Source organism: Euleptes europaea, chromosome 3 (genome assembly GCF_029931775.1).
Source record: "Euleptes europaea isolate rEulEur1 chromosome 3, rEulEur1.hap1, whole genome shotgun sequence".
NCBI classification, from domain to species: Eukaryota; Metazoa; Chordata; class Lepidosauria; order Squamata; family Sphaerodactylidae; genus Euleptes; species Euleptes europaea.
The window spans coordinates 79,086,593-79,221,982 of record NC_079314.1 but is presented as its reverse complement, the minus strand read 5'-3'; the positions used below and the strand labels follow the sequence as shown (position 1 = coordinate 79,221,982).

The 135,390-nt window shown below is 41.7% G+C and overlaps 1 protein-coding gene across 1 annotated transcript; it reads right to left on the bottom strand.

Moving 5' to 3' along the window:
• Nucleotides 1-15,142: 15,142 nt before the first annotated feature.
• LRRIQ1 (leucine rich repeats and IQ motif containing 1) lies at nt 15,143-130,953 on the bottom strand. The gene is made up of 26 exons (XM_056846742.1): nt 130,812-130,953; nt 130,499-130,610; nt 129,312-129,406; nt 125,903-126,023; nt 123,562-123,791; nt 122,031-122,105; nt 118,680-120,089; nt 116,503-116,655; nt 114,409-114,559; nt 107,232-107,425; nt 104,081-104,208; nt 94,930-95,003; nt 92,962-93,055; nt 85,327-85,509; nt 80,338-80,814; nt 76,571-76,766; nt 73,048-73,167; nt 62,638-62,727; nt 60,981-61,102; nt 60,326-60,421; nt 58,906-58,991; nt 48,281-48,382; nt 31,188-31,320; nt 27,867-27,927; nt 24,317-24,437; nt 15,143-15,365 (listed from the first exon to the last, which is right to left on the bottom strand). The coding sequence occupies exons 1-26, from the start codon at nt 130,947-130,949 to the stop codon at nt 15,232-15,234; spliced, it is 4,896 nt and encodes a 1,631-aa protein (XP_056702720.1). The 5' UTR covers nt 130,950-130,953; the 3' UTR covers nt 15,143-15,231.
• Nucleotides 130,954-135,390: the final 4,437 nt, after the last annotated feature.

Genomic DNA, 135,390 nt, shown 5'->3' with positions numbered 1-135,390 from the left:
CTAAAATGAACTGGGACCTGAGCTAATCTGTGGACACAGAGGACAAACTGGATACGATCAGAGGTCCTTCATGTCCCCCATCCCCTTTGCAAAAGTGGCCAAGCAAAGGATTGTAGATGTGTCCAGACCCTTTCACACATGCCGAATAAATGCATTTTCAATCCTCTTTCAATGCACTTTAACGATTGTTTGCAAATGGATTTTGCCAATCCAGCTTCGAAGTGCACTGAAAGGGGATTGAATGTGTATCGTCTTCCCCTGCGCTTTAGTACTGTTCCCTAGGGGGTAGCTAGGGCAGGCAATAGGCGTCCCAGGGCGCTTTCACACATGCTGAATAATGCACTTTCAATGCACTTTAACAATCATTTGCAAGTGGATTTTATCATTTCACACAGTAAATTCCACTTGCAAAGTGCATTGAAAGTGGATTGAAAGTGCATTATTCGGCATGTGTGAAAGCGCCCTCTGTGAATTGGTCTAATCCTCTTTTCAGGGCACTTAAATGCGTGTGGCTATCCCTGGAGGCTGCCCTAGATTTATCATGTCAGGAGCTATCCCTTGGCGACAGGATACGTTGCTTAGTGAACGCAGAAGGTGGACGCCTAGAAAGCTCACTCGCAAAACACAGCCCTAAACACTTTGATCCGGAAGGAAGTTGCAAGTGTTTAGCTTAGGAGCGGCCAGAGGTATTTCTAGCAAGAGAGGAACCCTGGGAACTTCGTTGTATCAGCAAGAAGAGATGCGGCTAGAACTTTTGTCCCTCCGCTGTAGCAGGTGTGTCCCCTGCGTATGGCCCCGAGGCATCAGCCTCTGGGGCTGCAGAAGGGCGAGCGCCAAAGGGTTTTCCCCTATGGCCCCGAATGAGCCAGGACCAGCCTAGGAGAAGGAGGGGTGGGCTTTTCACACTTTCTGTAAACTCTTTTGTTGCTGTCAGTAAGCCACTTGGAGACCCCAGGGGGAGGAAAAGCAGAAAGCAATGCTTCAATCAAACGGCCATTCATTTAGGCGGACTGACTCGCTCCTGGAGGCCCTGGGCCCAACCCTGCAGCACGTGGCAATCCAGGCTATGCTTACTCAGGAGGAGGAAACGTCCACTCCCCGCAGCCTAAGTAGAGGGGTAGGGTCGGTATCTTGCAGCACAAAACCCCGCGGCCCTTCGTGCCTTGGAAGTGGGCTGCAGGAGGCCGGTAGACGAGGAAGACTGCAGACGCTCAGGTGGAAGGTCGGCTGCAGGATGACCCAAGACCGAAACCCGAGAGGCGGCAAAGGTGCGGCCGGATCTTGTGTCGGTTTATTTTCAAGTAAGCTCCGGCTGGATTGGATGAAGCCACAGAAGGAGGGAGAATTCAGAGGCGGCAGCCCCATTTCAGGCTGCAGATGCCCAGGTGGCGTTCTGAACGCCCTTCAGGCAAATACAAAGAAAAAATAGCACCCTAAAGAGAAAGGTCGTAGCCTAGCCCTGTCTACGCTGTGGTAGTTTTCCCGGGGGTTGGGTTGGGGGGGCAGGACCAGGTTTTTTGGGGGGAGGGTGCGGGAGATCGTAAGGCGGAGGAACACTCCTCTGGGAAATACCAGAAGGCTGCTGGCCTCCAGGGGGAAATTTCCATTCCTAGAATTTCCGTTCCCCCGGGAGGCCAGCAGCCTACCGGTATTTCCCAGAAGAGCATCTACACGAAGCCGCTTTATACTGAATCAGACCCTTGGTCCATCCAAGTCAGTATCGTCTACTCAGGCCGGCAGCGGCTCTCCAGGGTCTCAGGCAGAGGTCTTTCACATCCCCTACTCGCCTAGTCCCTCGAACTGGAGACGCCGGGGATTGAACCGGAGACCTTCTGCGTGCCAAGCGGATGCTCCGCCACGGAGCCACAGGGTACCGCCACCCTGAAGCGGTCCATTCAACTCCCCCGCCTCATCACTCTGCCGCCCCCTCCCCCCCCTCCCGCTGGTCCAGCTCTTCGGGTCTGAGACGGCAGGAGCGAAAGCCCAGCTCGTGTCATTGGGACGGAGCGAAGCGAAGCGAACCTCCCCGGTGCCGAGTTCGTCCCCGCCAGGCTGGAGGGCTGAGGTCGACGCGAGAGGCGCCGCGCGCTCTTTGTCCGACGGCGCCCGTCGGAAGCAAAGGGAGCGACCGTGACTCCGGGGAGCAGGCAGTAAATCCGAGGCGAGGCCGGTGCCGACGGCGATCCGGCCTGCCTCTGGCCCTTTGGCAGGGTGCGACGGGCTTTCGGCAGGCTCCGCACGGAGGGCCGTAAACCTGTCAAGGCGCTCCTGCTCGCCAAGCACGTTTGGCTCGGGGGGGGGGGTTTCCTTCCTCTCCCATTCCCGCAAGGGTCTCCGCCGCGGCTTTCCAAGCCCAGAGAGGCCGAGCGCGGAGGCCCCCGCCGCCCTCGAGGGGGCCGCTGCAGCTCCGGCGGGTGCCTGTCCGCAACCGCTTACACGTGTCCTGCGGAGCTACGGGAAGGGACCGGGAGCCCCTCTGGGAAACGGTTTAGGGTTGGCGCAGAGGAGCAAATAAAGCCGCTCGCTTCCCCTCTCTCCCCCCCCCCGGGTTCAGTCCGGTGGTGCTTCAGCCGTCCTGTGAGGCCAATGGAGACCCCCAGGGGCTGGGAAGTAGCGATATGCTTCTTACTGCAGGCCTACCCAGGTCAGCCACATTCACACGTGGCACGAAGCGTACAGGAATTCTGCCATCTTTTGAATGTGCACAGGGTGCTTGAGAGTTCCTGGGAACGGAGATTTCCCCCTGGAGGCCAGCAGCCGTCTGGTAGTTCCCAGAGGAGCATCTACAGCCCCGTTTGTCGCTCCTGCCTTGTTTCCAAAGGGGTGGGGGGCGCTGATTCACATTAATTCCTGGGAAACCATTCATGGAATGGTGCTCATCTCCAGCCCTCAGTCCAAGGCAGAGCAGCCACGAAGGACTGCAGAGGGAGGGGAGCGGGGTTAAACCTCCCATACTGGACATTTGGCCTTTCTTGCCAAGAACAACCTGAGTTGTAACTTTCCATCCGGGAAAAACAGGGTTGGACCAATGTTATTTTTGTTATTTGTAATGATAACAGTATGTCAGCTGTGGATGAGCCTAAATTCATGTACACATGAACACATGAAGTTGCCTTATACTGAATCAGACCCTTGGTCCGACCAAGTCAGTATTGTCTACTCAGACCAGCAGAGGAAGAGGTCTTTCACATCACCTACTTGCTTAGTCCCTTTAACTGGAGATGCCGGGGATTGAACCTGGGACCTTCTGCATGCCAAGCAGATGCTCTACCAACTGAGCCACAGCCCCCTCCCCTTTGAAGAAAGGCAGAGTGGGGGAGCAATAAAAATGTACTGGCCAGTTATGGCTGAGAGGGTACCTGGATGATGTTCTAAATCAGTGGCCTGTCTAGGGGCCTGAACAGATTCACAAAGGGTAAGATCCGATCCGTTTAACCACCATGCTTACTGAGGCTCTTCCCTTTCATAGCACATACTAAGTGCGTGGGTCAAAATCCAGAAGGATTTCCTGGTGAATGGGCTTGCTCTTTATAGGTTGGCAAGCGTGCTTTCTTGCATTGGTTCTTGTGGGTTATCTGGGCTGTGTAACCGTGGTCTTGGTATTTTCTTTCCTGACGTTTGGCCAGCAGCTGTGGCAGGCATCTTCAGAGGAGTAATACAGTGTCTCTCCAGTGTTACTCCTCTGAAGATGCCTGCCACAGCTGCTGGCGAAACATCAGGAAAGAAAATACCAAGACCACGGTTACACAGCCCGGATAACCCACAAGAACCAATGAACTCTGACTGTGAAAGCCTCCGACAGTGCTTTCTTGCCTTTCCCGACCCATGGAAAAATACATTCCCAAAAAGCTTTCCACCAGGATATTGGTGTCGATTGACACAACAACAGAAAGAGCCGCCCCGGAGCGTCTAGGATGAAAGACAAGGGAATGGAATGAACGCCTAGTGTTAGGGCCTGAGATCTCAGCAGGTCTGGAAACCCATGCGGGATGTAAAACGCAGCAAATCTGGAAGGCAAAAAAAAAAATGCCATTTATGCATGGGAGGTTTTGCCTTGCACTCTGCACGGGGGTTTATTTTTGAGTTTTGAGAACTCAGATGGGGAAATTGTGCATCTACAGAGCAGCAAATCCAAGGCAAAACCTCCCATGCCGAATTCGCATGTGCCAGGGGCTGCTCTTTTTAGCCCTTGTCCTTCTTCCCGATTGCGTTTCAACCCTTCCTACGCTCCAATGTGATATCGGCTATCCACTGATGAAGAAATCCGGCGCCAGCCCTCTTCTCTTCAGTACACGTGCGCACCAACAACGGGGGAAAAGGCTGACACGCGCTCCCAGTGGCACGTGTGAATTCTCTCGAACGTGCTTGAGGTTGCTGCAGAAGGCTAAGCTAAGGGAGGCATGGGCAAGTGACAAGGAAGAAGGCGCGCGAAGCTGGCAGATAGAAAGGAGATGCAACCGAGTCTGAAAACTTCTTGAAGGGTCTGAACCCCAATAGGACCTATACATAACCTGGGTGAAAACCACAGCACCTTGTTTTTATTTAATTCAGTAAATATCCCGCCTTTCTCCCCTCCCATTTTAATCTCACAATAACTTTGGGATGTAGATTAGGCGAAGAAATGGGGTGGGGGCACCCAGGAGCCTCCCGGTGGAATCTCCGGTCTCTTCCGCCCCAGGCCGACATTAACCATTGGCCTGCTTTGAGAGCTAAGCTATATCTTTTTACAGGATTACTCGGAAGTAAGTACCTTTCCAGTTAGTAGACCCCTTCTCCCCTAAAGCTGCAGCAGGAAGCCCACATCCTATTGAACAGCCACAAGCTGTATGTGTGAATGAAAATGTGGTTTATTTTTATTTTTCACTGAGGCGGGAAACCTGCACCTCCCCTTGCTGTCTGCAGATTATTGCCTGACATGCTAGCTTTCCATGCTCAGGAAAACGACCCTGACATGCTAGTTTTCTATGCACGTTAATGCCTTGTGTGGACAGGAACATCCACTCATGCCTCTGAACAGGCGCAGTCTGACGTAGCTTTACCAATTCAGTGGGATCTCGGCGCCTTTGGAGTCCAGTGGGGCTTTCAGTGGGGCTCTCGGAGTCGAAATGCTCAGGCTAAGGTCTATTCCAGAAGGGGGGGCATCTTAGTCTGTTGTCACAAAATGCAACGGAGGTCTAGGGTTAGTCTTAAAGACTAACATTTATTCCAGCTTAAATTATGGCTTCCTAAAATACATCGTATTTCCTATTACTATGTATGGGTGTGAAAGCTGGACATTGAAGAAAGCTGATAGGAAGAAAGTAGATTCCTTTGAAATGTGGTGTTGGAGGAGAGTGTTACAGATACCGTGGACGGCCAAAAAAAAAAAAAAGCCAGAAGTGACCCTAGAAGCTAAAATGATTGAGGCTATCGTATTTTGGTCACATTATGAGAAGACTGGAAAAGCCAATCATGCTAGGAAAAGTTGAGGGCAGAAGGAAAAGAGGAAGACCCAACAAGAGATGGGTTGACTCAATAAAGGAAGCCACATCCCTCAGTTTGCACGATCTGAGCAAGGCTGTCAGAGATAGGACATTTGATTCATAGGGTCGCCATGAGTCGAAGCGACTTGACGGCATTTAACGCACACATAAAATGCATCTGTCTTGACCCATTGAATTAGGTGGGTCTGTTGGACGTAAACATGCCTGCTTGGTTTAGATTGGTCTAGGTGCACCGACATGCATGGAATGAGCAAAATCTCACACTCCCCATGATGGTCAGAAGGGAGGGGGCATAAGCCAACCTCACTGCAAATCAATTTCTCCCTAAACACACAGAATAACTTAAATGCAGTACCGAACGGAGGTTCAAGAAATTTTGCAGGTCGAGTCTCGCCCACCATCCTAGTTCAAACCCTGAGATCTGCATCCTGTTTTGCAACAATTTCCCCGTGTCTCCAAATCTGCCTCGACTTCATCCACCCCTTCTAGCCTATGCACGTTTATTCGGAAACAGGTTCTATGGTTTTCGATCAGTTTTCTATCCCTTTCCTTTTAAGCGAGGTGGAAGGGAAACCCGCGCCACGTCAAGGGGGTATCGTGGGGATGCTGCCGGCCACTCTGGGATTTCACTTGACGTTCTGAAAAGGAGAGAATATTAGCAGACGATGCTGATCAGATCGCCACCCCTTGGGAGTTTTTCAGGCTTCCAGTAAATGTGGACGAGAAGAGCCCCCACCCCCCAATTCAGACCAAAGCCCGGTGGCGAGGGAGCAGGTTTGCTCTTCAAAAGGACCAGATCGAAGGTCTCCGCCCGTGGTGCGTAAAACAGCGCGCAGCTGCAGCAGTAACGTTCCCACCCGTTTCCTGCAGCTTTGATGGTTTTTAACTGAATCACAGCCTTTGGGGGGGGGAGGGAAAGGGGGGGGAAGGAGACCCTCCCAGGACTCAGTACCCGTCTGCTCTAAAAAGGAACCCTCTTAACTGGCCTGAATTGGTTCGCCCTCCACCCCACGCCGAGTAATGTTTGCTTTGGGGTACCGACCGACCTATGGGGGGAGGGGTTTTATTTGCCTCAAAGGAAATAGCCGAGGAGTGTGCGTGCGTGTGTTTAATCCCTAGAGTTTGCAAAGCATAGGGGGAGGAAGGGAGGAGGGGTTTTGGAAAAACTGTGTAGACTGGCTGCTTTGGTCGGCACGCTCTCTTGGAATAAATCCCATTGCAAAATATTATCTTCCCATTATCTTACATGGCAATTTTACCCACGTTTACTTGGAACTCAGCCTCACCGATTTCAAGAGGGCGATGTCTGAGGCCGAGAGCTTTGACTCTTGAAAGCTTACAACCTGGGAGGAGGGGCGGAAACCCTTGCTGGTTACTAAGGTGCTGCTGGACTTGAATCTAACTGTTTTACTGCAAACACGGCTACCCCTCAAAGTGTTTTCATGGAAGGTGAGAATAGGTTTCTCTCCCCACCCCCTCCCAGGAGCCCAGAGCACATCAAGCTTCGCAACAGTTTTATAAGGGAAGTTAGAGCGTGATTGGTCTTGACTGCAACTTTCGGAGAACAAAAATGAAGGAACAAGTCCTATGGAACTCAGTGGAAAAGAGCAGGAGTCCAGTGGCACTTTAAAGGAAGGGGAGCTTCCCTGAGTCTCAGCTCTCTTCTTCAGATACAGCTAGAATGCGAGTCTATATCTGTCCTTAAGCAGAGAAGATTGAATTAGACACCCAATGGCAATAGCATGTAAATGTTAAAAGCAAGTAAATAACATTCTGGCTGTATCTGAAGAAGAGAGCTGTGACTCAGGGAAGCTCCTACCTTGCCAGAAATTTTGTTAGTCTTTAAGGTGCCTCTGGACCCTTGCTCTTTTCTGCTGCGACAGACAAACACGCCTCCCCATGTGATCTATCCCTATGGGACTCAGGGAAATTGGCTTCTGGGGCATAGGAGTGAGCTGCGATTACGTCCCATTGAGCTCGATAGGACTGAAGCAAGTCTGGATCGGGCCTTACAGGCCCGGCCATTCAACCTGTTGGAAAATCTGCCCCTCAACATGATTGACGTCAGACTTCCAGACATTGCTTTTTCTTCCAGTGTCTCTTTCTTCTATGCTGTAGATCTCTCAATGCAAAGGGCGGGGGGGGGGAGTGGGGGAGGAGGGTCTCTTTTCCTCCCTGATTAAAAACAGAGAGTCCCGCTATGGAGTCAGGTGTCCGAAAGGTACACCTTGAGCCTAAACACACACCCTTGGAAGTCGGTTCAGCTGACATCAAAGATCTTCTCAGGGATGAAACGCAATTGCTTGATCGGGGCGCTTCCCTTTCCTCTTTCAGCTGAACCCTCAACCCCTAAAACCAGCCTCAAATTCCAGACAAACGTCGCTTTCCACTTGGAAACTGATCATTGATAAACACTGGCCAGGCCAAAGATATTCTCCCTGGAAAGGCGTGAAACCTTGAATCGCGACGACCCCGTTCAAATAAACCATTCGATTGCATCAAAACGGCGACCCCAGGAGAATGTGCCTGTTCCTACCAAAGAGTAAAAGGTTTAAAAAAAAAAAAGTGGTCCCCTGTGCAAGCAGCAGGTTATTTCTGACCCATGGGTTGACGTCATATCCCGACGTTTACTAGGCAGACTGTTATTGTTTGCCAGTGCCTTCCCCAGTCATCTATGGGTACTCATTTTACCGATCTCGGAAGGATGGAAGGCGGAGTCAACCTTGAGCCGGCTAACCAACTTCCGTTGGGATCGAACTCAGGTCGTGAGCTTGGACTGCAGGACTGCAGCTTACCACTCTGCGTCTCGGGGCTCTCCTACCAAAGAGAGAGGACATCAAATCCTTCACTTTGTCCCTTGCACCCCAACAGGCAATTTTGATTGAAAAACTGGTCCCGGTTGGTCACTCCACCATCAGGGCAGGATTTAGGTTCGATGAGGCCCTAAACTATTGAAGGTAATGGGGCCCTTTATATGTCCAGATAACAGGTACAACAGCTTGACCTACATTCAACTGTGCTGCACTGCAGTCTGCAGCTGCATGCTACATGTTGCCATGCATCCAGCCCATGAAGAATGTAGGCACCCTATATATAGAAATGAGCAAACCAGTGATATTTTTGGGAGCAGGCTAGCAGGTGGGGCCCATTACTTACATCATAGGAGCCTACACCACACAAAACACTGTTGCTGTATGTAGGTTTTATTTTATTTGTTTTTTATCTTATATTTTAGAAATGTACATTCAGGTTTTTTCCTTTAATTTTTTTTGGGGGGCCCAAGAGAGTGGGCCCCTAAGCTATAGCTTGTTTCGCTTATACGTAAATCCGGCACGTCTCCACGCTTCACATTGGGAATACAATACAATACAAATTGAACCTCATGAAAACTAAGAAGCAGCGTGCAACGCGCTACCTGCCTGCACTTCAGTTAAACTTCTTATTCTGGTGAAAAGGAACGCATTGGGTCGATTTACAGGCGGATTATTGCAGGATCAGCGGGAGGTTGAGTGCCCCAGGGCCGCACTCCCCCCACAGCAGTAGTAACTCCTGTTGAACTCCGAGACTTTACTTCTGAATAAACGCAGAGTTTTGCGGGCGTGTCTTATCGAGCACCGTTGCATCCAGGAGTTTAGGGTGGTGACACATAGCTTTTCCTTCCTCCAGTCTGTTCTCACAACAACCCTGTGAGGGCGTTTAGGCCGAGAGAGAATGGTCGGCCCGAGGACGCAGGGTGAGTTTCAAGCGAGCAAGGATCTCCTCAGGCCTAGACTGTTACTCCTACCACTAAACCACACTGCCTGCAGTTAAATCCCCACCTTTAAAATGGAGGCGAGCAGAACCGTGTAAGCTGCCTTGGGTTTTCAATGGCGAGAGAAGATATGATAAATAAATGCATTAAATTAAACGTTCACGACCCCCCCCCCCCGTCAAAAAGGGAGCGTCTGAAACAGGAAGCTGACCCGGGTGCCTGGAAGTTCACGTGTGCATCCCATCACTCGGTGTTGGCGGCAGGAATCAAAGCCAGCCTCACATTCTTCTCTCCTTCCCCTTTTTACTGCGGTCCGGGCAGCAATTAGACTTTTGTCAATTTCCAAGGACGGGAAAGATGCCCATGGGTCAATTTCAGCTCATTGGTGCAAAGGGGGCCCTGTCAGTTTCAAAGTGTAGGGAACAATGCTACACCGGTTTGCTTTATCCAATGAGGTCCATTTTATACCCCGAGGCTTGATCCCAGAAAGTCTTTTTAGGGTCGCAGCCTTAGTCTATTCAGGCATAGACAGATCAAGGATCTGAACCTCGAGCCCAGCACCACCGATTTCAGAGTTTGCTACAGGTGGCTGAAACACCTCCCGCCGCAATCGATGAGCCCTCTTACTAATCCGACCCTGTTTACCCGCGAGAAAGCAGATCCTCACCCTTGTAATGTCTTTCGAGCGGGAAAGCAAAACCTTTCCTTGAACTGCACGTGGGAATTCGCTCTAAAAGTCACGTGTAGATCGGACATGAAGGACGCTGGTCAATTGCCGATCATTTCAGCTGAACTCGTTTCCAAGCCATTGTAGCCTCACCGCGACATTCCCCACCATAGCAAATGCGAAATTAGAACATCGCGGCGGATTTCAACGGGATGCCAAATACTCCCTGGGTTCTCTGGCTCTGGAGGAAGAGAGAAGTCGTCGAGCTTTCTGCAGATTCTGATAACTTCTTTCGAGTGCCAGTAAGGAAGGAAGGAAGGAAGGAAAAAAGGAAAGAAGAAAGAACCCTGTCCTGCCTGTTTAATGGGATGTTATTTACCTCCATGCCATCCAAGGCTTCCCTTGCTCATTTCTACCCATTAGGCCTTTTATTATAGATATAGGACGGTCTGCCGGCATCTCCACTCGGGACAGGATTGATCCTGAAACAGTCCAACTGAAATTAGACTCTTATGCACGGGAGGTTTTGCCTTGGATTTGCCGCTCTCTAGATGCACAGTTTCCCCATCAGAGTCCTCACAACTCTGCAGGGGGCTTATTGTTGAGTCCTGAGAATTTGGGTGGAGAAAATGTGCATCTAGAAAGTGGAGAATCCAAGGCAAAACCTCCCATACATAAAAGACTATTAATGGCTCGAGGATAGTCCGCAAGACGGGTACTCGCCACACTGCCGTCCGCTAAGGAGGGAGTCACTGGTGTGAGTGGAGCGCTTTCTCGAGCGACGCCAGGTTAACGGTTTAAAGACGACAAGCAGAAGTCATTGGTAGTGTAGCATTCTTGTCTGTTGGCTGTGCCGGGCCGGGGTGTGTGTGTGTGTGTATGTGGAGAGGCTGTGGACTTTGAATTAGGTTTCCCTTCTTCCACAGATCTTAACGACAACAAACGAGAATAGCTGTTATTGCTTTCTTGTGTGTGTGTGTTAAGTGCCATCAAGTCGCTTCCGACTCATGGCGACCCTATGAATGAAAGTCCTCCAAAATGTCCTATCTTTGATAGTCTTGCTCAGATCTTGCAAACTGAAGGTTGTGGCTTCCTTTATTGAGCCAATCCATCTCTTGTTGCTTTCTTAGGGGATCATAAAAACCACAAGGCATCAGTAACCCGAGACTGGTCCCTCGGACTGGAGTGAATTCTGCCTCCCCACCCCCTTCCAAGTCCTGCTAAAACCAGTCCTGCGTGGGGGCGAAGGTCCCTTTTGGCCAGAACGGGGCGCCTCCAAAGCAGAAGCTTCCCAAGGAACTTTCTGGCTGGTGTCCCTCGGCGGGGCCCTTCCTCTGGTTCTTCTCAGCTCTTCTTGGCTGCCACTGTGGACTCTGGCGAGCAGCGAAGGAGTTCCCCTGGGGCTCTCTTGGGAGCAACCGGGCTGCAGGTTGTCTGAAGAGAAGGTCTACCTGCCACCCAGCCCAGGAGGGCTTCTGTGTAGCCACTATCAATCCATTCAAGAATTTTTGTCTGTGTGGTTCAGCATTTTAACAAATTGGGTGAATCTAACTCTATTTACCTGTCACCCAGCTTCTTTAAGGGGGAAAAAAATAGCCAAGCGTCTCTTTGAGATCTGAAAGGAAAAGACTATTTAGAAACGCAGAAATGAAATCTACTTCCCCCGTAGCTAAAGGGCTATTCCTATTATGCCTCCTTACCCAATCTATTATTGAGGTCCACTAGAGCCAGAATAGCATCCCCCCTTACCTCTGTTTCCTCTATTAAAATTAACCTCCAGGCTTCAGCTGATGAATCCAATCCTAGACAGTAGCTCTACTGAGAACAGACCTGGATCTTGTTCCCACAGACTATTTATTAGGGCCATATTTTAGCAACATTAGAGAACAGTTTTTTTTTAATACAGGCGGGTCACAGATTGAACCTGCTGGGGTCTGAACTTTTTAATGACATTCACCGGAAGCACACCTGAGAGTCTCAGGAAAGTTTAGAGCAGGAGTGTCGAACTCAATTGTTACGAGGGCCAGATATGACATAAATGCCACTTGGCCATGCCTTGCCAACCCAGATCGAGAGTGGGTGTGTGTGGCTGCCTCAGCTGGCTCACGGGCTGGATAAGAGCTCAGGCCTTACGTATGACACCCTTGGTTTAGAGGCTGCAGTCTCATGCCGCTGAAAAAAATTTCATTGGTTTGCATTGGACTTTTGAGCAGATTGAGCTGCTGCTGGTATCATGATTGGCAGTACAATCAGAAACAGAGTTACACTTAAATCCACTGATCTAGGATGCTGTGTAAATGTGCCAATTCGGAGCCTGAGACAACAAACCAGTTGCCACTGCTTTGATTAAATGGACCCAGGGCAGTCCTCTTCTGATTTCAAGGTTCAGGGTCTGCAACCTGAAGGAGATGTTTGAGCGAAAGGTCCTCCATCAAACTGCCGAGCCTCTGGACCCAAACAAAATTCTATTGATCTGACATAATTGTGGATAAGACCCAGAGGAAACCCAGCTTTGGGTATCTGGCATATTTCAGTCTTACCCTTCATATTAGGATATCAAGATGAGTATTTATAGCATTACCCAATTACACCAACCCAATCTAATCCAGTCCTACCCAATGTAATCACTGCATACATAGAACTAAACCCTGGGGTTTGGCCTCATTTGGATGTCAAAGGAAAACTGTTACTGCAGCACAGGAAAATTAATGTCAAGGTAGTGAGTTCAGAATGTATTCTGATGCTGCTGAAGTCAATGAGACCCTCTTCCTGATTTTAGGATTCAGGAGCCCCACCCCACCCCATCCCACCAGCTACACAACTCTAGGGAAGCAAATCCAAGTACTTTTGGGTGGGTAAGAGTGTAACAAAGGTTGAAGTCACCTCAAAGGAGTTTATTGGGAAGTTGCACCATTAAGAAGATTTCATTTCACACAATAGGAGTTTTCCCCCCATTACTGTATCAATTATTATTAATTATTAATTTATTAGGAATTATGTTTTGGGGAAAGAACTTAAGTTTCCTGACAGAGTCTAGCAATGACTACCAGGGTGAAGAAAAAGAGGCAGGGAACTGGAGAGAAGAGAGGAAAGGAGAGCTATAGGGGTAAAGAAATACATTCCAAAACTACCTTTGGAAAACCTACCTTCATTATCTCTGTCTTCCATTCAGTTACGCAGTTTCTATATTCACTTAAAATCTGGCACATGAGGGCTAGAGACTTATTTAAAAATAAAAAGAGGACCAAGTTGTTGGGCTCGAGTAGAATCAGCTGAGTTGGCCTGATAGCGCTACATGCAGTGGAGCCTATCATAACTGCACATTTCTGTGTTCTTTGTGCACACCCAAAGTGGCATTTTCTCTGTAGTTGTATGTTGAATTCATTTAACTCTTTGAATTGCATTGATATTTTAGCGACCAATGCAGACCAAGGAATCCACTTGATTGCCACGTATTATAGCACATAGGAATACATCTACTTGAAAATAACATTCACTACTTTTCAAGCAACACTTCAGTTGTAGAAATGTAGAATCCAACTTTCCCAAAAATGAGCTCATGGCTGAAGCCACTGCAGATTTGGAGGTAAAGTGTACCAGTATCCAGAAGTACGCAGAGTAGCCATTTCGCAATTACTTTTCTGCCTGTAAGAGGGACGATCATTTCTGCTCTGCTCTGACCCCTGTGGCCTAATCATGGAATCTATGGAGGGAATGCTTTGACTTCATCCCTTTCCATCTGCAGCCAAAAATTCACCACAACTTGTTTTCAACAGCATTTCGTTCCAAGCAAACGTGTGGAGGAGTTTGGCCTCCCATCCATGTAAGGGTTGGGCAGGTAAGTCAAAGCTGAGCCAGTTGGGGTAGCTGCCTTCCATCTGTTGTTATTTTCCCAAATGAATCGGGACATGATATTAACATGCAGATTGTAACTCAACCCCGGCCATCTTTGTGCACATTCAGCAGCTGGCAGGACAATTGTGCTGTTTGCTGCGTATCGCAGACCCAGGCATAAAACCTCTCAGATGTCTCCTTGGTATCCAAGCATTTGTGGCTTTCCCTGCAGTGGTCTCGAACAAAGGGAAACATTTTCAATCTGTATTAATGCAAAGACATTAATGAAAACAGACAACATGACAGGCACTTTAGTTTGTTGCAAGGAACACAAAGTTTGCTCAAAAGGCAGCCTCAACATAGGAACACATCTTTTCCTCATTGACTGAAAGCTTGAGTTATTTTCGCTTTCCCACCTCAATGATAGTTCTGAGGAGGCTGAGGCTCCAGGAGAATAGGATCAGACAAAAGCAAATCGGAGAATTAAAAAACAACAACACAAAGAACTGTTTCTCCAGATTCAGCCGGCAATTTGTGTCAGGCTAAGGAAAACATTGCTTCAGTTAGGAGAGCTGGTCTGAGTTGCAACACAAACAACATTTATTATCTGTAGTGGTGTGGATAAACCCTTTATGATGCTGTAACAAGTAGGCTCTAAGTCCTGCAGAGAAGCAATAGGCTATGCTGTGATTCACATTTATGCTTTAATACGGGGAGGGGGGGAGAGGTATCGGCCTGGAGACTGCCAGAGTACCACAGAGTAAATTACAACATAATTTAATATTATGAAACAAATCCTAATATAACACAACTGAATTTTAATATGCTTTGAATGTGTGTGTACATATTAAAATCATATTAAAATTCAGTTGTGTTATATTATAAATATGTATATTTATATTATATTTATATTATATTATATGTATATTTATACATGTATATTTATATTAAATTGTTAAGCAGAATCGAAGGTTTTTTTTTTAACGCAACATGTATTTACATCATTAATAAGATGAAAATTCAACAGATATTCAGTTTGCAATCCACAAATGTAGCTAAGCGATATATTGAGATCGGGCCAATTTGATTTCAACGGTGCAAATCAGTTTACGTTCAAGTATTTCAACTCAACTGTGGATTAGGGCATCACAATTGAAGACAACTGGAGAATCACACCCCGTTATTGCATAAATACAACCAAATTCATTCATTGGACTACCTAAATCATTTTAGAACAATTCCAGAAATGTTTGTGTACCAAACCACATAGCAAAGAAAAAAAATCAGATACAAATATTATTTTTCGGACATTCACAAAACTTCTTAATTAAAAAAAGTAAACCTTGGAAATCATATACAGTAAACTAAAGCGCAGCATACACAGCTCTCAAGCACTTTGCATCTGATTTAAAAACAGAATCCTTAAATGGGGGGATTACAGATCTTTTGAAAAGAAACAGTTCTCCATATGTTTTAAATGCCTGATGGTCCCACTACTATTTCAAAGGTTTTGCTTTCTTTTTGCCACTTCCCCATCCACCGCTGAGCTGAACCGGATGGTCTCGGAACGATATCCGCTCTTTACGTGAGGGGCCCAACTGCGATCGCTCGGGTGCAGGTGCATCCTTTTCTATACAAGCAGAAACTGCTATTAAAATACCATAATCCAACGTCTTGTACATTTAATAGAACAGCCATCAACATGCGTAATTTCCTCACTTTGAAAAGCTTTAGCAGAAATGCTGGTGCCATTTTAAAATGACTAACTGCTGAAAATGCTTTGATTTCAGTGATGATTTCACACATACGCACACACACATACATATGAAATGCAGCTACATAATGAATTGGTTGCAAATCCACATTAAACACATTGCCTGAATCAAGAGGTGATTTCACAGCGATGAGATCACCACTGCACACTCTTTCAAATAGGAGTAGCTCTGATTAAACATGCACATTTTAATGCATTCATAAATTGGATGGGTAATTTCTCAACATGTCCTTGCTGTCACTCTAGTGGCAATTAATTTGATGCTGATGTTAATGGAGCCAATTTCCAAAGAAGGCATGATATCATTCAAAATCGTAAGAATACTGAACTGATCAACTGAAAAATTAGTGTGGCGTAGTGGTGAAGAGCAGCGGACTCTAATCTGGAGAACCAGGTTTTATTCCCCACTCCTTCATATGAAGCCTGCTAGGTAATCATGGGCCAGTCACAGTTCTCTCAGAACTCTCTCAGCCCGCACACAGGCAGACAATGGCAAAGCACCTCTGAACATCTCTTGCCTTGAAAACTCTAGAGTCGCCATAAGTCAGCTGTCACTTGATGGCAAAAGCAACAACAAAAATACTATTTAGGTACTCAGTTTTTCCTATTGCTTTCAATTATATCTCCAGAATTTGCACTGTAATATATTACACGCACACACCAATGACACAGAGAGATCACTTCCATAGCTTCTGACATCTTTTAGCCACATGAAGAAAATTCCGGATGATTTATGGGTTCAACTGGTTACTATTTTAATTTCTCAGTCCAACATACGCTGGCCAGACTTCCACCTAGTGAAATCCAGAATGGGGGCAGCCATTTCTTTCAAAGATTAAGGAACAGGGAAAGCAGACCCAGATATGGAACTACACAATTTTATTCTAACCAAGTCTTCTGAGATAACTGCGAAGGCCCAGCCTTCAGCAGCACCTATTAAAGTGTCTTGACTATTGCAGCCCTTATGTCCAAGGGCCAGGTATACACCGAACAGCCACCATATGGAGGCTGCTGCAACATGCTGAGGGTGACATGGAGGAAATTCCCTGATCTGCAAGGGATGCAGGCAGTTTGCCACAGTGAGGAATCTGCCAAGGAGAGCAATTTCAAGCAGCCTCTGCAGGGCAGCTGTTTTGACTATATTAGCCCTTTAAGCATCTGCCTGAAACAAACGCAGCGCATTGATAGCATAGTCTGTGTAACGAATCTCATGCATCGGGCAACTGGTATTCAGTGCTCTGCCTCAAAGTGAATAGTAAAGAATTTCCTTCCTCCTTACACTGACTAGGCTTCCATTACACAACATATTCCTTGTGCTAGAAACATGGCTGTAGATTAGGAAACAGACTTTCTGGATATTTTAAACAAAACCAGTGCAGAAACAGGATGGAGGAACACGCTGAGAAATTCCAGATTGCGAAGGCTGAAGTACACATTGGATACCAAGCCATTTGCAGAAAGAAATGGGTTGTTTGTTTTTGCTTTCCCCAAAGTGATATTGGGAGGAGTATGATTTGATCCAAAAAATAGGTAGTGGAAGAATGATGGTGTGTGTGTGTGTGTGGGAAGGTAGTTGTGGATTTCCTGCATTGTGCAGGGGGTTGGATTAGATGACCCTGGTGGTCCCTTCCAACTCTATGATTCTATGATTTCATGTTTTATCTTGCAAAAACATGTATGGAACCTCTTGGGGAAAGAAACAATTTTAAGGAGAATTCCAGGGCCCGGATAGCAAGGGAAAGGATTAAGTTTCCCTTCCCCTTCATTGCTTCTCTGTTTTGAATTTCCACCTCCCAGTGCCATGTCGTAGAGAAGTGGGCTGTTGCAATTTTCTTACATGTGTTCAAGTGGAATCCACAAACAACAAAAGAGCTGTTGTCTAGCTGAAGTCCAATCCTGTACAAAAAATTCTCAGTCTATATGCATGTTTACATAGAATTGCACCTCTGACTTCAGTGGGGTTAACATCTGAGTAAGAGTACCTTGTATTGCAACTAAACATAGCAATGCATTATTCATTACAATGACATTAGCAACAGTGCTTAAGAAATCTCAAAAAATTGGATCAGGAGGTAAGATCAATGATCATGTTATCATATCTAATTCTGTGAGAACCAGAGTGGTGCAGTGGTTAAGAGTGGTGGTTTGGAGCGGTGGACTCTGATCTGGAGAACTGGGTTTGATTCCCCACTCCTCCACATGAGCGGCGGAGGCTAATCTGGTGAACTAGATTTGTTTCCCCGCTCCTACACATGAAGCCAGCTGGGTGACCTTGGGCTAGGTCTTAGAGCCCTCTCAGAGTGTCTGTTGTGGGGAGGGGAAGGGAAGGTGATTGTAAGCTGGTTTGATTCTTTAAGTGGTAGTGAAAGTTGGCATATAAAAAACCAACTCTTCTTATCTGTAAGCAGAATTGGGCAAGCAAATTCGACATCAGCAACAATAATTTTCATTTCCCCATTTAAGAAAGTCAATCCTTTTTTTCAGTAGACGGGAATAAAAATTATTTTAATAGTAGACAAATTAGATTCGAGTCCAGTTGTACCTTAGAGACCCACAAGATTTTTGGGGTATAAGCTTTCGAGAGTGACTCTTGAAAGCTTATACCCCCCAAATCTCGTTGGTCTCTAAAGTGCTACAGGACTCAAATCTAACTGTAAAAATCATTGCATACATTAATGCAGAGGAACAGCAGAAATATTTGCATGCTGGCTTGGAAGAGGATTGTATTGATTTTAATATAATTTTGCACATTATGTCAGGGAAGCATACACTTTCCCACATGGCTACATATCACAGGGAGTTCCAGTTAATTAAGAGCACCGAGTGTGCAAGTGTTTCGCTACATTTTCAGCACATACAATATTTGTGTGTTCTAAAAATGTTACGTATGAAATGGCATTTAGATACTTCTAAAGATCACAGCCCAAAGGGCATCTCAGAAAGTAATACCCTGGTTATGTACGCTTAGAGTGATACAGTATTAATTTTTTTTTAAAGAATGTCTGCTTCTGAAAAAGGAAGCCAAGTCAAGCTTTGAATACTTCTGACCCAATCCAACTAAATTCAGTCATGACTAGGTACACTGAAATCAATGAAAGGAGTTAAACTGTAAATTTAATCCCATTGCTTTCAATGAGACTGAAGCACCACTAGATGAGATGTGTGGAAATCTTTCATCAGGTATCAACATTTTTTTTAAGTTAAAAAAAAAGTGGTGGAGGCTTCCAATCTGGATCTATACCTGGAGCTAATCATTTTATCCTATACCGTTATTGATAAAATTGCTGCCTTGTCTGCCATTGTTAAACTGTTATCTACTGGAAAAATAGCATGGGGTAGAACATCCAGATCTTTCCTATGTACTATTATCCCAGTCCAAATTGGGATGAGGGTGGGGCAATGACTGTTTTTTAATCTTGAAAAATACATTGGGAGATGTAATTATGGATCTCCCACATCTTGTCTAGTGAGCTGTTAGTTACAACTAACTTCAACAGGATCAGAGTCTTTGGTTAAATTACATGTATGTGTGTAAACTGCATAAGCCTTCTTCTTGAATAGACTTTAGTGAAATCCAGATGCTAACAAGCTTCATAAAGTTACACCCAAGATCACAACCGTGGCATGAAAGAAACAAAAAGATCCAGTTGGATGTTCATCATTGCTACATTTTAATTACTAGTGTTAATGGGGAGAAATAACCCAGTGTGTACCTACAGGTTTTGTTAAACAGTACAAAGTAATCATATTTGATTAATTTGAATTAACTGAGGACTTGCAATGAACTTTTTTTTCACTGAAATCATAAAGAACCAGATAACAGGGAGTCACACTCCAATAAATTCAATTATGTCTTTGTTGAGGTTTCTAATTAAGCCAAGTGAGACAACAATATTATTGAGTTAGTCTGTTTCCTTAACTGAAGGCATAACTTTAAGGTTGGAAAACAGTCTTGAGAAATAAAGGGGGGGGCAATGAGGAACAGTATTAGAGTATTGGAAATTGCTGCTGTCTTGTGAAAGAATAGATTGCTTCTTTGTGTTTAGACTGAAAAAATTGCTCAGGGCTATTGTTGCCTAGTTAAAATGTTATGAATGTGTGTGAGTGGGAGATTAAATGCTTCTTCTTCTTTCTTTATGAAACTGATTTTCTTTCCTTTCTTGCTTCCTACATACCATCTATGCCTCCACAATTAGAACTGCAAAGAAATAGATTAACTCTCATACCTCAATCCTGTTAGTAACATCGTTGACACTTTCTGATAGTTTTCAAACTTGATGAAGAAGAGGGAGGATGGCAGTAATAGTAGCTGAAATTTTGGTCTGATCCTAAGAGTTTTCTCTGATGCTTTTGAAAAGTGAAATGGTTCCCAGTAGATGCAACCACTATACAGCCAGTGAAGAATGACCTACATTTTCCTTTGCTCTCTTGTCCAATAAACCATTGGACACTGGTGAAGTTAAGGCAGAATTCCTTTGGATCTATAAAAAGCCCAATTGAGGCTTTCCCCAGAATACTCTTGCTTAACCTTCACCTCAGTGAGGTTTGTGGCAGAGCACTGGAATTTCTGGAAGGTTCTAGCTTCAGTCTTCTCACTACTATTTTTTTTAAAGAGAAAACCAACCCCCCAACTGCAGTGTGTTTGTTAGGAGGACACAAAAGGAAGGAGAAAAGGCTATATTTGGCTCACCTTGTATGATATTTCTGCATTGGGGCCAAAATAGCCAGAGTTCTAGAGATGAAGTTTCATTCAAGATCTTATATTCATATATTTTTAAGTTAGTTTCATACATAATGTAAAGAATGCAGAATTACAGCCCATTCTTCATCTTGAGGGCTGAAAGTCTTTAGGAGGAACGCAGGGGCCCACGCTGGCGTCCATGCCCATTGTGCCAGCGCCCATGCCCCTTGCGCAGGAAAGACTGGCACAGACATCAGCATCGGGCCTTTCATGCTGCTCTTCCCGAGCTGCTGCAGCAGTGCAACCCTGGGACACCGGCCTCCTGCCGGTGTCCTGATGACGCACTTCTGTGCGCCATCTTCCCAGGGGGTGGTCCAAGGACCGTCCAGGGAAGAAGCCGCCTTTAGGCAGCCTCCTAAGCCCTTTCAGGCTGGGAACACCCCCTTTGCCCTCACCTCGATGTACACCACCTTTTTAGGTGGCGAATCCTCTCGGAATCCTATGGAGTGGTTCCATGGGGCTCAAGGGTGAGGGCAGCATTTTGACTCCGGTGGAGGGGGGATGAATCCTTCTTTGGAGGCAGTGCGGTGGCGCCACCTCCAGCCACCAGCTCAGCCCTTCCCCTCAGGATTTCTCTATTGTTTTAATCATGATTTTATTAAGAGCAGGTTTTATGTGGAACATGTGCTGTTAATTTAATATGACAATATTCCTACAAGAAGGTCCTATAAGGCATGGGATTTCATTACAATTTCAGAAAGTAATCAGCCCTCCTACCAAAATGGCTCTTGGCAGGTTTACACACACTTGGGCATTTCTTGTATGATGAGCAATCAGTGACCTCTTTGGGCATGCAACATGGAAAGGGAGCTACTAGAGACTGGGTGTTCCTCACGCAATCGTACCTCTAGCATGGTAAGAGTGATATCACCAATTCAGTTCCACAGCAGCAGCCTCGAAATACAAGAAGGGGCCTTGTGGATGTGTTCAGACTGCTATATAGCCTCATATGGCTTTGACTAAATTTTTACCACAACAGTGGTACTACTATCTGAGATTTGTGTTGGGGTAGATCACCACCACATTCCTAGTACCACCCCTCTGCTACAGTAGAAATTTTGGAGCACACAAGGTGGGTGTAAACATGCCTTCCCAGGTCCCCAGGCTGTTATATATTCTGCTTATAACTTATATTCTGTTTCTGGAACTAGCTGGGAATATCCGCCATGTCTTCCTAAAATATACGTTCACCATAATAGGGGTACAACTTCCTGGATTTGTTTGAAGATCACCAGTGCATCAATTTCTAGGACACTGGCAAAATGATTGATTATCAATACTCTTTGAGAGCCATGGGATTTATTTTCAGCAGGTGTGAGTTCATACTGGAACATAACATTGTGTGTCATTGGTAAAGGGTTTGTATGTCTTCCAGGTGATTGTTGGTATATGTTCCTGGTTACTGAAAGGTCCAACGATATTCTGAGAGAGAGTTGAAGAAAAAGAAGAGTTGGTTTTTATCTGCCAACTTTCTCTACCACTTAAGGAAGAATCAAACCGGCTTACAATCTCCTTCCCTTCCCCTCCCCACAACAGACACCTTGTGAGGTAGGTGGGTCTGAGAGAGCTCGAAGAGAGCTGTGACTACCCAAAGTCACCCAGCTGGCTTCATGAGTCGGAGTGGGGAAACCAACCCGGTTCACCAGATTAGCATCCGCTGCTCATGTGGAGGAGTGGGGAATCAAACCCAGTTCTCCAGATTAGAGCCCACCACTCCAAACTACTACTCTTAACCACTATACCACACTGGCTCTTTCTAAGGTGCTCACATGTATATAACAATCACCAAGTTCAAAGTGCTGATAACACATCCTAGATATAGATATAAATGCCCATGTTTCCAAAAAGTCAGGTCTTTTCTCAGCATTTTTGCTAATGATTTGTGCCTGTTTCCATTAATAGATGTCAGAGTTGACATATGCTCTGTTTTGATTTTTTTTTAAAGCATAGGAAATACTTCAAATCTTTTAAAAGAGAGGAAATCAGTGGATTGATATGCCTTAGAGGTATGTTAGGACCTCCTAGAGGTATGTTAGGACCTCCTAGAATTTTCACTGGCATATAATCGATACCAAAACCCTTTCCATATTGTATTACTTAACAAAAAACACAGCACAGAGACCAAAAAAATAAAATAAAAATAAATGTTTTAATGAAAGTGACCAGAACAAATCATTAGCAGCAAAGTGTTTATATCCATTGGAAATTATGTAAATTAAGTACAAGAGGTTTGGAGGAACACACATGTTAAATTTTTATTGCTTCTTACAACCAGAGAGGAATAATTCATTGAAACAAGTTTTTGTACCATTTTAATTATGTGATTAAAAAACAGTAAAAGGATTGAAAATGAAAGATGCCTAATTTACTACTCAGGGTTCCTTTAACAGAAGCTATATTTTACAGTTATAATTTAATTGGGGGTCTGTGAACATTTACAGGAAAAACAGTGTAAGACTTGTCTCAAAGGAAGCACGTATTTTCATCTCACCTCCTGATCCTTTAGCACTGAAATGGTGATTGCCCTTCACAGTCTAAGAAAATGTGTTATGTGGAGGTGGGCTGAGCTTGCAGGATAAGTTTTTTCCCCCTTAACACTGGATCTCATAAGATTTCTGTATATAATTTTAAGCTAAGGAGGGAGATTTTCGGTAGTCTGAATACAATGAATGATATTTTTAACTAGATTTATTTATCATTGCAATTATTTACCGTACATTGGCAAGGCAAAGATGAAAGTAATGCAACAATCTGTGTTCTTATATGGCTGTGTTTGCGAAGATAAATGTCTTCTAGCAATTTCAGAATGTCATCAATAGCCCAGATTCAGAAAAACAAAGAAAGCTTTGGACTTGCGTTTGCTGCCCCAGATTTGTTGAAAACATCAATGTTCTCATTCACATATACAGAAAAGTTTCACTAAGTATATACAAACACTTAAATGAAAAAAAGAGAGCTTGAAATAAAGTATGCCCCAATTCTAACTAAAATTAAATATTACAATAGTAACAGAACCAAATTGTCCCCTTTACCTAACAATAAGTATTATTTGAAACGGTGTGAAACCTCCCCCTTCATTTCTTAGTTTTGGAACATTAAGATTGTTTTTTCTATGTTGAAAACATCTTTTCCAAAGTACCATTTATTACGGAGCTTCTGTTCAACAGCTCTCTGGTTCCTGGATTCAGCATTTATATCATCACATCTAGATATTACTTCAAGGTGAAGATAGCTTAACATCAAGAACTGTGTTGCTACTTGGAATAGAGTTGGGTATCCCCTAGCTTCGTGATTCATGTGCTGGCACAGCAGATCTTACTATTCAACATGGCTAATTGCAATATGTGCCTTAGCAAGAGACTCAGTTCACATTTGCTTTTAGCTGCATTTACCCCCACTTTACATATAAAATATGTCCAGGCTATTCCTTATTAATTATTCATCACAATAATTAAAAACATAGAATAGTCACATTTCAAACCAGCCACTCTATTCCAAATGTGTGCAAAAAATATTATTTGTTTTGGTGAAACCTACCAACGAGCCTCTGTGTGTTCGGGATGGGATCTAAGAGCTAGACAAATATCTGGATTTAGTAAATAAAGCTTCAAAAGATTTGGCATCGCCTACAAGGATGAGTAATTATATTACAAGTTCTACTTAAACATCATCTCTGATTATTGTATTTTTTACTTAATTGAATATATACAGTGTGTGTATGTATATAAATAATGAATAACAAAACTGCAAATGTAATTTTTTTTGAAATGTTTTGGTATCCTTTCTTTGGTATCCTTGTCTATACACACACACAAATATATATATCACAAGCATGCATGCATTCACACAAGCATGCATGCATTCACACATACATATTTACATACTTTTCTGTAAATCTTTGCATTATGCATGTGTATAGTCGCACCTTTTACAGCCACATTGGAAAAAAAAACAGGTAAGGACTAAGCCAAAAGTCACTGTCTATAAGAATGCACTCTGATACTGAATCCTATTGAGGTCATTTGTGATCTCTCTGACTGATTATTAAAATGAAAGAGCTACTTACTTGGCGATCCCGCCGAGTGTCTGTGTGGCTGATTATTTTTTTCTCTGGTCGAAGTCAAAGTACTTCCACTGGTCACGGAAACAAGCTCTAAATCCGTGTCTTCTCTCCTTACAGGGCTTGTCTGGAAGCAGAGGGAGAGTATGTACACAATCAAGAAACAAAATATGACATTTTCTGAATGCAGCTCACATTACTCTCAAATAAACAAGTGGGCTCTGTCAAACATCCTTCTTCAGAATGATACCACAATCCTTTATTGCTGCCCAGTCTGAACAAATGCACTATGTCAAAGCACTTTTGTAAATAGGAGGCGATCTTAAAATTGTGGTTTGTGATCAGCATCAGTGCAGCGACAAAAGACAACATTTTAGTACAGTAATGTTGAAGAAAATAAATCTTGCAGACAACTGATGAAACCTTAAACAGCTTAAGATCATTTACTGAGCAGTCTATAATTTAAGTTGGAGTTGAATGCCAGAAATGCTATATTTGATTATTTTTGCAATATTTGTGCTGAATCCAGAGCAAGTATCAGTTCTATCATATCAACCATACAGTAAGTAATTTCATCTTACCTCTTTGCTACCTAACCAAGCCTCCATAAAAGGTTTTATATACAGCTTGCACAAGCTGATTATATTGAAATGTAACATATTGGTAGATTCAAAGAACAGAATAATGCTCTTTCATGTCAATAACATTAAGATTCAAAATGGAGGACAAGTAGTGAAACTAAATCAATGGCTTCAGTAACTGCACATATTTAAATGCGTACCTTATAGTTTTTGCTAATATTTGTGCATTTCAGAAGAGAGTTCTAATTAACAGCATCATTTCTGTTTAATCTTATTTCTAAGTAAGGAACGCAGCTGGTAAAACTGAACTATGTATGGTAGTATTAGTTTGTCATGAAATGTATTCAGAATATGTTACTTGTGAACTTAGTGCTTGATTAGTGTAAAAATCATGTATAAGTCAGTAAAATTCATAATGCATTAAAACATAGTTACCACACACTATTAGTTGTGCCAATAACATTAATAGAACACTATTAAGTGCTTACTGACTTCACTGATTTCAGCTGAAAATCTGTTCTTAAGTTTGGTATTGTGCCCTAAGTGACTGTTGCTAATGGCTTTCCTCTTAATATTAGGATAATGTTTTATTAGGTATCTTGATCAAGATAAATCACACTAAGTCAAAAGATAATGGAATATCAATACATTCTCTGGGTGGGTTTAGCTCATGTTATTGGCACAACCAGAGATGTGAGAGATCCATGACTGAACCTTCAAAACTTTAATTTTCTTTAAAAGCAGCCGGGGGCGGTGATATTTCGGTCAGGGTGGTGGTGCTAGTACTGGTAAGAGGAGGTAGGAATTTAACCTTTCCCTTTTGGTGCCATTTCAGATGTAAATTACTCCTCCTGGGCTTCTATTAGCTGCACTAAGGTAAAGAAAGCCAGTCTTCTTTTTTTAAAGAAACTAGCTGTGTCTTTGTGTGTGTCTATCTAGAAAGTGATGTGGGTAGAAAAACTATTAAAAAAAACCTGCCCCATTGCCTTGACCTGAGTCCAGATCACCTCCCCATCCCAGCTGATATTAGTAGACTTACACTGCATTCCTGAGGGGGGGACTCCTTTGGAGGCGCTGTGACCCCTAGCGCCTGCATCCGTGTCACTTGTGCAGTGCAAACTGGCATGGGTGCTGGTGTGGGGCCACTTATGCTGGCCCCCCTGGACTGGGGTGGCCGTGTGGCCTCCCGCCGGCATTTTCCTGGCACAAGTCCCCGCACCTGTGTCCTGGGAGGAATTCCTGGGGCATTCTGGGGAAAGAGCTGCCATTAGGCAGCTTCCTAACCCCTTTCACGTTGGGAACGCCTCCTAACGCAACGGCATTGCTGCACCATATTTTTTTGGTGGTGCAGCATCGCAGTTTTCAATGGGGTTTTCCCCACCATTTTTGTCCCCCCCCCTATTTTTTATATCTACAAAAGGTTCTTCATATATTTTGGAATAAATAATGTATCTCTGAGGAACCCAGTGATTATTACCAATAATGAAGCCCAAGGGCATGATGTTGTAGTGCATGGATCAATAAAAGATTGGAAGATTCAGTCTACCTTTTGTGGCCAGTCTAAATTTCAGGTTTTGTTTACTATAGTAGTAACATAACCCTATATAACATAGAAGCAGCTGGGGAGGCATAATTATCTTGCTTTGAGCAAGAAACTGTATCAGTGGTCTGATTCACAGGTAGGAAGTGAAGAACCATTATTTGACCCTATGTTTGTTGCGCAGTGTAGGTCAGAAATACTAGTTGTGATCACAGATAGGAAAGTTGCAAATTAAAGGGTATGATTTATTTGCTTAATGTAAGTTCTTGGGTTTAACTGCAGGTTGCTGGATAAATAGTAGAGGATAGATCCATCACCCCATAGTGAATAATCCCATCAATGGCTGCTTGCCATGGTGACTAAAGAGAACCTCCGCATTCAGAGGCAGAAAACCTCTGAATGCCAGTGCTAGGAGGCAACATCAGGGGAAGGCCTTGGCCTCTATGTCCTATTTGTTGGCCCTCCAGGGTACTGGACCAGGTGGACCACTGGTCGGATCCACCATTGTTCTTATGTTCTTAGTACTTCTTTTCCCATCTCACTTTCAGAAAAAGCAGAGACTCTGGTTAATCCAGGAAACTTCCTCCCAGAAGTGGGAAATTATACATATACACTAGCACATATTTAGTGTATAGTGTTTTATACTTGTAGTTGTTGCATGTTGCTTTAATATGCTGGTGATTTTATGACTGCTAAGACTGAGATGGTTTTGTTGTTGTTGGGGTAGTTTTACTGTGCTCTTAAATTAATTTCTTAAATTTATTTTTACTGCTTTATTGTTAGCTGCCTTGAACACCTCCAGAAAGCCAGCATACAGTTTTTCTAGATCAATAAAAAGCAGTCATAGAATCACGTCTTATCATAGGCCTTTTATGCATTGTGGTTTCCTTCCCAGCTACCCCTCCAATAACTTTGGATTTTTGTTTTGATTATGCATGCCATTTCTGACTGCCAAAGATTGCCTTACTCTCCCCCTGCATTTTGCCCATGTTTTCAGAGACCTGTTTTATCTCAAATGTGAAAACTCAGAAAAAATGCGGGGAAACACGAGGCGACCTCTGACGTTCAGAAATTGCATGCATAATCAAAACAAAGACCCAAAGTCGTTGGAGGAGTGAGCGCGAGGGAAACAGCCATGCATAAAAGACCATAGAGTTGGAAGGGGCCATACAGCCATCTTGTCCAGCCCCCTGCTCAATGCAGGATGAGCCTAAAGCATCCCTGACAAGAGTTTGTCCAACCGCTGCTTGAAGACTGCCACTGAGGGGGAGTTCACTACCTCCCTAGGCAGCAGATTCCACAGCTGTACTGTAAAAAAAAGATCCCCCTAATATCCAGCCGGTTTGTAAGCCAGTTACAAAAAATAAACAACAATTGAAACATAACTGACTAATCATCTATTACAGATCTTTTTATTATAAGGGAAATATCTTACCACAAGCTGAACTCTTCCTCCCTTGAGAACTTCAGGGTCTATCTCAGGCAAGAAATGCTTGCTGTGCATTGGTCAGAAAATAGTGAATACATCAGTAACATATTAAAATATCTATTCAAAACACAGAATGACAAAACTATTTTAAGCATGCCAAAGGCTCAGTCCTACTCAGTGGCATTTTGACTTTCCCCCCTTTAAATAGAAGTCTCCAAATGATATCAGAAGTGGCTTTTCTAAATTTTCTGTTTCAGATGTGGGTAGCCACACAGCTTGGTGGATGCACTGTTCCAGAAACAAAAGGCCAACATCTCCTAATGCATCCAGAATATATTGCATGGTCCTTTGTGGCCTGGCTCTAGGCTACAATCTTAAGCACAGTTGTAGGAAAACTGAACCAAAATCCATGGAATTACTTCTGAGTAAACATGTTTACAACTGCAAGATATCTACTGCTTGGAAATGGCTAGCTGGCAATTTTTTTTAGCTAAGAATCATTAAGAATTTGGGTTCTTATTTTCAGTAGGCTTAAGGAATATTATTTTTAAGAAGCTGGCTGGGACAGATAAGGTAATCAGTTACTGCCAGAAAGTTTAAGATAAAATTCTCGAAATGCAAGTTCCTTAATAGCTGGCAATTTATCAAATTTGCTCGTAACACTAAAGAAGTACAAATTACATATACATTTATCTGATCTTATTTGAGCAATAATCTTGGTTTTTGTTAGATAAATCTATAAGCCATTTGACCTTCATAATTCTGATTGTTCTCCCCATCAATGTTTTCCCATGAAGTTCAGGGAAAGTAGGATTAGACATAACATCTCAATGGTCTTAATAATGCACTGCTCACATTTACAGAAGTAAAAACATTTGAAAACAATTCTTGTTGAACAGAGGCCATCTCATCTTACTCTTGGAAACTATCGTGCTTCCCTTAAAAAAAGTTTTAACGAATATTAACCAACTGATATAATTGAGGATAAAGATTTTTTAAAAATTATCTTCTCACTGATTTTTTATACATTAAAGAATTCTGTTGGTGAACTTTCATCAAAGCTTTTCATTAAAACTAAAAGAATCAGTGAGAATGACAAGACTTTTCTGTTTTTAACTACCATGCTGCTAATGACAGTTTAAACGCTTATACTAGTAAATAGTAATTGAGTTTTTCCCATGTATTTTTCCTGCTGCTGTTCTATATATTTTGAAAATATATTATTAAGTTTCTTTAATAAATACTTTCAGAGATCCTTTGCAATGATGACTGTAGTCTTAAAGAATGTATTATAATGTCATTCTAAACATATTTACTTGGAATAAACAATTTTTTTTTGCAAGTAGATGTCTTCAGCATATTAGCTCTTGCACAGGCTTCCATCTGAAATTACCATAATTGTCTAACTTAAACAAATTGCATTTCGGTTGTATTCACTATTCCATGCCAAAATGTACTATGGGGTAGAAAACTGTCCCACAAAAAAACAAACAAGCATGTTTTTGGTGGTAGAAGTCATAATGCCATTCAACTCCCAGAGCCCTTTTCCAACTACCTGAACCTTGATACATATTTTAACATGAAGTAGAGTTTTTTTTGGTTTAAATTCCACTTTTTAGCATATTTAATTACTAGTTCTGTAGAATAAACGTAGCATGTTGTATGGCTATGGTGGGTTTTTTTTAATGTGAACATCTACTTGAGTGTTAAGGTTCTTCTGAATAGTTCTAGCATCAATGTGGAAAACAGAAAAAATACCGAAAATCAAACTTTGGATCGACAAAGCATATGAATTTATAACAATGGCACATCTAACAGAGCTACTACAGTCAGACACTCAAAAATCAAACAAAGACAAATGGCAAATTTTCTATGAATATATTAAAACTTAAAAATAATTAAAAAACCCTTTATTATGAAAATAACGCTTATGATTATATATAACCTATCAAAAAAACGAGAATATCTAACAGAAGTACTTCAACCACATATCCAAAACTTGAATAAAGATAAACAATCAATCTTTTTCTTTCTTTCTTTTTTTAAGGAATTTATTACGATTAGAAAACAGTAATAGATTCTTTTAAATGTTATGAAAATGATTTTGGTGTTTAAATACAATATGTTAAAAAAATGACTAAGCAAACTATGTTAGGGGTTAACAAACGTATTTTCTTTACACCTCCCTTACCCTTTTTCCTTTCCTGTATCCCCAGATAATTCTAAAAATCAATAAAAATATCTTAAAAAAAAAAAAAAGGTTCTTCTGATGTATCCACATTTTTCTGCAGTCTTGGTAAGTTATGAACATTTTGGTGTAGTGGTTGAATCATTGGATTGGGATCTGGGATACCCAAATCCAAATACTGACTGTGCCATGAAACTTGAAGGGTGATCTTGGACCAGTCACTCTCTGTCAGCCTAACCTACCTCACAGGGTTGTTGCGAGGGCAATTTTTGGAGACTAATGTGTGCCATCCTGAACTCCTTGGGAAAGAGCAAGATAAAAATATTCTAAACACATAAAATAAATTAAAACATTAAAATTGCCCATCTATCTTCCAACTCGCTTTCCTGGCATAAGATGAAGAGAACTCTGAGGGGGGAAAACATCCTTTTTATTGATGTGGGCCTGCAGAGGGCATCTGGCTCCTTCCACACTTGAGTTTCATATTCTTCCTCAATGGAATTTTAAAAACATTTTTGGCGTCTAATAGAAAATCTGTTTGATTAGATGGTGAAGAAATGACCAGCTAAGTAAAGAGAGATTTAATCCTTCTAGAAGTCAAAGGATAGAATTTTCTCAGGCACAAAAACTTGCAATGTTGTTAATTTTCTTACAATAAAAAACTTCATATTTTTTTGACCCTTGTATTTCCCCCTCAGTGCAATTCTCCCTCTGCTGCTCCTACTCTTGTCTGTTTCAAATATACCATTTGCCACAGCATATCAATGCATTATTTAGTATATCTGGTTAGCTATTAAATTACAATAATTTGAATACATTCTGTAACTTGAATAGTATATGAAAATATATGTTTCCCTGTATTTTTCATAAAGGCAGCCATTTGGGCTTCTGACAGAAAAATAATTATGGATATTATGAAGAGATATTGCATGCTGGCATGTCATAGCAATTCACTAAGGTTTGTGAAAGAACGATAGGCAGAATTTATTAAATTAATTCTCAACGGGAGTGTATTTGAAACTTGGCAATGTGGCTCTTGGATAAAATGGCATATTTGTTTTAGGACAATTAAGATGGTCTTCGTGTTACATGATGTATTATTACAATCCAAAAATCTAATTTAAAGGCAATGAGCTCACCATTTTTCATTTTTGGGACTAGGTCCTTCATAATCCCAGACTTGGGTATGAAGCCAGTGGTATGTACGTTCTTTGTTTCCTTCCATCCTTTCTGCTAATTTATCTGTGTAACCAGTGAAGTCTTCTTCCTTACCTGAGGATGAGAATAATTTTTGGGTTTCATAGTTCCATAAATACAATTGTCTCCACAAGAGACCAAATATACACCCTTGCAGCACAATCCTGTGTGTGTAAGGCATACTGAATTCAGATTCGTACTAACAAGAAAAGGAACATTGAGAAAATACCACTGACTAGTTGTCCTCACAGACTTGCTTTCACCTCAAAAACCTATGACTGGATTGACTACCGGTAATCTGTTTGTATGAAAAACAGCAAAGAATGTCTTAATCCCTCCCCCAACACTTGCAGTGGTGAAGGATAGGCTGCTTTACAATAGTCATTAGACGTATATATGTATGCATGTATGTATGTCTTGTCAGGTTGCAACCAATTTATGGTGATCCCAGAAAAGGACTTTCAAGGCAAATGAGAAGCAGAGGTAGTTTGCTATTGCCTTCCTCTGCAGAGTCTTCCTTGGTGGTCCCTGAACCAAGTACCAACCCTGCTTAGCTTTTGAGATCTGACAAGATCAGGCTATACTACACCATTCCACATTGTCAGTCATTAGACTTAGCCTAACAGAAAGAAAAAAAAACTCTCTTCTGAAGGCCAAATAAGCTTCATGTGACTTTGGAGTTCCATGAATGGACCTCCAGAAACATTACTGTCGGATGCACAGACAGGTAGCAGATCAGGCAGGATGAATAAGTTCGATATTAAGCTAAGGGTAAAGCTGCCAAAGGACCAGACAACGAGTCTGTAGGACATGCAGAAGCATGGTCAGTGTTAGGCCAACAAGTCAAGAATCCATAAGGCAATCCAGGGCAGACAGGGTAAAAATACTGCTCTTACTGTTTTACACCCTGGTAGGAAAAAAGGTAGGGAGGGAAGGCAGAATGGTACAGCCCGATCTCGTCAGATCTCGGAAGCTAAGTAGGGTCAGCCCTGGTTAGTATTTAGATGGGAGACCACCAAGGAATACCAGGGTTGCTATGCAGAGGAAGGCACTGGCAAATCACCTCTGTTAGTCTCTTGCCATGAAAACCCCATAAGGGGTCACCATAAGTCGGCTGCGACTTGTCGGCACTTTACACACACACACACACAGGAAAAAAGGCAGGCATGATATTTTTCACCTCAGCTATTTTACCTGATAGAAAAAAAAATACCGGTACCCATATTGTACAAGCCTTTTATCCCTACCAGGGTGTAAAGAAGGAAAGGCATTGTTGATCCAGCAAACAACAGAGGAACAAGAAAAGATTAACCTCTTCTGGGCTAGAAGAGGTTCACATCTAGAATTCAAGTCAAGGAAATCTAACATCGCATGAGTTTGTAAACAATAAGTTGAATTCATGTTCAGCGGAGAGTGATAACAAGCAGGATGCAAAAACCTGGTCAAACTGCTGAGATGTACAAAGGGTGGGATGTTGGGGTGGGCCCGGCGACCCCGCCTCCTGAGTGGCTTGCTGCCTCAGCACAGGAAGCCAAAAATTTAATTTTAAGAAAACCCCATGAAATTCCTCCACTGAGTTGCACGGGGCTCTGCCTCCCTTTCTGCAGGTGCAAGATCATGCCAGCAAAAGGGGGCGCTCCTGGGGCAAAAGGCCTCAGAAAGCTGAATAAATGCCCCGCTTCCAGGAATGCCCCGTTTGGAACTAGCACGAGCACTTGCGCCGGGAAAACACCGTCATGGTGGCTGAACTGGTGCCCATGCGTGGTAGTGCTGCAGATCCCTGGCACTGGTGCAGCAAGTCACCCTGCACTGGCAGTGCCAATTTAGCCAGCACAAGTGGCACTAAAACCGGCACAGGGGTCATGCTGGCTCCAATCCTCTTTTGGTATCACCTTCAGGATTGCTCTGCCCAACTGCTGCATTTATTAAAAGGCCCAGAAAACAGGAAAGTGTTCAGTTCCTGGAGGAATACCTGAAGAGATGGGACCAAGTGAACCTTTCAGTGTAACACATTCCAGGGCATGGGGGGAAACTATGGAGAAAGCCCTGCTTTTAATTAGGAGTTTCATCTTTCCAGCTGTTTTACGGTCTGTTCTGAGGTTTGTTTTATGGATAGTTTTATGCAACACATTTGAAAGGTGAGCCTCATTATACTAAAGAGAAAGTGCAAAAGATGCTTGTGGGAGAGGTAAGAGGAGGGCCCCACTGTTCCCCTTAGCGCGGAAGAGAGAAGGGACTAGACACTGTTATGGAGGGGCTTCTATACTTGCTTCTTTTTAGCAAATGATCACTCGAGATAGCCTTCCTGTTCCCTCTCAAGAATAGGATTACTGTTAAGACTCAAAGTCATTTAGCAGAGTAAATCCTCTTCTAATGCTGAGGCTTAATCTTGCCTTCAGCCCCAAGGGAGAGACCTTCTTCCAGTTTTCACTTAATCCACTTTCAAATATGATCAGCCACTTTACTGGCTCTCTGTGTCCCACTCGCCATTCATCCCTTCCCTGGCTGTGTTTCCTCCTCTTGTGTACATTCTTCTCACCCTCGAGTGGCAATGGATGACTCATAGTCCACTCTGGTTTTCCTATATTGGAATGCATTGTCAATTTCCTAGTCGGGAAAGGGTGGGATGAAAAGCTAATTAATAATAATAATAATAATAATAATAAGCAATTTTGGCATGTGTTTGGGCCATAGCCAAATCAGATATGCTCTACATCAATTTGGTGGTAGCAAAGTCTGTGGTAATATGGTAACTGTTTCAACCTGCAAGTGATGGCTTTCTCCAAAGAGGTTAAAAAAAATATGGGAAAACCGGGATGATTTATGAGATCAGAAACCAATAGCCCATTCCTTAAGGGAGGGTAGATCTGCGGAGGCTGGGAGTAGTGCTGCCGCACCACCTCCTCCTTGGTTTCCCAGCCACCGTAGAGGCTAAAAAAGCCTTTTATATAAGTTTAAAATTTTAAAAGGGGGGGAAATGCCCCATAGCGAGCAGTGAGGCTGCACCACCGAAAAAAATGGCGCAGCCCCGCCGCCAATCAAGGGGGCGTTCCTGAGGCGAAAGGATTGTGGAAGCTGCCTAAAGGCATCTCCACCCCGGGAATGCCCCTCCACGCCAGCACAGGCTTTGCCTTCTGGGAAAGCCCTGCCGGTGTGGCTGCGCTGGCGGCAGGGGCCAGCAGTGGCCAGACGCCGGTGTGTTTGCCCTCATGCCAGCATAGGTGTCACCTTATTCCATGATAAGGTGGCACTTACGCCGGCACAGGGTCATGCCAGCTCCTAAAGAGCTTCACACACACCCCTTCAGGAATGTAACATGGAAGAAACAGAAGGAAGACACAATGCGATCCACAATGAAATATGTGAACCAAACAATGAGACATGTGAACCAAACAGAGTGCCAAATGAAGTGAGGTAACCTCAGGTGCTGACAATGTTTCAGAAATGCAAGAGACAACAACTCACACCAGCTGAAAGGAGTCAACTAAAAATGAAGACATCCACAATGCAATATTACATGCCCCAAAGAGGGTGGCTCTTCGTCTTTTTGATCCAGAAATCCTGTATCTTCTGGTTAATTTTATATGTCAAAACATTTAATATAAAGTGTTGCTGTTTTTTTTAAAAATGCTTGCACAGTTGCAAGCTACTGAATCATACCCCAGCACGTGATTTCTAAATCCTGTCTCTGATCTACATGACATCTAATCCTTTCCCCTGATTATGTGACACAGAAAAAGTATCTTCTGTGATTATTTTATATTCTTCACTGTTAAGGACAAGAGACAAATTCAACTTATTTTTTGACATTTTCTCTAGTGGTTCGCAGCAAGTTCATAATAAATGTTGCTTCTCCTTTATTAAGATGTGTTGGGACGATAGCCAGTTATTCTTTTAACAGAAGAACAAAATACAGGACATCTAATTTCTAGATAACGTAACTGCCAAGTAAATAAATATAATGTATAAATGTGCATGCTTTAATTATGTCAATTATTTAACAATAAGACCCCATTTCATATAGTTTGTTTAACATACAGTAGTTCTGTATGAATGTATCCTAAAAAATAAAAGTCATCAAAGGTCAGCTCCTGGAACATTTGCTTTAATTTAGCATTTTAAAATATAACCACACTGAATGACAGTACAGAAAACCATCAAAACAGATCAAAACAATCTTTTAATTTTATTTTACATCTCAAAAAAAATTATTAAAAATGCTAGTAGTGATAGACAGGAAACACTGATTAATATTGATTAGTAATTATGGTCAATTATTTTACAAGAGGTTAATATTCAAAAGTCTTTTTCATGCACAAAATGGTACCAACATACGTGCACTGGATTTAGATGGATGTAATTATTTTCAAAATGAACAACACAGTCAGGTTACAGCAAGCTAGGCCTTTACAGAAAATTTTTAAAAATCTTGGATTTTTCCTTAGCAAAGAAGCTGGTTTAGCCACCAGCTTGACACCAGATCTCTACAAAAAGGATCAGAAACCAGAAAAGGTGGGTGGGTATTGCTATGCTGGGAAGGGAAAGTGAGCGCACAATATCTGAAGAACTAAATTTCAATAAAGCAAAGTAGATGGTTCATGAAATTAAATCATTTAATTCAAAGTGTTAGTTTGTAATGGCAGTCATTAGGTAATAGTCATACAACGGCAATCCTATGCAGAATTACCCCAGTCTAAATTTCAGTGAAATTAATAAGTATATACTGGAGTAACTAAATTGAATTACACTGTTTGTCTACATAAGTAATTTTTCGGTTAATAAATTCAGTGGAATCAGGATTTCATTTTTAAATGCACACATTTATCTTTACTCTTTTGTGTTGAATAAACAGAATTATTATTTAATGCTGTTCCCGTTGTCCTTATTTTACATTATTGTACTATGAAATATGGCTCTACAGTATGAATAATCTTCTCTGAAACTCAAATGGTTAATAAAACAACCAAATAATAAGTGCATAGGAGAAAGACTGGCTAAGTTAAAAAGGGCATAACTAATGAAAACTGCATAAGTTCTAGCATTTTAACCAGTGTTTAACTTTTCTGATTTATAGGAATAATTCACCTCCCACACAAAACACCAGTGCTACTGCAGCCAAAGTCAGATAGATAAAGAAAGCAGCCATTCAGTCCATGTAGTTTGGATGAATTTCAGATCTTTGTACCTCTGCCAACATTCAGATCTAACGCTTACGTTTTTTAAAACTGCCATGAGGTTGCATTAAGAAAAATGGAAGGCAGGTATTGCAGCAATCCTATTTGTGGTCTATAAGTAAAGCATAGGACTTGGGATTTTTACTTATAAAGGTAAGTGGCTTACACTTTGATCATGATGATTTGCACCAGGACGGAAACTTCAAATACACAGTTTACATTAAGGAAAATACTTTAAAAAAAGAATAGGAAAATCAAACCTAGCAAGTATTTCTTTTACTAGACCTTTGCTTTCTAAGCAAACACCCCAAACCAGAAAATGCTAATGTGTAATTAGAGCAAAAACTATGGCTATTTATTAAAGGGGAAAAAAAAGACTGCAACCAGTGGAATGTTTTATACTTTCAGAAGTCATTCCCATGTCTGAATAAACACAAATAATGCACTTAAGGATTGAGGACAACTATGATCTCTACTTTATTTTGAAACATTGAAGATCATGGATCTCCCCAAAGAGATTTATTTAATTTTTTGCATTTCCATTCCATTATATCCATTTGGGGACTCAAGCAGATCACAGATATGTCTTCAAACAGTTCAGGAAAATGGCACATGGGGGAAAACTTAAACCATACTTCCCCAGCACCACAGCCCCAATCCAGACTGGTCCGCTGTGCTCCTGCTAACTGAAACTTTTTAAAAATGATGGGAATTTTGGATACGGAACTCCAATTGTCCCACACACTTTGGTCCTGAAAGCCTTCCTCTAACAGAGGAAGTTGTAGTAGAAGGAAGTCAATCCCAAAGACTTCCACAGCTACAAAACCTGCTCAATCGTAAACGATGAGGTAAACACTGTTTGAAATATAACCATTTTATTAGGCAGTGTGTCTGTGACAGAGAAAGAGATGCATAGAAGAGACAGTGATACTTCAGACAGTACTGAGCTTCTGGAGATCTCACAACAGGACTCCCTTTCCCATCCCTTTGGTCCTCGATAAATGCTCCCTACAGCAACAATTTTTTGGGAGCAATGGGAGAGTGGAACCATCTGTACTTTCTTGTATGACATTCTAAAAGCCATCATAGAACACTGTATAGGAGGACCCTGTCATTATGGACTGAATACATGAAGCTGCCTTATACTGAATCATTGGTCCATCAAAGTCAGTATTGTTTACTCAGACCAGCAGCGGCTCTCCAGGGTCTCAGGCAGAGATCTTTCCCATCATCTATTTGCCTAGTCCTTTTAAGTGGAGATGCCGGGACTGAACCTGGGACCTTCTGCATGCCAAGCAGAAGCTCTACCACTGATTAAGAGCTCAACGGAGAGAATTACAAATAGATTGTGTATCCTTGAACAGATGCAAGACAATCATAGTGAAAGATAGATCGGCAAAAAAGAAGCTCTTAAGGTTGTCTTTCAGAGTTAAGACACTGGGTGAATGGCAAGGCACAATGGTAGAATGCTCTTCAGAACTGCTCAGATCTAGTGAGTGTCCAGGCTTTAAAGAGGACACCTGAATAAGCTGTACAATTTGAAAAACACTAAAGAGGACAGGAAAAAGGGCTAGCTGAAAAAGGGGCTCCAGGAACAAAGGATATTGGATCTGGAGTCAACTGAGCTACATGGATGAACTTAAGGGGCTTGCATTTTCTGCAGTCTTTGAGGGAAAAAAATTAAAATCTTAATGCCATCAATAAACTACACAGGAAACAGGCACCTAATGAAAAAGGCATTTGTTTCTGAATATTATATATTATTGTAAGTGATGTATTTCCATTTACAAAAGGCACATTAAAATACGTTTCAAAGAGTATACCAATCACAGAACTCCGTGACAGCTCAAGGAAATTTTCGCATATACTGCCTAGACTACCAAGAAAGCCTGACAAAAATCTAAGAAAGCAGACCTGGCTAAGAGTCAGGAGTCATGCTTATTATATAGAAGTCCCAGGGGTATCTTTCAATCAGAGGTCACAATCGAGGCAACAGAAGCAGTGTCACGATATCAGAGAAAGGGCCAATTCAGACCTGCTCCCTGACAGACAGTGAGGTCAGAGCTTGCGGCAAATCACTGTATTACAAGGGAATATTCCCTGTACACTTTTAGAGCTGTCATCTGAACAAACAAGGCTAGGTCATCTGTAGGTTAAATCAGAAACCTTTTGCTGACAATATAAACCACAGATTCTTCTTTAATTCCTTAATATGTTTCTTACCTATAGGGATGCATTTTCATGAACATTCTTCATTGTAATTTTGATAAAAGCTATTGACTTAGAACAAACAGATTCTTATGATACATGAATTCTATCCACTTTAATAAGAAATCTTCCTTACTATGCAGCAAACTGGCCTATTCGCCACTCTCCACAACTGCTAAACAACTCAGAAAAAGATACTTCTGCAGTTAGGCTCCTAGGGATGTCAAGGTAAAAGGACAATTGTTAAATTTCTCTTTATTTGGCACAGGAGTACTGATGGTTGGTCTGAGCTAGCATGACCTATCCACCAACACACAGAACCAGGGTTCAGCACATTTATTCCATTTCAAGGATTTGGTGCACCCACAAAATAAATAAATTCACAAAAGAATGCTAGAGCGGGTGCATCTGTAGTTAGGGAAATGTTCAAGATTATTCCTGCTGGACTAAGTCTATACATGCATCCTCCAACAGTGCTGATCACCACTAAAGGGGAGGAGGTACTAAGTCTAGTTCCCCAGTTCTCCAATTACCTTTGAATACTTTGGCCTTGGCTAGCCATGTATGAACATATGGAGACAGAGGCCAAAAGTGCTCAGGTATCTTTACTCAATGGGGTTTACTCCTAGGGAATCTGATCTTTTAAGGAGCACAGCTTTACTGACTGGCTAGATGATTTGCCATGATGAGCAAGATGATTGCAGATTTCAAATATTAATATTTTCAAATGAGAAGAATCAAACAGGACAGCATACTTTAGACACCACACATGCTCCAGTACTTATCACAAGAATGCTGAGAGGTTATGTTCCTGTACAGTTCCATTATTATCACTTGTATCAATTTCTGCAATTTTTCATAAAAAGTTTCTAAATCTAGAGTACTTACTTTCTATTTGTGCAGATTACCTGGAAAGTGTAAAAGATATATGGCTTTGTTCTTTGTATTTAATGGCACCACATTTTCAATATCTAGGTTTCAATTTTGCTGTCTTTTCACAGTGTTTTGTTTAAAGAAACATTTCATATCATCAAAAGAAGTTGTAATATATGGCTGATCCACAACTTTATTAGCAAAAAAAGATGGAAAAAGTCATGAACGTATGTTCGATATTAAAAATGTCATCACAAGGAAATGGTCTTTTTTGGAGTGCTGTAGATCTCTGACCTCATTAAGGACAATTAATCCTTCATAATACTATAGTTCCCATCCATGGATCAGGATTTTTTTTTTATAAGACCTTCCAGTCACCTTATGAAAGCAACAATCTGCCCTTGTAAGGGTCTTCTACCTTCCAATCTATTTAGTAGCTTAAAAAAACCCTAGGAGGATTTCCATTGTAGGACTCTCCTGTTTTTCTGTGGGGATATAAAAGAAAATCATCCCAATCTAGCAAAAGAGGTTCTGCATGCACAGAAAGCTGATGCATGGGGAAAACCTTCTTTCCGCACCTAAGGGTAGACTGAACATGATTTTTGCTGAATTGGGCCATACATGTATCACTTAACAGATGGCCGGCCAGGCTAGCTTTTACATAAGCAATCATCTGCTCTCACTCTTGATGAACTAGATCCACCCCACCATTGCCTCACTGAACAGATTACTGGCACTGCCAACACCGATAACACTTTTTCTTATAGGCAATGGAGACAGACTAGGTTTTCGGAGCACTGCATAGAGAAAAGTTGAGATGAAGCACAAACCACATATATTCAATGTAACTAGTGTACTAATCTCAGCAAGAAAGGTGGGCTATAAATAATGTAAATAAATACAGCAACAAGAAGGTCTCAAATTATACTTGAACTATTTGTCTTCATTCATAGCCGTCATTGTGAAATTTATTTTCATCACTAACAACCTGCCCACTTGCCGACATTCAACTACAAATGACATCAGGGTTTATACACAATTCTGAACAACCTCCAGTTCCTGGTTTCATAACGGAAATCAGTAATCCAGATTATTATTATAATTATTATTGGCAAAAGCTTCATTTTTAACCACTCTTCTCTACTGTGACTGCATGCATTCTAGGGTAATTAATCATGAATATGTTTCCTGTTCATGCAATAGGATGGGTACATCTTGTTTGAATATGCAGGAATACCAGCTTTCTAAGTGGAATGTATTTCCACAACTGGCCTGCGCAAAGAAGACATCAGAGGTCTAAACAAGGGCATGTCTTAGCCCTAATGATTTCGTAATGATTGAGACAATTAATCAATTGAAGAAAAAAAGACAGTACAATCCAGTCCATGGCCTTCTTCTTTTGTTCTGAACAAGAATTAAACTTCATTTAAGCTTTCTTGCGGAACACTCTCTCCTTCCTGATGTGTCCCCACCTCCTCCCCTTGGCCAAACCTATTTGAATTTAAGTTGTTGCTAAAATTATCTGTCTTTTGCTCTCTAAGACCTAGGTCACAACCTTATTTAAGGGCAGGAAATAGTTATCAGGTCACCGACTGGTCAGATGAAAAGGATTTGAAATGCTTTAGCATGCAGAGGTTTATTCCTTCAAATGACTGCTTTATGTAGTATAAAAGATTTGGGTTCTGGCTCAATGTTCTTCTTTTCCATCTATAAATATTATGGGGTATAAAAACACTACTGTGCATAAAATCATGAGGAAATTGGGGGAAAAGGAGAAATGAAATAGTTTGTCTGATTTACCTTATTTGACAGACTAAAATTACTCTCAGTAACTGCTCCAAAAATTCACTCTTACTGACATCAACAGCAGCTCAGTTGTTTATGGGAGAAGACAAATATATGGTTTAGTTTTTTAAAGTAAATTTTAGCCTCCCCTGTATAATGACTGCAGTTCTAAACATAATTATTAGTTCTCCTTGAACTCAGAGGGACTTGCTTCTATAACTTAAACAAGATTGGTAGCATACAGTGCAATCCTAAACAGAATTATACCCTTCTAAGTCCATGGAAGTCAATGGCCTTAGAAGTGTGTAACTCAACGTAGGGTTGCAGAGTTCTTTTAGCACAGTGGCATGTAGACCACAGTGAACCATCCTTTAGGTAACTTTACAATTATTGTCATTTAAGAACCTAACACTGCTTTCAGAGCAGAACCTACATTTTATTGTGTGCTGGGCTTTCGATACTTATAGAAGGGGACTCTATATTCCTTTGGGACTAGCCTCAGTGTGCCAAGACAAAAAGATCTTCTGGCCCTAAAGAATGAATCCCTTCATGGCGTGAGAAAGCCACTTACTGGGATTTTTCACGGCGGTAGAAAGGGTTGAAGTTAGGTCTGCCTAAACTCCAATAACAGCGTCCCTGGGAAAGGATGTTGAAATGAAGGAGTTAAACCATGTCCAGTCATTATAATTTTGGGTGCATTGTTTGTGATCCTCCTGATACACCCAGTAATCATTTTGTCTGAACAGGGCAATGTGGGTATTTTCCAGTTTCAGGATGCACACACGGTATCCTCAGAAATCTTGGTTTCTACGTATTGAAGTTGGAAAATATGCACCCTGCCCTATTTATACAATATGGTGACCATGTGTATCGGGAGGTTCACACCTCCTTACATCTTCCCTTACATGTGGCTAGCTCTCCACAATCAAATAATTGAACAAAGCTCCTAAAGGGTTGAAGGATATAGAATTAAAAAGCAGTTACTATTTGGTCTTCTTGGATTCTCTCTATTTACTACAAAAACCTTTGCTTCTATCACAATAACTACAGTGGGAGAAAAGATTGTGCAATCTGTAACATTTTAGCATATATTTTTGAAGTTGTCTCGAGGCGTGAAGGTCTGTGCACAGGGCTTAACCCCCCCCCCCCAATAAATAGATGATCAAATATATTTAATGACATCTTCAAAATCTTTTGTACCAACTGGACAACTGGTGCCATTGAGGACATATAAGTAAGTCCTTTTGCATGGGCATATTAACGAGTCACGAGAAGATAATTTGTTATTGCTGCAAGTACCCCTTAGCAAAGTTTTTGATTAAAAAGAATGATCCTTCACAGATTTACTTGGAAACAAGTCCTTTGGAGTGCCATGTAACTATGCCCAGGACTGCTGACCTCACTTTTACTTGAATAAATGAAAGATGGGTAATGCTTGCCAATATACCTGAATAATACGTGCCTTCTTGATATGAACCTACTCTTCTACTCTGGTCGTCTTTGGAGGCTCTGCTTCAGGAGTCCTTACCATTTGAGGCTAGTCAGGTGACAACTCAAGAAATGATCTTCTTGATTGTGGCACAAAAACTTTGGAACTCCCTCCCCAGGTAGACTCATCTGTCCCTCTCTATCATTGTCAATAAATGACAATGGTTCAAGCTATTTTTGGAATCTCTCATGCATAAATGTGTCTGCTACAGGAGAAAACTTTAGGTAGTGATTTTCAAGCATCTGAACATCAATCATTATAAATTAGTGGGCATTAGGAGTAAGTCAAGTGTTTGATCACATAATAGAAAAAAGGAGAACTTAAGAATTCAGTGGAACTAATTTCTGAGCAAACATGGATAGGATCGGGGCCTAACTTTTCACACATTTTTAGCCAGATGAAACTTTCACCAGCAGTCTCCTGCTGCCAAATTGTAACAGGAAGGAGCCAGGGGAGGTACATTTCTTCTGCAGTTGAATTTAATAGCAGAATATTATGAAATCGACAAGCAAGACTTCTACCAATTCATCTACCAATTACAGGACTTGCGTAATATCTCTTCATATGTCTACTCTTTTAGGGGGGAAAATGACCTAAATTTTGTTTTAAAGTGGAAAGGTCCTAGAAAGAGAGTAGGACACGTACTAGGGTTCATGACACAGCAATAATCTGCCCTGAGCTGGCTTGCTGGGGAGGGTGGACTACAAATATGAAAATAAATAAATAAATAAATAATGTGATAAAAGCATAAGGCAAATATTTAGAGTATTAGTTAAGATGGCTTTGACTCTATCTGACTATCACCACCAACACTTCATGAAGGTGTTTCATTAGTTGACTTTTAACCCTTTGTTTCAGCAACATGCCTGTTTTACCCTATAATATTAAAAAAAGAAAGACAGAAAACTATATAAATTACTTGTGGGCAGGAGATTAGACAATTAGTGGCAGATTGTATTTTAAAAATTATTCAAGACAATAGGAAGAGCAGACAATTTCGGCTATGTAATTGAAGCTCCAGCGCGTGCACCGTAAAGCCCCTGCAGTCTTTTACAACTTTTTCAGAGCACCGCTGTTGTGAACTGGGGTTGCACTCTGCCAGCAAAGCAGCTCTGACCCATGCAGAGCCCTCCTTCAGATCAACACTGCCTCAGGCTTTGCTGCCTTCTCCAAGAAGTCTTACGTTTCAGGCATCAAGTTGAATTTCTTCTGGAGATGATTAACCCAAACCCATGACAGATTTTTTCCAAGATATCCAACTCCTTATGTTTATTTTATCCTGGCTCTTTTTGGATGTACTGGACACAAGTAACCTACTCATTTTACATGTTAAAGGGCTGGTAGAGAGCCATTAATTCCTTAAAATGAGAAAATATTTCAATGTGCAGAGCTCTGTTGTGTGAGCTCACACTAGATAATAAGAAACAAAGCTATAGGACTATGATTCTTGAGGGGGGAAAGGTTCCCTTCTGTCTTGGAAGGGTTTTTAAAAAACATATTTTATCACATTTTATGGCAGATAACTTAAGAGTTTGGAAAAATGGATAACACAACTGATTAATCAATATGGTGCTACAAGGGCTAGTTGAATGTAATTTGGTATAGATATTTGGAAACAAAGAATGATTTTTTTGGGCAGTCTCCAGTAGCTAATTTTTGATTATATATTTTTGCGAACCATATGTAAGTAAAATTAGATTTTTGAAGAGTCATAAGCAAGATGAGCTTTATAGGAAATTGTGAATTTGATAGTTCAGGAAATCTATTTAAAGTCAATATCAATTGAGTAGCCATAATATCTTTATTGGCTCTTTGAAGTGATATAAACAACCCAATATGGCTAAATCTTAATTTCAAGTCATCCTAAACTCAGAAAATGTGCATGCAATAGTGGACTAACTCCTTTCAGATCATATAGAAGTATGCATGTAATATTTAGAAGGCTTAAAAGGACCCCTGTGCAATCCTTTCATCTGATTTTAAAAACCAGGGAAAATGAAATATTAACTAGCTCACAAAAAGTCTAGCATTCTATATCTAGAAGATACCATCATATGCCCCAATAAGTGCAACAGTTAGAAGTTTGGCTCTATTGACCACCCAAGGGCAGAAGTCCAGACTCCTAGTATTTACACCTGGCTTAACTACTGTAATCCAGAGGCCTCAAACTTCCTACCAACCACAAAGACTAATACTGAAGAGATCCAGTCACTTCTGTCCTGAAGAGGGCTCTGGAATCTATCACCCACTGCCCTGTAGCTCACTACGCTAGGTTCTAGCCTCAGAGCATGATTCACTGGATATACTCAAGGTAAAATCATTCTGTGTGGGTGAAGTACAAAACCTGCCTCCTCCTTTCAGTACTAGGCAACTATTCTGGAAATATGGACCACATGTAGTGCTTCTCTTTAAGGACCTGGAATTTTGCCTGCCGTCAAAGGATGACCTAGGTAGGGAGAAAAGAAATGCAGTGGTGCCACGGGTATTACATCAAATGTGATACATGAGAAAATTAGCAAAGTGCATTTTCAAGTAAAGTGCAGGCAGATGTTTGCAAAGTGCCATACAGAAGGTTGTTCATGTTAGCCATACAAACCAATCAGTGATTCACAGTCATAATCTGTCTTCTCACAGGCCTGGCATATGTGCTACAAAGGAGTGCCATCCTAGATATTTATTGCTGATGTCATTTCATTGATGATGCTTATGGGGCTGGTTTTTAGTTATTATAGGAATGGTTTTAGTGTGATTTTGTTGTAATTTGATGGTCATGCTATGCAATTTGTTGTAAGCAGCCCTGAGCTCGGCTCTGCCAGGGAGGGCAGGATAAATAATGAAATAAAATAATAAAAATAAATAAATAAATAAATAAATGATAAGTATTCTGCACTAACTTGCATGGATTCTGCACTAACTTGCATGGAGCTGAAGTACCAAATACAGCAGAAATTGCACTGGTGACCTGAGATTATTATGGCCTCTGTTCTGTGTGTACTTTGGGAAAAACCATAGAGTTTCTATAATTAACATGGATTAATACGGGCAATATTTTGCACCACATCCCATTGGACAGTTTAGATGGCTTACTGTACACAATGAAACATCTTCTGACTCAGTGTGAGATCAAAATGGTGAAAAGAACACTTGATCTCATAATCCACTTCATATAGCAGCCCACCATTCCAACAAATTTAGAAAAATATACAGTACATGGTGTATTTGGTGGGTATTTAATACTCACTGACACCAATGTTTCATTGTGTATATAATGCATACATACACTAAATGCTATCTAGTTGAAAAGTAGCACTCCTTGTATACAGCACTTAATAACTATTTAAAAATAACATCACGATAAAGCACCTGATCAATAAAGGTACCAAGTTACCTGTATATTGTGGTACAAACAAAAACAACCAAACTGCATGAAAATATGAACTATACAAAGTGAACAAGCCAATCAATTATTCAATGAAACTATAATCTATGGGTATTTATTTCTAGCACGAATAAGCATTTACCCGCTATAACCTGTACCATGCATCATTTTGACAATAGTTTTCTTCTTCTAAAGAAGAAATACATTATTTGACCTCGAACATAAGTGTTCAACTGTAATAAGAGAAATAAGTGGATGTCTTGTGGTAAGAGCTGAAATATGCTTTCCAAGACAATTATGGGAATGCAGCCTGATCTTTAAAAGCATGGAAGAAAAATGCACTTCACTTTTACCCTGCTTGCTTACTACAAACAGCTGCTTATGTTGGACCAAACCTTCTAACAATGTGCCAAAAATGGTAATGGCAAGAATTTATACCAGAGAAAAGGATTTCAAATGCATTCTTCAAAACAACAGAATTATACTGATGTTGATGCACTGATTTCCATGTTCAGCTTTCTGCATGTGCTTAAGGACCAGGTGGAAATTAGGGCCATAGACCTTCACTTTGCTCTCTTGTGCTTTTGTTGCAGAAATACAGCAAAACCATTTGTAGTTATGTGTGTGTAAAGAGCCGTCAAGTCACAGACAACTTATGGTGATCCCAGCAAGGGGCTATCAAGGCAAGTGAGAAGCAGATTTGGTTTTCCATTGCCTTCCTCTGCAGAGCCTTTCTTAGAGGTCTCCCTTCCAAGCACTGACCCTGCTTAGTTTCCAAGATGTGATGAGAGTGGGCTATACCATGTTGCCTTCCCTCCCATTTGCAGTTATACCATAGTCTGATTTTTGTGAAAAGTCCACAGAAAACTGCCTGTACACATTATTAATGGCCACACGTACAGCTCTAATGTGGCCCCAAGCCAACAGAAAGAAACCAGTGAAGCAAACACCACTTTACAGAAGCAAAGACAATTAATTCATTATGTTCTGATTTTTAACAAGACATCACCATCTATGTAGTTTGAAAATGCATAGATGACAGTACAAATATGTGGAAAAAATAATGAAGAATGAAGAATGAGGCTTTTATAGTTTATCATTTGAAAGCTTCTTGGAATGGAAAGAAAGTAAAATATAATCTTACGAACAGCACTTTTTTGCATACAATATGCAGTTTGTGCAATATGCAGTTGTACAATATGAATATTTCTGTATTCTCCCATAGAACTGTGAATATTTAAAATTAAAAGAGGGGCTTGACTGGATGTTAGAATAATTATCTGGCATATTACTGATATCAGTTAAGGTTAATTTTGCTCTAATCCATTCTGTTGACTTTTTAGTAATATTTATAAATCTATTTCCTCCTGAAGACACACTATATCTATTATTAAAATATTTAAACAAAAGCCCAAAATATGAAATATAAACAATGTGCAAGATTAATTTTAACCAAACACTTTCGTCATGTATGCCTCCCGATATCAAATGCCTCATATATATGGCTACCAGATACATTTTGTACTACATTATTCCTTTTAACACTGATAATACTGTATCATTCAATGGCAAGGAATAGTACAGAAACATGCCGCATATTTAGATGTCTTACTCCTTACAGTTTTTCACTACTGTGATATGTTCCAGTTTAACAAAACTTTTTAAAAAATCTTCTAATTGTTCCACTTCCTAGGGCATTCCCTTTCAAAACCAGCAACTCTTTTAACAGATAACATATGTGTGCTTGATGTTGATGTTAAAATCCTTCCATTTCCAACTTTAAAGAAAAGAAATCTTTTTTGAATGGAGATATCTACTTTTCAGAGATATTACTTTTGGTGGACTCTGAGAGGCAGCAAGGTTTACATTTCCCACCTGAACACTAAATATATAGATAGAGAGAGAGAGACAGAGAGAGAGAGAGAGAGAGAGAGAGAGAGAGAGAGAATGAGAGAAAGAGAGAGGGGGGGCACAGATACCAATAGATTTGGATGATTGCATGGAAGTTCTTTCGCTGCTAGAGCAAATTAAGTATTTTAAGGAAGTGATCCATTCCTTTGTATGATTTTCATAATTTGAGAAAATCTCAGCACAAAAATAAATGTACAGCACAACTCATGTGCATACCTTCAAAGTAACTCGTTTTTCCTGTCTGTGCCTTCTTTGGTGGTTTTGAAGGGGGATGTTTATTTTCATTGTTTTTGAACAACGCCAGGCGCACAGCTGGGTCTAGACGACAAGAACAAGTTAAAATCAAAAGGTCAGATCTTGCTCATTCATTCCTTAAAAGAAGTATTCGCCTTTTAGCCATTTATTAAAAGAAACAGAATATCTTCTGTAGGTTTTGCATTAGCAAGGAAAATATACTATTTCTAACATGAAATAGTTAAATTATAAAAAAAAAGCACTTTGATTTAAATGATACATTTAAAACCTTTTTCTGTGGGCCAATAACTAATGTCAGGGAAAATGACAATTACAATCTATGTATTTAAATAATATTTGAATCTTCTAGTTAGAAAATGAATTTCCTACTAACACGGGGGGACGGGGGGATGGGACGGGACCCAGAAACAGGGTACAAAATCTCTAATTCAACCAATATATCGAACATTTTGAGGCTGTTTAATAAGTGGCTGTCTCCAAATGAAAACTGCAGGTCTTTCCTTGAAATCAACTAAAAGTCTTTTTAGAATAATATGTAGTGTATAAAGCAGTTATCAGCCAAATCCAACAGTGGCAATCTGCCCATGAAAGCACATGTTTCTGTACATGATTGCTATTCTGCATTCTCCTTGCACATACGGAAGAGTGCAACAGAAGCCAACCTGCTACCCAAACGCTAAAACCTGGTGTGTATGTGTGTTGTGTATAGAGCACAAGCATCTGTTTGTAGACTGCCTGAGAGAAGAACATACTAATTCTACTTTTCCCTCCAATAGCTAGGTGATTCCAAATGAACAATCAGTGTTAGATACTTATGTGGAAGGGGAGACCCTTTTTCACAAAGCAGCATATAGGTAGCTTGCTGCTATTTCAACAGGACCCTTGGATAAGGCCCATGGTAGACATTCACTTAAGCATATTAAACACCTCGTCTCTATTCCTCAGATTCACACATATATAGAGAGAAGAATCAGCATTTACCCTTGGTGCAATCCCATGGTACTGGGGAAGGTATGTGCAACCACACAGGTGGGACCAATCATGTGAGTTTTCCCCAACAGATTAGCACCTGCAAGGAACTTTGTTTCACTGAAATCAGTGTAATAGTATTAACAAATCTAAGTAGTATGCCTTCATTTGTATATGGTTCACAGAAAGGTTTTAGATTGTGCATTGAATATAGTGGTGGTGCAAAGTGCTATCAAACCAAAACTGACTTATGGTGACCCCCGTAGGGTTTTCAAGGCAAAAGATGCTCAGAAGTGATTTGCCATTGCCTGCATCTGCATAGTAACTCTGGACTTCCTTGTTAGTCTACCATCCAAATACTAGCAGCAGCTGAATAGCTAAGGATGATGCATTTGCAATCAACCCTCAATAATGAACAAGTTGCCAAGCCACTCTTTTTAGCACAAGTTGTAGACGGCTCTGTGAAATCAAACTTTCCTGGATATTCATCAAGGTAAGTTTTTTTGACTAGCACAACCAGGATTATAAACCTATTAAGAAGCTGCTTTATAATGATGCAGAGCTATTGGTCCATCTAGTTCATAGTTTCCATTTTAACTCCCAGCACTTTCCCGATCTCTTTTCCAAGCTAGGGCTGTCGATTCGGTTCATCCCGAACTGAAAAACAGCCGAATTTCCCCCGATTTGGCGGTTTTCAGTTCGGATGGAACCAAATTCAAAAAAAGGTGGGAAAACGACAAGCCGAATTCAGCGAGTTCGGGGCGATCGCCGAATAAATTCGGCAAATTCGGGGGCGCCGAATCAGCAGCATAACCGTCAGTTAGTAAGCATTCTTAATAAGTTAGTAAGAATTCTCCCGTGGCCAATCGGTGGCCAAGCTGGGTCTTCTTCTGGCCAATCAGTAGCGGTTGAGTGTGTGAGCCCAGCTGCTGCACGGCCCAGGGAGAGAAAGAGAAAGTGTCTGTTTGTGTGTGAGAGAGATCCCCATGGGGCGGTGCATGTGCACATTCGTGGCTTTCCACGGCTCCGGGGGGGGGGCATTTTTGAAGGTAGAAGTCCCAAAATTTCAGTGCACCTTCAGGGGACCCTTCTTGCAAGAATCCCCAAGTTTTGTGAAGATTGGGTCAGGGGGTCTGACATTATGGGCCAGGAAGAGGTCCCCCCAAAATTGCCCATTGGAATAAAGCGAATAAGAACACATTTGCACCTTTCCACGGCTCCGGGGGGGGGCATTTTTGGAGATAGAGGTCCCAAAATTTCAGTGTACCTTCAGGGGACCCTTCTTGCAAGAACCCCCAAGTTTGGTGACAATTGGGGCAGGGGGTCCTGAATTATGCGGTCCACCCCCATCTACCCAATGCGATCCTGTGCATCTAGAGAGCGGCAAATCCAAGGCAAAACCTCCCGTGCATAAATGGAATCGTATTGGATTACTCCTGAGTCCTCCTGACTTCCAGTCCCTGCTCCTGATGGAACAGAAGAGTCAGAAGACATCCACAGTAAGACCCATTTTGGGGCTTTTCTCTGCAATTTTTTTTCCTGTGTGTGTGTGTGTATGGGGGGGGGGGAAGCAGAGTCTGTGTGTGTGTGGGGGAAGCGGTTTCTGTGGGTGGGTGGGGAAGCCAAAGGGGGCTTTCACTTGTTCTGCCGAGGGGTGTGTGCCTAAAGATTTACTTCTCCTCCGTGCTCCTGCTGGAAGACATTCATACAGTTTGATTTTGGGGTTTTTTCTCTATACCTTTTCTCCTGTGTGTGTGTGTGTGGGGAGAAGCAGAGTCTGCGTGTGTGTGGGGGGAGCAGTTTCTGTGGGTGGGGGGGAAGCTAAAGGGGACTTTCACCCGTTCTGCCGAGGGGTGTGTGCACGCTCGCCTCTGGGGAGTGTGTGTTCTGCTTTTAAAGTTGTAAAGTTGAGTCTGTGGCGGCTAGCGAGTCTCTCTCCACTTGGCACCCGGGCAGCGCCTCCTCCTCCTCCTCGGTTTTTTTCCCGTTTGGGGCCGAGCCGTACTGGTTTGAGAGAGGGTTTTTTGCCCATTCTGCCTGTATGTGTGTGTGCCCGCTCACATCTCTCTCTCCCTGGTTTGAAGGGGGGGGGGCTTCAGTTGTGTGTCCTCAGGTTTCCCCTCATTCATAAGATCGGTTAGGTCTATTTTGATGCTCGCTCAAAACTGGTTTTCAAATTGTGACTTAAACAATGCATTTGCCCGGTCCCAAGACTCCCGACTCCCGAGTCTGATGCAAAAGGGGAAATTCCACCCCACCTGCTCCTTATGCATAGCTAGAGCGCCTCTGTCCCTTTCCATGGTTTGCAAACTCCCAAGGTCGCGTCACGTGTTGCTTTGCATGGCTTTGCAAACTCCGAGTCCAAACGGTCTATTTATTTCTATTCATTCCAATGGGCTGATCATGGGGGACCCCTTCCGGGCCCCATATCTTGGGACCCCCTAACCCAATCTTCACAAAACTTGGGGGATGTTGCAAGAAGGGTCCCCTGAAGTGACACTGAATTTTTGGGACCTCTACCTCCAGAAATGCCCCCCCGGAGCCGCAGAAAGGCGCGAATGTGTTTTTAATGGCTTTATTTGGCCGGATTTTTTCCTGAACTCCGAACTTAGTGCTGAATTGCACGGATCTGAATTGGGGGAGTTCGGACTTTGGCATTTCTTGAATCAAAATGGGCCGAATTTTACCGAATCCCAATTTTACCCCCCAAAATTTTTTCAACAGCCCTATTCCAAACTTGCCAACAGAGATCCTGAATATACAAGGGATTGAAGCAGGGGTGCTTTGGGACCTTAAAGCAGTGCTGGTGCAAGCTAAGCCAAGTGGCCCTTGTGGTTCCAGCAGTGCTGCAAGGTTTGCCAGGCTTGGACTGGGACTGTGATGCCCTCAGCCTCCTGTTGGATAAACAGGTGGCAATGGTGGCCAGGGGTGCCTTTCAACAACTCTGGCTGGTGAGCCAGCTGATGTTCTTCCTGGGTGGGAAAAGTCTTGCCATGGTTGTGCACCCTGATAACATCTAGATGATTACTGCAATGTGTTACACATGGGGCTTCCCTTGAAGACTGTCTAGAAGCTGGAATGGTTCGTAGGAATCATATCACTCTACTCTTGTTCATCTATACTGATTCCCAATTTGCTTCTGGGCCCAATTCAAGGTGGTGGTGCTGACCTTTAAAACCCTATTTGGCTCAAGGCTTACCTTTACCCATATGAACCTACTTATAGACTCTGATAATCTTTGGAGACCCTGCTTTGGTTGCCCCTGCTATCTAAGGCTAGACAGCTGGCAACCTGAGAAAGTGTCCTTTCAGTCATGGAGCCCAAACTCCCTCCCCATGGAGATTCTTCTGTCTCCCTCTATTGCTGTCTTCTGTCAGCAGATGAAAACTTTTTTGTTTCCTTGGGCATAGCCCAGTAAACTCCTATTGACCCTCCTCCCTGGTTGTGTGTGTTTGTTGTTTGTATGTCTACATGTTCTTATTGTATTGTTAAATATTTATATGTACATTTTAAATGCTGTTTTACTGTTTTAAATGCTTTAATGCCTTGACGTTCACCATCTTGGGGACAATTTGGGTGGAAAGGCAGCATAGAAATGTTTTAAATAAAATAAATGAACCTGGACTCAAACTGAGTAGAATATGCAGAGTTGCCAGAACTGCAAGGACCACTGAGCTTGGTTTACTTCTGGCTGCCAGTGGCCCTCCAGGGCAGCTGCTCACTGAGAACATTCCTGGTATGTTAAAGGTCAATTCCAATCCTGGACTGAAGTAAGGACCATTTCTACCCGAAGCGTGTGCTTCATCACTAGGCAATGTGGATTGTCGTTATCATCTGACTGATAAACACTCTTAGGATACTCTCCTTGGAAAAACGTTACCACTTGATTAGGACTGTAGATGGTAGAACCACTCCTCTTCTGGCTTCAACTATGCTGTAATGAATTTAAAAAAATTGGGGGGAAACCCCACTGAAATTAACTGTAGTAGTGTCTTAGGGATTTAGGAAACTAACAATCAAATTCACAAAAACAAAAGAAAAATCAGAAATGTGGTTCATGTCTGCCAAGTTATGGCTAAATTCACTTTGCAATTTTAGGCTAACAGCCACATTCAACAAGTTGCATTATGGAATATAGTTTAATTAGAGCTATACATTCTTTATACTTGGGAATATACGTTGATGTTTTGCCAGTTCAACTTGGCTGCAAAGCCTTCTGATATCTTGCCCATGCTTTTCCTATTATCTCATACTAGAGAAAAGTAGTTGGTGTGGACACAGTAGATGAATAAATCACAGCACACATTTGGTATGGTTAAACTGTGGCCACATCTTATTTAACTGCTTGAGCAAACATTCATAACTGTAATGGATTAAAGCAGAACAGCCTTCTGAGCCATTACCTGACAACACTGGGCCAATACTCAGACACTGGCTGTCTACAGTACAGCCTATATGGAAAGCTAACCCCAAACCCAGTCTTCTGATAAAAAGCCACAAGACTTGGGTACTAGCCAGAAACTAATTTCCCTTCATGTGAGCTTTCAGACGCTGACAAAAATGGCCTTAGTAAAAGAATGCAGATCTGTGAGTGGCCTGGGGGCAGCCTTCTTGTAAGTCTGAACTGAGGTCTGTGTTAAACATATAGACTGGACAATTATTCCACAGCAGTGATCAATAAATTTCCTCCCCCCACCCCATGGAGAGATGCTTTACAGAGCAAAAGTCGGGAAGAAAATGCCAACACGTTTTGCCTTCCCTTCATGGACAGATTCGGAATAGGTGATTACCATGGCTATTATTTTTGCTGTTTGTTTTTGTATCGTGCTGCTCATTGTGTGTTATGAGGTTATATGGATGACAAATTTGTTGGACAGGGCATGGTAGGGTTGCCAGGTCCCACTGTGCCACCGGCGGGAAGTTTTTGGGGTGGAGCCTGAGGAGGGTGGGGTTTGGGGAGGGGAACGGACTTCAATGCTATAGAATCCAATTGCCAAAGCGGCCATTCTCTCCAGGTGAACTGATCTCTATCAGCTGGAGATCAGTTGTAATAGCAGGAGATCTCCAGCTAGTACATGGAGGTTTGCAACCCTAGGGCAGGGAGAGGAGAACACTTCCAGTTCCGGCACATCCAAATATCAGAACTCCTTCTACATGTCACATTCTAGAGCTGGGAATCAATGTCTGTCCCCACTGACTGCCGGCAGCAGCTTTTATGGCCACTTGCAACTCCCAGTGGCCACAGAACCTGCTGCAGCTGTGCTCTTCCATCTAACTGCACTCAGACTGCTGGACTCCTCCAGACTGGGCAGGCAGGAAGAGAACAGGGTTGCTGCATGGATTGCAAGGACACCATCTAACTTCTGGCTGTGTATGTGGTTCTGAGCATGGACCCAAAGTATAAACAGGATAGTGGAGAAGGGCATGGGGCTTAGAGGACAAAGTCACAGAGTTGCATTATTCCTCTCAAAGCAGTGGTTCTCATCCTTTTTTGCTCCATTCCCCCCTTTCCCCATTGTTCAGAATATAATTCCCCCCTTCCCAAGATAGTCTAACTAAAAAAAAACAAACTACAATTTTACAGATTGTACATAATCTACAGGACATCACACTTTGCTGAATAGTGGTCCCAATTCCTCCCCCCCTGGAATCCTAAAATTCCCCCCCCGGGGGGGATTCCCCTCTTGTTGAGAACCCATGTGTTAAAACATTTCCATCACTTCCACTATGTTGTACTGTGACAAAGAGAGGGAAGCCACGTGCATTTTAGGGGTGCATACCGATATTTTATTCTGTTATGGTTAATTTTGTTCTTTAATCCTTTTTCTTTTTGTATTTATTTACCCTTAGTTTTGATTGATTTCAATGTGAACTAAATTTTCAGCTGTGGTATTTTTCTTTCCTATCCAGATAGAATTCTTGTGGGAATATTTTACCCAAAGGCAACTCCTTGCCAAATTTCAGACAAAAAGGAGCAAGGGTCTCAATTTGATAGACAATTCATTTTTTTCCAATATACAGAGTTGGCACAGGAGCATGAATGTCATTCTTAAACAGTAAGCAGAAGAGTGGGCATTAACTGTCTCTCAGAGAAAGTGCTAGTCAGTGATATTATGGTGACAGTCCTGTTTGCAAAAGTCTTCCCCGTCAATGGAATAATTTGCAAAAATGGAGTGTGCAGAAACTATCAGTGCCATTCTCTTTGGTGGCAACATTAGTATACTCTGATAATTGCTGTGCACATTTCTAGTTGTCATGTGTTATGACACCTTACTGCATAAACTTGAGATTCCTTTATTATGGTAAAATTGTCATTCCCATACTCATACTAGTTAACAACATAGAAGTAGAATATATTCCAATATATTCCAATTGTCACATAGAATGGTCTTATGTACCCTTGTAGCTATTGAAGGTTTATCCACATGACAAAGCCTGCTGGGAAGATTCCGGGATGGTGGGGAAAAGGTAGCAACCTTCAAGCCTCATGGCTATGAGGGAATAGCTTTGTATTGCCCAAGGTCTCACACCGCCTCAAATTTATCTTTGGATCTCACAAGACTTGCAATGAGAAGAGAAAACAGATTCTGTATAGGACTGCTTCTCTGAGCACCTGTGTGGAAGCACATTTTGGGTGCAGGGGCCCGGAAACAGGGAGGTACATACACAACTAATGATATGTCCCATTGATCTCAGTGGGAACTAGGCATGGCTGGACACCTGTGAAAGAACTAAAGGCAGTGTTTGGAGGAGAATTTACACAGGAAACAAGTTGCCAGTCAACTGAAAATCGCTCTCTACTAAGGCTGGTTTTAATTCAAAGGTGTTTTAGGGACATGCCATCTTTTATAGAACAATTCTAAGCAGAAGTAAGTCATATTTTATTAAATGAAAGTGTTTTTAGGACTACACAATGGATTTATGCTGCCGGTAACATGCTTCTACTGCTTTTGAAAAAGGGTTTTTAAAAATAGACACACACAAATACTTAATAATATATTTAGTACTTTTAGTACTTTCCCTAGGCATTTAAAGCACATCTTATACATTACATCACTATATACATCATATGCTACAACCCCCTAATGGACAGCATGATAACCGTAAAGTGGGGAAAGGTCACTGAGGCTAAAAGACAGAAACTTTACCCCATAATGAATTTTGAGCAGGAGTGAAATTTGAAGGAGTAACTTCCAGCTCATAGCTGCTGTTCTCAACCATAATGTAACACCAGCTCTTGGGGTTTACTTTGCTTACATTCTCAATCAGTTTGCAAATGAACACATTTTAAATCAAGAGAAAAAACCCACTCGTTACCAAAGGAACAGCCTCAAGCCCTTCATAGGCAACAAAAACAGGACAAATGACTTTGATATGCTTTAACCAATCACCATTCATGACTGGATTAATAATTAGTAACGTAAAACAGACAACATATGGGGAAAAGATGATACACTCTAATGGGTTCCATTAATTACAATTGATATGTGGGCCACCAAGTTGTACACATGTGAAAAATTCAGCTGGATACCAGATATGTGTTTTTAGAATGGTGTGATAGAACAGGGTGGGAGGCCATCAGAGTCAATGACCTTATATGCACTCTTTTGGACTTCCTGCTATTGTCTTATTATTTGTCACATGGTTGTGACTTTAATTACTCTTTTTAAAGACACAGAAATCTGCCTTAAAAAGCTGAACAATGTTGATCCATCCTGATTGCATGACTCCCCTTCTTCCCTAAAACTTATTATATAATTCTTGTTCTTGAATAGAATACAGTATATAGAAAAGATAGCCCACTAATAATTAAACTAAAATGTAGTCGAAAATCATGGTTCGTTCATAAATTCAGACTGATATGCAAATCTTTTTGGTGGCATGTTTTTAATGGAATAACCCAAACTGTCATTACAGATAGAGGGGCTCAGATTATGAGGAGCCTCGAAACACCCTGCCCCTAAAAATTACTAAATGACCATGTTTTCTTGGTAATATTATGAGGCCTCTTAAATGTAGAACAGTTTAGGCCCTCCCTGTATCTTAATCTGGCCCTGATTACACACATTTAAATTTTTCCATTAAAAAATCAATACAAGAACTTCAAAATATAGAATTTTATAAGCAACTGTATTAATAAATTTTATTTTAAAATATTTTTATTATTAAAAAGAACATTTATACACAACTGACACAACAGATCTAATTCAACACAGATAGTATATATCCCTAGACCGTTTGAATTGAATGCACTTATGTTAGTAATAAGAACCGATCTCTAGATCACATTTTTATCGTGACTTTTTTCCAAGGAGCTAAGGGCAGCATACATGGTTTTACTTTTTCATTTTTTTCAATGAGAAAACTGTTTCCTAAACTTATGAAGATAATTATGGCTGATAACTATAAAGGGATATGTTAATCTGTATAGAGATACAAGATTCATCCTTACTGGAAATATCAGTTGTGAGCTGGAATACATTCCAAATAGTTTTTTTGGGGGAGATAATGATAGCCCTTGAGTATTTTCCCATGTCCATGAAACAACGATCCACTACCCCGGATGCCTTAAATAGCAATTGTGGAAATCAGCGAAAATGTATAATTACTACTTTGTCAATAGCTGTTCAAATGATGCAGAAATGGTCTGGGGACAGATTTTCCAGCAAAAAAACAAGGAACGAAACCATTTAAAGAATTCTGAATGATTAATATAAAATATCTTATATCTATATCCATAGATACACACACTAACAAAATAATGAAAACTCTCATGTGGCATTCATACCTAGAAAGTAAAATGATTTCGTTTTTAATGTTGGTTTTTTAAAATTATGATTTATGCTTTTAGTCTTTTTATTTTTTGTTGATTTTTGCATTTAATCAGCAAAGTAAAACAATCTACTGAATTGTTAATATTTGTACCACCTACATTTTTTTGGAAATTATCCTTTTTAAAGAGAAGTTACTTTTTTCAGAAAAATATAAATATAAGCTGCTTACTGCCAAGCATTCATACATTTTTGGGCATGGTATAATTAATGTTACTCAAAATAACAGTTAGGAGCTATAAGTAATTAGAAACGGGTTTTTCATGTTTAAGGCTTATTGATTGTATATTGTGTTTTTGTTGTATTATATTGTGTTGTTTTAATGTTAGCTGCCCTGAGCCAGGCCTCAGCTGGGAAAGAGGGCAGGATACAAGTTGAATACAATAATACTAATAATAGTGTTTCTAAAAAGGTGAGTGTGATATGATGCAAAGGGCTTTTACTGAAGGCCCACTGTACAGTCAGATTGCTCTGTATAATTCCGTGGATTGTAACAATTGGGTATAACTGTGAAACTTTGGTATCCTTTGAAATGAATGACATCTAAGCACATATTCCAGTAGCACCAATGGATTTAAACAACGCTCAGTGTTTATAAAGGGGAGATTTCCTCTTTTCAGATGCAGTGTTGAGACACTTAACACTGCAGTACTAAGAAGAATGACAGCCTTCAAAATTGGTTGAAATCAATGGGATTCAACTGGAGTAACTCTACCTAAGATTCCACAGTTAATGTTTTTCCAGACATACTTTGTACTGCATATTTTAACAGGAGTATTTACTTACCAAGTTTTTTACCCTTAGATTTCTTTGCTTTCATTTTATGTGCTCTCTTTAGCATGAGCTGTGCAGTAGAAAGGTCTTTAAATCCCCTAAAACAGAGATTATTTTAGAGACTGCAGATAGAAATTTGCAGCTGTTAAACATACTGGTTGGGATTGACAGAACCCTGCTGTGTAGCCCTTGTTGCTTTCTTAGACACACACAGGGATTGCCAGTTTCTCCTTCAGACTGCAGCCACGCTGAATATTGCTCCAGAGGGTCTTCTCAGGAGCAGTTTTTCAGGCAGTTCAAGGGAGTGAGTTGGAAAGGGGTCCTTTAAGAGCCCTAGTGGCATGCTGTACAGCTTTTTGGATTTCTGCCGTAATGCATTATATACACAGTTTTTCACATTGTGAAGAAAGAATAGCACATCATTTTTATGAAGTTTGTGTGCGGTATTTTGGTTGAGTGCAAACCTCCACATCATCTTACTGAAGTTTTCCCACTGAAATTAACACTATCCATGCATAACTATGAAACATTAACCCTTAAAATTGACTGAAAGAACAGTCTCTTCTGTTGCCTATTCAAATCTTGTCCTCCTATTTCATAAATGTTGAAATGGGAACCAACCCCATTATTCTTGCAGCAATGGAACATATGTTCTCTTATCAACTATGTCAATGCAATTGCATAAGCTAAGTGCTGTGTCCTGTATATTGTAGGGAGGTCACAGATCAGGCCTCATCAGCACAAATACTAAGGATAAATATATCAACAGCTAAAGTAGCTTGCACATAAACGTAAACTAGGGTTGCCAGGTGGGTGGCTTCGGTGGGCAGTTGCCCGCCAATCCACCCAGCTGCTCAAGGGTGGGGATCACGTGCGTGATACAATCATGTCACTTCCAGGTTTACCTCCAGAAACACTGCATCGCTGCAACAGCTTTAGCACTCAACCACCAAAACACTAGTGTTTCGGGGGTTTGAGTGCTAAAGCGGCCATGGCAATGTGGCACTTCCAGGGGTAAACCCGGAAGTGACGTGGCCATGTGTGCATGCGATCACCCAGCCCGCCCCCCAAAACCTCCTGCTGATGGAGAGGGGGGACCTGGCAACCCTAATGTAAACCTAAATATCTTGATTGGTGCTTGCATGTGTGTGTTACCATTTAAAGAGAGCCAACATGGTGTGGTGGTTAGAGTACACTAGGATCTGAGAGACCCAGGTCTGAAACCCTACTCGTGCCATGGACGTTTGCCGGGTAACCTTAGGCCAGTCACACCCTCTCGGCCTAACCTACCTCATAGGGTTGTTCTGAGGATAAAATGGAAGAGGGGAAAATGTTGTAAGCCACTTTGGGTACCCATTGGGGAGAAAGTGAGGTATAAATGAAGCAAAATAAAATAAATCCAATAATAAATCAAACTATAAAGCAAACATACCATTCTGCTGAAATTTGTTCCTCTTTTTCAGATTTTAGCAATGACTTTGGCGAAGGCTTCAAGTTGGAGAACTGTGAGAGAGTGCTCTTTTCTGACCTAAATATGGCAAGCAAATGTTCCTGAAAGCTATGCAGTAACAGAAATCAGCTTTTGGTGTGCTACAAGTATTTCTGCCTTCCAAAACTGAGAAATAAAATATTTAAATATTCCATGAAAAGTTATCTTGGAGAGTAATAAAAGTCAGACAACTACACAAAATGTTTACATTTCAATTACTTGAAGCATATTTCAAGATTTTTCTACAAAGGAATGCAAAGCTTTACGAAATCCTTTTACTCTTATCTATTACGGATATCTGGACTAAAGGCCTATTTCAGTTTTGGTGTTTTTGAAATTTTATGACTTGTGTTTTTAGTTCTTTTATCTTACGTTGATATTTTTTTTGTTCATTTAGTAAGCAAACCTTACTGAAGAACTACTATTCTGCATTTGATTTGTGCCCCTTTGGCAACAAGATATGTCCTTTAAACTTAATTAATCACATGAATTAAAACAGCAAAGCAGCAATGAGAAGTACTAATTACTCTTCCAGTGCTTCTTCTGGTTCTTTTCAGTGTGTGGTTAACTACCAACAAATACAATTTATTTTACTTACCTGGCACTATTCTGGCTGTTTTCCCACAAGAACGAATTTGGTCTTTCCATAAACTCCCAGGTTTTCTGCACTGGCCATTTCAAATGGTGTGATTGGTCTTCATGTTGAACAGGTTTGTTAGACTTGTAAACAGGGGTAGATAAATGTTCAAATAAATACATAATACTGCTACTGTTGTTTGAATATGAAATGCTAAGGGCTGGTGTACATGTTACTTCATTCCTATGGTGAGATGCTTCTGTGTGGTGGCTTTTCCAACTCTACCGGGAGAGGTGCCATGGCTTAATAGTAGACCACTTGCTTTTTAAGGTCCATGATACAACTGCTGGAATCTCCAGTTGAAAGATCACAGGTGATACATGTTGGGAAATACCAGTAGGGTAAAATTAGACAGCTGATTGTGATGGACCAATGGTCTGACTTTTTAAGGCAGCTTTTATATGTTCATTAGATGAGCAGCTTGCCATGTAAATCTTCTGGATCATATGGAGACATGCCATTGGGAACCTTGAGCACTGGCTAATCAACTCTTTACATGACCTTGTTGCCAGATGTGGCAAGTCAGGCTAGAGGTTTTTTGAGGGACAAGGGATTCAAAGCTGCCCATCTGCTATCCACAGAAGACAACATAGAGTCCAGCAGTTCTTACTTTATCCAGATGAGGCTCACGGCCAATGAAACTGTACCTCTTTACACAGGCAAGAGGCTGTAAGCAGGCATCAGGTTTTCACTTGCAAAGGCAAGATACGTTTTAAGATGAAAAGCCAGCCTTGCCTGCAGTGTGAGCAGCCATGGTGGAAACTTCAAAGAAATATCCCGCTGTTACATGAATGCCATTTTGTTGGATCACAGCCATGGGCTATAACAGGATGCAGTCATTTTGCAATAATATAGAATGCACACATCCATCCCAGTTTACCTAAAACATCAGTAGGTCATAATCTACCATTCCCCCCCACCCAATTCATATTAAGGCTACAGCATCCTCAATCCTCAGTACAATTACAAGGAATGAAATCCCGCTGAAATCAGTGAAATGTGAAGCGTGCTTAAGGTTTGGTTGCTAGGCTTTTCATTTAGCTACTCTCGTGAGAACCCCCCCCCCAAAAAAAAACCAAACAAAAAAATTGCATTAAGCACTACTGTCTGAAGTTTATGACCTACTTTTGTATTATTCTGAGCACAAATATTGTTGGGAACACACTGCATATAGCAAAGAGAATTAAACATAACATAAAGCCGAAACTTCAAAGTTTATCAAATAGCTAACAGACATTACAGTTCAATGATCTTTCGCTGCTCTGAAAATCTTCAGCTGTTACTTTATAATGCAGGCATCGGTATTTTTAAAGGACTGTGTCAACTAGCAATTTTTAATCCACTGCCAAATGTGCAGCTGAAGCACATCATCTCCCCCCACCCCTCCTTTTCGCTACTGTGAAGTAAAGTGTTGAAAGAATTCCAAAATAACGGGGGGAGAAATTAAGCAAATGAAAGCAAAGCTACATGAAAAATTACATCTGGGGATGAGGAGGAAGTCAGAGGCTTCTAAAAGTAATTATGTTTTTTCAGTCAATAAATTGCAATATTAATCAGCCCAAGATCCTCAAGGAATGAACAAAGGCCGAAGAGTAGGAAGGTTTCCGTGACATGTTACCTTTGGCGAGGGCAACTGGTCTGAGAATAGCAGTGTTTGTGAAAGGAAACGGGCGGAATCCAAAGCCGGCCATTCTTTTTGTATGACAGCCTGTTTAAAAAAAAAAATCAATGAAGTCAATTGTGCAGGGATAATATCAATTTTGTTTTGGTAAGCTGTGTAAAGTACCATTTCAACAGTTTGCATGCTGCTTTCTGTGTTTCTGTGCTATATATTAGAACTGACACCTGTAGCGCACCCACACCATGAGGAAAACTTTAGAATTAATGTATATGCTTTTTTTCATAATTTAGAAGTAATTAAATTGGGGGCAATATGGACTAAACTCAGTTTAGCTGCTATTTAGCCATCCACTTCAATAGAGCTAGGATTGTACCAGAAGCTGGTTCAATTAAAAAAAATTACTTTGGAATTTTGCAAATGACAGAACTAATCTCTGTTCTGACTGACAGGCCAACTCTATGTCTGTCTCCATAAGGTTCCTGCTGCATCTTTAGTGCTTCAGAAGAAAATGATTCCTTTCCAATCCCCCCTTCCTTTCGTTTCTCCTCTTCCTTCTGGTTTATTATTACTATTGCTTTTATTGTTCCATTTCTTCCCCAATATACACCATACTTACATCAAACAACACTACTGTGTTTAAAGTCAAGCATGGCAATTGGATTTAGAGATGTTGGGGAAGGATGAGCAGAAGTTAAATCTAAAATAGTGCAGTGACTCTATATTATACAAATGTAAAATATTTATATGGGAAAAAGAGATGTTTGTATGTCATTCATATTTATGTATTTGGTGTTGGAAAGGGAAAGAGCCACCCCAATTCTATGTACTTCATAAAGTATGGAGCAAGCTGTCCCTTGGTAAAAATTTGGTGCTTTATTTTGATTCAGTCCCTTTCCCCGCATACATAAAGGCTCTCTGTAACATAGTTATAACATCTTTCTCCTATTTACACATCATTGTTAGGTTATATTTATTTCTCTGAGATGGTTATCCCTGTTTTTGGATACCTTAAGATAGGTTTTCAGAAATTCTAGATGAGCTTACTAAAGAACAACTTATGTTCAGTGAAAAAGGCACTATCCATTATTTTCCCCCTTAATAAAATACATAAAGGCAAGGTCATATTACACCTATTTTGAAAGCACTATATTCTGGATGCTGATCAAGAACTAAATTGATTTTAGAATTTGCTACTTAGATAATCTCTCTTACTAGAACTCTTTTAAAATTTTTTGGCATCATTCTTATTTTTGAAATCAGGTCTTACTATATGAGATTTACAACAGTGAGATCTATCACAATGATTGGTTTTGAAAGTCACCTATGATTGATAAGAATGGAGAGAATTTTGAATTGATTTGCATTGTTAAAATCTACACAGAATTGGTTCATCTTATCCCTCAATTATTTGTGTCATTTTCCCTGTTCTCCATTTTCAATTTAATAATATGAAGAACAACATTTCCTTGGTATTTCTTGGCTAAACAATTTTTTTTTAAAAAGTTATGAATTTAAAATAAAAAAATTTAAAAGTGTTATGATGTGTGTGTATTTGTAGTTCTATGGACCAGCTTTCTCTAATATTCTAAGCCTAGCTCAGCACACATACTTGGCACAAGGATGTCCAAGTACTGTAGTAAGAAAATGACCCAAATTCCTTGACTCTTTAGTAGCAGCTAAAATAAAGCCTCCAGGCTCTATGCTGGAAAAGATTAACCAGATCCCAGTTTACCTCATCTTGTGTATAAAGACATCATAAACACCATGATATTTTTTTTAAAAAGTGTAGAGATTATGATGGATCTACAAGAGAGCTAAGTGCTCTGTAATTGATGGCAGACGACTGGATGGTGAAAGTTAACAAGAGAACATTATACTGGATAGAGATTCAGAGGCTGAAATCATAGATGTACAAAAAAGGGATAAACAATTCCAGAAACAACACTTCATAGTACTTAAAAATGTACTACTATCTTAGGTACTCATTAGCCATTACAGCAGTGGAAGTGCAGCAGTGTTTCCATGGGCTCATTCCATGGTGCACTGTAACATTCAAATGTCTGCCGCTATGCTGATGGGCCAGTTATGTCGCCTGTTCTTTGCTCCTGATCACATCTGGCCTCATCCAAACGGTGGTAGCCTTTCATCCATTACAGCAAGTCCATGGAAGGAACCTGTGGTAAAAAGTGGCTGTCAAGGCCATAACTGCCTGCAGGACACTAGGAAGATATTTTGAGGTAAGGCAAGAAGAGACATTCACTTAGTAATTGCTGTAGCATCAGCACTGGTAAACATACTTCTGAAATCTTACAAGTAAAATGCCCAAGTGAAGGGATCTGATAAAACGCCAGCTGTCCAATGCTTTTAATTCTTCTCCTGTATCTGGTTTTATGATAAAGAAGGGTCCTATCTAAGGAAAGGGCTTATTATCTTCTGCTTAAAAACAATTCTAGGAAGAAGATGGTTAAAAACTTAATACAACCTGGGCATTAAAAAAAAACACATACACATTCAAACAGGTAGTTTCCTCTGTCTTGGAAATTAATCAATTTATATATACGCATAAGAAACTCCCACAGTTCAAGCTGTGCAGTTACAACTGTTTCTCTTCATCTAAATGCCAGAAACCTTTCAATATCTGTTTTTCTTTTAAAAAAAGATGACCAATAAAAGTAATAAAGAATACTTAGCTGTAACAACATCTTCATTTTGTAAGCAATCATGGCTTTTGTATTCAATCATGGCGACTTTTTGGGAGGCTACTTTTTTGTACTTTCCACATAGTAATATTGAGGATAAGTATTTATTTACAAGTGAGGACCTGCAAGAAACTAACAGGAGCAGCTATCTCATTTCCCCCTTTGTTTCCTTCCCTCTTTCCCTACTTCTCCCAGTCTCTCACTCTTTCTCCACCCTGCCACCCCTTTTCTTACTCTCTCTCTCCTCCATGCCTTTCACTTTCTCTCTCTGCCTCCCACTCATCACTCGTTCTGCCCCTTACCCTATCACTCTCTCTCCCTTTCTGCCCCTCATTACCCTCTTGGCCTCCCACCTGCTTCCTCTTCCACTCCAAAGCAGCAGTGGTGGGGGTGGAACTCCCAGCCACCCACCTGCTTCCTCCCCCACACCCCACAACAGCAGTGGCTCTCCTGGTATCATAACAGATCTCCCAACTACAGTGATCAGTTCCCCTTAGGATTGCCAGCTCCAGGTTGCAACACTCCTGGAGATTTGGGGGTGGAGCATTGGGAGGGTGAGGTTTGGGGATGGAAGCAACCTCAGCAGGGTATAATGCCATGGACTCTACCCTCCAAAGCACTCATTTTCTCTAGAGGAACTGCTATCTGTCATCTGGAGATTAGTTGCAATTTTGGGTGATCGCCAGCCCTCACCTGGAGGTTGGCAACACTTACTTCCCTGGAGGAAATGGCAGCTTTGGAAGGGGGAGTCTATGGCATTATGCTCTTCTGAGGTCCCTCACATCCTCAAAGCCCACCTCCCAATGCGCTGCTGCCAAATCTGCCCCCAAATCTCCAGGAATTTCCCAACCTGAAGATGGCAACCCTAGGCCTGGCCCCAGTAAGTCCTCCCTCAAAGGCCAAAAGAGATGTGGAAAGGGCCCTGCCCCCTCACCCTTCCTTCTACTCACAGAAACTGAAGCCTGGAATGCTGTGGCTGCCTAGCAACAGCCACTGAGGGAATCTGTTGCTTAAAGCTGCAAGTGTTCCTTTTATCTTTTTTAATGCCCCAATGTTTTTTTGGGGGGTTAGATCTCATATTTTTCTGTATGCCTGGGGCCCTTTTCAAGTTTGTAGAAAGATCTGCCTTGTTCGTTCACAGCTCTAGTCACTGGATTTTTTAAAAAAATAAATGTTTGTTTTTCCATACATATAACACTATAAACATAAACACTATATGTTCACAATATATGCTATTACATCTCGGTCATAATCTTACATAATCTAGCATACATCACATTCTACTCAAAATATAGCTGCACTGTTCTACCTTCTTACCATATACACATTTTATCATATATAAAAAGAGAAAATGAGAAAAAACAGAGAAGATGGTTTACAGAGAAGAAAGTCACCGGATTTAAGTATCCAAAGATTTGGTCAACTGTACTATTAGAATATAAGATCAACTTAATTTACACCTTGCCTTTTCCCCAAAATTGGACCAAAAACAGCTTCCTGATCCCCATTTTATCCTCAACCCTGTGAGAAAGGCTAGGCTGAGAATGTGTGACTTGCGCAAGATCACCCATAACACTTTCATGGCAGAGTGGGGTCATTTTACATTGTGGGCAGAAGATCCAACAAGTGTTTTAGAACTGTAAGGCATCCTGGCTGAAGTTTTTGTAGGGTGGGGTGGGGGCTGCGACTGGGTGCTGGGAAAGGGGCTCGGCTGCCCCTGGGAATGGAGGTGATTGGTTGCACCCATAGTCAGCATTTGAGGTCATCCAGGCTCAGTGGGCATGGGCATGGCAGTGGGGGGCGGGGAGACTTGATTTTTCAGTTCAATTGGCACCTATGGGCTATGCCATGTTTTCTGTTGGCATAACTTTCCACCTTTGAGAGAACATTCCCAGGCAGAACAGTCTCAGTGATTCGATTAACTTCGGCCACACCCACAAAACAGCCTGCAACCACACCAGCACAGGGGCCTACTCTTTGGCTGTGCTGACGGGCAGTAGCAATGGGGCTGTGCAAGTGCCCGAGAGTAGAGGAGCGCTGCTGGGAGCCTCTGCCGGCGTAGCTGGCCCACATATAGATGTATCTTGGAAATACACCATCATAAGGGTCAGTCAGCTCCCTAAGAGTTTTCATCCCCCCCTTAGGATTGCACTGTAAATAATTAGCTATGGAAGTATTAGTTTGGCTACATGAGTGTATTTTGGTGGTTGTTTGTAAACAGCAGAATACCAGAGATGACATATTACATATAGGGTTGTGTATATCGTAAGAACATATGAAAGGCCATACTGGATCAGACCAAGGTCCATCAAGTCCAGCAGTCTGTTCACACAGTGGCCAATCAGGTGCCTCTAGGAAGCCCACTAACAAGACAACTGCAGCAGCATTGTCCTGCCTGTGTTCCAAAGCACCTAATATAATAGGCATGCTCATATTGATATACCTGAACTGAAAATAAACCCAAAATTAGCTGTTTCGACAATATTCGGGCTTCTGTTTTACCAAATGCCAAAACCTGGGGATCTTCTCGAAGTCAAATAGGCAATTGTTGAAAAAGCTGAAAAATTATTCAGCTTTTTCGGGTTCGGCTATTTGCCTTTAATCAGTTGCATGGCTGTGTGCTTTCTCCCATTTTTTCTATCTTTTCTTTTGACTGGTTTTGTTAGGGCCCCATAGTTGGGGCCCTTTTGAGGTCAGGGTCATGTAACTGGAGCCAACTTGGCCTGACCAAACTAGTCTGGAAGGGTCATTTTAAAAGAAACGGCTCACCCAGTCCCATCCAGAGGGATATAGCCTCCAACTAAAAAATGCCAGCTTCTTCAGCTGCTCATTGGGCTTTTGAAGAAGACAGTTTACCTGAGCGGATGAGCAATCCCCTTCACAAGAGCTGCTTTGGTCATGACTTCGGCTGGCTCCGATATCACCCCCCACCCCAAAAACCTGCTGTGAAACTGAAGGTCGCCCTGAGTAGAGGCTTCATTTCCATGCACAGTGACCATCTCTTGAAATCAGATTTTTGATGACCATAATAAAGGACTGTTCACAGGAAGTCATTTGCCACCAAAGAAACGTTTTCCGTGCCCAATTTTGCTTGCATTTAAGCCATTTTCCTCAGTTTGGAAGCTAATTTGCATGGACATCATGTTATGCACCCCAGATACGAAGGGAGCCCCCAGACTCTGAGGCACCAGTCTGGCAATCAGCTCTTTCTGCCAGTCCTCAGCCACACTGATCTTGTGAACCTGAAAACTGATGGACACCTCGGCTTGCAAATGCCTGGAGGATGGGGTGACCCCTTTGCAGGCCCATAAAATTCCCCCCTGTCCCAAACTTCACCAAACTTTGGTGACCATCTAACGAGAGTCCCTTCCAGCCACGCTGCAAATTTGGAGACTCTAAGTCCAAAAATGCTCCCATAGACTACAATGGACCTGATTTTTTCAGTAAACCTGGTAATAAGTCGAATACCGATATTTATTGGTATGGGTATTCGGCTTATTCTGGGTTTACCCAAAAAACTGGGCCCAATAAACCCGAACCCGAAATTTACCAAAAATGTTTTTCACAACCTTAATTACATACTTCTCCCTGATTCTGCACGGATGTAATTCATTGATCATATTTGGTCAGTGTAGATGTTGGTATTTGTCATAATTTGTACATTTGTATTTTTTATTTATGCTAAGCAATAATTGCACAATTATTTGTAAAAAGTAGCATTACTTTGAATAAGTAGTCTATTTGCATTAATCGTCTAATGATATTAATGTACAGCACATTATTGCATTAATAAAGCAATTCCCTAAACACCTCTCTTTGAAAAAAAACCCAATTTGAACTGCACTTATCTTCCATCAATTGTCAGAAACAATTTATAGCAATCTTAATCTATTCCAGCTGAGTCTCCCAGAGTACTTTTGGTTTGGACTGCATAAATATTCTTCAGCCTGTCCTTGTTGAATTCCATTCTCTCTTTCCCTAAACCAGAATTCAGATATGCACTGTCATTTCAAAAGTGATTGGGGAAAGAATAGCTGCTCAAAATTCTGCCCATTATTTGTTTTTGTTTTAGTGGAATTTATTAATTTTACTGTCCTTCCTTGACAATTACCTGTCAAACATTAACAACCTGCAATGTCTTTTCTGGACCCCCTTCTGACAATGGCTATACTATCCCAGCAATCCTGAAGGGGGGGCTGAACCAGCTCAGGAGCTGGCGTGACCTCTATGCCAGCATAAGTGCCACTTGCACCAACTAAGTGGGTGTGGATGCCGACACAGGGACACTTGCGCCAACTCCAGGGAGCTGCACAGTAGCGTGAGTCTTGGGTGCTGGTGCTGCCTCCTCATCAACGTTTTTCCAGTGCAAGGCCCTGCACCGGCATCGATGGGAACGTTCCTGGGAATGCCCCCTTTTGTAGGCAGTGGATTCTGGTAGTGTAGTCCTGTTGCTTTCAATGGGGGACTTCCCCTTTTTTATTTTTGAAACAGGTTTTATTTTCCGTTTGGTGACCGGGAAGCCTCTGAGGAGGTTGATGTGGCTGCACTGTTCCCAGCCACCGTGGATCTACCCCACCTTTAGGAATGGGCTGAAATTGCCTTTTCCTTAATTCAGCTCCTGGGATTCACTTTCCCAGATAGCTGGGATCTCCTACATGGCTGGCTGGGTAAAAAGGGGTTCTTTATTTTGAGAAGACATTTGGCAGAGGAGGGGGGCTCCGTTTTCCAAATGTGCATGTGCTCTTAGTTTGCCTTTTTTCAATGAATATTTGGAAACTCTGAAACCTCATAGTGTTATGAACACACAATGGATTTTCACCAAATCACCGAGATAAGTCCCTTAGAATATTTACAAATTTTAGGCAAAATGTGAACCAGCCAAAGCAGAAACTGCAGATATGTCTGGAGTATGCAAAAATCAACCACAAAAATCACAAAATCACACAAGGTTGGAAGAGACCACAAGGGCCATCCAGTCCAGCCCCCTGCCATGCAGGATCCCAAAATCAAAATGCTCCAATAACTTCTCTGAACTTCTATAATCAGAGATTTTTTTTTTTTTTTTTTTTATAATTCAGTCATTTTATGATTCTTATGAATTTAGGCCAGATTACACTGCTCCCCATATATATCCTCCATGCCAAATTTCATCTGGATTTTAAGATTCAGTTGTCATGATTATAATAACAGAATGTTGAGAAACCAGCTCACCTTAACTAAATAGTAACTCCTACAACTATGTAATAATATTATGTAATACAAACAGTTTTGGAAATATCCCAGATATAGAAGTCAATTTTTCCTCAATCTATATTGTTAAAAACTATATTAAAACTATATTGATTTTATAGGTATCCAACTAAAATAATGATAGAAAATTATTTCTATGCCAAGAATAACAGCTTTTTAGATTTACTTATTTCTGAACAGGTTTCATATCATGTTATGCTAAGAAATGCATGTAATACATAATATTAGCAAGAGGGGAAATAGCAAAGCTTACTGAATAGGAAACCATTAGTTATGGCACAGAATGCAAGTAGCAAAAAAGCAAACAACATCAGTAAAATTAAATTATCTTGACTATCCTGTTATTTAAGACATGAGACATAACTTTAAAACCAGTTGATTTTTACATTGTGCAGATGTTTAAAAACAATCTCGTTTACTTAGATGTCTATTCCTAATGCCCCCCACCGACCCAATAGAGACACAAAGCAGCTTACAGCATCAAGGATGGAAGTCTGTCAAGGACCCCCCAAAGATTATTGTCCTTGGAGCTTTCAATATACATGCTAAGGCTGCCTTACCAGGTTAAACTCAGGACTTCATGGCTGCCATGGCAATCACAGGACTGTCTCAGGTTGTGATGGGTCCAACACATGAACAAGGACATATGCTGGACCTTTTTTTCCTGTACTGAGCAACTTGCCAGTGTTATGATTAGAGGTTCTACCCCTGTCGTGGCCAGATCACTATCTTCTGAAAGCATGGTTGAGCCTGCTGCCTACTCCATAGAGGGGTAGTGAACCAATTTGGATAGTTCATCCTTGCAGATTAATTGATCCTGTTGATTTCCAGTGGCTCTGGGGGATTTTGAGAGTCTCCAGCACCATTGTAGAGGTACTTTTTGCTGCATGGAATGATGGGGGCATAAACTGGTTGAGAACAGATCTAGTATCGCAGAACATGTGGTGGTAGAACAGCTCCAGGGATTGTTGATTAATCCATATCTGCCCTTGACTCATTTCGGTCTGTCTTCAGACATAGGTTAGGGACTGAGACAACTTCAGTAGCAGTGGTGGACAATCTTCATTTAAAATTGGTCAGGGGACAGTCGTCTCTGTTGAAACTGTTCGATCTTTCCACAGCCCTTGATACACTTGACTATTCCATCCTTATTTATAGGGTGGAATATGGAGCTGGTGTTAAGAGAGAAGCTGTTCAGTGGTTTCAACCTTTTTTGTTTGATCAGACACAAACAGTTTCCACAGTAAATAAGCACACATGAGCTGCAGATGAGCAGGCCTTCTGACCACAGGGGACTGCCAAAAGGCATTTAATGACTTTAGCTGGCACATGGGAGCATATGGAGAAAGGCAGTCCACTAGATATACAGGTCCTTGGGTAGGAACATAGGGTATACATTTTGTAAATAAATAATAAAATAAAAAATCTAATGGATTGTCTCCTCCCATGTATTCCCATGTACCAACTGTGGTCCTCAGGCTGCCACCTACTAGTAGTTTCCTCACTTACCCATGCCATTGTTGTCCTTACTCTGTGGCATGGGCTCGATGAGGACATGAGGAGACCACTGTCTTTAGAAATGTTTACAAAGCACTGAATGGCTATTTTATTTTTCCGGACTTTCAATGGAATATAACTATAGGTATTTTTTTTGGGGGGGGGGGAGGGGATATTTGGAGGTTTTAGTCAGTTACTTTTAAATTATAGAGTTTCTAATTAGCATCTGTAGGCTACCTTGACCCATGAAAAAAGTAGGATATACATATTTAAATAATTAGCAAATATAAGTGAAAACATCATTGTCCTCCCTCCATTTTATGTTCACAATGTCAACCCTGTGAGGTAGGTTAGGGTGAAAGACAGTAACTGGCCCAAGTCAACTCAGCAAACTTCCATTGCCCAGTGGAAATTCAAAATTGGGCATCTCATATGTCCACTCATACGGCATATGCCATCTGACACTGTAACCACTATACCACCCTGGCTGTTGCATTTGATGAACTCACCTCTGAGTCACAAAACTTTATACCGAAATCTGAAGAAGTGAGCTGTGGCTCATGAAAGCTCATACCCTGCCAGAAATTGTGTTAGTCTTTAAGGTGCTACTGGACTCTTGCTCTTATACCAAAATGTTAGTCTTTGGCTGTTACCGCACTTGTATTCCCAGCAATGTATTAAGAGTTTGAAAATGTTATAAAAAATACTGATCGCACTTTGCTTGGCCCCTTTAGCTGTGAAGACATCTTCCAACCATTTATAAGCCATGGTATCCAAAAACCCTTTTAAAGCGATGTTTTTTACAACATTTTCAAACTCTTAATACATCGGGGATACAAAGTGCAGTAACCCCCTTTAAGGTGCCATTGGACTCCTGCTTAATTTTGCTTTGCTAATTAAAGAAGTTATTTTTAATGTTACATTTCGGTTCAGTGTGTAAGATTTAAAGTGCTTTACTTACATCATCAAACGTAAAGTCATTCACATTTACTTCTCGATAGTCATCCTCGAGTTCATCAGTTTTAACAGCTGCCAGGGCACTAGCCAGTTTCTTTCGCAGATGGAAACCTCTCCAAAGTGCCTAAACAAAAATGTAAAGCATGTTAGATGAGGCCATAGATCAAATCCAAATCCAGATTCTCTATGTTATCCCATTAGGAAGATAAAACATAGCAGACTTTTTTTTCTTTTTTTTGTAAAACCTCAATGATCTGTTTTTTGAACTTTATTTGACATTTAAAACTATAAGATTAAATATCAGCACATGTCTAGAGCTCAGAATACTCAGGAGATTTGGCTCAAGTAAGGAGAATGGAATCCTAAAACTCTCTCAACTGCAAACCAAGGTCAACTAATTAATTATTTGACAATTCCTTCAGGACCTACTATAAGCTTAAGGGAAGAAGATATATGAAAAAGAATTAAGTGCTAACTTTCAAATTACTAAGCACAAAAATACAAAACATGCTTAAAATTTTCCCACTGATTAAACCTGACAACATATGTAGCCGTATCAGCAATTAAACTTAGGCCAATCACTGTCACCTTCTCAATCAACCCTGGATATTTTTCCAAGGAAAAAATTATTATATGAGAGAGGCTTGCAGTAATAAAAACTTCACTTCTTTTTTTTATTTGCCCAAAATGCTGTTAGACCACTTGTTAGCTGAAAGTCACACTAAAGTTAGGGTTGTTATTTGAAGAAAATAAACAAAGCTAACATGAGCAGTATTGGACACTAACGATACTGCCCTTCCCAGCATTTCAACCAAGGCTTTAAACTAGTTTGAAACTCTGGTTTACACCTATCACTATTTAGCATGAACAATAGTTAAGGATGGTGCTGTCTTAAGGCTCAACCATGGTTGAATCTGGTGGAAAATGGTGAAAAAGTCGAAAAGGGAAAGGGGCAGTTGTGCTGCACTTTAGAGCCAGCGTGGTGTAGTAATTAACAGTGGTACACTCTAATCTGGAGAACCAGGTTTGATTCCCCACTCCTCCAAATGAGCAGCACACTTCGTCCGAACCGAAAAACCGCCGAATCTGGGGAAATTTGGCTGTTTTTCGGTTCGGACCGAATCGAATCAACAGCCCTACTACTGGCACAAGGTTCTTTTCACTGATGGAAGAGGCTGTACCAGTGCAAGAGTGAGGAGAGGTTTTCATCTGCTTCCCCTTCCTCAGTGGTACCATCTTTTGGCACTTACAGGTGGTCACAGGTGGCTGCTGGGAAAGGAAAGGGGAAGCATGGAAGGTCTGCCACCAAAAGTGACTGCCATTTGCGCAGCTATAGGATCTAACCCTTGGCTACCCAATAAAATAAATAATAAAATTCTATGCATCGTTACCATGTGGTTCTGTTTTTCAGAAACCTCTGTTGGAAGCAGATATTACAAATAAATGCCACAATTAATTTCTTGTTCACCAACATCAAAACATCTCTGAGGGCATATCTATCTTTAAGGCCAATGTAGTCTCTCTTATATTTCTGTTTACCTTTCTCCCATTCTTTTAACTCACATTCTGAATTTTAAGGCCAAAAGTAGAAGCGAGGGTAAGATACAGCAGTAACTGGTGAGGGGGACTGAAATAAGAGACATGATGCTTTTGCAATTAGCTATTTCATTAATAAAAAAATGTCCTCCCCCCAGCTACTGTTGTCCTATGGAAGGACAAAAAACTACTTACGGTATTTATTTTTATTATTTTTATCTTTAAAATATCTGCTGCTTTTGCACCCAATTAAGGTCCCCCAAGGTGGAGAACATCAGAACATTTCAACATTAAAACAGCATTTTAAAGAAGTATGTATAAAATAAACACTTCATTAAAGCATTAACAATTCATTCAGATAACATTTAAAACAAAGTACTGTATATACCCGTGTATAAGCCGACCCGCGTATAAGACGAGGTGCCTAATTTCTCCCCAAAAATGGGGAAAAATTAGGCACCCGCGTATAAGCCGAGGGTCGGCTTATAACCCCTCCCCCCCCCCCGGAGGCTTACCTGGGCTCCCGGCAGCAAGCAGCGCGGGCCTGGCGGCGGCGGCGACACAACCGGGCAAGGGCCAGGGCAGCCTCCCTGCAGCTGCAGAAGGCCGCCCCAGGCCGCCCTCGGCCGCAAGAAGCGGCGGCGCGGCCGGGCCAGGGCCAGGGCAGCCGCCCCAGGCCGCTCTTGGCCGCGAGCAGCGGCGGCGCGGCCGGGCCAGGGCAGGCACCCCAGGCTGCCCCAGGCCACTCTCGGCCACGAGCAGCGGCGGTGCGGCCGGGCGAGGGCCGGGGCAGCCGCCCCAGGCTGCCCCAGGCCACTCTCGGCCCGAGCAGTGGCGGCACGGTTGGGCGAGGGCCGGGGCAGCCTTCCTGCAGCTGCAGGAGGCCGCCCTAGGCCGCTCTGACCCGCGTATAAGCCGAGTTCGGCTTTTTCAGCCCTTTTTTGGGGCTGAAAAACTCGGCTTATACGCGAGTATATATGGTATATATAAAATAAAGCAATAAAAACATATAAATGGACAAACACACATAACAACACAACAAAAGAGGAGTTACTGGAGGTACACCAAACCAAACAAAAAAAGTCTTCACTCACTGGAGGAAGACAATGATAGAGGGAGCTGGACGAATCTCCCTGGGGAAGAGGTTCCAAAGTGTTAACACTATAGCCAGGAAGGCCCTTTTATTAGGTTGCCACGTCTAGCCTCAGATGGGGTACCCCAAGCTGGGCCTCTGAAGATGATTGGAGAGGATAGGTTAGGTTCATATGGGAGGGGATATAGAACTTTAAAGGTCAAGATCAGCACTTTGAGTTGAAACAGGAAGCAAAGTGGGAGCCAGTGGAGATGGAGCAGGGCTGGAATGATATGGTCCCACTCCAATCAACATTCTGGCCACAACCTTCTGTACCACTGTAGCTTCTGCAAGAGAAAGTCTGCATGGGTAAGCCCCACATAGAGTGCATTGCAGTAATCTAATATTGATGTAACCAGGACATGCATCGTAGTGGCAAGATCTTTCCCACCCAGGAAGGACAGCAGCTGGCTCACCAGCCAAAGCTATTCATCCAACAGAAGGCCGGGTCCAGGAGCACATTTGTAGATACTCTGCACTGAACGCATATCTGGAATACAAAGTTTTATATTATGACTTACCTGTGGGCTCAAATGAAGACTGGCTAAAAAGCATCCAACAGGAGACTTGCCTGAAATTTGGACAACTGGGTGGACAGCAGGACAGGCCTACCAACCATTTCTGCATGAATCATGTAAATGGCACACTGCAGAAGACCGATCCTTTCAGTATGTACCCATAAAGAATCAGTAACCCCCATGATATGTTTTGCTAGAAATCGTGGTTATATGGGGCCATCCTCACTACTTGCTTCTACATTCTCACCTCCATGCTATTTATCAGGTTACCGGGGTGGTGGTGGTGGTTCACAATGCATGTGACGGGGCAAGACTTGCATGAACAATAGTTTCAGACTGACCTGAAGTACAGCAGCAGCTTTATGCTTGTCCATGAAGTTATGACCTTTTTTGCAACTCACAGTCTTTTTTCTGACCCAGTAGCTTCGCCAAAAAGACTGGATTACAGTTGCTGCCATATGTAGCCTTGTATAGAAGTTGATCTCTTTTCGAACTTTGTAGCCTCGCCAGTATGACTGGATAATTGTGGCTGCCAAGCTATAAATATCAGAAAAAAAATAACATACTGAATTCAGGAATAATGTGTACCAATGACTGAGCATGGCTTTTCTTTGCAAGTAACAATATGCATATACACAGTGGATGGGGAAGTTCTGAAGACAGTTTTTTAATTTATTTGGGCCACCGTTTTTATGTTACCCAGTTTAGAGAAAAGCTATTGGACAAAATCCCAAAATACAGATCTATATGTATTCATAGGTTTAGGCAAGTGGGGACAGTATGATAATTGTTGAAGATGGTAAGATGATGAATAAAAAAATCTAGTGCTGTATTTAATTATTATTTTATATCCTGCCTTTCTGCCATCATAGAACTCAAGGTGGTTTCCATTGGATTCCCTGCAGATGTCCCATCCAGGGGTGTTGACCAGAACCAGACCTGTTTAGCTTCGATAAGGTCTATGTATCATGGGATCTCCAGCTACACCCTTAATATAAAGTATATAATATAAAGTCTGATACAAAATAGGGGCCTAATCCAGTCCATCCACTTTGTACTCCCTCCCATGAATACAACTCTCTTTGTGTCGTGGGGCTTTTGAAGGGGGAGTAGCTTGGCAGCAGAGGATCATTGTGCACAGAGCAATTAAATCTTAAAATTACATCCCAAGAACTGGAGATAAGCTTGAGACAGGGTTTTGGTGTAATATGATCAAAAATTATTCTGAAATGTGTTTGGTTAATGTATAATATGGACAGAATCAAGCGGGTGCAGAGGAGAGCGACAAGGATGATCAGGGGCCTGGAGACCAAGCCCTGTGAAGAAAGGATGAGGGAGCTGGGAATGTTCAGTCTGGAGAAGAGGTGGTTGAGGGGGGACATGATCAAAGGAGGGCAGGAAGCTGTTCCTGTTGGCAGTAGAGCATAGGAATCGCAATAATGGGTTTAAATTGCAGGCAGAAAGATACCAGTTGGATATTAGGAAAAACATTTTTTACTGTAAGAGTTGTTCGGCAGTGGAATCAGCTACCTAGGGAAGTGGTGAGCTTCCCCTCACAGGCAGTCTTTAAGCAGAGGCTGGACAAGCACTTGCCAGAGATGCTCTAGGCTGATCCTGCATTAAGCAGGGGGTTGGACTAGATGGTTTGTATGGTCCCTTCCAACTCTATAATTCTATTATTCTATAATTAGGCTGGAAATGTATATAGTATCAGGTACTGTAAACAGAAATGAATGATCGATTAAAAAAAGTGATTCTGCACCAAATGACTAGATTTGCATGTATATAACTGTGCGTTACCAGAAACATGAACATTTAATCCTCTTGAAGATATTCCAACTTTTGTGACAGGGAATATGCATAAGACTCCATTACATCAAAATGTACTTACATATACTGAATTACTTATACAGATTTCAGGGTAGAGCAATGAAAAGGGTTTTGCTGGCAGTATATCATGTACACTCTGAAGAACTTCAGGATTCGTTAGGACTACATCTAGTACTATCACAACTGATACAATATTGAAGCAGATCAACTGGAGCTGAGTTATTGTTCTTCTGCAGCCCTAATAGGTCTCAGAATATAACAGCAACCCTTAAGACGCTAAAATAAAGCTGGGTGAGATTATTTCACTTTGTCACAGGACTGCCAGCGAACTCCTGTACTTTTGAATTAGCCAGCCCAACAGACAAACAGAGATCACATCACTCACCATAGTGGCACACGGCATGAACACAACAGCAACAAAGAAGGCAGTCACAGAGACAAGCAGAGCCCTTAAGGCTGAGGAGGAGAAGAATGACTAATAGCAGTTCATTACAGTACTCACATTATACTACTTACATCTGGCTCAAAAGTAACGGCTTTTATAAAAACTGAGGTATTCATAGCAACAGCATATATTTACCATATGCAGGTTTACCTACACCACACTGGGCCTGATAATGTATACTTTAGTGAAAATCTGCTTTGAACTAGGCTTCAAATACACCAACTCAAGCTACTGAGAAGACATTCAATAGAATTTCTGCATTTTTCCTATTCTGTTGCTCATGGTTAAATTGGTAAAATTCCTCAAAAATATTTAAGCACAAAGTGACTCAGAGATTAATGCCATCGACTGCAGCAAATCAAAGAAATCAACACCCCCTCCCACACTTTGTTTAATGGGACTTGAGCTTAGGATCACAGCCTTGATCCTTATATGTCAATCCCTCCCCCCATACTAGTAAACACACTATCATGGGCAGAATATATAAGCACTGACCTTATTATACTTGTTAAAATGTTACCCAATCTGCCCATTTGACATAGAATAGAATATTAAATGTAAGCAATTCAGGTGGTTGATTTGAGACAGTTTGATGGACAAAGATGAACTTGGTTGTGAAGGTGGCTCCAAGTTCAGACTTTCAATCCACAAGGAACTTGATTCTACAGATAGGCATATCTGTTATCTAAAATGTGGCAGAGAATCACATGCAATAAGTGTTCTGAGATGAGTGTATGGCAAAAATCCATCTTATTCTTCTGCACGTTGGCTAAGGTTATAATCTCAGGCACACTGTGCGCATGGATCTAACACATCATTTCTGCAACAGGATAACACTCATATGTGATATCTTCAGTATTGACACATGCCATCATTTACAGTGCTATCGTAAGCACCTTTATACCCTTCTAAGTCTACTGAAGTCAGTGCTCTTAGAAGGGTACAACTCTGCTTAGGTTGCCTCTGGTACTTACCCAGCTTTGTGCAATGACATTATGCAGAGAAAGATACGTAACTAAATATTGTCAAAGGCTTTCACGGTCAGAGTTCATTGGTTCTTGTAGGTTATCCGGGCTGTGTGACAGTGGTCTTGGTATTTTCTTTCCTGACGTTTCGCCAGCAGCTGTGGCAGGCATCTTCAGAGGAGTAACACTGAAGGACAGTGTCTCTCGGTGTCAAGTGTGTAAGAAGAGTAATATATAGTCAGAAAGGGGTTGGGTTTGAGCTGAATCATTGTCCTGCAAAAAGTACAAAGGTAATGTGCGAATCATTGTCCTGTAAGTATCAAGATAATGTGCTAATGAGGGTGTGGTATGGTAATATGGAAACTTTGTACCCTGAAGTGATCTGTTAATGTGTGAAATCCAAAGCTAATCCTTCAGTGTTACTCCTCTGAAGATGCCTGCCACCGCTGCTGGTGAAACGTCAGGAAAGAAAATACCAAGACCACGGTCACACAGCCCAGATAACCTACAAGAACCAAGATACGTAACTGTTTCCATTGTAGAACCAAGGTCCATGATGTAACAACCTAATCCAGGGTCCTCATTTCTCTGCCTACAGATCATACTGTTGTGTTGATACAGTAGACATTAATACCTGTTCCTAAACATTTACTGGCTAGTGGGGCAAGTGGAATTGTGTTATCTATTAACTTTAACTTGAAAAAAGGAAATAGAAATAAATATTAATTTCAGTCTGATAGCCTATTGGATTATGATTATTTCTGAAAGACCATCTGTAAGTGCCTCCTTTATGTCCCTTTCTTCATTAAGATTGCACTGTGATAATGTTATGTTTTCATAATAAAGTGGTTTGACCTTTGGATCTTACTTTTGAGAACTGTCAAAATGTTGAAGATAATTTCCTCCATTACTTGCCATGATTTGCTTGCTAAACTTGTTTCTCTCAGGACTGATTAAAACGCTGTTATCTTTGCTTTCCTCATTGTGATTAAAGGCATAACGAATGCTCTTCTTCTTTTGCCTACATTCTTGATTCCTTCCCATTCCAAGGATCGTCGTGAAGGAATTAACAGACATGGGCTGAGTGTAGCCAGAAGCAATTGATCTTTCAGGCGTACTCAACAAGTTCTGCTTATTTTCTTTTGCACCAGTGACAAAGAAGTTATTTTTCTCTGCGATGTTAATGGTTTCTTGGTTCATATTATTTGTCTGCTTTTCTGGTTCCTCTTCTTCAGTGGCATTCAGAACACCATACTCATGTGCATAACGATGTTCACTACTGAGCTTCATCAGCTTCTTAAAATACCAACACTGGCGCTGCACAGCATCCACACAGAATTCACTGCTGGGGGAAAACATTGAAATGCATTTCTCAATTTTAGAATAATGAGTAATTCTACAAATTCTATTAAGTGTATGATTCAATCACATATTCAGAAAAAAACCTAACAGTAACATTTTAAGTACATTTTCATGATACTATCTATATAAAGTAAACCCATACACCATATGTTGCCATGTAAGAATCTGTAGAAGGATGGAGCCATTCGCACACACAGTTCATCTTGCAGCCTATGGTAAATTGTAACAATGCAGCCACATACCAAAATACTTATGTGACTAATAAGAATACCTTTCCCACATCCAAACACAGCCCCCCCGCCAAGTACAACATAAACCTCAGTCAGGACATCACGAGGTTCAGTAGGCCTCACAGACTCTGTCTCAGAGGTCTCTGCCATGCACACTTAGAGCGCACAGTGTTGCACTTCAGTGGCAGGAGGGGCATTGAGTGGGCCCTTAGCCCCACTGAGGGAGAGTTTATCATTAACACCGAAGGAGAGAGCAAAATCCATGCAGTGTAGCTAATATGTCTCATTTCAGAACAATGACAGGTGCCCCATCTCCGGAGGCTTAATCTGAAGGGGTGCCCATGAACTGACAGGTGAACAGGGGTGGGAATCCAGCTACAAATTACAATCAGATCTGGTTTTACTGGACCAGTCTGTTCCAGTGTTATCTCTATTTCTTACATTAGGTCACAAGTTCCATATACTTGCATGATGCAGGTAGACAGAGCTCAAGTGCCAAGTTGACTTGCAATACCCCATGAAAACACCAAGCTGATAAGACCTTGTGAGAAGAGTGGGAATAAGGCATAGAGTTCCATATCCTGACAGACAATGAAGGGGTGAAACCCATGGATCGCAAGGCTTCTGGCTAAGATATATTCATATAAACAAACAATTTGAACTGAATTTTCTTAACCAGCTACTGTCATGTCAACTTCTGATTATATTGTGCAATGTATTATAATAAAAGTAAATAGTTTCAGTCATCATTTGTTATATACAAACAAACCCAGTCTCACTTAAGAGTGACTCTAGACTTACAGGATCAATTATAAGTTTTTTAAACATTTCCCCTCATTTCAGAGCTGCAAATAGATTTCAGGAAATTTTGCCATGTGACATACTAATCTCAAGGGGCTGCAATACCATATAAGTACAAAATCTGAGATGATACAGTACTGTTTGATGTAATCTTCGTTTGAAGACAACACAATATAATTTCTCTTTTACATACAGATAAAATATTCTTAGGTGTCAATTAGATGATATTATTTTTAATCAATTTCTATTCATTTTTGTGTTAAATGAGAAGGGGAAGTTAAATGGGAAGTTAAATAGTGTTTAACTAAACTGAGTTTTTCATCTTGAAGATTGATAATCTTCTGTGCTGAATAAATGACAGACAATATTTTAGAACAATGCTTTCTTTTTTAAAAATAAGAATATACCGTATTTTCCGGCGTATAAGACGACTGGGCGTATAAGACGACCCCTAACTTTTCCAGTTAAAATATAGAGTTTGGGATATACTCGTCGTATAAGACTACCCCTCTTCCAATGCACTCCAAATAAAAATTAAAAATAACCTCCTGCTCCGCTTCCCCCTCCTCGGAAGGACGGGGGGTGGGAGGGGACGGGAAGGGCTCTCCCCGCGCGGCTGCTTGGACCGGGATGGGGGGGAGAGGCACAAAGACAGGCGCGGCGGCCGTCGTGGGGACGGAGGAGGGGGGTTCCTGCGGCGCCCATGCGGGGAGGGGGGATTCTCCTTCCTTTTCCTCCCTAGCTTCTGGGGCAGGGGTCCTCAAAGGGCTTTTTTCCAGCCAAGGAACTGAAAAAGCCAGTCCCCCCTTGCCCCCCTCCCCAGAGCTTTTCTGGGCTTCCTGGCCGCGTGCGCCCAGCCGGAAACCTTCCTCCCGCCCCAGTCGCCCCCTTCCCTGCTACCTCTCCAGCCCCAAACCCCCTTTTCTGGGCGAGCGAGGCATCTTGCCGCCTCGCATGCCACCCAGTCGCCTCCTTCGCCCTCTCCCTCCCACCCTCCCCGGCCCAAAACCCCCTTTCCTGGGCGCATGAGACGTCTTGCCGCCTTGCGCACCGCCCAGTCGCCCCCTTCGCCCTCTCCCTCCCAGGCCTGAAATCCCCTTTCCTGGGCCCGGTCGCCCCCTTCTCTTCCACAGCATGGACCACCGGGAGACTTCTCCCATTGCCTAGCTTTGTGGCCTGGCTGGGCCTGGCCTCCTCGAGCTCCATGCAGAGGCGCCTGGTCCTTGGGGCCCTCCACGATGCAGCCCAACATGGCCCTGGCGTTCCTGTTTTGGCTGCAGTCGGGCAGCGTTCTCACGGCTCGGGGCTCTCTGTCCTCCCGGGGGTATCCTTGTGGCCTGGAGGTAATTGTAAGGGCCCCTTGGGGGGGGGGGTGCTGGGCATATCTCCAGGGAGAAGAAAAAGACTTGTGGCCATTGATGCATGGGAGGTTTTGCCTTGGATTTGCCGCTCTCCAGATGAACGTTTTCCCCATCCGAATTCTCAGAACTCAAAAGTAAGCTCCCCCACCCCCGGGAAGTTTGGAGAATTTGGATGGGGAAAATGTACATCTGGAGAGCGGCAAATCCAAGGCAAAACCTCCCGTGCATAAATGGCCTTGGTTTTTACATGCCGACTTTCTCTACCACTAAAGGGAGACTCAAATTGCCTTACAATCCCCTTCCCATACCCTCCCACAACAGACGCCCTGTGAGGCAGGTGGGGCTGAGAGAGCTCTAACAGAGCTGTAACTTGCCCAAGGTCAGCCAGCTGGCTTCGTGTGTAGGGGTCAGCCAGCTGGCTTCGTGTGGAGGAGTGGGGAATCAAACCCGGTTCTCTAGATCAGAGTTCCTGCTCCAAACCGCCACTCTTAACCACTACATTTGTAAGGCACAGGCACTTGCCGCAGACTCCAGCCTCTTTATTCCCCATTAACTCGCCTCTGTGCGTGCGTGTGGAGAGGGCAAGGGAGGCTGGGGCAGGGGCGAGGCTGCATCTGCCGCAGAGCGAAGGGGGAAGGTCCGGGCTCGGGAGAAGGATGCTTTTCAGGAGAGCCCCCTCACGCCGCTTTCTCCTCCTCCTCTCCCGCACATACGGGGAATTTGTTCATATTTTTTTTCAAACTATAGTCCGGCCCCCAACAGTGTTTGAGGGACAGTGAACTGGCCCCGTTAAAAAAGTTTGAGGACCCCTGTTCTGGAGCCTTCAGGAGAAGCGCTTTGTGGTTTAACGGCCCCTTCCCCCCCCCACCCCGCTCTTGGGATCAAGCACATGGCAAATGGAGGAGAGGGAGAGAAAGCAGAATGCCCCTCTTCGCCATTCAAAGCAGCTTAGTGGCGGGGGACGGTCTGCTGATCACCAGGCTGGAGCATGGCACGGCTGCAGTTGTGACGCCGGAGCGGGTGGGAAGGAGCCAGGAGGCGGAGAAGGACGCGGGGAGAGCGGCCGCCCCAGCCAGCCGCCTGCCTGCCTTGCGCTGCCGACGGAGCGCTGCCGAGCACTTCCCTCTGTGCGCCCCGGCGCGCCTGGCTCCGACTCCCAGCCGGGCAGCGAGCGCCCTCGCTGGGCTCGCCTTTCCTCCCTCCTCCGGTGGACATGGACATTCTCCAGTCCGGCTCGGAATTCAGCACCCGCCCTTATATACCCGGCGTATAAGACGACCCCCGACTTTTGAGGAGATTTTCCTGGGTTAAAAAGTCGTCTTATACGCCAGAAAATACGGTAGTTTTTTAAACACCCTGAAGGTAAAATCTGTGACAAATAAACATTGTAACAGTATTATGTCATTTTATATAAGTAGATTTGTGCATTAATATCACTATTATTCCATTCTTGTTTTGCAAAAGACCTTTAAATGCCATAAAGAGGTTTATTGTTTATATTTCTTCAGTCATATTTCCTTTTATAAGCTTTTATGTCATTTTCATCTGTTTAAACTATGACTATTTAAAAGGGTTTCAACTTCCATTAGTGTCTTTTATTTCCAAGCATCTGTACAAGAGCCTGTTGAAAGCCAAAACACTGAAACGGAAGTGCATTTTTACACAGCTACTTACAGCTAAGTGTCAAAAGATTAACTGACAGACATTTACTAGAACAGAGTAATTAATTTTTTTTAAAGCACATAATTCTTAAACATGGTACACTCAGAGGATATGAAAGCAGGAACAACATAGGCAATTTAACCAAGCAGGCATGGTGTATGAAACATGGGTTAGGGAACCTAGCAGTGATTACCTTTGGCAGTTTACATACTTGAGGTCATATCTACAGGGCCTCATAACTTAGTGAGATGTCAAACAGACAAGGAGTTTGCTCAGGTTTATACTGCTCTTAGCAATGTTGCAGTTAAGGCTACAATCCTATGGACACTTGGGTGAAAGGCCCACTGAACTCAGTGGGTTTACTTCCAAGTAAGTATATATAGGATCAAGCTGTATGGAGGCTCAAGGCAATTAAGTCAAGAAATTACAAAAAATACTTACGTTAGCCTAGTGGTGGCTTTTTTGCAGACTAAATTAATCTCCTTAATCTGAGCTTGACAAAATGCTCCAAAACTTCCTAGATCTGGCTTCTTTTTCATTGTTTCACTTGAGATGTCGGCATCAGAAGTTATGTTTTCGCCATTAAGTGTTTTCAGATTGGGCAGCATTTTAAGTAAGGAACACCTTTAAAAATGAGAGGAAGAATATCAATGCTATAGTAGTTACTTCTTACTCTGAATTCTGGACATTCCTACTTTATTAATAGAATGACCTTTGTGTAGAGATTGAATATATGTTGTTTTTCTAAGCATCAGGTGTGCAGTCCAGCAGATTTAATGCATATGTGCAACCAGGTCTTTTCCCTTTAGCTGGCTATGAAGAAGAAAAAAGCTTATAGGCTTGCTTTTCTGCTTCTAGCCAAGCAATGCTCATGGTATTCTGGATTGCAGCCTAAACATTTATCTATTTTTCATTGTGTTTGCCTGTGAAATTGGAACATATGAACAAACAACCTGATCATGCAACTTCCTTACAATATGCACCTCATTTGTGATTGCACAGAGGCATCTGTGATACTTTTACTTGAACAACAAGCCCAGTCCAAACTCCCTATGAGACTACACCGCTCCATTCATTAGAATAGCACCGGATTAGCTGTGATCATGCAATGGAAATAGCATGTACATGTTGACCACATATGGAAATAAAACAAATAAGTCCTTGCATGTGTAGAAGGCGCTTGCCCACTATGGTAATTCCAGATCAGTCATTCTGGCATGCATATTTTTTTATTGGGAAGGGGAATATACAGCCCCTTCTCTAGGCCTACCTAAATTTAACCCCCAAATGCTGCATTCCATGGTGAAGTCCCAGTTTAGGCACAGTGTAGCCAAGACTATCGCCAATTATACAGGGTCAATTCTGCTCCTCGCTCAATGCTGATTTTTTAATTCTGACCTTTAAAATGAATATTCATGGTCCTGATGCAAGAGGAGAAAGTCAGACAAATTCCACCCCCCACACTTGCCTTCTCCATTTGCATAGCCATTAGCAATAGTCATTTGCATAGCTAAGCTGCGGCTGGGATTCTGCATGCTTCCTTCAGGGAATGCTTCGATGCAGGGGAGGAGCAAATACAAAAGGTCGCGTTAAAGGGACTCTTAAGAAATGCGAAGCAGGTATGCGTCGGCTTCGCAGAGATGTCTGGAATGATGGTTCAGGGTGAAGAAATCAAAAAAATATGTGGGGCATATTCAGCCCGTTCAGCCTGGAACGGGGTGCTAATTACCAAGCATAAATGGCCTATGTCTTTTACATCACATTCATTTCAGCAGAAAATGAACTGAAGTCAGTGAGACTACCAAGCATTCCTAAGCAGGTCTACTCAGACTACTACCCAGGTCTATTCAATGGGGTTTACTCCCAGGAAAGTGATCCTGGGATTGCACTGCACATCATTCAATTTTTGCTGGCTCATGGTCTTAGCTTCTGTAAATGTAATTACAGTTAGAAAGGCAACTGATACCAGAACAACAAAACAAATCCAATCTTGATAGTGTCGAAGGCTTTCACGGTCAGAGTTCATTGGTTCTTGTAGGTTATCCGGGCTGTGTAACCGTGGTCTTGGAATTTTCTTTCCTGACGTTTCGCCAGCAGCTGTGGCAGGCATCTTCAGAGTAGTAACAATCCAATCTTGGTTTATTTTACACAAGTGCAAAAGTGCTAGATGATATTATTAAACTTATAGCCCTGAATGTACACCGCACAATGATTAGAGACAGTGCTGAACAATGATATATTGGAAAGGTGTCCTATCAAGTTGAAGAATGCTGGAAAGTAGTTTCTTAGAGCCATGGGATCTTAGCACTAGTTTTTCCAGCTGGGTTTCTCCTGATGACGGCTGAGTCAATATTTCATTTAGTGAAAACTTCCTGGTGAATATTCTGTCACTTAAGAGGCTCTATTAATCATTACTGCAATGAAACACATTCCCCCAAGGAGTGCTCAAACTGATCCCTGGGTTTAATTTCTAAAAAGTGATTTCTTAGTACTTCAGCTTCTTCAGTGTTATCACTGGCTGAACATGAAAGTAGGAAGCCAACTGGGAAATTTTACAACTAATTCCTTTGTTGGTATCAAGGGGTTATGTAAAGTTCATTGGAACATATTGCCTGAAGTAATAGTCAATGCTGAATTCAGCAAATCCATACTTTATCCTAGCCCATTAGATAAATCAGTTTTTGGTCCAATCATGGAAGTTCTGTTGGGTCAAACAGTATAGAAGGAACTGGATAGTTCAGGAATTCCAAAGATTTATTTTAACCTGAATTTGCTTGAAGCAGCAATTCATTGTGTACAATATCAACCATTAAGAACAATATAATTTAGCTACAAACAGTAAGACTGTGAGGTTGTCATACAGTATGCAATATTTTAAGAGAAATTAATCTTTGACTTTTGCAGTCAGAATAAAAGCTATTTGCATCATGTAAGAACATAAGTACAGATTTACAACAATTTCTATGCTAGTCGAATAACAGCTTTCCAATATTCCCATTTCTCATTCATGATGAGACGGAGACCGGATCTCAGGGACATGAATCTCCTACCTCCTTCCCCTCCTGTTGTATGTATAACATTAACAGCTGAACTGATATTCAGAATGCAGGATCTCCCTGACCATGTGATCCAAAGCCTGTTCTCAAGAATGATCCAAAGTTCTATGGGGCCTGAATGTTTCACTAAATGGGAAAACTTATGAGTCCATGCAAGCTGTCTAACAGTATCAGTACTTCTGTGTGCACAAGCAGATGTTGGGTTAAACCAACTCAGTTTTGAAAAACTTGGTGGGCAGGTTCATTAACCAAGTTTGATAGGAAAATGAAATCTGGAAAAGCTGAAAGCACAAGTAGTAATCACGGGCAGAGAAGTAGACGTGGGAAAAATGACAAAACACCAATCCAGCTGCATTGTGATCTTTATCATAATTTGAAATGAGTAAAAGAATGAATCAGAGTAAAGGACTGCTAATCCAGGTTCAATCCCTCAGGTGTCTGAAGTCTCCCTGAGGAATCTGAGGTAGCAGGGGTTGGGAAAGGCCCTTCTCTGCCTGAGATACTGAAGAGCAGTAGACAATACTTGACTAGACAGACCAGTGGTGATTTATTATAATGCAACTATATATGTTCAAGAATGAATACCAGAATATAACATTATTATGGGTATAATAAACCCACCCCAGGTTTCTATGTCTGCAGGCATGTGTGCTCTTCTTCAGTGCCACCACCCCAAGCTAAATCCATCTTCCCATGTTTACCAGTGGCTTGGGGAACACAGTAAAGGATGTCTCCGAGCACTTACAAAGGGAAGAGTTCCCAAATTACTTCAGTCCTTCCCCTATGCATGTGTGAGTGCATGAGCATGGATCAGGCGCACAGTGAAGAATTTGAAATACAGTCTGCTCTCTTAAGCAGGGAAGACTTTATTAACTACAGGTTATTAAACTAGAGCACAAGCAAAAATGACTATCAAACCTACTAGCTACAGCTGATCTAAAGACAGAAACAGGAAACATCGCATCTCTAAGCTAACCATACAGAAGTTACCTTTGCATCTCCTTCCTTGGATGATTGTAGAGCAAATGCTGACCTGGACTCACACCTGATCCATGCAGGGGACTCCAATTCCTAGCATTTGAACAATGGTAACTGGATGTGCAAACCTTTTTAACCCTTCCTGCCATAGCTGGCTGGAAGTTTCTTACCCAATCCAGAGTTAGGGAGCCTGATCCCACGAGGGATGGTGAACCCCTATCTCCCAATATTTAAAGAGTACACATCCCACACACCTCAATACCCAGGTCATGTTTAACAACAGCTATCCACCTTGCCCTTCCTGGCAGTATTAGCAAATGGTTATCTCTTTGCAGAAATGAAACTCTGTTCTTGTTGACACTTTTGTGCATTTTATGTCGCTCTTCCTCAGGAAAGCAAGCTGTTCTCAGAGTCCCAGAAACACCCAGATGAGCCTCACAGCAACTTACATCTCAGCTATCATAACAATGTGTGCTTCCACATAAATGCAGGTGATCAGTACTCTCAACCAAAGTGACAACTGTCTGTTACTACTTATCCTATCACTGCTAGGCCCTATGAACTAGCAAGGGTGAAAGAGTAACATTGTAGCAAAGAAACAATGTCAGCTCCACACCAGCCCCCAACAGGAAATGCCTCTTTAAGAAAGCTGTTCTGGTGTATTCCTACTTTCCTCTTACCACCGATAAACCAGTGTGACACGTAGAAGCGCCCATAAACAAACGAAAAAGCAAAGGCAGAAAATGAATTGCCTTTAACAAAAGATACTGGAGAGGGGGAAAAAAGGAGAACTTAAAGGTACATAAAAAGTACCCTGCTAGATCAGTCCAGTGGTCCATCCAGTCGAGCATCTTGCTGCACATAGCAGACAACCAGTTGCCTTGGAGGGCAACAGGACACAGAGGACAAGGTCTTCCCTAAATTTGTCTCCTATGGTTTCAGAGGTTTACTGCCTCTGAATATGAAGGTTCCCTTTACTCACTATGGCTAATGGACTTATCCTCCATGGATCTGTCTAACCCCATTTTGAAGCCACCTATGCTTGTGGCTGTCACTACTTTAATGGCAGGTGATTCCACAATTCAATTACTTGTTGGGTAAGGAATTATTTCCTAGAAGTACACTAGAAGTAACAGGAAGATCAAGGTCACACAGGGGTGATCACTCTGTTCAGAAGGAAATTTGGTGACAGCACAAAGAGAAGGGCTACTCAATGCTCATTGAGCTCCATTCTACAACAGCTTAGTAATTTTAGCCTTTGACATTATACCTTGAGGGCAACAAAGACATGTAAAAGTTACCAATTCCTTCTGTATGGGGCAATTTCCCATCTTATTCTCATTTTGATAGTGTTTTAACACTACGGTGGTAGTAGTAGTAATAGTAGTAATAATAATAAATAACAACAAAAACAACAATAATAATAGCAGCAGAAAAAAGCCTGCTGGGGGGTGGTTGGCACAGGGGAAAATGGTGACAGATGTGGCACAGTGTGGGTGGAAATCTGTACTTTCCTATTCATACTTAAATTTTCTTGTTTAATTTGGGGAAACCTACAGCAGTGCCAGGGAAAATCCAGACAGTAGATAAAAGCATGATGATATCATGTAGAAACCAAAATAAAAAGAGTTGCAGTTGGGGTGAGGGGAGATGTGAAGCAAGCACTCCCTGTGGAAACAACCCAAGTAGTGTATCCATACAAAGCAGATTATGCCTTCAGTCTGAATCATAGGTAAAAGAAATACCAAAAGGGTAAATACTTCTTCATGGAAGAAGTGAAGAGAGAATTACATTCTTCCCTGCGCACACAGCTATGCACGTGAATATGCTAATGTTTGAGGAAAGAAAAGGTCAGGAAATAGTCTTAAATACGACAATAGATATGAAAGAATTAGTGAGAAAAATAGCCTTTATTTTCTAGGCTTTAAAATATTTTATGATGCCTTTTGACCCAACGTTGGGTCTTCAAGGAGGCAAACAATCAAAAACATCAGAACAAAATTATGCATATGCATACGTATATCCCTGTTATCGGGGGGCATGGGGGGCATGGGGGGTACAGCGGTGGGAGCAGGTGCATATGCATACGTATATCCCTGTTATCGGGGTACATGGGGGGCATGGGAGGTACAGCGGTGGGAGCAGGTGCTATCAGTGAAGGAATCAGAGATATTGATATGCTTGAACTCCTTACAACCTGCGGCCCATCCTGAGAGACAATTTTAGGGGGACTAGGAATTACCCATCTCCAACACTGTTGTTGTGCAATGCCAGGTCCATTAATAATAAGACCACCACCCTGCCAGAGGATGAGGTTGTTGCCCTGAAAGAACTGATTCCCCCGGGTTTCTCGATCCTTCACCAGTCTTGGAAAATGGGCGGGGGTGGGGGTGGCATTCTCCTGTTGTCTATCAGACTTGGAGATACCTGGCATTGATGGATGGCTATCTGGACTCTGCCCCAAACACACAGACCAGGTGCTTGGATGCTGTGACTGAGTGGTTGAAGAAACATCGCCTGAAGCTGAATCCAGTGAAGAGGGAGGTCCTATGGCTTGGTTGGGGCAGCTTGGGTCGGGGTCCGGCTCCTGACTCTCAACGGTACGCAACTGACATCTGCATCCACCGTCAAGATGGGTGTGATCCTTGATGCCTCCTTGTCTATGGAGGTTCAGGTCACAGCTGTGGTAAAGGCAGCTTTATTCCATTTCCGCCGGGGCCAACAGTTGGTACCTTACCTCTCCTGTCCTGATCTAGCCACGGTAATCCATGCGACAGTCACCTCTAGGCTGGATTACTGCAACTCTACGTAGGGCTGCCCTTGAGATTGCTCCGGATGCTCCAGCTGGTACAGAATGCTGTGGCAAGACTCCTTACTGGGACCTCAGTCCAGGAGCATATACAGCCAGTCCTTCACCAACTGCACTGGATCCAGCTGAGTATCGGATCAGGTTCAAGATGCTGTTTTTGACCTTTAAAGCCTTACATGGTCTGGGACCTTTGTACCTTCTCCTAGTACAACCCCCAAAGGACATTATGTTCTACTGACAATAACTTATTGGTGGTCCCTGGCCCTATGAATGTGCTGCTGTTCTCGACAAGAGTCAGGGCTTTCTTGGCCCTGACTCCAGCCTCATGGAACTCTCTCCCTAGTAACATCAGGGCCCCGCGGGACCTTAAAGAATTCTGCAGGGCCTGTAAGACAGAGCTATTCCACCAGACCTACAACTGAGGGCAGCTGCGGGTGTCATCTGTGCTGGCCTCCCTACCCCTTCCTTTTCTGTGTTTTATTCATTTTATGAACTAGAGGGGGTCCTGTCTGCTTGTTGTGCGCTCAGCAGGTACTGTATTCAATTGAGTGCCATCTGCTGATTTAATAGTTTGAGGATTGTTGTATGTTTTTAATATTTTTAGGTGTGATATTCTCTCTCTATATATATAATGGCTTATAAATTGATTTTAATGTTGTTACTCGCCCTGAGCCTGCCTCAGCTGGGGAGGGCAGGTTAGAAATTGAAATAAGAAATAAAAGAATTAAACACAAAGATAAATACATGGACACATGACTGAAAGGAGTTTCAGGGAGAGTTAGTGAGGGAAGACTTTACCCTTGGTGGAAGACAAAGATAAAAGGGGACAGACAAATCTCCCTGGGGATGCTTCCATCATTATTATATCTATACTGGCCATCTCCTTAAAATACCAAAGCACCAACCTAAATTTTTTTTCTGACATAAGAATTACTGCTGTAAACAAGAGACTGCTGTAAACGATTTCTTCTAGAAAAAAATGTTGCTCTGAGAGACAATAATCATTTCCCCCCTTCCCCTTACAATTTCTCCTTCGTCTGAAACTAAAGCCATTTACAGGGCTTGCAAGGGGAAGGGGAAGAAGCGAGGAAAACGCAAACGCTCAGATAACCAACCCCTTGATTTGCTGCAGTTTAGTCAGGAAGAGCTATAACCTGCCTTATCACTACGACTAAAGAAGACTGAACCAATCTCTGCCATCCTTGTCACACCACTTTTATCTCATTTGCTTACCTCCAGTTCTCTTCTTGAAGAAGTGGATTTCGACACAGGGATAATTCTCTTAGATTGTCACAGCCAGTAAGCCACTGAATGACACTCGTAAGGTCTGCATATGATAAAGAAGGGAAATATAAATTGAGATAATTCTATTATTTAACATATGATTGCAACATTATGGCTGTTCTTTGTGTCATGTTACTGTATTGCATTGATTTTATCACAGTTTTTCATTTTGTATTACTTATTGCTACTGATGTTGGAAGCAGCTTTGGACAACATTTGATAAAGGGGAAAGATATGAATATATTAAATAAATAATAAATGCTAACATATTTTATGCGCTCATTTGGGGCAATTAATATGCTTGAAAGTAAGCATAAATGTTTGGGAACTATATTGAGTAAGACGTTTGTACTGGGAGATGCCTGAAAGATACCTGAACATACTTTTTTCTTGACTGAGAAATATTGTCCCTTATCAAGAACCATCCCCTTCCAACTACAGCTGTCAGGCAGCCACCTCTTAGCTATCCCACCACTTAGGGTAGACTCTCAGGCATTGTCCAGAGCCCAGGCCTTTCCCATTGTGGTTCCTGCTCGTGGAACAGGCTCCCTGAAGAGGTGAGGGGCCTCGGCCTGCCCATTTGCCAGGGCTTTGGAGAGGGTCTAAATGGCAGGCATCTTTTAAGGGGGCTGGGGGAGGGAGAGATTTGGAGTTTGCTATTTTGTTTTTGGCTTTAACTGCAAGTGTTTTTAACTGTTAATGCAAGCTGCCTTGGACCATGAGGAAAGGTACTCTATAAATGTTTAAATAAATAAATAAAAAGACCTAACCAATCTACTATGCTGAGTGGATGGACTTCCCATGTGCAACTGCACAGAGGCCACACTGATGAAAATACAAAAACAGCAGAAGCTATAAAATGTCTACAGTTCCTGAGCTACTATGTGTGATGCAGGCAGAAACATTTGCTAACTCTCAGATCTTAGGACTGTGAGTACACTTCTCCACCCCCTTCACCATTTTTCGCCAGACTTAACAATAATTGGTGTTTATGATGGCACCACCCTTAACTATGGCTCAGGCTAAATAGTGATTGCCATTAACCAGAAGTTTGAAGCCTGGGTTTAAATCTTGGTAAGAGTCATCTAGGACTTTTATTCAGGGACAGTTCCCCGCAGTCACCCCACTGACAGCTTCGGGGCTTCCTTTTGATTATGCATGCCTTTCCCTACTGTCAGAGGTCGTCTCGCTTTTCCCATGTGTTTTGCACGCATTTTCCAGGTTCTGGCTAAAACAGCATCCAGAAAAGATGGGCAAAACGTGCAGGGAGAGCGAGGCGACCTCTGACTGTCGGGAAAGGCATGCATAATCAAAAGGAAGCCCTGAAGCAGTCGGTGAGGGTAACTGCAGGGAAACGTCCCTGCATAAAAGTCACTCGTTAGTGTCTGATACTGTTCAGACACTAGCTTCAACCTTTATTAACAGTGGCAAGAGCATCATGCCATTAAAGGTGACTGAAACTATGAACAGTGGCAAGAATTTATCCTAGAGAAGAAGTCCACAGCAAAGGAAGACCCACACAAACCTGTAGCTTACGTTACAGGTTGGATCTACCCTAATGTTTCCACAAGAGCAACATTTTTATTCAGTGAGCATGATCCCCCCCCCATGGCAGCTGAAATGCCCCCCTGGAAATCTTGCTCCGGAAGGGGTTCCCTCTCTTCCAAGAACAGGATGGGGGGCTTTCAGGCTGCTGTGGACTCAGAAAAAAGGGAAAACCGTGCCCTGTGAGCAGAAATCCTTGCACTTGCAGAAACATCTAGTTTGGATCCAAGCCAATGGTTGGGGGGGGGTTTGTGTATGTCAGCTTTAACAATAGTATTCAAGAAATGCATGATGAACATTTAAAGCCTCATTTGGTATACATTCTAATAACTGAGCTCCCATCCATGCTACAGTCAGTTCAAAACCACTCACCTAACAAGCAGTTGTTGCTAACATCTAGCTTTTCCAATGACAGATATGAAAAAAGAGGTGTAAGATGTGTCAAACTAAAAGAATAAAAGAGAACAACATGTTTACAGAAGAATGCAGCAACAGCCCTCTTAACAACTGAGGCATAAATAGGAGACAAGTACTGCAGAACCATGCTACCAACATACAAGCATATATGTGCATTTTGGTATCAAACTGAGTGCCTGTTAGCTTTTTTTTTTTTTTGAAATTTTTTTTGGTTTTTATAATATAAATTTTCCATGTTAACAAACAACAATATACATAGTATTAAAAACTAAATCATAGATAATGTTGTTATAATTGTTTAAGTGCTAAATAAAAATAAAAAATAAAGGAAAATTTATTGACTTCCCCATCACCTCCGTCCGCCTCTTAATAAAGTATTCTATCCCATCGTGATATGATCTGATCTTAATTATTCTTATATCTCAATTAGATTTCAATCACATTATACTATCAATATAATTGATTACGTTTCTTTATGTTAACAATGTCATCTAGATCAGATTAAAAGGTACTTTTCCATTTTCCCCAGTCCTAGTTCATATTCACAATATTTCATCCAAGCCTCCCATTCCTCCATAAATTGAACATTGTCTTTTTGATTTGAAATAGCTGTAAGTTTTGCCATTTCCACCAGTTCAAACTAGTGTGCCTGTTAGCTATTGAAGGAGCTAAACATTGTTTTGAACTGGACAACAGTGATCAGGTTCCTACAATTTCGTAAGAGCAGTGGCTCTCAGAAGTAGTGAGGGCAAGCCTCCCTAGAAAGGAGTAGACTTCCATGGAAAGCATAGTTTCTCCATCCTCTTCCCTCAAAATTCTATATCCCAAAAGGCATCCAACAAGAGGAAAGCACTGTTAGCAAGTCAGAAGACAGGATTTGGGATGTTATTGATGATTCCTGTCTTACGCTTTTGCGGAAGACTACAAAAAAAAAAGTATTAGAGACCAACCTTCAAAAACAACAAAATGTACTCATCTACAAAGAGATATATCCAGAGAAAAGTGAAAAAATTCTTTGAATGAAAAGAATATCAAATTATCTGAGGAATCATTTGTGAAGTACACATTGAAGCTTGCTCTTCTTTTGTGGTTTTCAGCTCCTTCTGCTTGTTCCATTCCCTCACACACACTTCTGCTCTCATTCACAATAACATCTGTTCTCTAAGATTTACTAACACTGGCATTCTTAGTTGGATTGGTCAGATCATGAACATCTTTTAAAAGCAGTCCTTTAGTGGGAGTGTGTTTGTGTGTGTGTAGGTGTATTAGCTCAATAGTCTGATTATTAATTCATTGTTACAATTTTTACATGCTGTGTTTATTTGCTTCTAGAAAATATTACCAACTTCCCTCAGTGTTCAAGCTAGGACAGAAATTAAATGCCCCATCCTAAGCACTATCTCAAAAGAGTTTAGGATGAGGACCAACTTCTACACCGGTGTATCTCCAAGCTACATCAGCATAGGCTGAAAGATACAAAAAGCAATAAAATAAGTCCCAGGTAAATGTGCTTTGGACTGAAGTCTTTATGTTTTATACTACAGGAGATTGGATGTCTTATTTGCTTTTCAGAATTAAAAGTCTGGTCCTGTACACAAGACAGATTTTTTTTTTAAGTCTGTCATTCTATAGCTTTCATTTCACTGGCGGTCTTTGTCTTTAAAAAAAAAGAAAATTCAAACCAGAAAGACAAAGGACATTACAGAAAACTTAATACCACTTGACCTTGTCCTATAGCCCTGGGCATTAAAAGGATATGAATTACAAAGACGACACAAAAGTAGGAGATATTTTTTTAAAGTCCAATGGCTTCCTTTTCTGGTATCATTTAGAGCAGAAGCCGGACAAATATAGCAAGGGGAGTTCATATGAAGTAAAAATGAAACAAACTTGAAATGCAAAATGTATCCAGGGAAGGGGGAGCGAAGTAAGGTGCTGAAGTTTGCGCTCCAGAATATGCACACTAAATGCAGATTTAATACCCAACTATTTTTATTGTGTTTCACTCAGGCAGGCTTCTATGATGTTAGCAGATATTCTTTAGAGGAACTAAAACTAAAATTTAGATGTTACAACCGATACGTTACATGATTTATTATCCATAATAATGAAACAGCTATTTTCACAGTGTTAATACTGTGATATATGGCACTTTTTCCCACAGTGTTAATATTGTGATATATGGCACTTACAAAATCTGCTTTCATTTTACAAAAGTAATACAAATAAAATTACATTTTATTTTGTTCTTTGCATTGCACATCCGGCACTGTTTTGTACCAGTGCTACCTCTTCAGAATTCTCAACGGGCAGAGTTCTCACATTGGCCAGAGTAACACATAGCCAAACTCTGAATTTGTGTGTAAGAGAATGCAGTTAAAATGAGTGGTTAAAACACTTAGGGCTGTTTAGCTTGGAATGAGGGCAGTTAAGGGGAGACATGATAGAGGTCTATAAAATAATACATGGTATGAGAGAGTGGACAGGGAGAAGCTTTTCTCCCTCTCTCATAATACTAGAACAGATAAAAGGAAGTATTTCTTCACACATCGCATAGTTAAATTGTGGAACTCCCTGCCCCAGGATGTGGTGATGACTGCCAACTTGGAAGGCATTAAGAGGGGAGTGGGCATGTTCCTGAAGAAGAGGTGTATTCACAGTTACTAGTAAAAATGGATACTAGTCATGATGCATACCTATTCTCTCCAGGATCAGAGGAGCATGCATATTATATTAGAACACAGGCAGGATAATCTGTGTCTCAGCCCTCCAAGAGTATGGATCCAGGCTGTTGACTGGGTAACACAGGTTTTGGAACACAGGCAGGACAATGTTGCTGCAGTTGTCTTGTTTGTGGGCTTCCTAGAGGCACCTGGTTGGCCACTGTGTGAATAGACTGCTGGCCTGGATGGGCCTTGGTCTGATCCAGCATGGCCTTTGTTATGTTCAGTCCATAAAAAATTTGTTCGCCCGGCAGCTGTCAGTTCTTGGGACAAACTGTGGCTCATACCACCAATGGTACACACTGCATCATTAAGTCAGCAATTAGCACTGCTAAACAAGGAGAAGCAAGTCCTCCATTTTCTTGATGAGGAGAGAGAGCAAAGCAGCCCAGGACAGGAAGCATTGACTGCCATCTTGCCCCACTTGCCAACCCATTCTCTTGGCCACCCTCCCTCGTTCTCTTTTTGAGCTACAGCTCATAGTGGCTGATGTCACTTACTCACTGGATACAGCAACAGTGGCAGCAAACCGTTTGGTCACGCTGAGAGAAAAAGAAAACAAAGCCATCATTCCCAGCAGCCATTGCCGCTCATGGGCCAGGGCAAGGCAATGGCGGTGGTGAACAGAAGTAACTGCCATCACCCACCTGTCTCTGACAAAATGGGTTAGGAGATGGGGCCCACCAACATACATATTGCTATGGGCCCCCAAAAACCTGGACCAAGGCATCTCTGACAAATAGGGCAAGGCTATTGCCGGGTGTATGTGGGGAGGATTAGAGATACATCTTTTTGAGGCCTTTCTGCCATTTTATAGATAATCCCTAAGAATGGCTCACCGAGGCCTGAGGCGTTAGCAAAATGGGCAGTCCTGGAAAAAAGCTGTTATGTGCTGTTTCCAGGAACATGGTATGTGGAAAGTGGCTAAAGAAGTGTTTAATCAATTATTTGCACAGACAACCCTCTCTCCAACTGATAAGCTGTTTCTTGTGGAAATGGAAAGTCAATATCTTGCTTCTTGCCAGCAGAAAGAAACATGTGCAAGTTATGTAGAACAAAATGCATGGCCTTAACCGCAGTCCAGAAAATTAAGTTCTATAATTTATGGTACAGGCTTTGGATTGGAAACATACTCCTTGTGCTCCAATCTTTCTCTGCTGAAGTACAGAGATATCAAAACAAAGTCCTGGCTTTCTTGATCCTTGCACTGTACAGCTCAAGCTTCCTGTGCTTCAAGAAGCTTGCAACCATCAGAGGCTACCCAGTCAACAGCTTGGATCCATACTCTTGGAGGACTGAGACACACCATTTTTTTTGGCAAGAGATAACTAGGGCTGTTGGAAAAAAAAATTCGGTATAGTTCGGATTCGGCAGAATTCGGCCCGTCTCGATTCGGGATATGCTGAAGTCCGAACTCCCCTGATTTGGATCCGTGGAATTCAGCGCCTAGTTCGAGGGAAAATTCGGTCGAATAAAGTCATTAAAAATGCACTCACGCCTTTCTGCGGTTCCGGGGGGGGGGCATTTTTGTGGGTAGAGGTCTCAAACTTTCAGGGTAGCTTGAGGGGGCGCTTCTTGCAAGAACCCCCAAGTTTTGTAAAGATTGGGTCAGGGGGTCCCGAGATATGGGGCCCGGAAGAGGTTGCCCCTCCAAAAAATCGCCCACAGTGACAGGAATAAAGTCACTTAAAGCACTTTGGAGTTTTCCGTGGCTACAGGGGGGGCATTTTTGGGGGTGCAGCCCCCAAACTTTCAGCGTAGCTTCAGATGAGGCTTCTTGGAAGAACCCCCAAGTTTTGTAAAGATGGGATCAGGGGGTCCAGAGATATGGGTTCCCCCCTTTTTCCTATTGGGATGAATGGGATCAGCCGATCCTATGCATCTAGAGAGCAGCAAATCCAAGGCAAAACCTCCCGTGCTAACCATTGCAATGCAAAGCAACACACAAGCGACCATGGAAAGGAACAGAGGCGCACTAGGCTAGCTATAGCAAAAAGGAAAAAAGGAGCAGGTGACTTGGACTGTGAAAATGTATTGTGAAAGTCAGATTTTGCAAAAACATTTTTGAGCGAGCAGCAAAACAGACTGTGCAAAAAAACCCCCCAGAGTTTGTATTTTCTGCCCTGCTCCTTCTTCTCATGGTGGAGGGATGCTCCCCCCTTATGCAAACGACCCCACCAAACTCAAGCAAGTCTCACCAGCACCACCCCCACCTCTCCAACCAATACGGCACCGCGGTGCACCCCCCAAACGGGGGAAAAATCCAAGACGCAGGGGATCTCATGCAAGCCGCCCCGTTGCACTCAACCCCAGGCTAGAGGCAAAAACAGTGAAAAACACCAAGGAGGAGGCTCGACACCAAGGGTGCCGAGCGGAGAGAGACTCGCTAGCCGCCGCACAGACTCAACTTTAAACTTAACTTTAAAAGCAGTACACACACTCCCACAGAGGTGAGCGGTCACACACCCCTCGGCAGAATGGGCAAAAGCCTCCTTTGGCTTCCCCCCCCCAGAAACTGCCCCCCCACAGACTCTGCTCCCCCCCCACATTCACACGTGAAAAAAATTATAGATTAAAGCCCCAAAAGGGGTCTTACTGTGGATGTCTTCTGTTCCATCAGGAGGGACTGGGTAATCCAATACGATTCCATTTAAGCACGGGAGGTTTTGCCTTGGATTTGCCGCTCTCTAGCTGCATAGGCTCAGCTGATCCCATTCGTCCCAATAGGGAAAGGGGGGGACCCATATCTCTGGACCTCCTGAACCCATCTTTACAAAACTTGGGGATTCTTCCAAGAAGCCTCATCTGAAGCTACGCTGAAAGTTTGGGGGCTGCACCCCCAAAAATGCACCCCCTGCAGCCACGGAAAGGAGCGAATGTGCACACGCACCCCCACACGGGGATTTCTCTCTCACACATACAGATACTCTCTTTCTCTCCCCGGGCCACGCAGCAGCTGGGCTCACGTGCTCAATCGTGACTGATTGGCCAGAAGAAGACCCTGCTTGGCCACCGATTGGCTGCGGGAGAATGCTGCTTACTAACTGACGGTTATGCTGCTGTGCCGAAACCTGAATTTGCTGAATTTATTTGCTGAACACCCCGAACTCGCCAAATTCGGCTCCCCGGTTTCCAGCCTTTTTTGAGTTCGGTTCCATCCGAACTAAAAACCGCCGAATCGGGGGAAATTCGGGTTTTTTGGTTCGGGCCAAACCGAATCGACAGCCCTAGAGATAACAATAGTGTCTGCAGTACTGCACTTGGGATGGTGGGGGGGGGAAATGTAGGGGAAGCTCTTCCTGGGAACTGAAGGCAGGACTTCCAGGTTTGTCAGGGCCACTCAAATGTATTACAGAAACCTGGATGTACATTAAACATAAACATCCACATCACCAACTACTACTTTCCCGTAAATTCTGAAGGTGTGTGTTGGGGGTATGTGTATGCTGATGTGTGGAAAATATTGGTTGAGGATCTGGGAAACTTGTTTCCTGCATGTCAATTAGCCATCTTTATGGCTCAGCTTTGAGAATGTCCTGAAAAGATTTCAGAAAAAAAGAAAGGGAGAGGAGAGAGAAAATACACAAAAGAATGATTCCTTGCATAACTTTTTTGTAATTTGTAATATAGAGAGGATACACAATAGAAGGGGCAATAAGGAATGGTATAGTATAGCTTGATCTTATCAGATCTCAGAAGTTAAGAAGGGTCGTTCTTGGATGGGAAGAAAGATTTTGCAGAGGAAGGCAATGGCAAACCACCTCTGCTTAAGCACTTGCCTTGAAAACCCTAGGAAGTATAACTGTTGTTAATCTTTAAGGTGCCACCGAACTTCTGTTTTGTTGAGGAACTTGCAAGTGGGAGAAGTCTGGAAGGCTTTAAGAAGGGAGTGAACACGTTCATGGAGGATAGGGCTTTCCATGGCTATTAGTCAAAATGAATACTAGTCATGATGCATACCTATTCTCTCTAGTATCAGAGGAGCATGACTATTATGTTAGGTGCTGTGGAACATGGGCAGGATGCTGCTGCAGTCGTCTTGTTTGTGGGCTTCCTAGAGGCACCTGGTTGGCCACTGTGTAAACAGACTGCTGGACTTGATGGACATTGGTCTGATCCAGCATGGCTTTTCTTATGTTGAGAAGCACTCTTGACCTTTACCTTAACTGCTCCCAAATGTTGGTAAGTCCTCAAAATGGAAGAATAACTCTTAACAATTACAAGAAAAAAAAATTGTGTGTATATCATATATATTAGCTAAATATAGAGATCTGAAATATAAGTCTCTCTGATTTGGTGCAGATGTAACATTCCCAGCACTTTTACTGATAGCACCAAGCCATTCTCAAATTAACATTTATAATGTATACAGTGCTCTTTTTAAATTTGGAGTTATTCATGAATATGTTGTGAAGACTAAGACTAATGGGCATCCATGTTTACCTTCAAAAGTAAATTCTTCCTACTACAGCCAAACTGTTAGTATCTATTCCTTGTAAATTACGCTTGCCTGCTTGGAGCTTTACCCTTAAGGTATATGTATATTCACAATCCTAGCGTTCATAGGAGCCTCCCACAGTCAACACAGAGGAAGTGGCACTCAGTGCAAACTCAGAAGAAGAAATCACGCAACTATATCAGCTGAAGGATGAAAGCAAAGAAACAGCTTTTCTTCCAGCAGCTTATTTCATTACATTCAATCCTTCTCCATAGAACATCCCACCACGTATACCATAGCAAAGACATATGGAGCTGCTTAGAGCATGGGCATATTGGTAAAGAGACTACAAAAACCAACTACTGAAATACTAGGCTTCCTACTGCTTTAATCATCTATTTTGCTGATCTTTTCCATTGCAGCTATATTTATCATCATGGCTACCCACTTTGTCCTCGTTCTCAATTTTGTGCAAAGGATTTACATTCAGCTGTTGCCACAGGCAGCAGAGGTGTGTGAAGTTTTTCCTGCAAGAAATGTCAGCCAAATATCTGCTCAGTTATCATGATGAAGTACTTCCTTCCACACAACAGAAAGCACCTCACCAGCTGTCTTTTAGGGTATAAAAAAGGAAAAGACGACGAAGATCCCTGATAGTGTCCATAGTTTGGTGGTAGAGCACACAGAAGGTCTCATTTTAAACCCCTGCACCCCAAGTTTAGAAACACTGGAGTGTTTGGGAAATAGCTCTATTGGAGAATCAAACCAGGAAACACTAGGTTGTCTGGTTGGTTGGAATCAGTGGCTTGGATCCTGCTGCAAATCTCCTGGGATAAGAAGGCTTTCTGAAACACAGCACAGTTTTCTTACACCCCTTCCAAATGACCCCAGAGATGCTGCTCTTGAGGGGAAGGTAGAATTGGCACCCTCCTTCCCAGCGCATGATATTATCAGCAGGAACAAACTCATTAGGAGGTAGTTTAACCCCCCAAAAAATAATCTTGCAAACCAGAGAAGACAAAGAATGATGTAGAATGAAAAAAGCATATAGAAATAAAAAAAGATTAAGAAAATGTAAATATTGCTAATTAGAATTTACCAGAGCCGCCATCATTTTAAGTCCTAACTTTTTTTTAAAATATAGAAAGTTAATTCAGCTGTGATTGTGTTTTATCCATTTTGGAGTCTTCAAGACAGCAGAGAAAACCAAATAGCCTGTAAAATAATGTGATTTAGTAGTGTTCAATTTAATACGGGGTGAGTTGGCATTTATTATTTGTTCTGAACACACAGCACTTGAGAGTACACGGCTGAAGTTCTTCAGTGACAGAGAACTCTGAGATCACAAGGTAGTAAATGTCCAGATTAAGGAACTGAGAGAATTCAAGTTTCCATAAAAATATTGGTTGTGATACATACAATAATTTCAGTTGGGAAATGCACTGTAAAGAAGTTTCTATTAAATAAGTGAAAATTTTCCTCATGAAGTTCTAAAGTTTCAGCACTGTTCATTCAGCATAAACCTTGTTAATATAAGGCATAGTTCAATTCTGTGGGATTATCCATAAGCCTGCATGAGCTGTCCTCCTTTTTAAAAAAAGAATCCATTTACATGAATGAGATAATATTTCCAGACCAGAAATTTCTAACTATTCTTACTAAAAATGTGGGGTACCAAATAATCTAGATTTGTAACTGCTTCTTCACCTATCCATAGATGATATTCATAGGCTAATTCAATGATATTTGTGAAATCATGGTGTGGCAGCTTTGGAGCAAGAATCATGGAAACAGTAATGGTTATAACAACTTGTACTGATTCTTGGGAAATAGCACAAAGGGGACTTTCCCCACAATATTAAATGTTATGACAGTATGACATCAGCTTATCAGACATCGTTTTTAACTACCCCCCCCCACAAAAAACAACCTGTTTTAGCTTTACCTGTTTTGTGAGAAGGAAAGTACCTGAAGCAAAGGCAGCCAATAATTAGACAAATTTTCAAAGGTTGAGATGCTGTTGTCCTCCAAGTATAATTCTCTTAACAAAACATGATTTTCCAAGTTGGGGACCTAAATGAAAATTAGCAATGTTTTAGAAATATACAAGCAGGGGTCCTGAAAGGACTCATTTCCCTCTCACCCATTTTTTCCTGTTTCCTTTTCCTGAAAGCCACCATAGCCTCTCCTTTTCCCCTGCATCCTTTGCTCCATCCCGCCCACTAGCCCACCTGCCTTTACTTGCCCCCCCCATCTTCTGTTTTCCCTCCTTCCCTTCCACTGGCAGCTCTGCCTGGAACAATTATGGCCCATTTGCAGTGTTGGCCACCGAGCTGGGCCCAGTTGCATGGTGCTGGCTGCCAGGCTGTGCCAAGTTTCACAGTGGAGAACCCGCAAGGACTTGCAAGGGGCACCTCATTTCTCCTGTATCCCTTTCCCCACACTATTTCCTCTTTCCCTCCTCCTGGCAAACCACAGATTCTCACATTTTCCTGCTTGCATCTCTCCTTCATACCCACCAATCAATCTACATTTTATCGACCATCCTTTCTGCAGCTATATTTGTTATTTTTTTACTTCATTTACACTCTACCTTTCTCCACAATGGGGACCCAAAGCAGTTTACAGCATTCTCCTCTCCTCCATTTTTTCCTTACAACAGTTTTGCAAAGTAATTTAGGCTGAGAATGTGTAACTGGCCCAAGGACGCCCTGTAAGTTTTAATGGCAGAGTGGTGATTCGAACCTGAGTCTTCCAGATCCTAGTATGAAACTGTAACCATGACACCACACTGGCTTTCATGGGGTGGCTGCTGTTGAACAGCTGGAAACTGCCAGGCCTGGATTAGTCATGTAAGTCAGGTGGTAGTAAGTCATCTGGTGGTTGATCCCAGACATCACCCAGGTGAATGCTCCCTCAAAGGCCAAAACAGCCCTGGAAAGGGCCTCTTCCCTCCCCCTGCCTTCTACTGACAGAAACCAAGGCTTGAACGCTGGCAATACTGTTGTGGTTGCTTAGCAATGGCCGCTGAGGACATTTGTTTCTTAAAGCTACAGTTGTTTCCACTAATTTTGGGAGTTTAACCCCCATTATTATTATTTTAGACTTGATTTTTTTGGGATTTGTCTCAGGTTTGCAGAAATATTTGTCTTATCTGTTCATGTCTCCAGTCTCTGGATTTAAGTATTCACAGATTTGGCCATGATAAGAACTAGATACAGTGATTCTCAACGTGGTCCCATCTGTGTAGAGAGTGAAGCATGGACAGACAAGACAGATCTTTCTACAGAAGTGAAAAACACCCTAGGTTTGCAGAAATATCTGAAATCTAAAAAGAAACACATAGGGAGTTAACCCCCCCATGATAAAAGAAGCACCTGTAGCTTTAAGAAATGGATGCCCTCTGTGGCCATTCCTAGAGAAGTACACAGTATGGCCAGCCTTCCAGGCTCAGTTTCTGTCAGTAAAAGGCGGGGAAGAGGGGACAGAGCCCTTTCCAAGCCTTTGAGAGAGGATTTATTGGGGCCAAGCTTAAGAGTTGAATTTACAATACATCAATGTAGATCTAGTCTAGAAGCCTATAGCAAATGTTATGATGGGTATATGTGCTTCCTTCTTCTTTTGTGTGAGCACAGCAGTTTTCTTAGTGATCGGCTCCATTGAAAAAAAAGGAACTTATTCTCATGCCCTTGAGACTGATTCAGAGGCTCCAGCTGGTACAAAATGCCACGGTGAGGCTCCTCACGGGGAGTAGCTGATCAGGTTTAAGGTGCTGGTTTTGACCTTTAAAGCATTACACAGTCTGGGACCTTCGTACCTTCGGGACCACCTCTCCAGATACACCCCCCCCCCAAAAAAAAGAGCACTGTGCTCTACTAATAACAACTTGTTGGTGGTTCCCAGCCCAAGGAGAGTGCGGTTATCCTCAACAAAGGTCAGGGCCAAGAAAGCCCTGGCCTTTGTTGAGGATAACCGCACACTCCTTGGTGGAACTTCCTTCCTAGTAGCATCAGAGCCCTACGGGACCTTAAGGAGTTCCACAGGGTCTGCAGAACCGAGTTGTTCCACCAGGCCTACAATTGAGGGCAACTGCTGGTTGTTGTCTACGCTGGCCTCCCTACTCCTTCCGCACTCTCTCAGATACTATGATTATGTGGGGGCACTGACTGCTCCATCAGGTGTCCTGAATGAGTGTCATTTTGCTGCACTTATTAATTTTTGTTATGTGGTTTTAAAATTGTAATAGAAGATATACTATGGTTTAATGGTTTTATTGTATTTATGCTGTTAATTTATTGTTACCCGCCCTGAGCCGGGTCTTGGCTGGGGATTGAGGGCGAGATAGAAATTGAAATAAATAAACAAACAAACAAATATAACTGGACACAGAATCACACTCTCCCTCCTAACACTGATAGAAAAAGGAGGAAGCCACCGCTATATCCTCCTCTCTCAGCCAATTTGTACCTTACCTCCAGCAGTAGCCATCTTGACAGCAGCTGCTGCCAGAGGAAACAAGGAATGCTTATTTTAAAAAACACAGTGGCAATGGCTGAGGACTAGATTGATTCACTGGGGAAGAGTACAAAGGCAGCTTTTGCCCACTCAAGGGGAGTTTAGAGAGAAAGCAAGTGATTCTCTGCAGTTATACAGAAGTTAGCTTCACTGAATACAGTGGGAATTACATTCAGGTCACCAGTTGTAGGGCTGGGCTATCACAAATAGTGTAATCCTAAACTCAGTTACACCCTTCTAAACCCATTGACTTCATTGATTTAGAGGGGTGTCAAGTCTATTTAGAACTGCATTATTAATCTGCATCTTTTTCATACGTCATCTACATCTGACTCCCTATTGCTATAAAATATATGAAAAGCACCATTATATATTATGAACATGATTAAAAACTACCCAACCAATCACAAAACACCCAGTTTGGCATATTGGTTTCAAGAAGACTAGAATGTATAAAAATAACCTTTGTTGCACCTAAATCTGACAATCTTCCTAAAATATTCCATTCTGATCCATTGCACTTATTGTACTGGATATGGACTGCAAATGTAAAATAATCCATATAAAGTCAACATGTTTACCTCACTGAGGTTGTTCCCCTGTAACTTCAGAATTTGTAGAAGACCACAGTTTTCAATGCCTTCAATGTGGGTTAAATGATTAAAGGAGCAATCTATATATATTAGAGTTGGAGCATCAGAAAGACCTTTGGTGCTGATCAACTGATTGTGATTTACAGCCAGTCGCAGGAGATTTTGCAATGACTCCAAACCACCTAAAAACACAATATTTTAAAGCATAGCAAAATGCATGACTGAAAATATTTTTAAAAATACAATGGGTACACACCAACATCTTTAATACAACAGGAATTAATGTGTCTATGCTTCAGTATTTCTACCTTTTATAAAGTATTTCATGTCTTTCATTTCTATACATTTTTAAGACTCAGAAAGAATCAATGTACCTAGCTTATAGAATATAACATCAAATTCACAACCCTTCTGAAATCAGTAACAAACACTTCATATTCTACAGCATGTCAGTTGTGTGTACAGGGCATGGAAACAATAAAGTATCCCATGGTCTGGGCATAGGTTTAGAAGTATTTGCATACTTTTTCTACTGCCCCTGGTCATTTTCAGTCTAAACACCTAGAAACGCTTCACCAAGTCCACCATATTGATAAAGATAACTTGCCTCTTGCTACCTGTTAGCAGCACTTCTCCTCCGTTACATTTTAAGAGTCATGTTTATTAATCAGTTTAGGACACATTATGATCTCTGTTGCGCTGATTCATCACAGCAGACTATAATCACTGCAGTACATCTATTTTAAATTTAGTAATTTTTTCTAATACTAGAAATTGCTGAAATGGATTTGTACCAATATTTATTCAATAACCATGACTGTGTATACAAACACAGCTTTATTTTTACATATTACGCTAAATGAAAAAGAATCTCTTTTATGATATTTGTGCCTTCTGTGAATGAGGTTAACGTGAATTGAAATATAAAAAAGAAAACTGGAAATTCTCCTCAATTCAGGTTTTTGCATTTGTGTGATAGACCAATGTAAGAACAACCAATTCAGGCATGGAAACAGTTGTAAGAGTTCTTCTGCACTTGATTCAATTCCCTTCTGCTAAGTGAGGGAGCCTCTGTAAGAGGGAGACTCCTTATGTTTGAGAAATTATTCCCTTTCTTCAGTGAAAGAGTCTTCATTTAACCGAAGGGAATCACTGGATCCAAGCTACAGCCTTCCGCCAAGCCTGATTTTTGGAAACAAAATCCAGCAATCTTAAAAGGAATCTGAAAAGACTTGAAAAGAACAGTAGCTGCTTTAAACTTATTCCAGCAGAATATATTAGCTTGTCTAGGAAAAATAAAAATTAATCATGTTGCCAACCAAAGTAAATTTGTAAAGTAAATATCGTAAAGTTTGCATATTCAACTCTCTCTCTCTCTCTGTTCAAAAAGCAGTATCATAACTGGAACCATGGAAAAGAAAGGAACAGTGCATAATTTGTACTGAATATGCAATCCCCCTGCTAGAAGTTGGTATACGTGCATCAATGCAGTTAAACAGGCAGAATGTGTATAATTTTGTGACGGTTCTTTTGTAGGTCTGTCATCTAAAAAGACACACCAGCATACTGCAATCTGTCAGCCACTGGTGCATGGGTGCTTATCTAACAGATCTGCCAAATGTAAAATTATAGCATTTTGTCCCTTTCTAACACATGCAAACAGGAAGCATGATACTTTCCTAGCTGATAATGGTTTGAAAGAAAAAGCCAGGATTCATAACTGCTTGATTTTCTTTCTTTTTTTAAATGTACAGGCTGGCTTTCTAACATTTAAAGTGGATGCAACGTGTCCTGTTCTAAGCACCTGGGTATCAATTCCTGAATACAAAACTGTAACATATAAACCAGACCTTAAAGTTATGAAGCATATACTCAGTGTGGAGCAAGGATTTGGCAAGGTATAAACTTTGTGATGAATTAAATTCATCACAGAGCCCAGGTCAAGAAAAGGTGGTTTGCTTTTGAACACAATCTGTTGAACACGGGTGAAGAACAAAAATATATGTGGGAATGAGCCACTCGCACGTTCACTACTATTTCGCGTCTATTTCATGGACTGCAAAATCGATAGCACATGCTTCTAATATGCTCCTATGTAAATGCCACTACACAGTGCTCCCATTTACAAAACATCTGGTGACCCATACATTTCAGGTGACCATTCTTTGAACTGGTTTCCTTTGGTTAGAATTAGATCTAAAGAAGTGATTTGTAGAAGGGGAACTTTGTGCTCACGGAGGCCAGTTCCCATTTTAACGGCAACGTGCTGCCAAGGTGCAACGATGCTTTTTAAACTGAAATGACTCTTCTGTAGTGGAGAATGCTGCAATGAAAACTTTAAAAGAATGCGTCTTTAGACTGCGCCCCATATTTAAAGCTAAACATATATAATGGAGCTTTGAATCTAAGCCTATAAGACCCCTAGCCTGCATACAGCAAATATTTCTAACATTAACCCGCCAAACAGTAACAGATATTCTGCCAGCCACACTCTACATGCTTATAAATTATAACATGAGGCTTTCAGCTGCACTTACTTCCCAAGTAAGTGAATTCAGGAATAGACAAAGGTGAGCCACAAAGTTAATGCTATCAAATATCTTTTTTTCTTTAAACAAAGAACTAAGATATGAAATACACATCAGAATGCTTCACCAGAAAACACTGGGGTGCCACTCTTTAATTACTGCAAAAAGAATTTCAAATATGTTTCCAACTTTCAAAACACAAAATTGCAAACTGCTTGTTTGGATTTCTGTCTCAAATGAAATTACCGGAAAAGTTCACTACCACCATCTAGTGGTTTCACAACATTCTTACTCTAGCCACTAACTTGCACGTGCATATTTACCTTCTTCCTTGAAAACTCTTACTAATTTGTTCTGAAGTTCCAGCTTTAACAAAGAAATACCGTAACCAAGACAATAATATATATATAAGTGCAGACTGCAAGATCACTTGCATCTTCTTTGGGGACATAGAATGTTTTAAATACATATCTAGGAAATCACGTGAGAAAAAATAATTGAGAAAATTAATGGTGGTGTGAAATTAGCTGTACTTCCACAATAGATAAATGTACCTCCACAATAAATGTGCCTGTTTCTTTCAGACATGCTGACTGATCAACTAAATGTTTGGGTTGCTTTTCATCTGCCACAAAATCTAGAAAGTGTGCGGCTTCTCTTTTACTAGCTTAATTTTTATGGGTCTAAGAATATAACATGTTTTGTATTAAGTGTTCTGTGAAACTGAAAAGCCAGCAATCTTATATTAAAAGCTATTGTCTGCCAACTAAAATTGGGCAAAATAAGAGCTATCGCCTTACTTATTTTGAATGTCTGAAATATCCTAAGCATACTTACTTAGAAGGAAGTCCCATTAAAACCAGGACTTCCTTTTAAATGAACATGATTAGGATGGGACTGTTGGTGAGGAATTTCAGTTGCTCCAATAAGGAGCATGCTGCATTCCAAGTATTCAACAAAAGAGTTATGAGAAAAACACTAAATAACAAATTACTTAACAAATGTATTACTGTAGGCATTGTTTAAAAGAAACAGTATTTCCAAAGATTCATTTGAAACCAAATAAAGCGTCAACTGGAAAAAAGTTTGCAGCAACTGGAACTTCAAATCAACCAAAGGAAATTCTACAGGACTTAGAAATGGAAGGGGAGAGAAAAAAAATCTTCTAAAACACAAGGCTATCTCTGTGTGATTCTATAGGAAGCTTTTTTTAAAAAATAAAAAATATCAATATGTTATTGTGTAACATGAAATGCATGCTATGCAGCTTACTAACCAGACCTCCCCAAAGCAGTTGCTGAGGACAGAAAAGCAGGCTCCAAGTGGTTTTCTTGAACATCTACGTTCTCATTCAAACTCATCTCACTTACAAGTCAGCACAGTGCTCTCATTGTACATACAGACAGGACAGGAGGCTTTTAGCCCATTGGCTCTGTAGCCTCCATATCCAAGACTCATCAATTCACATTATGTCACTCTCCCATTAATCTTTCAGATACTCTACCTCAGGAAATCCATCTGAAACAAGTAATCCCTTACAGTACTACTGGCACTGAAGACAGATTGAACACAGATCCTAGCAGTTCTGCTACCAATCAGTCCACCTTGTTGGTTTACCTTGGATTACTGATCTTTGAGATTTGATGAACACCAACATTCACTGTTTCAAGCAGGGGTTTGTGCCTATGCAGTCTGCATCATTTAAAGACGGAGAATTTAAGTTTTACACATAGCTGGAAAGGTTGGTTGAGTAGCCATCAGAAATGCTCAAATTTAAAACTGCAATTTCTCAACTCTTGATATACTTACTAAACAGTGAAATGGCTACCTTAACTTTTACATTTCTGTAAAATTTTGGTAGCTTAGAACAATTTATGTGCCACCATTACAGGTCAGAAAGTTCAACCAGCTGCTTTGATACCATTTTGTGTGTTAGGGAAGCAATATAGAGATTCTGTGGAAACAGATACCAATGTGAACTATTCACAGCTCCTTTGGTTTATTCTGTAAGACCTTGTCATTTATCTGAGCCTGGGCTGCCACAGTGAAGCAGACAATGTAGTTTTTGCTTTTATTTACAGTGTATACTCGGCATTTTGTAAGTATCAGCACTTTGTTTATTCAGCATTTGATTCCACTGAGTTTCAGAATCAGTTTCCTAGTATTATGCTGGTAAAAAATTATATAAATTAAGTGAAGTATTATATCACAGTTATATACAGGACTCTGTTCCAGGGTTCTGAACCTCTGGCACACTCTAGTACAATTAAAATGGAGCCCTGGGAAGGGCTATGAAGATAGCAGCAGGTTCAGTTCTCAGTGGCCATTACTGAAATCTACATGACAGAGTAAACAAGATGCAGTTTACAACACTGAGGTCGGTTGTGCATGCAGTGGAGGGCAGGTCCTCTCAGTACTAGTCCCCCAGTGATTGCAACTTTTTTTTCTTTTCTTTTTTTTTGCTTAGTTTACATTGGCAAGACGGTATCTTGGATCCAGCAATCTGCCAATATAAAGTGCAGCTGGATGAAACTGCTCCCTTCTCCTTCTTCCATCAGCAAGGTTGCACTGATGGAGGAGACAGACCAGGAAATTCTGTCTCCTTCCCCTCCCCACTGCAGCCTTCTGACCCACATGGCTATTAGTCCACATGGGTCCTGTGAGCCTGAGAATAAACAGTCAGTAAGGACTGTGGGCCCTGACCTGGATGGCAAAGGCTAGCCTGATCTCGTCAGATCTCAGAAGCTAAGCAGGGTCGGCCCTGGTTAGTATTTGGATGGGAGACCACCAAGGAATACCAGGGTTGCTGTGCAGAGGAAGGCACTGGTAAACCACCTCTGTTAGTCTCTTGCCATGAAAACCCCAAAAGGGGTCGCCATAAGTCGGCTGCGACTTGATGGCACTTTACACACACACACACACACACAAGGATTGTGGGGGAAGAAGAAAGAAGGAAAGATCCACTATGCTTGCATCCACAGATGGCTGGATACAGCCCTGTGTTCAGTTATCCCACAAAACCATAGTTTCACTAAACTAACTATGGTCAGCGTGACTGTCTGAAGGCAAGCCACTCAATCAACTATGATTAGTAAAGATCCATCAAACCAGGAGTGGAGGTGAATTTGATCCTAACTACCGTTTGCTTGATGTCTGAATGCCGACATTCTGGCTTAATCTAGGCTTGTTCTCTAGCAACACTCTTGCAGTCAACAGAGAGAAGGAAATGAAACCAGTATTTGTCGAGCCAAACAAGGATTTGAATGATTGTTCATGAGCTAAATCCTGGTTTTGCAAACTCGCCATTGTTCAAATAAACCATGGTTTGGCATTTGTATGAAATGGGCCCGTTTGTGCCCATGTATGTGTTTCAGCACAAAACCCAGCCCTCACCACGGACATTGGGTTCCCCTGAGAAAGGAGTAAATGGAAGCCATTCACTTGGACAGAAGGGTAGCTTGGAGCCACCTGATCACTCACTCACAACCTGACTTCCCACTGCTGAGACATCACCCCAACATGAACATGGCTGACAGTGCCTGGATTTGGACTTCAGGTTAACCTGGAGGTGAGAAATGAGTTGAAGGACCCTGAGCTTGGGGTCAGGGAGAATGGCTGGCATGGCATGACACAGAAGAGAGGAAAGAATGGGGCCAGGAGTGACCAGGGATTTAGGTGTAATTGAGCCATGGAAAATAGACAGTTCCTTAACATTATAGCTTCCTCAGTTTTCAAAGGGAGACAGCAAAGTGCTGAGCCTGGCAAGAAACTAACAAAGTCACAGCGATGTAAGCTAAGTAAGCTCTTCCATTTGATGGCTCTATGGAAAAGGCAGGAAGGCAAGGTCTCCTGGATCATCGGGGGGGGGGGGGATACACTCCCAACTGAATAAAAAGGTATGTACTTGTTCATCTATCCACTGGCCTCCTTCATTTATTTAGATGGACTCCACTGAGCCAGATCTGATGCCAAATCAGGTGCAGATCCTACGCACAAAGAGAAGTGCTGCCTTGAAGATACTATTGTTGTAAAGTAGCAGTTTTCAGAATCTGAGGATTCTACGGAACGTTTTTAGGGAACCTGGCACCAGCCAGGTTTGGGGCTAACTACTCTATCTTATAACAAATACCAAGTCCTCTCTTAGAACTACAGACTGCAGAGGAGGAGTAATAGTAAGCTTAATGAGCCCTTGCTAAGTTTCCAGACAACCCTAGTATTGCCCCAGAACACTGTTTGTAAGAGAAAGACCTGTCTCTAAATGTAAGTCCCGCAAGATTGTTGTCAAGACCCTCCATTTCATTAATTCCCCTTTGATGCTGGGCCTGAGACCTGTTCATACAATAATGTTTACACATGTTGCCCTGAGCATATCTGCCAACAGAATGCAAATAATTTCCTCACCTTTCTCTGATGCCCCATCAAAATGAAGACATCCCCCCACACACACACTTATTTCACTTTTAAAGTTTATATTTTTAACCATTAAAAAGAGAGAAGAGACTGTACAGCCAATATATTGGGCAGGGGGAGGAATTTTTCATCACACCAAAAATCTATTTTTGAACATCAAATTTACTAACCTACTAACGGTTAGAAGCTCTACTGTTTTACCATTATAAACAGTTGCTGTTCCTTACCAATTCGAGTGATTTTATTGTAGGAAAATTCAAGACTCCAAAGATTACTGCAGCCATATAATCCATGAATGGATGAAATTCTGTTTTTGTTTAGAATTAGAATGCTGAGATTTTCTAGATTCTCACAATTGACTGTCTGAATATTGTTGTCCTGAAACAAAGCAAGAAAAGGTAGATTGACTAAAAATGTCAGATTACCAGTTTTAGGGTGGGGCCTGCAGTTCTCCTGGAATTACAAATGGTCAGACTACAGAAATCAGACTACAGAGATCGGAGAGAGACAACGTGGTGTAGTGGTTAAGAGCGGTGGAGCGGTGGACTCTGATCTGGAGAACCGGGTTTGATTCCCCACTCCTCCACATGAGAGGCGGAGGCTAATCTGGTCAACTGGATTTGTTTCCCCGCTCCTGCACTTGAAGCCAGCTGGGTGACCTTGGGCTCGTCACACTCTCTCAGCCCCATCTACGTCACAAGGTGTCTGTTGTGGGGAGGGGAAGGGAAGGTGATTGTAAGCCGGTTTGATTCTTCCTTATGTAGTAGAGAAAGTCGGCATATAAAAACCAACTCTTCTTCTTCTTCCCTTGGAGGACATGGTAGCTTCAGAGGGTGGACTCTATGGCATTCCATTCAAGCCCCCTATTGTCTGCAAACTCCAAACTTACCAACCACTGTCCCCAAATCCCCAGGAATTTCCCAAACTGGAGCTGACAAAAGAGAAAGGTAGTCCCCTGTCAAGCTTCAGGTAATTACTCACCCATGGGGTAACACATCATGAAGTTTACTAGGCAAACTATGTGTATGGGGTGGTTTGCCATTGCCTTCCTCAGTCATCTACACTTTACCCCCAGCAAGCTGGGTCCTCATTTTACCGACCTCGGAAGGATGGAAGGCTGAGTCAACCTCGAGCCAGCTACCTGAAACTGACTTCTGTTGGAATCAAACTCAGGTCGTGAGCAGAGCTTTGACTGCAGTACTGCCGTTTACCTACTAAAAATACTTCAGATAACTACTACCACCCTTCCAAAATTTAGCTGTTTCTCCAGTGTTACCATTATTTAACTAATACTTACAGTGGGAAACAGGACTAGCATCCAGAATGCCAGAGTGTTAAATGACTGCAAGAACCAGTGAAGCTGGCAACAACACAACAACACAAAGTCCCATTAACCAAGAGCAGCTGCTCATTTCACCTGAGCTTGCACAGCAGCTTGAATCTCCTGCTTCAAGCAGCACACATATGCACACACTTTGTTGTGATGCATGGGGACTGTTCAGAATAAGTCTTTGGAAATTCATTCTTAGTGTGTTGTGTTAGCCAGAGTCACAGGTTATTACATTATATTACATTTTTATCCTGCCCTTGCTCCAAGGAGCTCAAGGTAGCGAATGTAGTGACCCTCGTTATAGAATACAGAAGCACAATCTCTGTACTACAATCAAAGTTTATAAGCTTTAAATTAATGTCTTACCGCTATGTTTTTCTAACTCAGTTGGTATACCCTGGCAGTATAAGTGTAAACACAGAAAACGGCACCACTTTGGTACAGTTTGGATGCCTCTGGAACTCGGGTTTAGAGACTGGGAGTAGGACATTCAGTGTTTTCCTAGCCCCTGTCCTCGATCACACAAATGCCACTCATGAAAGTAGGTTTAGAAACATACCCAGGTTTACTATAAACCATGGTTAACAGTCACATGTCACACCAATCCCACTAGAAGGGAGTACAAGGACATGATCCAGAAACATATTCCCAATTTTCAAAACTTTTTGCCTGTGGTGTTCCTGAGGGAGGCCTTTGCACCCTTTATGTGGAGTAAAAATGTCATATTAAGCACACTCTCAGCCTAACTTACCTCACAGGGCTGTTGTAAGGATAAAATGGAAGAGAGCAAAATTATGTAAGTCACTTTTGGTCCCCACGGGGGAGAAAGGCAGGGTACGAATGAATTAAATCAATATACATATGCACCATCTGCAAATACTTAGTAAAAACACTGTAGAGGTGGATCAGGGCAGAATAGCTGAGGCAAGAGACACTACAATCCATTTAGAAATAGTTTTCCTTTCAAAAGGGAAAATAAAAGATTTGGTACCTCTACATCTATATACTTCAGATCTTTACAATTGCTAAGTCCTTCCAAAACAGTTAATCCACAGCGCCGGAGACTCAAGAACTGAAGTTTGGAACACTGTGACAAAGTGGAAAGGCTGCAGCCAGGAAGATCTTCAAATGTAACTGTGGTAACCTGTATACATTGAATAAAGCAAAAATATGTAGTTTAAATTATACATAGTATAAGCATTACAGTAACAAATTCCCCAACATATCGTTTCTGACTATTCAAGAAAAAGCTGGGAAAGAAATCCAAAATCACACCCCAAGAGAGAGGGGCTTGCTATTCCTGACACCCATGCAACATAATGGAAAAACACAATATAATCAAAGAGCTGCATTCTGCCAATAATTGTTCCATGCTAAACCAACTTTCTTCTTTTCCATCCACCAAAACAGAGCCTACTAGTGGCATCTAGCCTGCTGCAGTCTTGGAATCTAGTCACTCTTTCCCCCATGTCTAATATTTTAATAGTATGTTGCAGGGAACCTGCATTCAAATGTTACAATGATACTGGAGTGGTCAGTTGGTAGAATGGAGATCATGTAGTTTCAACTTCGTTCATGGAGACAGTAATAGTGCACAAGCCAACTATACAAGTATCAAGTGGAGGAAACCAAGGACTTGCGGGGAGCATCTCATTTTCCCTCCCCCACTATTTTCCTCTTTCCCTTCCCTGGCAGCCCCCATAGCTTGTCCCTTTTTCCTGTCCCAAGAAAATTCTGCACTATTTGAGCCACTGTGAGCTGCCGGCTGCCAGCCCAGTTGTGCAGTGGGGAACCTGCAAGAATGTGGGGTTACCTCACTTTCCCTTGAAACCAGCACCCCACAGTATTTTCTTCAGCTGAAGGGCAAAGGCTATGGCAGATACTCCGTTCCCCCATTCATCCTGTTCTGTTTTTTTTTTTTAATCTAGCAGAACAGCTTTCCCTCCATAATGGTTTTGGAAGGTCAAGAATTTCTCAGTTTGTTCGTGTTTCTCCTCAGACACGTGCCAGAAAAAGGACGCAAACTTGGACAGCACCACATCATTCCGGGTGAAATAATAACCCAAGGACAAATAGGCGTAGCTGGTGTGGAGGAGCTGGCTGACCAAGCGGTTCACACCAGCTTCGCTCTTGGAGGGATAGTTCTGGCAGACCTGGGAGCTTATGATGCAGGTGGAGGCGGGCTGGTTAGCTGGACTGGTAGAGAAGTGGAAGGTGGGGTGGTTGCGACCCTGCTCCATTCAAGCACTGTCGAAGCAAGAGCAGCAGGAAGACAGGCCCAAAGGGGGTCAATCTAGGCACACTATTTTCTCCTTCCTGGCATCCCCAATATCCTCACCTTTCCATGCTTCCTTTTTTTCCTTCCCATCTATCTACCCATCAACCTTTTATCTGCCCTTCTTCAGCTATATTATTTATTTACTTCATTTATACCCCACTTTTCTCCACACTGGGGGCCAAAAGCCACTTACAGCATTCTCCTCTTCTCCATTTTATCCTAACAACCCCATGAGGTAGGTTTGACTGAGAATCTGTAACTGGCCCAAAGTCAGTTGGTGAGCTTCCATAGTAGAATGGGGATTCAAAGCTGGGTTTCCCAGGTCCAAGTTCAAAACTTTAATCACGATACCACACTGGCTTTCATCAGGTAGCTGCTGTTGAACGCTAGCGAACAGCCAGGACTGGGTGAGTCATGCAAGCTGCCCAGTGGTTGCTACTGGGATTGGCCTCATGAGTCCTCCCTCAAAGGCCAGAACTGCCCCGGAAAGGGCCTACCTTCCCCCCCTCCCCGCCTTTTACTAACAGAAACTAAGGATGGAAGATGTGGCAATACTATTATGGTTACCTAGCAATGGCCACTGAGGTCTTTCGTTTTTTAAAGCTGAAGGCACTTCTTCTATTATTTTGGGCAGTTTTAACCCACAGTTATTTCTTTTTAAGATTTCAGATTTTTTTTTCCTGCAATCTTGGGGCTTTTCTCAGGTTTGTAGAAAGATCTGTATTGTCTGACAATGGCTTCAGCCTTCATATTTAAGTATCCACAGATGGAGCCCAGTTGAGAATGACATATACTGATATTTTCTATAATGGTCAGTGCTTCAACAGTAATGATAATTTCTTATTTGTTCCAAAAAGAACATTTAAAAAATGTAGTGTACGTATATTTACCTGTTGTAGAGCATTCCAGGGGCCAGCCTGAATTATCATGGAAGCGCTCAGCGGGGGCAATGAACTAGCTGAGCATTTCCGTGGTTTGCTTCTTTCAACTATTTTCTTTCTCTTGTTTTCCCTACAAATACTTGACCAGGATTTGCACGTCTCCATCCACTTTAATCTCTTCCCTTCAATAGAATCCAAAAGTAGGTTTGGTTTCTCAAAAGATTTGACTGGGATTTCATCTTTCACTTCACCCTGAATTTCTTTTTCTGCAGGTTCTCTCTTCATGTTTCCAGATACATACGATTTCTCTGTTTGTCCAGTGTTTACAGAACCTAACTGGACATCCATGTTAATGTGATTGCTGTGCACTCCACTTCCCTCATCAACTACTCTAATCTCTGCCGGAACAGTTTTGATATCAAGCATTGTTGTGTTACTACCCGTCTGACAGTCTGCAGTAGCTGAACCATGGTCTTCTACATAAAGTACGCCATTCTCTACTAAGTTGTTATTTATCTCATTAAGAAATTCTGTCTTTCCAGATGTTTGTTTTCCTCCTCCATTATCATGCCATGAACTGTCTGGTTTTTCTTCCTTTAATCTTGCTTCCAGTGTCAGTTTAATCTGTTGCTTTTGCAAAATTTGTTTTAGCTCTTCTGCCGTACCTTTCTCTTGTTCATTCACCTTTTCAATTTCTTCTTCCTCCTTTGCCATTTCCAAATCTTCCTCTGTGTTTGTGGCTGCCATCCCACTTTCCATCTTGAAAGTTTTATCTTCCTCCTTCTCCATTTTTTCTATTTCTTTTGCTTTTTCTGTTATTTCCATATCTTGATCTATATTTTCATTCACTGTTCTCCCTGGAATTTCTTCACCTTTACTGTCCTCTTTTGCTTTTACAATTTCCTGCTCCTCCTTTGTCATTTTTATTTCTTTATCTGTATTTTCAGGTTCCATTATCCCTTCACTTAAGCCTGTTAGAACGTCTTTTTCTTTCTTTTTCTGTTCCAGCAACATTAGTTGTTCTCTTCTCTGAAGTCTCACCAATTCTTTCTTACTTTCATATTCTTCGCAGCTTTTCAACCTTTCTGCAATCTTTTCCCTTTCTTTTTTTTCTCGCTTTTTTCTCTCCTCTTCCTCTTTCTTCTTCTTCTCTAGAGCCCTCCTTCTCAATCTTTCCTCCTTTTCTCTACATTCCCTTTCTATTTTTTCCTGCAGGTCTCTTTTCCTTTTCAGTTCTGCTCTCCATTCTTTCAAGACAGGGGCATAAATTTTGTATACTCGGAATGCTCGAAAGTAAGCTTGGATTTTTTGAGCTGCCATATTCTGCTGTTCCATCATCTGTTGTCTTTCCTTTGATTTCTGTTCTTCAAAGGCCATTTGTTCTTCTTCTATTTGCATGTGTAAATTTTGAATAAATTTCTAAACCAGAAACAAGAGAGGAAATACTACGGTAATAAACTTATAGTGTGGGTATACATCCAAAAATGGCCATTAACAGTTGCATATCATTTATGACTGTCGTAGCAGTGTCCAAAAAGTAATTCACTTCCCTTTTCTGTTGAGTGTCACATTGATCACATGGGGGGGTATGTCACTCTCAGGCTACAGTACTATACCTTGTGGGTAGCCATGGCAACTAGACCTAGCTTCACCCTATCTGATAGTTACAGCTTCCAAAAAGGTCTATACTGAAGCAGATTGTTGGTGTGCTGTTCAAAAATTTAAAAATCTCTGTCTCCTTGCCCCTTCCCTGCTTAGCAAACTTTAGACCATTTCTTTGGATCTGCTGTATTAGTGTTCATCTCTGGCCCACCTTCACCATGCTTTGAACCACTTCTGGATTCTTTGCAGTTATTCCCTTTTGCTAGGCTCTGATCCAGCAAGGGCCACTGACACCAGCCCAGTAAGAGGGCATGGGGGAACTGTGATGAAATATATAAATTAATATTTTTGAAGCTGTAACCTAGATTTATGTAGGCTAACATGTAACATCTGTGCAACTAACAGTGGAATCCTATCCAGAGTTACTCCAGCCAAACTTGTTGGAATTACTGGACTTAGACTGGAGCAACTCAGTATAACGTTGTACTATACATCATTTGTTTGGTGTAATTTTTACAGAAAAAGTGGCAGGGGCTGGGCCTACAGATGAGCTCCTTCACATCTGACAAAAACTGCAGTGATGGCATACTAAGAAACTTTAACATATGCAAGCATAAGCTTAATACAGAACACTGCAGTCCTAAAAAGATGTACACAGACATAAGTCTCATTTAATTCAATGTGGCAGGAAGCCCATTGTTGAGGGGGGGGGGACAGTTAGGCAGCAGCCGAGAGCGGCTGCAAAAGGAATTTTTTTTAAAAAAAGTAAATAAAAAATAGTCAGAAATCCTCCATAGGGTTTAGAGAGGCTATCCACCTATTTTTGTGGTATAGCAATGCTGCAGCGCGCACATGCAAGGGGGCATTCCTGGGGCCAAAGGGGTCAGGAAGCTGACTAATGTCAGCTCCACCACTGGGAACGCCCTGAACACACACACACACACACACATTATGCCAGCATGGAATTTCCCTTCCAGTATTTCACTGCTGGCGTGGCAGCGATGGCGGCGGAGGCCGGCACAGTTCCATGGGTCTCCGGCTGCCCCCGCGTCAGCATCCATGTCACTTTGTGCCATGGTAAAGTGGCACGGATTCCACTGCTGGATCATGCTGGCTCCTATCAAGCTTTGCACCCACCCTTCAGGATTGCACAGTTACTCCCAGGACAGTGTCTTTAGGATTGCAGTCTCAGTCTTGGCTGAACACCTCTACTTCTTTCCCCATCAGATCTTAGGTCCCTTTGTAGGAAAAATGAGGGTAATTTAAAGACAACTAAAGATAGGTCCTTGATGTGATTTCATTTAGTCTCTAATTGAGTTTTCCTACAGTGCCAGCTTAAGCAGTTATATTCTTCCAACTCCACTGAAGTCAATGGACTTAGAAAGATGTAACTCTGTTTAGGATGACACTGCTAGTCAATCAGAGAAACTATTATGATACTGTTCCGATATAATTCATTTTTAAAAACACATCTTTTCATGGAACAGATGTATTTTCAAACACTTAAATACTAAACATAACACTATATCGTTTTATATATATAACTATAATACTAATGAAAGGGGATACTATTAGAATAAGTTTCAAATATTGAACTGTTATTCAAATTTATACAGACCACAAGCCTTTCATTTTAGAGCAGTTACATGCATTTATGAACCAAAAATGCAGATCACAGCCTTATTTTCTCACATAAAAACCACGCTGGCATTTCTCCTTAACTATCACTTCTTGTCAACATTCTTACATGTAAATTACCTTGTGCTGAATCAACTGTTCTTTCCAAGCCTCCTCTTCTTTTTGCCGTGCCTCATCCAAAATAGCTTGTTGTTGCTGCACAAAACAGAGAAGCTTGCTAGTATCACTTTAATGTACTTTAGTAGATAGATTGTTTATTTGCGGCCCTTGGCCAGATAAAACAAGATACATGGACTAAAATGGTCTTACCGACAAAGGTTTACAGTTGAGTCTTAAATCACTTAAACAAATAAAAATAATAAAATAAATAACATCCAAGTTACATCTGCCATTTGGACTAATGTACTTTAGTAATATTAATGATCATTGGAATCTGGAAGTCACTGTAAAGGTAAAGGTCCCCTGTGCAAGCACCAGGTCATTCCTGACCCATGGGGTGACGTCACATCCTGACATTCCCTAGGCAGACTTTGTTTATGGGGTGGTTTGCCATTGCCTTCCCCAGTCATCTTCCCTTTACCCCCAGCAAACTGGGTACTCATTTTACTGACCTCGGAAGGATGGAAGGCTGAGTCAACCTTGAGCTGGCTACCTGAAACCAACTTCTGTTGGGATCGAACTCAGGTCGTGAGCAGAGCTTGGACTGCAGTATTGCAACTTACCACTCTGCGCCATGGGGCTCTTGGAAGTCACTGTAGCACATTAATATGTCATAAATCCTGCCTCTTCTAACCACTTTGTGATCATTGTCCTCTACTTGGGGATCTGAGAGGAAGAAAGCTTTTATGCCTGCCCACCAAACAAAGAAGGGTAAGGTTTGGTCCCCCTCACTACAGTAATGGAAAAGCTGTTTCAAGGAAGGAAGCTCTGAGCATGCACTGGAGCTCCTGTGTCCAGAAGCTAGCCCAGGACACATGCATTTCCAAAGACAGACAATCATATAAGTACTTCATTCTTCATAGTTCCTTGAAGTATAGCTTGGAGAAGTTCAAGAGATTCATACTGGTACTCTCTCAGGGAGAGCTCTGATTTCTACAGTGCCCAACCAACATGTCACATCTCCATTTTAGCACATTTAAAGACTAAAATAATGGCTATGAATCTGCATATATATGTGTGAGTATGTGCAAAAGGGGGAAAAAAGCTGGAGAACTATAATACATAAAGTGACAAAATCCAACTGAAGACAAAGCTCTGGGTGTCACTCTGTAGAAACATTCTACTACTTTGGTTGTTGGTCCTTCACTGTTGTCAAAAAGAGAAGAAAAATATAAACATATTTTATGAACAATACTTAGGATTATCTGTGCTGTACCAAAACTAATATAATTTCATTTGTAGCTGGAAAAAGCTGATTGCTATAGCATGGCTCTCTTCCAGTGCAACGTTTTAAATCTATAACGTATGTTACTGGTAGCAAAGCATATAAAAATACCAGGAAGATAAACACATTGCAAAGATTTAGGTTACTTGCTTAAGTTGCATCTAGTTTATCAATCCATTGTAAGTTTATATTATGATACAAAATTTGATTTTACGCATGCTCGTCAACAGAGATTAAGATATTTTAAACTAGAAATGGAAACATTACCACATGCAACATCTCTAACTTCATCCGTTCTGCCTCCAATTCCTCTTGCCGCTTCCGTCTCTTGTCCATCTCAATCTCATTTTCCATTTCTTCCATCTCTCTCTCCTCTTTCATCTTCTTCATTTTGTCATCATCAACTTCTTTTTGCTGTTCCAGCCAAAGCTCATATTCTTGCTTGCATCTAGCCTCAACTTCTTGGAAACTAAAGCTAATGGCTATGTCATTCCCATCTAGAAAAAGTCATTTGTGTCAGTTTCATAGCACTGAAAACACTGATCGTAATGATAATGGGTTGGAACTCATGAGAATTTTAAGTCATATGCACCATGTAATCAAAGTGATTATTTCTGTCTATGGTAATTTCATCTAGTTTTCTCCTCCCTTTACAACACCACTAGCAGAATAACCCATATCATACAGGGTGAAGCACACCACAAACCCAGAAAGGAATTATAGGCCTGTGGCTAAACATTAGAAGACCTGAGCTCAAACCTCGTGTAAAACATAAACTCATTGTGTGGTTTTGGGTAAGTCACTGCCTCTTGATAAAGTACTTTGCTCTGTTATTATAGTAATGAGCAAACAGCAAGAAAATATACCACAATGGAGATGTTGGTAGGACTGTGTCTATTTCAATTTGTATATATTACTGTTTAAGATCTTGATGGGTAGCCATGTTAGTCTGTCTGAAGCAGTAGAAAAGAGCATGAGTCCAGTAGCAACTTAAAGACTAACAAAAATTCTGGCAGGGTATGAGCTTGCATGAGCCACAGCTTGCTTCTTCAGAAAGTTCATACCCTGCCAGAAATTGTGTTAGTCTTTCAGGTGCTACTGGACTCTTGCTTTTTTCTACTGTTTAAGATCTATAGATTATATATGTACATGGGAAATGAATTTAAACACACATGCTATTTTTTTAAAAAAATAAGAAGCTGAAATTTTACTCCGAAGGACATGGTGATCCTCTCCAGGAGAGACAACTGATTTTATTTTAATAGAACAATTACTGCAATCCATTTCCTAGTAACAGGTGGGAGAAGTTTTTTCCCTTTGAACAACAAGTCTACATATCCCTGGGGGTAATACATGGGAAAAATTTAGAGTCAGCTCACTCTCCCTCTGTGATCATGTCTGGATACAAAGCAGACACCAACCTAAAAAGATATAATAAGGTATGTAGAACCTGAGCCCTCCAATTTCTGATATATAGGCATAAGGCAGGAAGGTGAGGACCAAATAACTTGGGGAATGATTGCTGTCATCAAGTCAAAGCTGTTACCACCTGCTCTGCCCCCCTTCCTACCCTGTAGATATGTCAAATAACGGCAGACTTGTTGTGAAGCAACCTAGGTTTAAATATTTGTGGTATTTGATGGTTTTCACTTGTTGATTTTGTTGTTGTTGTAAGCCACTTGATACTGCACTGAGCAGAGTGAAGTGGGTGAAAGGTACACACATAAATAAACAAAATAAATATATTCTATTATGAAACTAATAGAATGGAACTGTGTTTCTGAGCAAATAAATCCTACTAAACATTTTCCCCCCACAGAAGTACATGCACAGAAACAAGAGTCCTCCTGCAGTTCGTCCTAAATGATGTTGACATTTAACTAAAGAGTTTTTTTAAAAAATGTAATTCATTAATTATGAATAAAGCTTTTTTTTAATGAAACAGCAATCAATTCTGCATCATCCCTTACAGCCCTTCCGTCTTACTTACAAGCCTCACTCATTTTAATGAGCCTTACTTCCAATAAATGTCCTTTAGATTAGGGCTAAATCAAATGTGCACCTAAGAACTGGTTTGGAGTAAATTGTTTCCCTCTGCTGGCCCCAACATTAAACATACCTTTTTTTCATTTCTGTCTGTGATGATTCACTGCCTTTGTTCCTTCTCTGCTGATGCTGTAGCATCATTTTAAAAGACTTCCCTCCTTCCCTTTGGTACATGATCCCAGCCCGACAAGGATCATGTAGTGAGAAGTGATAAGGTCATGACACTACACAGTCAATCCGATTTGGCTATTTTATGACATCCATGGAGAACAACAAAGTCAGAGTTCAGAATAAGGGAAATCTGATGCTGGAACCATTTCCCCCACTATAAACTGGTTTTCTTTCCCTTCAGTTATGTCCTCATATAGCACAACTTGATTAGATACGTAATGTAGTGACAAAATGGGTGGCTACTCATTCCCTTTTGTCTCAGTGTTTCTGAAATGGGAAGTGCTTTCTGAGCCTTAAGAAAAATTACCTGTCATGTAGGCTTAGCTTTATTACCACTGCACAACTTATGTCTGACTAAACATGGTTAGGACTAGGCTGCCATTCTGATTACCTGCCAAAAAACAAGGATAAGCTATTTCATTGGAAAGAATGCTTCCATCATTGTTGACCTCATCTACATTCTCTGTCTCCATGCTCATTCGTAATTCCTCATCTTCTATTTCAGAGAGTACCTGAAGATACAGCAAATATTTTCATAATAATTAGGTTTGGTTTGGAACTATTTAATGACAAAGCATAGAAACAATTTGCTGCATTTGCAGAATGGAGTTTAACAGAGTATGCAGTATCAAAAATATAGTTAAACAACAGGCTTTCTGTCCTGAGGAAAAGAAGCTTGGGAGCAGCTAGATTAGGTCCAGTGCAAGCAGTCCTATAAGAAAAGCAACCACCTTGCCAATGAAATGTTCAGAAGAGAAGGACTGCATCTAGTTTCATGCTATTCCCCACTACCTGCAGATTAATTTGCTAACATGGCTCAATATGTAAAACCCCAGTCTTCAAACAAGACTGCCCCAAAAATCCTTTAATGGTTTCCTATGAAATATGAGCTTGGTCAGGCTAAGGCCATAAAAGCCAGTGATACAGCTAGCTGGTGAAGAAACACACCAGGGTGAAGAGATTAGCCTAAGCCATAGACTATATAACAAATTGACATTGAATGAATACTTCCTTTAGGGTAAAGTTAACATCCCTGTTGAGAACTGCATTTTATTTTGATTTCTGGGCTTTGCAACAACCCCCCCCACACACACATCCTTGATTTAAAAAGGTATTCTCAGCAGACGATATGCAGGAAGGGGAAAATCAATTGCTTTCAAGCATTGCCCCTCTTGACAGTAGCTCAAGCAAGTACCAACCGTCCAAGTTTTATCAATTCAAATGGCCCTCCTGACAAAGAAATGGCCAGCTCACACTTTGGCTGGAATCTGACATCTAGAAGGGATACAGAAACTTGCAAAGGGCTAGATGGAATCTAGGAAAGCATTCTTTGGCCCACAAGGGGCTGCAAAACAGAGGAGATAAAATCCCTTGGCATGCAGGTAGAGGGGTCCATTTTGCCTGACTCCATTGGCAGGAAGGCTCTCTCACACTTGGACTCCCATCTTGGTGTCCCCCATTGTCATGTGGAGCAGACAAAGGGTGGCTGCCTGGACGAATATTCCAAGGTAATGGGAAGCTTTTAGAATGCTGTAACTTCTAAGCTTAAACAGCCTGCCCGAAACTAGCTAGGCTAGGGCATTAACAGACTTGAGAGACAGGGGATCGCATGTTTGCAACTTTCTTTTATCCTTTGCTTAATCCATTGCTCTGCAGAGTATATGCAAGGACTTTTCCTTTTAATAAATTCTTTACCATTTCAGCTGCCAGTAGTTGGTCTCTGTACCAAATAGACCACTGCCATGCTAACCTGCTATTCTAAAGAGGAACCAGGGGAAGGGAGGTGGGTGATTGCTAGATCACTAACTCCCCAAGGGTGCACAAGTGCAGTAAGTTGTCCCTGTGATAACCAGTCATTGGGTAGCAGGAAACATGGGCACTAGGTGGGGCCCTAATTGGCAATGTGGAAGGGAAGTTGGGAATGCTGGCCCTCTTGGTGGGTAATTCCAAAATTAACCAAGTGGCGCTAGTGTGCTGAAGGAGAAGTGTGAGAGAACCCCTCTGAGAGTCGGGTGAGTGACTCATCACTGGACAGAGACTTGGGATGGTTGCTGGTGCCTAGATGCTTCAGAGAGCCAAAATCGAGTGGGGCCCATGGGTCTGTACTGCTACTATCTCCTATCCCTAAAGATAGGGGTTCAAAGAGAGGAACTTGCAGGAACATAAGCCATGGGAAGAATAAGCCAATGACATAACCAGATCCTAACTATCAAAACTGTTGTAAAAGCCAAGAACATCCTTGTTCTGTGTGTGTGTGTTAAGTGCCGTCAAGTCGCTTCCGACTCATGGCGACCCTATGAATGAAAGTCCTCCAAAATGTCCTATCTTTGACAAATTGAAGGCTGTGGCTTCCTTTATTGAGTCAATCCACCTCTTGTTGGGCCTTCCTCTTTTCCTGCTGCCCTCAACTTTTCCTAGCATGACTGTCTTTTCCAGTGACTCTTGTCCTTTCATGACGTGATCAAAATACGATAGCCTCAGTTTAGTCATTTTAGCTTCTAGGGTCAGTTCAGGCTTGATTTGATCTATAACCCACTGATTTGTTTTTTGGGCAGTCCACGGAATCTGCAACACTCTCCTCCAACACCACATTTCAAAGGAATCTATTTTCTTCCTATCAGCTTTCTTCATGGTCCAGCTTTCACACCCATACATAGTAATAGGGAATACGATGGCATGAATTAATCTAGTCTTGGTGGCCAGTGACACATCCTTATACTTCAAAATCTTGTCTAGCTCCTTCATGGCTGCCCTTCCCAGTCTCAGTCTCCTTCTGATTTCTTGGCTGCAGTCTCCCTTTTGGTTGATGGTGGAGCCAAGGAATAGAAAGTCTTGAACAATTTCAATTTCCTCATTGTCAACCTTAAAGTTGTGTAATTCTCCTGTAGTCATTACTTTTGTTTTCTTGATGTTCAGCTGTAGTCCTGCTTTGGCACTTTCTCTTTTAACTTTCAGCAGTAGTTGTTTCAAATCTTCACTATTTTCTGCCAATAATGTAGGGTCATCAACATATCTCAAATTATTAATGTTCCTCCCTCCAATTTTCACTCCACCTTCATCTAAATCTAATCTTTCCTAATTATATGTTCTGCATACAGATTGAAGAGATAGGGAGATAAAATACATCCTTGTCTGACACCTTTGCCAATTGGAAACCATTCCATTTCTCCATATTCTGTTCTAACTGTGGCCTCTTGTCCAGAGTACAGGTTGCGCATCAAAACGATCAGATGTAGTGGCACACCCATTTCCTTTAAAACCAGCCATAGCTTTTCACGATCCACACAGTCAAAAGCTTTGCTGTAATCTATGAAAAACAAGCTGATTTTCTTCTGAAATTCTCTTGTATGCTCCAGTAACCAGCGTATATTGCAATATGATCTCTAGTGCCTCTTCCTTTTCTGAAACCAGCTTGAACATCGTGCATTTCTCATTCCATATGTGGCAACAGCCTTTGCTGTAACTTGTTCTAGTTATTCATTTTTCTGAGAGGAAGCTCGTTTCAATAATGAACTGTTTCTTTGATCCAACAAAGAGGACAGTAGAGAAAAATTTCCAAGAATCAGGACAGTATTGACAAATTTTATATTCGGTTGCAAGTTACAACCAACAATACTTTCTGTTAGTGCTGTTTCAGACAAAATGAATGGCTATTACACTAACAGTATTTATTGCCTGCATAGTTTGCTCCCACTAAAATTGGGGGGACTTTTCCCAACTTAAGAAGAAACAAAGTCCAGAAAGCATCTATCAAATCAAATATATGGAGTTAAAAAAAAACACACACAACAAAATAGTACCCTCTTCTTTAAGTCTTCTGGATCTTCATTATATTCAGAAGCCAACTCAGCCAAACAGTCTGAATCTCTGTTAGGGACTACACTGTAGATGTCATCTGCAATGAAGATGTATAATTTAGGAAACTGGGGAGTATTGCTTCAAATTTCAGAGCAGTGAAGTAAGATGAAATACTTTCCCTATGTACATTAACACAAAAGCGTTGTATTTCCAGATCTCATCATGTTATAACTGACACCAAATTACTCTTATAGAGCTTAAATGTTCCATAAAACAGGGAACATTTGTAAAGCTGGCCAGAATAATCACATAACTGATTTGTGGCAGGGCCAGCATCAAGGACTGGCATGGTGGTGCATCAGTTGAGGTCTGTCTCTCAATAGCAAGAATACCCAGCAGCAGCAGGAAAAAACAGAGTGCATGAAAGCAACACTCTGATTCCTCCTCCAGATGTAGGGTTGCCCACACCCTAGAGGAAAAGCACCCTGTAGCTTTAACAGAAGTGTAATGGGATGTTATTTTCCAGGTGATGCTTTTTACCTCCATGCCACAAAAAGTTTCACCTGGCCATGTCTACACATTATATCTCTATTAAAGGGATGGAACAGGGGTTTTTTTCTCTCTAGAATGTTGGCAATTCTAACCAGATGCCCTTCCCATCAGAATACAGAAGGTTGTCCCTCTGGCAGAGACATGACAGGGCTTAAAGGAAAGAAGGGAGCTACAAAATCAGAGGAAAGGAAAGAGGAAGGAACCTATATAACAGGGGAGGGGGAGAAACATGCTATGATAGGGGTTCCCCTATGTACAAGGGTCCACAAATATCTACGGCTACCTATGAACGATCCTGAGAAATACAGTGCTGCTGAACAATTATCTTGCTGATGTGGTTTGCTGAATCAGATCAAAACTTATCTAGTCCAGGGTACTTTGCAAGAATCGATGCAACCACCAGTCATCAGAAAGAAATTGGCCAGTAGTCTACAGCCTGCCTTCTACCTACTCAGTCATATGATACACTGCATAAGAATCTTCTGATAAAGCAGAATCGCAATCCAAGAAAAGAATGCAGTATTCACAGAATTTTGCATTTGAATATGCCTCCTCATGTAGTTGACAAACACCCAAAGAGAATTTAGGAAATAGGTGTGTACGTTATTGTAACTAACCTGACTAAATCACTACTTACTTAAAACGTCATTGTCATTATCCATCTCTTGCAAAAGTCTTTCCGCATTTTGAGTTCTGTTTCTCACAAAATCTAAATAACAGCAGACTGATCCTGGCAGTTCATCTGAAATCTAAATGTACATTTTAAATTCAATTATACAGTTTCAATTTTCATCATAATTATTTTCAAATTAGAATTGTCTTCAGAAAAGTCAGAAATACAGACAATTCAATCTGGCCCTTCCCCATAACAGTAAAATATTCTACTGATGAATACGTTTCTCAGGAGAGTGCAGAAGTAATTATAACTGCTTACCGCTTTAAATACTTACAGGTTCACTATCGCTTGAAACTTCAGCTGATAAATCTGTGTCGGGATCATCAACTTCAAGAGAAGAAACGCTGATTTTGCTTAATTCAATTTCTATTTCTTCTTCTAGTCTTTTATCATCATCATGATTGTCCTCCATTACTTTCACTGGGACATGGAAGAGGTAAAGGTAATAGATATTATTGAAGGCTATGTAAACTCAGGGGCACCCAGTGAAGTTGTGAAGTATATTTTATTTTAAATGTTCTAATGTTGAAATGTTTTAATGTTTCATATTTTCCACCTATTTTGGTGGAAAGGCAGCACATAAATGTTTTAAGTAAATTAACAAACTTCTTAATTAGAAATTAATTTGTGGAGTTTGCTGTCAGCTGGATATAGCAGTGACCACAAGCACCGATGACTTTAAAAGAGAATTACACAGATTCATAGAGGATAGGTTTATCAATGGTTACTAGCCATGGTGAGTACAGGGAATCTCGACATCAGGGGCAGCAAATCTCTGAACACCTTTATTGGGATAGTTGTGAGTGGACATACACAGAACACGTTACATACAATAGATATAACTTGGAGACGTACAAACAAAAGTCCTAATGAAACTACTTTCAAGGTCACCTCCATGAAAAAATAAGCGTTACAGCCTGTAAATTAACAGGCCACTCACCAGGGACCATTCATACAAATTAGTAGTATAAGTCAAAAAGATCACTCTAAAGTCACAAAAGTCAGTAACAGTGTCTAACTATATAAGTAACACTGCAGATCTGGAAGACAGAAAAATATGCTTGAATCCAATGTACCTAAAAGTAGCACTACCATTCCTCATTAATTAATGAATTAATTAAATTTATTTATGCCCTGCTTTTCTCCCTAATGAGGACCCAAAGCATTTACATTGTTTTCCTCTCCTTCATTTTATCCCTGCAACAACCTTCTGAGATTAGAGAGAATGACTGCCCCATGATCACCCAGCAAGTTTCCATGGCAAAGTGAGAATTCAAATCTGGGTTTCCCAGATCCTACTCTGACGCTTTAACCACTAGACTACACTGGCTCTCATTAACACCCACAGGCAAGGTTACAGAAGTGACAGAGGAAAATAACCAGTGATGGCAATATCAAGGAGGAAAGGGTCAAGTAAGCTGGAGCCAAGATTTCAGTAGTGGAGACCCAATGCCTTCCTCTGCTGTGCCTCTCATTGACCAGTCCTCTTAGCACTGCTCACTGGAGCATCTCTGTGCCTTTTAGTAATAGGGTTGCCAACCTCCAGATGAGCCCTGGAGTTTTTCCAGAATTACAACTGATCTCCACACTACAGCGATCAATTCCACTGGAGATAATGGCAGCTTCAGAGGGCAAACTCTATGGTAAACCAGAGATTCTAGGTGAAATTCCCTCCTCCACAGGCACCATCACTAAATCTCCAGGAATTTCCCTGGGTGGAGTTGGCCATCCTACTTGGCATTTTCACCATAACTCTTCAACTGCTGCTGGCCACTATTACGCTGAATGAATGTACATGGCAATTCTTTCGTGAACAGTGTGGTGCAAACATTGATCCCGGTGGGATGGGGGAGGCTGTAAACACCAAGGTATTCCAAAGGACTCAGAGGGACACACAATTAGTCAACATAAGAAAGGCCATGCAAGATAGGGTTGCCAGGTCCTTCTTTGCCATCGGAGGGAGGTTTTTGGGGCGGAGCCTGAGGAGGGCGGGTTTTGGGCAGGGAAGGGACTTCAATGCCATAGAGTCCAATTGCCAAAGCGGCCATTTTCTCCAGGCGAACTGATCTCTATCGACGGGAGATCAGTTGTAATAGCCGGAGATCTCCAGCTAGTACCTGAAAGTTGGCAACCCTAATACTAGAACAGACCAAAGTCCATCATGTCCAGCAGTCTGTTCACACAGTGGCCCAACCAGGTGCCTCCAGGAAGGCCACAAACAAGACGACTGCAGCAGCACCGTCCTGCCTGCGTTCCACAGCGCCTAATATAATAGGCATGCTCCTCTGATCCTGCTCCTCCAGCGGTGATCTGGAGAACTGGCCAGTGATCAGAGAATAGGTATGTATCTTGACTAGTAGCCATGAATACACCTCTCCTCCATGAACATGTCCACTCCCCTCTTAAAGCCTTCCAAGTTGGCAGCCATCACCACATCCTGAGGCAGGGAGTTCCACAATTTAACTACGCACACTAATTAAACGGTGGTCACAAAGAATCTCGACGAAGCTCTTGGTATTGACAGGGCAGCAGTGGCTGCTAATCCCCCGCCCCCGGAAATCGATTTTCAGAAACAAGAAGGTTCAGAATCGATCGGTGCTGCCTCTCTAGCATTTACGACGCGCACGAGGACTACAACTCCCAGAGTGCACCGGGGAAACCCCTTCCATAGATTCAGCAGCGCCCCGCTGCAGTGTAGGACTTGCGCTTTCTTTTTAGCTTTTTTGTTACCAGCCGTCTCCGCGGCTCGCATAAACACAAATTGGCATCCCCGTTGCTTCCTTACACGGAGCAAACACCCACCCTGTCTTCAGGACCGAACAACGACCTAACCACACCTCTCTATTTGCCGAGGCCGTGAAGCACTTACCTGCTTCAGAAGCCGCGAGTCTAGAGCAAGGCGCTAAATGTTACAGGAAGTGTCACCATGGCAACAACGAATCGGAAACGGAGGGCGGGGGGAAAGCTAGCTACGGAAGCCGACAAAGGTTAAAACTGGTTACGTTTTCCCGTTGGCTTTAATGAGAAGGAGAGGACAGGCAGGGGCGAGGTATAATCATTCCATGGGAGACGTGGAGTGATTGGTTCAGACTGGTTTGGTATCCTCTACCCCAGTGGTTCCCAACCTTTTTTTGACCAGGGACCACTAGGACTTTTTTGTTCGGTGCAGGGACCCCAAGGTTCAAAATAAAAATTCCGAGAGTTTGAAAATAAACTTTAATCATAACTGTTAGTTAAACATTAAACTTAGAATAATATTTGAATATATATTTTTATAATAGAGAATTTTTAATTGAAAATATTAATTTATTATGGGTTTATAACTTTGTTTTGCGGACCTTAATTTAGTTCTCGTGGACCCCTGGGGGTCCACGGACCCCTGGTTGGGAACCAGTGCTCTACCCAAACGCTGAAGGCTGGGCTTGAGAAGGAAGCTTAGGAGAAAGCTTTCCCCCCCCCCGACCTTTCCCATTGCTTCTCAAAAACCAAATATTGTTATTTTGCACGCTTTTAAACGCACGCAGATAAACATTTCCACAGCTGATACTTATTTAAATTCCCCCAACTCTGTTTTGTCTCTTGCCTTGCAAGCGCCAGGGGGGTCACCATGAATTGGCGACGGTGCTTCCCGCCATATTCGCATTGCCAGCACCCTAGATCAACGAGGGATGTGTTTGTTAGATCTCTTTTTAAATGCATGTTCTCCCTTTGGACAAAAGTGTCTACTTGCAACCATGAGAGTAAAAACCGACGACAAGTCAAAACCATGACAAAATCGACAAAGGACAAAACAGATTGCAAAAAAGACAAATTAAAAGTTTTCTGATAAATAGTGTTTTAGAAACCATCTTGAAAGCCTGTCGGCTATGGAGTGTGGAGTAAACAGTTTTAAAATAAAGAAAGCCAGACAATAACACTGAAAACGAAACAAACTTCCATAGCTGAGCACATAGTTACCTCTGTAACAAGGAAGTCTCCTGAAAACAACTATACATAGGTGATTGGAGCACTAAGGTGACACTCCTTAATATTAAAGTAGAACTTAGAGTAAATTGGCAGAGTGAAGAACTAAACTCTGGACTTGTGTCCTTACAGGTGAACCAAAGGTAATAAAGGTAAGGACAAAACTTTGGAGGAGTTGCACTTGGAAACAATGTTGACTAGTATTAGGGCTGTCAGATGTTTACATGAACTATGCTTCAGTACTATACGATCTCCGGATTTGCAATAGTTAGGTAGTCTTTTTAAATGCATTATTGTTGAGTTTCATGTAGTAACACCAAAACAATTACTGAACCATTGTCATTTTTACCATAAGTCAGCATTGCCAGCAGGTGCTGAAATGTCCCCCAGATATATGGAAGTGGATTTAAATTAAATAGTATAGCATGAACATTATTTTTTCCTATTGTTTTTATCCGGACAGTGAAATTAAAAAAAGAAGACCCAGTCAACCCCTGGGTACGTTTGTCTATGGGATTACATGGTCAAGTTTATGTTGAATTGATCATGTACAAAAGCAAAAAAAAAAAAAAAAGTTCATTTTATGAGGGCGTTCAATTTCAGTTTCCAAGATCTTTTGTCTCTACACTTCCGTAAAACTGCACATGTCTTCTGTTAGCTCAGAGGTACAGCATAAATCTAAACAGGACAGAGAATTGTGCAACAAACAGGACAGTTACACTTGAAAGCAGCCTCTTTTGGCTCAATATGGAATTCTGAGGCTTGATGCAGCCGTTGTATTTCCTTTGCAAGTGTCCATGTATATAACACAGTGTGGAACAATAACATCTGTCGTAACATAACCATGCTGAAAACTGCAGTTTCTTTGCCACAAGTCACAGGAAGGTGGT

Excerpts from the sequence above, each read along its gene's own strand:
- LRRIQ1 (XM_056846742.1), bottom strand. The coding sequence starts at position 130,949 with ATGGAGGACAATCATGATGATGATAAAAGACTAGAAGAAGAAATAGAA. Across the intron at positions 93,056-94,929 it reads TAGCAACAACTGCTTGTTAG|ACCTTACGAGTGTCATTCAG; the intron begins GTGAGTGGTTTT and ends TATCATATGCAG. Across the intron at positions 24,438-27,866 it reads GAGGAAGAGTTCAGCTTGTG|ACAAGCCCTGTAAGGAGAGA; the intron begins GTAAGATATTTC and ends CTCTGCTTCCAG.